The sequence below is a fragment of the Phyllobates terribilis genome, unplaced genomic scaffold (assembly GCF_046119375.1).
Source record: "Phyllobates terribilis strain yellow unplaced genomic scaffold, ASM4611937v1 Scaffold_5__5_contigs__length_657084704, whole genome shotgun sequence".
In the NCBI taxonomy this organism is placed as follows: Eukaryota; Metazoa; Chordata; class Amphibia; order Anura; family Dendrobatidae; genus Phyllobates; species Phyllobates terribilis.
Genome location: NW_027362765.1, coordinates 38,549,596 through 38,693,774, shown reverse-complemented (window position 1 = coordinate 38,693,774; position 144,179 = coordinate 38,549,596). Strand labels below are relative to the sequence as shown.

Below are 144,179 nucleotides of genomic sequence, written 5' to 3'. Positions count from 1 at the left end.
TGGGACAATCAAGTCACCTGGCCCCATGGATATGTTGTTTGGGGTTGCCAGGAGGGACCCACCGGTCGCCTGGAACTCATGGAGACATTCAGAGAAGCCAGATTGGGACCCGCCGGTCATCTGGCCCCATGGAAACTCTCGGTAGAGGCCAGGGTGGGACTCTCGGGTCTCCTGGCCTTGTACCTCGATAGACTGCTAGCTTCCTAAGCTTGCCGCTACCTTCTCTCTGTGGGGGCCCACCAGAAGCGGGGGCCACAGGTTGAGGTAGTCGGCCCTGAAAATCTCCAAAGTCGTAGCTGTTCTATCCCAGGCGGGCGGAGGAGGAAGGGTGAGACTGTGTAATGTTGTACCATCTTGGGTATTTGCTGGGACTGTTCTATGTGTTTATGGTCCACTTTGTGGTTCAATAAAGTATTGCCACGCTGTTTTTCCCTCACCCTGTGTTGTCTGAGTAATGTTACGCCTGCGGAAGACCCCGGGTCTTCACATTTTGGCACACACAGGACAGACAGAGCCAGCCTCACACAAGGTGCTTAGAATGAATTAGCAAGTGTACACACATCACTAATGTTGCACAGAGACAACAGATTAGAGATAGGTACTGGTTCAGACACTGCAGGTTTTAGAGAAAGATACAGGTTCAGACACAGGGAAATTTAGGAAAAGATCCAGACTTGGATACAAAAAGTAAACCAAAAAAGAAAGGATGATTTGATCTGTAAGATATAATCTGACTAATATATCCCAAAGTAGTGTTTATAAAATTGAATATTAAGGGATTATTGTAGTCATTTGAGATTAAACAAAAGATCAAAAAAATATCAAAAAAACTGCGGGATCAGTTTTATGACATGTATAATAAATTTTATTAAAGATATAACAAGTACAGGTTACTTGGATACAAACAGGTTCAGGGATAGGTCCTAATTCAGACAAAAACAGACACAGGTACAGGGTTCAGGCCTGGGTATTCAGCCCCCATGGTGGCAGAAACAGGAAAGGACCTGACAACTCTGCAGTTGCACAAACACACTGAAAGAGAATGTTGCTCAGGCACCGCCCAACTGGTGGATGTGCCTTAAGTATCAAGTGCCTCCCCGCAATAGGCTGGGGACACATTAGGAATGCGCGCTCTGTTTCTTTAAGAATCAGGAAGTGCACACGCGGCCACCCTAAGCATGCAACCAGGAAACATGCACAGCAAGCAGAGGACAAGGAAATCACTGCACGGTCTGGGGTAGTGAGCAAGTCGGTGTCCCTACGTGGTGGGGGATGGGAAGTCATGCAAGGACGCAGGCAGTGGTGATAGATGGGGAAACACAATAACAAACACACATGTTATACATAGGAATAAGCAAACCCGAACAGTAAAGTTTGGGGTTGGTATCGGACACCTGCTTCTTAACGGAAGTCCGTGTTACTATTTGGGTTCGCAAGCCGAATAAAGCAGCCAATCAACAAGCTTTAAGGCTGTGGGCACTTCCGGCCCCGTGACAGCCATGCCAAATATTTGCATGGCTGTGATTGGCCGACGCACCACCTGACCTTCCCTGTATAAAGGCCGGATCACTTGCTGCGCTGCCATTCTGACTTCATACCCTGGTGCCCTAAAAGCCTGTTGCAGAGTGCCCTAACAGCCTGGTACAAACTGCGCATACTCTTTGGTGCATACTGCTCGTACAGCCTGGTTTAGAGTGCCCTAACAGCCTGATACAAACTGCCCATACTGTCTGGTGCATACTGCATGTACAGCCTGGTGCATACTACTCTAAGAGAGTGGTTCACACTGCTCTGAGAGCATGGTACACGCTGCCCTTACAGCCTAGTGTAGAGTGCCCTAACAACCTTTTGCACACTGCCCTAACAGCCTGGTGCATAGTGACCTAACATTCTGGTGCACACTGCCTGTACAGCCTGGTGCATACTGTCCGTACAGCCTGGTGCACATTGCACTTACAGCCTGGTGCACACTGCCCTTACATCCTGGTGCATACTGCCTATACAGCCTCTTGCATACTGTGCATACAGCCTGGTGCACAGTGCCCTTACAGCCTGGTGAAGACTGCCCTTAAATCCTGGTGCATACTGCCCTAACAGCCTGGTGTAGAGTGCCTTAATCCAGCCTTTTCTCTACTGGGAATTACTTTTAGGGGGGAAAACATGAGAGCATGAAATATGGGACGTAGTCGTGGCGCTGCTGGTGTAGCTGCTGCAGGGAGAAGACATGGACGATCTGTGCCTGTTACGTGCCCAAGTGAATCACCTTCCTTAGGCACATGCAGGTGACAGGATATTCCGCGTCATTTCGTAGGCACGGGCATCACTGGAGCTTGGTTCGGGGTATACAGAGGACTCAGACGATACCTCTTCCACCGAGGACAGCCTGTCGTTGCCTCTGGTCAGCCTGGCACACGTGAGCCAATACATGCTGCTGTGCCTGCGCAACGACCTCCGAGTTGCCCGGATTGTTACCCGTGCTGATTACTGTGTGGACACCCTGCTAGATCCCCGCTACAAGGACAACGCACCATCCTTCCATCACTGGAGCGGGTTCGGAAAATCCGTGAATACAAGAACACTGGTAAAGGTGTTAAAAGGCTCGGATGCCGCACACAGCACGCAGAGAGTATGGCAGAGGTTTAATTCAAGATTTGGTTTCTCCACGCAGGGAGTGTAAATTTAAGTAACACAACAATAAAACAGTAAAATCAGACAATAAACGAATGTAGTTTAACTATAACACGGAAAGGATGAACAATACGGCGCAGTCCCAAAAGTTCAGGCTGAATAAGAGAAGGTAGATTACTGGAGGCTTGCACTTATCTGTCCTTTAGCGAAAACTATGTCCGTCTTCAGACACTCACTCCGGAGGGTGTCCGTCTTCTGGCGGCAGTGGGTGGTCTCGGGTCTCACCCACTGGGCCCCCAGTCCTTTTGACCACACGACAGCGGTCACGACTCCTTTAAGAGCCGTAGCAAGCTCCTCCGGCGTACAACAAACTGCGTTAGGATCACTAATCCCGGGTGCGTCCTCACCCGTAGGTCACCGTCAGATGTCTGGAAAACTGTGGTGATGCAGGTAACTGAACGATCACTTTCTGTAGGCCCGGTACAGACCGCACGCCCCTTGTTTTGCGGCAAGCTGTGTCACCCGTTTGTCCGTCACCGCAGACAGGTCAGCATGTTTCTACTTCACCGAGGACAGGGCAGCACGTCTCTCTCTCGTTGTCGGCAGGACAGACTGTTTCTCCCCAACTGCGGGTCTGCTCTCCACAACCATCAGTCTCTTTCGCGCGAGCCCAGACACCTGACTTCCTCTCTTCCATCCCTCTCCTCTGTCCTCCAGCACTGTCCAGGAAGTTCCCCGTGCACTCTTAATCCCGTCGCCTGGCAACACTGGGCAGGACCCTGGCAGCTCCAGCACCGGCGCTCCGCACCTGTCCCTAGGCAAGTCTTCCTTCTTACAAAGGCACTACTCACGGCATTCTTACGTGATAGCGTGTGCTCAGTGGAAGAACAAGACAGAGGAGGAGGAAGACGCACCAGCACCAGCACTACCTTGGAAGGGAGGGTTAGCCTGGCCGAAATGTGGAATATTTTTTCTCAGCACGCCACAACATCCGGCACCACCATCTGATACGGTTCATATTAGCAGAAGGCAGCGTCTCAACATGGTGGAAGAGTATGTCTCCACATACTAACTGATGGGTGTGCCCAATTTAACTTCTGGGTCTCCAAATTGGACACATGGCCTGAGCTTGCCCTTTACACTTTGGAGGTGCTGGCTTTATGTGCAGAAAGTGTCCTTTCAGAACATGTGTTTATAGATAAAAGAAACAAACAAAAAAAGTGTTGGTAGCTCCTCCATTTACACGTCCACCTCCACTTGGACCTCCGCCTCCTGGTTGTAGATTGTTAGAATAAAAAAAATGTTCTTTTAAGTCATTTCCCTAAAAAAAATAAAAACACAACAACAGTGTTGGCTACCTCCTCCCCATCATCTTCCCCCTACACAGCCACCTCATCCTCCTGCACGTCATACACACACAAGGCTCCGCTCCGTACATCTGGTACACGCGTGGCTCCGCTCCGTACACCTCGTACACACACGGCTCCGCTCCGTACACCTCATACACACGCGGCTCTGCTCCGTACACCTCCTACACGCGCGGCTCTGCTACATCCACACTGTAAACCCCTCCTGACCCCACACATAAACTTCCCCTCATCCAGCACCATGACAACCAGCACAGCAGAGTTCTGCATCCACTGAGGCCCCTGATCATGTGACCCCTGACTCCTCCCCTCCTGTGACCTCATCACAGGTCCTGTGTGCACAGAACAGCCATATATGTGGTGGCGGCTCTGCAGGTGGAGGTATGTGGAGAGACCCCAGTACTGGGTGCAGGGGGCATTAACCCCTTCAGTGCTGAGACTGTTTTGCTGCCGTTCTGTTGTCCCTTCCCCTCACACACACGATCAGGGCCGGGGACTGGACTTCCTCTCTGGCATTCTGTGACCTCCGGCCCCGCATTGTCCCTTCTGTCATCTCGCTCTCTGTATTCTGACCACAGCTCAGCAGCTGACAGTGATGTGCGGTTTGTACAGACACTGGATTATGGCCGGTAATGGTGACGTGTTAGTAGGAGCCTTGCTGACTATTGGCTCATTTATACAGGTCAGTAATCACCTGATGTCAGAGCCACATGATTATTAGTCACGTGCGATGATTTTTAGCTTATATATCATGGATCCTGGTCACACATTGCTCCTGAGAACAGGACATACTCACAATCCCTGTGTGCACAGAGAAGTGCGGCCTCCTGTGTGTATAGGTCATATAGGACGCTGATTGACATGTATATAGCTGATCGGTGCTTGTGTACATGTATAGGACGCTGACTGACATGTATGTAGCTGATCGGGGCTCATGTACGTGTATTGGACGCTGACTGACATGTATATAGCTGATCGGGGCTCGTGTACGTGTGTAGGACGCTGACTGACATGTATATAGCTGATCGGGGCTCGTGTACGTGTGTAGGACGCTGACTGACATGTATATAGCTGATCGGGGCTCGTGTACGTGTGTAGGACGCTGACTGACATGTATATAGCTGATCGGGGCTCGTGTACGTGTGTAGGACGCTGACTGACATGTATATAGCTGATCGGGGCTCGTGTACGTGTGTAGGACGCTGACTGACATGTATATAGCTGATCGGGGCTCGTGTACGTGTGTAGGACGCTGACTGACATGTATATAGCTGATCGGGGCTCGTGTACGTGTGTAGGACGCTGACTGACATGTATATAGCTGATCGGGGCTCGTGTACGTGTGTAGGACGCTGACTGACATGTATATAGCTGATCGGGGCTCGTGTACGTGTGTAGGACGCTGACTGACATGTATATAGCTGATCGGGGCTCGTGTACGTGTGTAGGACGCTGACTGACATGTATATAGCTGATCGGGGCTCGTGTACGTGTGTAGGACGCTGACTGACATGTATATAGCTGATCGGGGCTCGTGTACGTGTGTAGGACGCTGACTGACATGTATATAGCTGATCGGGGCTCGTGTACGTGTGTAGGACGCTGACTGACATGTATATAGCTGATCGGGGCTCGTGTACGTGTGTAGGATGCTGACTGACATGTATATAGCTGATCGGGGCTCGTGTACGTGTGTAGGACGCTGACTGACATGTATATAGCTGATCGGGGCTCGTGTACAAGTGTAGGACGCTGACTGACATGTACAGTGCTGGCCAAAAGTATTGGCACCCCTGCAATTCTGTCAGATAATACTCAGTTTCTTCCTGAAAATGATTGGAATCACAAATTCTTTGGTATTATTCTCTTCATTTAATTTGTCTTTAATGAAAAAACACAAAAAGAATTGTCCTAAAGCCAAATTGGATATAATTCCACACCAAACCTAAAAAAGGGGGTGGACAAAAGTATTGGCACTGTTTAAAAAATCATGTGATGATTCTCTAATTCGTGTAATTAACAGCACCTGTAACTTACCTGTGGCACCTAACAGGTGTTGGCAATAACTAAATCACACTTGCAGCCAGTTAACATGGATTAAAGTTGACTCAACCTCTGTCCTGTGTCCTTGTGTGTACCACATTGAGCATGGAGAAAGAAAGAAGACCAAAGAACTGTCTGAGGACTTGAGAAACCAAATTGTGAGGAAGCAAGAGCAATCTCAAGGCTACAAGTCCATCTCCAAAGACCTAAATGTTCCTGTGTCTTCCGTGCGCAGTGTCATCAAGAAGTTTAAAGCCCATGGCACTGTGGCTAACCTCCCTAGATGTGGACTGAAAAGAAAAATTGACGAGAGATTTCAACGCAAGATTGTGCGGATGGTGGATAAAGAACCTCGACTAACATCCAAACAAGTTCAAGCTGCCCTGCAGTCCGAGGGTACAACAGTGTCATCCATACTATCCGTCGGCGTCTGAATGAAAAGGGACTGTATGGTAGGATACCCAGGAATACCCCACTTCTTACCCCGAGACATAAAAAAGCCAGGCTGGAGTTTGCCAAAACTTACCTGAGAAAGCTCAACAAATTTTGCAGCATAATGTAGGGCCCAGTGTGAGAAAGCTGGGTCTCCCTCAGAGGTCATGGGTCTTCCAGCAGGACAATGACCCAAAACACACTTCCAAAAGCACTATAAAATGGTTTGAGAGAAAGCACTGGAGACTTCTAAGGTGGCCAGCAATGAGTCCAGACCTGAATCCCATAGAACACCTGTGGAGAGATCTCAAAATGGCAGTTTGGAGAAGGCACCTTTCAAATATCAGGGACCTGGAGCAGTTTGGCAAAGAAGAATGGTCTACAATTCCAGCAGAGCATTGTAAGAAACTCATTGATGGTTACCGGAAGTGGTTGTTCGCAGTTATTTTGGCTAAAGGTTGTGCAACCAAGTATTAGGCTGAGGGTGCCAATACTTTTGTCCGGCACATTTTTGGAGTTTTGTGTGAAATGATCAATGATTTGATTTTTGCTTCATTCTCTTTTGTGTTTTTTCCTTGCAAGCAAATTAAATGAAGAGAATAATACCAAAGAATTTGTGATTGCAATCATTTTCAGGAAGAAACTGAGTATTATCTGACAGAATTGCAGGGGTGCCAATACTTTTGGCCAGCACTGTATGTAGCTGATCGGGGCTCGAGTACATGTGTAGGACGCTGACTGACATGTATATAGCTGATCGGGGCTCGTGTACATGTGTAGGACGCTGACTGACATGTATATAGCTGATCGGGGCTCGTGTACATGTGTAGGACGCTGACTGACATCTATATAGCTGATAGGGGCTCGTGTACATGTGTAGGACGCTGACTGACATGTATATAGCTGATCGGTGCTCATGTACAGTACAGACCAAAAGTTTGGACACACCTTCTCATTTAAAGATTTTTCTGTATTTTCATAGCTATGAAAATTGTACATTCACACTGAAGGCATCAAAACTATGAGTTAACACATATGGAATTATATACTTAACAAAAAAGTGTGAAACAACTGAAAATATGTCTTATATTCTAGGTTCTTCAAAGTAGCCACCTTTTGCTTTGATGACTGCTTTGCACACTCTTGGCATTCTCTTGATGAGCTTCAAGAGGTAGTTACCGGAAATGGTCTTCCAACAATCTTGAAGGAGTTCCCAGAGATGCTTAGCACCTGTTGGCCCTTTTGCCTTCACTCTGCGGTCCAGTTCACCCCAAACCATCTCGATTGGGTTCAGGTCTGGTGACTGTGGAGGCCAGGTCATCTGGCGTAGCACCCCATCACTCTCCTTCTTGATCAAATAGCCCTTACACAGCCTGGAGGTGTGTTTGGGGTCATTGTCCTGTTGAAAAATAAATGATGGTCCAACTAAACGCAAACTGGATGGAATAGCATGCCGCTGCAAGATGCTGTGGTAGCCATGCTGGTTCGGTATGCCTTCAATTTCGAATAAATCGCCAACAGTGTCACCAGCAAAGCACCCTCACACCATCACACCTCCTCCTCCATGCTTCACGGTGGGAACCAGGCATGTAGAGTCCACCCATTCAACTTTTCTACGTCGCACAAAGACACGGTGGTTGGAACCAAAGATCTCAAATTTGGACTCATCAGACCAAAGCACAGATTTCCACTGGTCTAATGTCCATTCCTTGTGTTCTTTAGCCCAAACAAGTCTCTTCTGCTTGTTGCCTGTCCTTAGCAGTGGTTTCCTAGCAGCTATTTTACCATGAAGGCCTGCTGCACAAAGTCTCCTCTTAACAGTTGTTGAAGAGATGTGTCTGCTGCTAGAACTCTGTGTGGCATTGACCTGGTCTCTAATCTGAGCTGCTGTTAACCTGCGATTTCTGAGGCTGGTGACTCGGATAAACTTATCCTCAGAAGCAGAGGTGACTCTTGGACTTCCTTTCCCGGGGCGGTCCTCATGTGAGCCAGTTTCTTTGTAGTGCTTGATGGTTTTTGCAACTGCACTTGGGGACACTTTCAAAGTTTGCCCAATTTTTCGCACTGACTGACCTTCATTTCTTAAAGTAATGATGGCCACTCTTTTTTCTTTACTTAGCTGCTTTTTTCTTGCCATAATACAAATTCTAACCGTCTATTCAGTAAGACTATCGGCTGTGTATCCACCAGACTTCTGCACAACACAACTGATTGTCCCAACCCCATTTATAAGGCAAGAAATCCCACTTCTTAAACCTGACAGGGCACACCTGTGAAGTGAAAACCATTTCCGGTGACTACCTCTTGAAGCTCATCAAGAGAATGCCAAGAGTGTGCAAAGCAGTCATCAAAGCAAAAGGTGGCTACCTTGAAGAACCTAGAATATAAGACATATTTTCAGTTGTTTCACACTTTTTTGTTAAGTATATAATTCCACATGTGTTAATTCATAGTTTTGATGCCTTCAGTGTGAATGTACAATTTTCATAGTCATGAAAATACAGAAAAATCTTTAAATGAGGTGTGCCCAAACTTTTGGTCTGTACTGTACATGTGTAGGACGCTGACTGACCTGATAGAGCTGATCGGTGCTCGTGTACATGTGTAGGACGCTGACTGACATGTATAGAGCTGATAGGTGCTCGTGTACATGTGTAGGGCGCTGACTGACATGTATAGAGCTGATCGGTGCTCGTGTACATGTGTAGGACGCTGACTGACATGTATAGAGCTGATCGGAGCTCGTGTACATGTGTAGGACGCTGACTGACATGTATATAGCTGATCGGTGCTCGTGTACATGTGTAGGACGCTGACTGACATGTATAGAGCTGATCGGTGCTCGTGTACATGTGTAGGACGCTGACTGACATGTATAGAGCTGATCGGTGCTCGTGTACATGTGTAGGACGCTGACTGACATGTATAGAGCTGATAGGTGCTCGTGTACATGTGTAGGACGCTGACTGACATGTATAGAGCTGATCGGTGCTCGTGTACATGTGTAGGACGCTGACTGACATGTATAGAGCTGATCGGTGCTCGTGTACATGTGTAGGACGCTGACTGACATGTATATAGCTGATCGGTGCTCGTGTACTTGTGTAGGACGCTGACTGACATGTATATAGCTGATCTGTGCTCGTGTACATGTGTAGGACGCTGACTGACATGTATAGAGCTGATCGGTGCTCGTGTACATGTGTAGGACACTGACTGACATGTATAGAGCTGATCGGTGCTCGTGTACATGTGTAGGATGCTGACTGACATGTATATAGCTGATCGGGGCTCGTGTACATGTGTAGGACGCTGACTGACATGTATATGGCTGATCGGGGCTCGTGTACATGTGTAGGACGCTGACTGACATGTATGTAGCTGATCGGTGCTCGTGTACATGTGTAGGACGCTGACTGACATTTATGTAGCTGATCGGTGCTCGTGTACATGTGTAGGACGCTGACTGACATGTATGTAGCTGATCGGTGCTCGTGTACATGTGTAGGACGCTGACTGACATGTATATGGCTGATCGGGGCTCGTGTACATGTGTAGGACGCTGACTGACATGTATGTAGCTGATCGGTGCTCGTGTACATGTGTAGGACGCTGACTGACATGTATATAGCTGATCGGTGCTCGTGTACATGTGTAGGATGCTGACTGACATGTACACACGTGGTCAAAATTGTTGCTACCCATCGTTTAATAAAAGAAAAACCCACAACGGTCACAGAAATAACTTGAATCTGACAAAAGTAATAATAAATTAAAAATCTATGAAAATTAACAAATGAAAGTCAGACATTGCTTCTCAACCCTGCTTCCGCAGAATTTAAAAAAAAATTAAACTCATGAAATAGGCCTGGACAGAAATGATGGTACTCTTAACTTAATATTTTGTTGAACAACCTTTTGAGGCAATAACTGCAATCAAACGATTCCTGTAACTGTCAATGAGACTTCTGCACCTCTCGACAGGTATTTTGGCCCACTCCTCATGAGCAAACTGCTCCAGTTGTCTCCTGTTTGAAGGTTGCCTTTTCCAGACAGTATGTTTCAACTCTTTCCAAAGATGCTCAATAGGATTTAGGTCAGGGCTCATAGACGGCCACTTCAGAATAGTCCAATGTTTTCCTCTTAGCCATTCTTGGGTGTTTTTAGCTGTGTGTTTTGGGTCATTATCATGTTGCAAGACCCATGACCTGAGACCAAGCTTTCTGACACTGGGCAGCACATTTCTCTCTAGAATCCCTTGATAGTCTTGAGATTTCATTGTACCCTGCGCAAATTCAAGACACCCTGTGCCAGATGCAGCAAAGCAGCCCCAGAACATAACAGGGCCTCCTCCATGTTTCACAGTAGGGACAGTGTTCTTTTCTTGATATGCTTCATATTTCCGTCTGTGAACATAGAGCTGATGTGCCTTGCATTTTTGTCTCATCTGTCCATAGGACATTCTCCCAGAAGCTTTGTGGCTTGTCAACATGTAGTTTGGCAAATTCCAGTCTGGCTTTTTTATGATTTTTTTTTCAACAATAGTGTGCTCCTTGGTCGTCTCCCATGAAGTCCACTTTGGATCAAACAACAACGGATGGTGCAAGCTGACTCTGATGTTCCTTGAGCTTGAAGTTCACCTTTAATCTGGTAACGTTTTGTTACCATTCATATTATCCGTCTATTTGATTTGTCATCTATTTTCCTCCTGCAGCCTCGTCCAGGGAGGTTGGCTACAGTCCTATGGATCTTAAATTTCTGAATAATATGTGCAACTGTAGTCACAGTAACATCAAGCTGCTTGGAGATGGTCTTATAACCTTTAACATGCTTGTCTATAATTTTCTTTCTAATCTCCTGAGACAACTCTTTCCTTTGTTTCCTCTGGTCCATGTTGAGTGTGGTACACACCATGTCACCAAACAGCACAGTGAGTATCTGTAGCCTTATATGCAGGCCCACTGACTGATTACAAGATTGTAGACACCTGTCATGCTAATTAGTGGACACAAGTTGATTTAACATGTCTCTTTTGTCACATTATTTTCAGGGGTGCCATCATTTCTGTCCAGGCCTATTTCATGAGTTTAATTTTTTTAAAATTTCTGTGAAAGCAGGGTTGAAAAGCAATGTCTGACTTTAATTTGTTAATTTTCATAGATTTTTAATTTATTAGCACTTTTGTCAGATTCAAGTTATTTCTGTGACCATTGTGGGTTTTTCTTCATTAAACGAGGGGTACCAACAATTTTGACCACGTGTGTATATAGCTGATCGGTGCTCATGTACACGAATAGGACGCTGACTGACATGTATATAGCTGATCGGTGCTCGTGTACATGTTAGGATGCTGACTGACATGTATATAGCTAATCGGTGGCCATGTACAGTGGGTACGGAAAGTATTCAGACCCCTTTAAATTGTTCACGCTTTGTTTCATTGCAGCCATTTGGTAAATTCTAAAAAGTTTGTTTTTTTCTCATTAAAGTACACTCTGCACCCCATCTTGACTGAAAAAAGCCAGAAATGTAGAAATTTTTGCAAATTTATTAAAAAAAGAAAGCCTGAAATATCACAAGGTAATAAGTATTCAGACCCTTTGCTCAGTATTGAGTAGAAGCACCCTTTTGAGCTAGTACTGCCATGAGTCTTCTTGAGAATGATGCAACAAGTTTTTCACACCTGGATTTGGGGATCCTCTGCCATTCTTCCTTGCAGATCCTCTCCAGTTCCGGCAGGTTGGATGGTGAACTTTGGTGGACAGCCATTTCCTGGTCTCTCCAGAGATGCTCAATTGGGTTTAGGTCAGGGCTCTGGCTAGGCTCGTCAAGAATGGTCACAGAGTTGTTCCGAAGCCACTCCTTTGTTATTTTAGCTGTGTGCTTGTGACATCCCTGGCGGCGTGCTTGCATAGTGCACCACCTCCCACTATGCAAGACCGCAATCTTACCCATCAGTCCAGCCTGCAAACCTTGCTCCAGTTCATGCTGTGTGCATGTCTCTTGTCTGATTGCTTAGGGGGCAGCCCGGTTACTTCCTGATTCTTATAGCTGCTGTGGACGCGCTCCTAATGCGTCCCCAGCCTATTGCTGTGAGTCACTGGATATTTAAACTCCCGCCACCCAGAAGGAGGTGCCTGAGCAACATGCTTCTGAGTTGCCAGGTCTTGTCCTGTATCTTGTCTGTTTCTGCCACCCTGAGGGCTGCATACCCAGGCCTGTTATCTCTGACTTCTAGTCTGTTTCCGCCACTCTGGGGGCTGTATACCCAGGCTCTTTCCTGTATCTCGTTGCAGTATCAGTTCCTGTCTGAACTGTCTCCTAGCCTGTTACCTGTTTGTCTCTATGTCCGTACCTTCCCTTTTCCTGCAGTGTCTGAACCTGCACCTAACTCCAACTCGTTGTCTCTGTACTTCTGTTTGTGTCCACTCGCTACTTCATTGTAAGTACCTTGTGTGCATCTGGTTCTGCTTGTCCCTTTTCCCTTCCTCCGTATCTTCCTCCTGTGTTCTAGCCATCTTCCTGTATTTTCCAGTCTGTTCCATGTGAACAGAGCCCTGTCCACTCTGCCTGCACCTTCAGCCCTGTTCGGCTCTGCTTGCTCACCGCACCTGCGGTTTCGCTCTGCTCTGCCTTGTCCACCGCTCCGGCAGTTCCTCTCTGCTCTGCCTTGTCCACCGCACCTGCAGTTTCTCTCTGCTCTGCTTGCTCATCGCACCTGCGGTTCCGCTCTGCTCTGCCTTGTCCACCGCTCCGGCGGTTCATCTCTGCTCTGCCTTGTCCACCGCTCTGGCGGTTTCTCTCTGCTCTGCCTTGTCTACCGCACCTGCGGTTTCGCTCTGCTCTGCTTGCTCACCGCACCTGCGGTTTCGCTCTGCTCTGCCTTGTCCACCGCTCCGGCGGTTCCTCTCTGCTCTGCCTTGTCCACCACTCCGGCGGTTCCTTTCTGCTCTGCCTTGTCCACTGCTCCGGCGGTTTCGCTCTGCTCTGCCTTGTCCACCGCACATGCGGTTTCGCGCCGCTCTGCTTGCTCACCGCATCGGCGGTTTCGCTCTGCTCTGCCTTGTCCACCACTCCGGCGGTTCCGCTCTGCTCTGCCTTGTCTACCGCTCCGGCGGTTTCGCTCTGCTCTGCCTTGTCCAACCGCGCCTGCGGTTTCGTTCTGCTCTGCTTGCTCACCGCACCGGCGGTTTCACTCTGCTCTGCCTTGTCCACCGCTCCGGCGGTTCCGCTCTGCTCTGCCTGGTCCTCCGCTCCGGCGGTTTCGCTTTACTTTGCTTGTTTACCACATCTGCGGCTCTGTTCCTGTCTCCCAGTCTGTACTGGACCCTATCCAGCTGCTCTTCAACCTGCTAGTACCTACCTGTCTGCACTCCAGCCGTGCTTGACAGTATCTCCCTGTCTGCACTCCAGCCGTGCTTGACAGTATCTCACTGTCTGCACTCCAGCCGTGCTTGCCAGTGCCCACCTGTCTGCATACCAGCCGTGCTTGCCAGTGCCCACCTGTCTGCATACCAGCCGTGCTTGCCAGTATCCACCTGTCTGTATACTAGCCGTGCTTACCAGTATCCACCTGTCTGCATACCAGCCGTGCCTGCCAATACCCACCTGTCTGTATGCCAGTCTAACCTGCCTGTTCCTGCATTCCCCGGTGTGGGTCAACAGCTGTGACCGGGGTCTGACCTGGAGTAGCACCTGGTCCCTCTGCTCGGTTCCTCCTTGGTTCACGGAGTCGACTGAGCCGCCGTGCGACCTTGGTCGGATCGGGTTGATACTTAGTTACGCCCCTCCAGGCACTCTTTGGTTCATGGCACAGTGGGATCACTAATCACGCTCAAACCAGTCAGGGAGTCCTTCATGTGTTTTTCAGCAAACTCTATGCGGGCTTTCATATGTCTTGCACTGAGGAGAGGCTTCCGTCGGCCCACTCTGCCATAAAGGCCCGACTGGTGGAGGGCTGCAATGATAGTTGACTTTGTGGAACTTTCTCCCATCTCCCTACTGCATCTCTGGAGATCAACCACAGTGATCTTGGGGTTCTTTTTTACCTCTCCCACCAAGGCTCTTCTCCCACGATTGCTCAGTTTGGCTGGATGGCCAGGTGTAGGAAGACTTCTGGTGGTCCCAAGCTTCTTCTGTTTAAGGATTATGGAGGCCACTGTGCTCTTAGGAACCTTGAGTAATGCAGAAATTCTTTTATATCCTTGGCCAGATCTGTGCCTTGCCACAATTCTGTCTCTGAGCTCCTTGGGCAGTTCCTTTAAGCTCATGATTCTCATTTGGTCTGACATGTACTGTCAGCTGTGAGGTCTTATATAGACAGGTGTGTTCCTTTCCAAATCAAGTCCTATCAGTTTAATTAAACACAGCTGCACTCCAATGAAGGAGTAGAACCATCTCAAGGAGGATCACAAGGAAATGGACAGCATGTGACTTAAATATGAGTGTCTGAGCAAAGGGTCTGAATGCTTATGACCATGTGATATTTCAGTTTTTCATTTTTAATAAATTTGCAAAAATTTCTACATATATGTTTTTTTTTTCAGTCAAGATGGGGTGCAGAGTGTACTTTAATGAGAAAAAAAATGAACTTTTTAGAATTTACCAAATGGCTGCAATGAAACAAAGTTAAAAATTTAAAGGGGTCTGAATACTTTCCGTACCCACTGTACATGTGTAGGACGCTGACTGATATGTATATAGCTCATTGGTAGTCATGTACATGCTATAACAACACAGGGAGCCTACAGCTGCATCCTGCCACATGTAGTGACAGTCAGGTCTCATTCAGACTTACGTTTCTCACTTACATATACTATCTGTGATTTTCATGATTTCATTTCCATTATAGTCTATGGTACTGTTCATATGCCCTTGTTTGTTTTTGCAGACTGATTTTTGATTTTTTTTCAGCATCAGCTATACAAGTCTATGGACCTGCTATGATCACAGACAGCACACAGATCGCACCAGGGCACAATCCGCTTGGTCTGTGATTAACATTGTAATATATAGGAGACTCTTTGTAATTTATTTTTTTCATCCGTGAAAATCTCTAATGAAATACTTATGGTAAAATCTGAAACTGATTTAAACTCGGATCATTTTTCAGTTTGTGAAAAATCATTGACATCTGAATGAGGGTCAAGTGTGGGGATTGAGACGTAATCTAACATCCCCATAAGGGCTCTTTTACACGTCCTGATATTCCACACATTCTGATATTTCCGGTGCTGGGAAAACCGGTATCGGAGATGTCTGTGTGGCACACGTGTGACAACCGTGTACCGCATCAGGAGCACGCGTACCGGCGCTTGGTAATCAGCGGTACAGTTAGTTCTGTTCCCAAGCGCCAGGTGCTGAACGCTGTCCTCGTCATTGTACACTGCTGGCGCTGTGATCAGCACCAGCAGGGGACAATGATGAGAGTAGTAGTCTGCTCCCGCAGTGTCCAACTGTAAAAATAAGAAAATAAAAAAAAATCCTTATACTCACCTGTCCTAAGTGTCCCTCACTGAAATCCCGATCATGCAGAGGAACCGGGGAGAATGACTGACTGTAGTGAGCAGGCCCTGGAGCTGCACTCAGTGAGTGACAGGACACCACTCGCTCAGCACAGTGCAGGGGCCCGCTTGCTGCAGCGCATCATTCTCCTCGCCGTGAGCGGTCACATGGATTACAGCAGGGGAATCTTAGGACAAGTGAGTATAAGAATATTTTTATTTTATTCTTATATTTACAGTTGGACACTGCGGGAACAGACTACTACTCTCATCATTGTCCCCTGCTTGTGCTGATCACAGCGCCAGCAGGGAACAATGATAAGGGCAGCGTTCAGCACCCAGCACTTGGAAACAGCACTAACTGTAACATTGATTCCCAAGCACCGGTACATGTCACACGGATGTCATCCGTGTGTCATTGTGGGACGTTTTGCAGCCCGTGTAGTGGGTAAAAAACGGACATGTCAACGTGTTTTGCCCACGGACACACAGACCCATTCATTTGTGTTTCAGTGTCTCAAGTACGTGTGGAAACTGTCACAACACGTAGCGGAGACACTGACGTGTGAAACATGGTCTTTAAAGGGGTTGTCCAGGTTTTTCCTGAAACCCTGCAGTCGCTCTATGGGACTCTGTGTGATTATAGACTTGTGAAGCCTCACATCACGCACAGCACACTGTCAGGATTCTCCAGTGCTGATGGCGAGACCGAGCGGTCACATGACTACAAATATGTGATATGCATACTCCCGGCCACATTGTGAGTGGAAATGTGCGACCTCGCTCAATACACTTGTATTGAGAGAGACCACACATCCCCACCACACACAGTATAATGTTTCAATAGTACTGCCATCCCCACACACACAGTATAATGTTCCCATAGTATCACCATCCCCACACACAGTATAATGTTCCCACAGCACCGCCATCCCCACACACGCACAGTATAATGTTTCCACAGTACCGCCATCCACACACACACAGTATAATGTTCCCACTGTACCACCAGCCCCCAAACACACACACAGAAAACACAGTATTATGTTCCCGCAGTACCGCCATCCACCCCCCCACACACACACAGTATAATGTTCCCACAGTACCGCCATCCCCCACACACAGTACAATGTTCCCACAGTACCGCCATCCCCCCACACACAGTATAATGTCCCCACAGTACCGCCATCCCACCACACACAGTATAATGTTCCCCCAGTACCGCCATCCCCCCACACACGGTATAATGTTCCCACAGTACCGCCATCCCCTAGGATTCTCCAGTGCTGGTGGCGAGACCAAGCGGTCATGTGACTACAAGTATGCGATATGTTTACTCCCGGCCACATTGTGACTGGAAATGTGCGACCTCGCTCAATACACTTGTATTGAGAGAGACCACGCATCCCCCCCACACACAGTATTATTATTTATTATTCATTTATTGTTATTCCATGGCGCTTTACATGTGAAAAAAGGGGTATACATACATGAACAATTACAATGATCTTTAACAAAACGTGACGGCGACTGGTACAGGAGGAGCGAGGACCCTGCCCGCGGGGGCTCACAGTCTACAAGGGATGGGTGAGAATACAGTAGGTGGGGGTAGAGCTGGTCGTGCAACGGTATGGTGGAGCACTGGTTGCTGCAGGTTGTAGGCTTGTCGGAATAGGTGAGTCTTCAGGTTCCTTTTGAAGGTTTCCATGGTAGGCGAGAGTCTGATATGTTGGGGTAGAGAGTTCCAGAGTAGGGGGGACGCACGGGAAAAATCTTGTATGCGATTGTGGGAAGAGGAGATAAGAGGGGAGTAGAACAGGAGATCTTGTGAGGATCGGAGGTTGCGTGCAGGTATGTAACGGAAGACTAGGTCACAGATATAAGGAGGAGACAGGTTGTAGATGTAGTTTGTATGCCAGTATAATGCTTTCACAGTACTGTCATGCCCCCACACAGTATAATGTTCCCACAGTACCGCCATCCCCACACACGCAGTATGATGTTCCCACAGTACCGCCATCCCCACACACGCAGTATGATGTTCCCACAGTACGGCCATCCCCACACACGCAGTATGATGTTCCCACAGTACCGCCATCCCCACACACGCAGTATGATGTTCCCACAGTACCGCCATCCCCACACACGCAGTATGATGTTCCCACAGTACCGCCATCCCCACACACGCAGTATGATGTTCCCACAGTACCACCATCCCCACACACGCAGTATGATGTTCCCACAGTACCGCCATCCCCACACACGCAGTATGATGTTCCCACAGTACCGCCATCCCCACACATGCAGTATGATGTTCCCACAGTACCGCCATCCCCACACACACGCAGTATGATGTTCCCACAGTACCGCAATCCCCACACACACGCAGTATGATGTTCCCATTGTTCCGCCATCCCCACACACACACAGTATGATGTTCCCACAGTACCGCCATCCCCCCACACGCAGTATAACGTTCCCACAGTACTGCCATCCCCACACACGCAGTATGATGTTCCCACAATACCGCCATCCCCACACACACATACAGTATAATGTTCCCACGGTACCGCCATCCCCACACACACACAATATCACGCTCCCGCAGTATCGCCATCCCCACACACGCAGTATGATGTTCCCACAGTACCGCCATCCCCACACACGCAGTATGACGTTCCCACAGTACCGCCATCCCCACACACGCACTGTATAATGTTCCCACAGTACCGCCATCCCCCAGGATTCTCCAGTGCTGGTGGCGAGACCGAGCGGTCATGTGACTACAAGTATGCGATATGCATACTCTCGGCCCCATTGTGACTGGAAATATGCGACCTCGCTCAATACACTTGTATTGAGAGAGACCGCGCATCCCCACCACACACAGTATAATGCTATCACAATACCGCCATGCCCCCACATAGTATAATGTTCCCACAGTACCACCAACCCCCACACTCAGTATAATGTTCCAACAGTACCGCCATCCCCACACACACATACAGTATAATGTTCCCACGGTACCGCCATCCCCACACTCACAGTATAACGTTCCCACAGTACTGCCATCCCCACACACGCAGTATGATGTTCCCACAATACCGCCATCCCCACACACACATACAGTATAATGTTCCCACGGTACCGCCATCCCCACACACACACAATATCACGCTCCCGCAGTATCGCCATCCCCACACACGCAGTATGATGTTCCCACAGTACGGCCATCCCCACACACGCAGTATGATGTTCCCACAGTACCGCCATCCCCACACACGCAGTATGATGTTCCCATAGTACTGCCATCCCCACACACGCAGTATGATGTTCCCACAGTACCGCCATCCCCACACACACAGTATGATGTTCCCACAGTACCGCCATCCCCACACACGCAGTATGATGTTTCCACAGTACCGCCATCCCCACACACGCAGTATGACGTTCCCACAGTACCGCCATCCCCACACACGCACTGTATAATGTTCCCACAGTACCGCCATCCCCCAGGATTCTCCAGTGCTGGTGGCGAGACCGAGCGGTCATGTGACTACAAGTATGCGATATGCATACTCTCGGCCCCATTGTGACTGGAAATATGCGACCTCGCTCAATACACTTGTATTGAGAGAGACCGCGCATCCCCACCACACACAGTATAATGCTATCACAATACCGCCATGCCCCCACATAGTATAATGTTCCCACAGTACCACCAACCCCCACACTCAGTATAATGTTCCAACAGTACCGCCATCCCCACACACACATACAGTATAATGTTCCCACGGTACCGCCATCCCCACACTCACAGTATAACGTTCCCACAGTACTGCCATCCCCACACACGCAGTATGATGTTCCCACAATACCGCCATCCCCACACACACATACAATATAATGTTCCCACGGTACCGCCATCCCCACACACACACAATATCACGCTCCCGCAGTATCGCCATCCCCACACACGCAGTATGATGTTCCCACAGTACCGCCATCCCCACACACACGCTGTAATGTTCCCACAGTACCGCCATCCCCACACACGCAGTATGATGTTCCCACAGTACCGCCATCCGCACACACGCAGTATGATGTTCCCACAGTACCGCCATCCCCACACACACACAGTATAATGTTCCCACAATACAGCCTTCCCCCAGGATTCTCCAGTGCTGGTGGCGAGACCGAGCGGTCATGTGACTACAAGTATGCGATATGCATACTCCCGGCCACATTGTGACTGGAAATGTGTGACCTCGCTCAATACACTTGTATTGAGAGAGACCGCACATCCCCCCCACAAACCGTATAATGTTATCACAATACTGCCATGCCTCCACACAGTATAATGTTCCCACAGTACCGCCATCCCCACACACGCGCTGTAATGTTCCCACAGTACCGCCATCCCCACACACACGCTGTAATGTTCCCACTGTACCTCCATCCCCACACACACGCTGTAATGTTCCCACTGTACCTCCATCCCCACACACACGCTGTAATGTTCCCACTGTACCTCCATCCCCACACACGCTGTAATGTTCCCACAGTACCGCCATCCCCACACACACGCTGTAATGTTCCCACAGTACCTCCATCCCCACACACACACGCTGTAATGTTCCCACTGTACCTCCATCCCCACACACACGCTGTAATGTTCCCACAGTACCGCCATCCCCACACACACGCTGTAATGTTCCCACAGTACCGCCATCCCCACACACACGCTGTAATGTTCCCACAGTACCGCCATCCCCACACACACGCTGTAATGTTCCCACAGTACCGCCATCCCCACACACACGCTGTAATGTTCCCACAGTACCGCCATCCCCACACACACGCTGTAATGTTGCCACAGTACCGCCATCCCCACACACACGCTGTAATGTTCCCACAGTACCGCCATCCCCACACACACGCTGTAATGTTCCCACTGTACCTCCATCCCCACACACACGCTGTAATGTTCCCACTGTACCTCCATCCCCACACACACGCTGTAATGTTCCCACTGTACCTCCATCCCCACACACACGCTGTAATGTTCCCACAGTACCGCCATCCCCACACACACACAATGTAATGTTCTCACAGTACCGTCATCCCTACACACACACAGTATAATGTTCCCACAGTACCGCCATGCCCACACAGGGGGCGTACTCAGGAGAAATTGAACAACAAAATTTGGGGTTCATTTTCCCCTGTTCTCCTTGTAAAAATAAAAAAAATTGGGGCTAAAAGAAATTTTTTGGGGGGGAAAATGTGAATTTTTTTTTTTTTTTCACGAATTTACGTATAAAGTGCTCACCACACATCTAGATACATTCCTTTAGGGTTTTTGTTTCCAAAATGGGGTCAGTTGTTGGGGGTTTCCATTGTCTAGGCACATCAGGGGCTCTCCAAACTCGACATGGCGTCCGCTCTTGATTCCATCCATTTTTGCGTTCAAAAAGTCAAACGGTTCTCCTTCCCTTCTGAGCCCTGCCATGAGCCCAAATAGTGGTTTTCACCGACTTATGGGGTATCGGCAGACTCAGGAGAAATTGCACAAAAGATTTTTATGTTCATTTTCTCCTGTTACCCTTATGAAAATAAAAAAAATTGGGTCTAATGTAAATTTTTTGTGAAAAAAAGTTAAATGTTCATTTTTCTTCCACATTCCTTTAATTCCTATGAAGCACCTGAAGAGTTAATAAACTTCTTGAATGTGGTTTTGAGCACCTTGAGGGGTGCAGTTTTAAGAATGGTGTCACTTTTGGGTATTTTCTATAATATAGACCCCTCAAAGTCACTTCAAATGTCATGTGGTCCCTAAAAAAAAAAAAAGTTTTGTAAATTTTGTTGACAAAATGAGAAATCGCTGGTCAACTCTTAACCCTTATAAGTTCTAACAAAAAATGTTTTTCAAAAATTGTGCAGATGTAAAGTAGACATGTGGGAAATGTTATTATTAACTATTTAGTGTGACATATCTCTCTGATTTAAGGGCATGAAAATTCAAAGTTTGAAAATTGTGAAATTTTCAAATTTTTTTTCCAATTTCCTATTTTTTCACAAATAAACGCAAGTGATATCGAAAACATTTTACTACTATCATGAAGTACAATATGTCTCCAAAAAAACAATCTCAGAATCACTGTTGTCTGTTGAAGAGTTCCTGAGTTGTTACCTCATAAAGTGACAGTGGTCAGATTTAAAAAATGAGGTCTGATTGTTAAAGAAGTTATCCACTACCCTAACTCAATAAATCTTGCTATTATGTGCCAGTAAATGCATCCATACTACTATTATAGTAACTAGCTATGGAACCCATTCTACGCCCAGGTGGCGAGTATTTTTATTTGTATATGGTCTCCCATGCTGGTATGTGCTGCCCCCCTCCTGGTACTTGTGCTGCCCCCATCCTGTCCCCACCATCCTATCCTGGTATGCATGGCACCCCTCATCCCCATCCTGGTATGTATGGCACCCCTCATCCCCATTCTGGTATGCATGGCACCCCTCATCCTTATCCTGGTATGCTTGGCACCCCTCATCCCTATCTTGGTATGCATGGCACCCCTCATCCCTATCTTGGTATGCATGGCACCCCTCATCCCTATCCTGTAATGCATGGCACCCCTCATCCCAATCCTGGAATGCATGGCACCCCTCATCCCAATCCTGGAATGCATGGCACCCCTCACCCCCAATCCTGGAATGCATGGCACCCCTCACCCCCAATCCTGGAATGCATGGCACCCCTCACCCCCAATCCTGGTATGCATGGCACCCCACACCCCGAATCCTGGTATGCATGGCACCCCACACCCCCAATCCTGGTATGCGTGGCACCCCACACCCCCAATCCTGGTATGTGTGGTACTCCTCATCCCTATCCTGGTATGCATGGTACCCCATCCCTCATCCGTATCCTGTTATGTATGGTATCCCTCATCCTGGTATGCATGGGCCCCTCACCCCCATCCTGGTATGCATGGTACCCCTCATCCCTATCCTGGTATGCATGGCCCCTCATCCGAATCCTGGTATGCATGGCCTACCCACATCCCTATCCTGGTGTTATGTTCTGCTACCAAAGCTAAGGAAAGAGAGGAGATCTGTCCCTACTATAGGACTCAGCTGAATCCCTACGATGTAACAGGGAACCTGATCCTGCGATCAGACCTGCTAAAGTCCTAATCTAGTCTGTACGGAGACCTATAGATGTGGGGAGGGAATCCCTACAAGTACTAAGGACTGGGAGGAATATGGGACACCTCCTAACAGAAATAGTAGCAGACAGACGAACAAACAAAATAGATAGAACATAGAGGTCCGTAGACCAAGCAAACTAACAGAGTTAGATACAGAGCACAGGCTAGCTAGAAAGTAGATATACAATGAAGTCCAGCAAAGCCAGAAGGGCGGAGCAGGCTTAAATAGGCCAACAAGGTCATGTGACCAGCAAAGGAAAAAAAACCTAAGAGCAAGGTTCTAACAGTACCCCCCCTTCTAAGAGGATCCTCCGGATCCCCTAGGACCAGGCTTATCAGGAAATCTCCTGTGAAACGCTCTGATAAGTCTGGACGCGGAAACATCATCCGACCTCACCCAAGAGTTATCCTCGGGTCCGAAACCTTTCCAGGCCACAAGATACTGCAAACTACCTCTATACAGTCTAGAGTTAAGGATGCGAGAAATTTCATATTCCCCGTCCTCCACCACCGGAGGAACAGAGGCAGAGGCGTCACCATCCGACACAACAGCTTTTTTTAACAGAGAGACATGAAAGACCGGATTAATTCTCCAGGAGGTAGGAACCTCCAACCTAACAGCAGATTGGTTGACAACCTGAAGCACCTTAAAGGGCCCTACAAACTTGGGACCCAATTTCTTAGAAGGAATCCTCAACCGCAGATTCCTAGAGGACAACCAAACCATGTCACCAACAGCGAACAAAACCTCCTGTCGTTTCCTATCAAAGTAGTCTTTAGATTTTCTGTTGGCCTCCTGAAGATTACCACGCACATCCGTCCAAACTCTTTCCAAATCACCGGAAAAATTCTCCTCCTCAGGCACGGCAGATCCCAACTTGGAGAACGACCCAAACGACGGATGTCTCCCAGAACAACAAAAAAAAGGCGAACAACCAGCAGAAGAAGATGTATGATTGTTCAGAGCAAATTCGGCAAGTGGCAGAAACTCAGACCACCCCTCTTGATTGTCTGCCACAAAACAACGCAAGAACTGCTCAACATCCTGGTTTTTCCTTTCTGTCTGGCCATTAGATTCAGGATGATATCCGGACGAAAACGACAAATGAATTCCCAACCTGTCACAAAAGGCACGCCAAAAACGAGCCACGAACTGAGGACCCCTATCAGAAACAATGTCAGTAGGAACGCCATGAAGTCTGACAATTTCCTTGACAAAGGCCTTAGCGAGAGTTTTAGCGCAGGGCAGTTTGACGAAGGGAACCAAGTGACACATCTTGCTAAAACGGTCCACGACCACCCACATGACAGTAAAACCCTCAGAGGGGGGAAGGTCAGTTATAAAGTCCATAGCCAAATGTGTCCAAGGAGCACTGGGGACCTCCAAAGGACAAAGCAACCCTGCAGCAGGAGTATGTGAGGACTTAGATCTAGCACATATAGTACATTGGCGCACCCACTTAATGACTTCCTTCTGCCATCCAGGCCACCAAAAACTGCGACCCACCAGTCTCTTGGTCTCAGAGATTCCGGGATGACCTGCCAACCGAGATTCGTGACACTCAAGAAACATCTCTCCTAAAGGTCCCAGGCACAAACAACCTCCCATGAGGAGTGTTAGATGGGGCATTCTCCTGAGCTTTAAGAATCTCATCTTCCAAAACGGAGTCTAAAGCAGCTATCACAACACCTTCTTGTAAAATGTTCTCCTCTTTCTCACCACCGACTATGGGAGAAAAACTGCGAGACAAGGCATCCGCCTTAACATTCTTAGTACCAGGGATGTAAGTAACGGAGAAATTAAACCGCGAGAAAAACAGTGCCCACCTAGCCTGACGGGCATTCAGGCGCTTGGCAGCATCAAGATATATCAGATTTTTATGATCCGTAAGAACCTGAACGGGAAATTCCGCACCTTCCAAGAAGTGGCGCCAGTGTTCAAATGCGAGTTTAATAGCCAATAATTCCCGATTACCAATATCGTAATTCAGTTCAGTCTCCGAAAATTTTTTTGAAAAAAAGGCACAGGGATGTAATCCATCCCCGTTATCCTGAGACAATACTGCGCCAACCCCCACAGAGGAAGCATCAACCTCAACCAAAAACGGCCTAGTAACATCAGGCTGCATAAGGATGGGAGCAGAGGTGAACCTCTCCTTGAGATACACAAAAGCTTCAATGGCCTCAGAAGACCACTGAACCGCATCAGCACCTTTCCTGGTGAGATCAGTCAGAGGTTTGACAATACTAGAAAAATTTTTTATGAATTTTCTATAGTAATTGGCGAAACCCAAAAACCTCTGTATCGATTTCAAACCAATAGGCCTAGGCCATTCCTGCACAGCCTGAACCTTAACCGGATCCATCTCAAAACCTTTGCTGGAGATAATGTAGCCCAAAAAACTAATTCTCTGTACAGCGAACTCACATTTCTCCAGCTTAGCAAAAAGCGAATTGTCCATTAATAACTGTAATACCTCACGCACGCTCCGCCAATGAGACTCCAGATCTGGCGAATAAATCAAAATGTCATCCAAATACACAACCACATTTTTACCGATCAAAGGTCTAAGGATGTCATTAATCAGATTCTGAAAAAATGCAGGAGCATTAGTAAGACCAAAAGGCATAACCAGATTCTCAAAATGACCCACAGGAGTGTTAAAAGCAGTCTTCCATTGATCACCCTCCTTCATGCGCAACAGATTGTATGCCCCCTTAAGGTCAATTTTAGAGAACCACTTGGCCCCCAATAACTGGTTAAACAGATCAGGAATCAATGGCAGTGGGTAAGGATTGCGTACCGTAATTTTGTTAATCTCACGAAAATCCAGACAAGGACGTAAACCGCCGTCCTTTTTTTTTTTACAAAAAAAAATCCAACCGCCACAGGAGACTTAGAGGGCCTAATGTGACCGGCGGCCAAGCTTGTCTGTATGTATTCCTCCAAAGCCTTCCTCTCAGGAATAGTAAGGTTAAATAAACGACTCTTAGGAAGAGTCGCTCCAGGGACAAATTCAATAGAACAATCATAGTCTCTATGGGGAGGCAAAACCTGCGATTCTTTCTCAGAAAAAACTCTCCAAAAATCCTGAATAGGAACAGGCAATTCTCCCCTATCCAAAGCTGCAATACGCCCGTTACAACACTTGTCATAACATTTATGGCTCCAGGATTTAATTTCACTGGTAGACCAATCCAGTACAGGATTGTGAAATTTTAACCAGGGCAAACCCAATATTACTGGAGAAGGCAAGTTATTCAACACTACCAAATCCAATTTCTCATGGTGAACACCATTAATAGTGAGAGGAAATTCACTGACCTTGAGAGTAATATTCTTCAAAGGGGAGCCATCCACAGAAACCACAGCAATGGGGGATGATAAAGGTTCAGGTTTTAAATTGAGTTTTTCCACGAATCCCCCATCAATTACATTCAGTGTAGACCCGCAATCAACAAACACCCGAAATTCCATCAATTTTTCCTGAGCAATCGTGGAAGCAGCTAAAAATATACCCTTGGAATTTAAACAGGCAATACGGGCGTGACTGACCATTTTTTTTTCTTTCTTCATACGAAGCTCACAGCCTTTAATCAAATGACCAGATTTTCCGCAATAGAAACACAAGCCTTCCGAAAAACGACGGTCTTTTTCTTGAGAGCGAGGTGCCACCGATCCAATCTCCATCGGTTCACCACTGTTAATACACACATTATCATAACCAGAAACTGACATAGCAGAGGATTTGCTCTCATTAACCCTAGCACGCAGTCTTCTATCCACCCGTATAGCTAATTGCATAGCCTGTTGCAAATCCTCAGGTGTAGGATAAGCAATTAGCAGGTCTTTAACCCTTTCACTGAGCCCAGCAAGAAATAGACTTTTCAGAGCAGAATCGTTCCACCCTGTTTGAGTGGACCAACGACGAAAATGTGTACAATATTTTTCCACATTACCCGATCCTTGTTTTAAACGTCTCAACTCAGTCTCAGCTGATGCGACACGGTCAGGATCATCATATAATAGTCCCAAAGCAGAAAAAAAACTATCCACTGATCTGAAGCATGAATCACTAGGTTGCAAAGAAAAGGCCCACTCCTGAGGCTCTTTGCGCAAAAGTGACATTATGAACCCTACGCGCTGGGATTCATCCCCAGAGGACTTAGGTCTCAAACGAAAATACAATAAGCAAGCATTTTTAAATGAAAAAAATTCTCGGTGTTCACCAAAAAATAAATCCGGCAAACATACCTTAGGCTCCAAGAAATGTGCTCCAGGACAGTTACTCACGTGCTGACGGAGCTCGGCCACCTCCAGAGAGAGTCCCTGCAGGCGATGAGCCAAATCCTGAACCGACACCATGATGGAACAGAAAAATCTTTCCTTAGAGAATTTGCTGGCTGGACTTACTGTTATGTTCTGCTACCAGAGCTAAGGAAAGAGAGGAGATCTGTCCCTACTATAGGACTCAGCTGAATCCCTACGATGTAACAGGGAACCTGATCCTGCGATCAGACCTGCTAAAGTCCTAATCTAGTCTGTACGGAGACCTATAGATGTGGGGAGGGAATCCCTACAAGTACTAAGGACTGGGAGGAATATGGGACACCTCCTAACAGAAATAGTAGCAGACAGACGAACAAACAAAATAGATAGAACATAGAGGTCCGTAGACCAAGCAAACTAACAGAGTTAGATACAGAGCACAGGCTAGCTAGAAAGTAGATATACAATGAAGTCCAGCAAAGCCAGAAGGGCGGAGCAGGCTTAAATAGGCCAACAAGGTCATGTGACCAGCAAAGGAAAAAAAACCTAAGAGCAAGGTTCTGGTATGCATGGCCCCTCATCCGAATCCTGGTATGCATGCCCCCCCAACCCTATCCTGGTATGCATGGTACCCCATCCCTCATCCCTATCTTGGTATGCATGGCACCCCTCATCCCTATCTTGGTATGCATGGCACCCCTCATCCCTATCCTGGAATGCATGGCACCCCTCATCCCAATCCTGGAATGCATGGCACCCCTCATCCCAATCCTGGAATGCATGGCACCCCTCACCCCCAATCCTGGAATGCATGGCACCCCTCACCCCCAATCCTGGAATGTATGGCACCCCACACCCCGAATCCTGGTATGCATGGCACCCCACACCCCCAATCCTGGTATGCGTGGCACCCCACACCCCCAATCCTGGTATGTGTGGTACTCCTCATCCCTATCCTGGTATGCATGGTACCCCATCCCTCACCCGTATCCTGTTATGTATGATATCCCTCATCCTGGTATGCATGGGCCCCTCACCCCCATCCTGGTATGCATGGTACCCCTCATCCCTATCCTGGTATGCATGGCCCCTCATCCGAATCCTGGTATGCATGGCCTACCCACATCCCTATCCTGGTATGCATGGCCCCTCATCCGAATCCTGGTATGCATGCCCCCCCAACCCTATCCAGGTATGCATGGTACCCCATCCCTCATCCCTATCCTGGTATGTATGGTATCCCTCATCCTGGTATGCATGGCACCCCTCATCCCTATCCTGGTATGCATGGCCCCCTCATCCCCAATCCTGGTATGCAGGGCTCCCTCATCCCCAATCCTGGTATGCAGGGCTCCCTCATCCCCAATCCTGGTATGCATGGCTCCCTCATCCCCAATCCTGGTATGCATGGCTCCCTCATCCCCAATCCTGGTATGCATGGCTCCCTCATCCCCAATCCTGGTATGCATGGCTCCCTCATCCCCAATCCTGGTATGTATGGTACCCCTCATCCTGGTATGCATGGCACCAAATTCCTCATCCTGGTATGCATGGTACCCCTTATCCCTATTCTGGTATGTATGTCACCCCTCATCCCCCAATCTTGGTATGTATGGCCTCCTCATCCCCCAATCCTGGTATGCATGGCACCCCATCCCTCATCCTGGTATGCATGGTACCCCTCATCCCTATCCTTGTATGCATGGCACCCCATCCCTTATCCTGCTATGCATGGTACCCCTCATCCCTATTCTGGTATGCATGATACCCCTCTTCCTGGTATGCATGACACCCCATCCCTCATCCTGGTATGCATGATACCCCGCATTCCTCATCCTGGTATGTATGGCACCCCTCACCCCCCAATCCTGGGATGCATGGCACCCCTCACCCCCCAATCCTGGGATGCATGGTCCCTCTCACCCCCCAATCCTGGTATGCATGGCCCCCTCACCCCCCCAATCCTTGTATGCATGGTCCCCTCACCCCCCCAATCCTTGTATGCATGGTCCCCTCACCCCCCAATCCTGGTATGCATGGTCCTTTCACCCCGCAATCCTGGTATGCGTGGTCCCCTCACCCCCCAATCCTGGTATGCATGGTCCCCTCACCCCCCAATCCTGGTATGCGTGGTCCCCTCACCCCCCAATCCTGGTATGCGTGGTCCCCTCACCCCCCAATCCTGGTATGCGTGGTCCCCTCACCCCCCAATCCTGGTATGCGTGGTCCCCTCACCCCCCAATCCTGGTATGCGTGGTCCCCTCACCCCCCAATCCTGGTATGCGTTGCCCCCTCACCCCCCAATCCTGGTATGCGTGGTCCCCTCACCCCCCAATCCTGGTATGCGTGGTCCCCTCACCCCCCCAATCCTGGTATGCGTGGTCCCCTTACCCCCAATCCTGGTATGCGTGGTCCCCTCACCCCCCAATCCTGGTATGCGTGGTCCCCTCGCCCCCAATCCTGGTATGTGTGGTACCCCTCATCCTGGTATGCATGGTCCCCTCAATCCTGGTATGTATGGTCCCCTCACCCCCAATCCTGGTATACATGGCACCCCTTATCCCAATCCTGGTATGTATGGCACCCCTCATCCCCCAATCCTGGTATGTATGGTACCCTATCCCTCATCCTGGTATGCATGGTACCCCTCACCCCTATTCTGGTATGTATGGTACCCCTCATCCTGGTATGCATGGCACCCCTCATCCCAATTCTGGTATGTATGGCCTCCTCATCCTGGAAACCTGGTATGCATGGCACCCCTCATCCTCATCCTGGTATGCATGACACCACTCATCCCCCAATCCTGGTATGCATGGCACCCCATCCCTCATCCTGGTAAGTATGATACCCCTCATCCCTATCCTGGTATGTATGGTACCCCTCATCCTGGTATACATGGCACCCCATTCCTCATTCTGGCATGCATGGTACCCTTTATCCCTATTCTGGTATGTATCGTACCCCTCATCCCCTAATCCTGGTATGTATGGCCTCCTCATCCCCCAATCCTGTTATGCGTGGCACCCCATCCCTCATCCTGGTATGCATGGCACCCATCATCCCAATTCTGGTATATATGGCCTCCTCATCCCAGAAACCTGGTATGCATGGCACCCAATCCCTCATCCTAGTATGCATGGCACCCCTCATCCCTATCCTGGTATGCATGGCACCCCTTCCCTTATCCTGGTATGGATGGTACCCTTCATCCCTATTCTGGTATGCATGGTACCCCACATCCTGGTATGCATGGTACCCCGCATTCCTATTCTGGTATGTATGGTACCCCTCATCCCTATTCTGGAATGCATGGCTCCCCTCACCCCCCAATCCTGGTATACATGGCACCTCTCACCCCCCAATCCTGGTATGCGTGGTCCCCTCACCCCCCAATCCTGGTATGCGTGGTCCCCTCACCCCCCAATCCTGGTATACGTGGTCCCCTCACCCCCCAATCCTGGTATGCATGGTCACCTCACCCCCCAATCCTGGTATGCGTGGTCCCCTCATCCCTCATCCCTATCCTGGTATGTATGGTATCCCTCATCCTGGTATGCATGGCACCCCTCATCCCTATCCTGGTATGCATGGCCCCCTCATCCCCAATCCTGGTATGCAGGGCTCCCTCATCCCCAATCCTGGTATGCAGGGCTCCCTCATCCCCAATCCTGGTATGCATGGCTCCCTCATCCCCAATCCTGGTATGCATGGCTCCCTCATCCCCAATCCTGGTATGCATGGCTCCCTCATCCCCAATCCTGGTATGCATGGCTCCCTCATCCCCAATCCTGGTATGCATGGCTCCCTCATCCCCAATCCTGGTATGTATGGTACCCCTCATCCTGGTATGCATGGCACCAAATTCCTCATCCTGGTATGCGTGGTACCCCTTATCCCTATTCTGGTATGTATGTCACCCCTCATCCCCCAATCCTGGTATGTATGGCCTCCTCATCCCCCAATCCTGGTCTGTATGGCACCCCATCCCTCATCCTGGTATGCATGGTACCCCTCATCCCTATCCTTGTATGCATGGCACCCCATCCCTTATCCTGTTATGCATGGTACCCCTCATCCCTATTCTGGTATGCATGATACCCCTCTTCCTGGTATGCATGACACCCCATCCCTCATCCTGGTATGCATGATACCCTGCATTCCTATCCTGGTATGTATGGTACCCCTCATCCCTATTCTGGAATGCATGGCACCCCTCACCCCCCAATCCTGGGATGCATGGCTCCTCTCACCCCCCAATCCTGGGATGCATGGCTCCTCTCACCCCCCAATCCTGGTATGCATGGTCCCCTCACCCCCCCAATCCTTGTATGCATGGTCCCCTCACCCCCCAATCCTGGTATGCGTGGTCCCCTCACCCCCCAATCCTGGTATGCGTGGTCCCCTCACCCCCCAATCCTGGTATGCGTGGTCCCCTCACCCCCCAATCCTGGTATGCGTGGTCCCCTCACCCCCCAATCCTGGTATGCGTGGTCCCCTCACCCCCCAATCCTGGTATGCGTGGTCCCCTCACCCCCCAATCCTGGTATGCGTGGTCCCCTCACCCCCCAATCCTGGTATGCGTGGTCCCCTCACCCCCCAATCCTGGATTGCGTGGTCCCCTCACCCTCCCAATCCTGGTATGCGTGGTCCCCTCACCCCCCAATCCTGGTATGCGTGGTCCCCTCACCTCCCAATCCTGGTATGCGTGGTCCCCTCACCCCCCAATCCTGGTATGCGTGGTCCCCTCATCCCCCAATCCTGGTATGCGTGGTCCCCTCGCCCCCCCAATCCTGGTATGTGTGGTACCCCTCATCCTGGTATGCATGGTCCCCTCACCCCTCAATCCTGGTATGCATGGTCCCCTCATCCCCCAATCTTGATATACATGGCACCCCTTATCCCAATCCTGGTATGTATGGCACCCCTCATCCACCAATCCTGGTATGTATGGTACCCTATCCCTCATCCTGGTATGCATGGTACCCCTCATCCCTATTCTGGTATGTATGGTACCCCTCATCCTGGTATGCATGGCACCCCTCATCCCAATTCTGGTATGTATGGCCTCCTCATCCTGGAAACCTGGTATGCATGGCACCCCTCATCCTCATCCTGGTATGCATGACACCACTCATCCCCCAATCCTGGTATGCATGGCACCCCATCCCTCATCCTGGTATGTATGATACCCCTCATCCCTATCCTGGTATGTATGGTACCCCTCATCCTGGTATACATGGCACCCCATTCCTCATCCTGGTATGCATGGTACCCCTTATCCGTATTCTGGTATGTATCGTACCCCTCATCCCCCAATCCTGGTATGTATGGCCTCCTCATCCCCCAATCCTGTTATGCATGGCACCCCATCCCTCATCCTGGTATGCATGGTACCCATCATCCCAATTCTGGTATATATGGCCTCCTCATCCCAGAAACCTGGTATGCATAGCACCCAATCCCTCATCCTAGTATGCATGGCACCCCTCATCCCTATCCTGGTATGCTGGTATGCATGGCACCCCTTCCCTTATCCTGGTATGGATGGTACCCTTCATCCCTATTCTGGTATGCATGGTACCCCGCATTCCTATCCTGGTATGTATGGTACCCCTCATCCCTATTCTGGAATGCATGGCTCCCCTCACCCCCCAATCCTGGTATGCATGGCACGTCTCACCCCCCCAATCCTGGTATGCGTGGTCCCCTCACCCCCCAATCCTGGTATGCGTGGTCCCCTCACACCCCAATCCTGGTATGCGTGGTCCCCTCACCCCCCAATCCTGGTATGCGTGGTCCCCTCACCCCCCAATCCTGGTATACGTGGTCCCCTCACCCCCCAATCCTGGTATGCGTGGTCACCTCACCCCCCAATCCTGGTATGCGTGGTCCCCTCATCCCCCCAATCCTAGTATGTGTGGCCCCCTCACCCCCCAATCCTGGTATGTATGGCACCCCTCATCCCTTTCACGCTGCACACACATACAAAAAAATAAACACTTATACTCACCTTTCTTCCCTGTGCTGCTGTGTCCTGTTCTGCCGGAGACCGGGGGAGGAGTGTGGCACCGGAGTATATGCGTGCCCATACCGCGCTGTCCGGCGCCATTTTGCTGAAGACACACTGCAAATTTGTCTTCAGTAAAATGGCGCCGGATAGCGCTATGCGCATTCGCCGTTTCCGACGCCTCACTCCTGCCCCTGTCTCCTGCCCAACGCTTCTCCCGGTCAGGTAAGTATGGCGCCGGAGATCGCGGTATGCGTTCAGTGTCTACGCATACCTTGATCTCCGGCGCCATACACTCCTCTTACCTGTAACGGCTCCATGCCTGCTTCTGTCTGGAGCCAGACTGCGCAGGCGTGTCGCGCTTGCGCAGTCTACAAAGGCTTCAGACAGAGACACGCATCTCCCGTTATATTGTACAGTAGATACTATATATACCTTTATCATGCGGATAACATCACTTGGTGTCTGCCAGCTGCAGCTCAAATGTTTACATCGATCACTTCCTGACCCCAGGGTTAGGCTGCGTGCCCACGATGCGGATTTAATGCGTTTTCGCGACTGCTTTTCTGCCGCGAAAATGCATTAAAAACGCATGTTAAGTTGTCTGCCATGTTTCCCAATGATAATCCGCATGTGCTGTGCACATGCGGAAATTTCCGCTGCGGATTATCATTGTGGAAAAATCCGCAGCACTACCAATAATTTTGCGGGATCGCGGTGAAATCACCGCCATTGACTTGCATTGAACCGCATAACATCCGCATGCATACTAGTATGCATGCTGATGTTATGCGATTCAATGCGCGGATGGTACCTGGGTCTGGAGAAGAGGAGACTCGCCTCCAAACCCTGGTACCATAGTACCTGTAGTTAAAAGAGAATAAAATAGAAAAAAATAAAAACATATACTTACCTTCTGATGGCCCCGTCTGCTCCCGGCGATGCTGCTGGCTCTTCGGCTGCTCGCGGTGGTGTCAAAAGACCTTCCATGACGTCATTTAGTCATGTGATAGGTCACGCGACCGCTGATGGCAGTTGTGTGACCTGTCACATGATAAATCACGTCATGGAAGGTCCTTTTTAGAGCATCGCGAGCTGCCGAAGACACCGGATGCACCGGAGAAGGAGACCGGGGGCCATCAGAAGGTGAGTATAATGTTTTTTTTTTTTTTTTTTCAACATTTTTATTCTTTTTTTTTTTTTTTACTATTGATGCCGCATTTGCTGAATCGTAACTTAATCACACAACATAAATCTATGCCGGTTGCTTGGATTTATATCGTCAAGCACTTTTCCAAGTGATGCTAAAATCGATTGGAAAAGCGCTTGAGAACCCGCATGCGAAATCGCATGTTCAAAACGCTTCACAAACGCTTCTACCAGGCAGAAAAAACGCATGTAAAATCCGCATGTGTTTTTTCTGCCAGGGAGATGCAGAAACGCTCCTCAGCATTTCTGCATCGTGGGCACTTAGCCTTACTGTGTTCTAATACTACAAGTTCCATCATGCATTGCAGTGGCCTGTGAGCCAGTACTTATCACGCCCCTCCATTTTCCATCCAAACTCCTACCTCCTCCACGCCTCCTTTTACTCTGATTACATGCACCCCACTGTGTTTGTTATGCTAATTTTGGCGCATTTTAGGTGTCCATGCCAGTATTCCAAAGCAATAGCCTTTCACAGAGATTTGATTGCATACCTGCTTTGCTTTTGAAATGCAGATTGCAACACTTCACTAGCAAAGGTGTTGCCCCCTGCCCTACTTCTGAATCACACAGTCTGCTCAGCTTGCTAGAGACATACTAATTGTATCTTCAGGACACATGCTCAGGCAAGTTGTCATTCAATCCAAAAGGTCTAAACCCACCACCAGGAGCACAGTGAAGACTTCAAAGGGAAGTATGGTACAAAACAGAGGAGGAAGAAGAATCTCCATAACAATCCAGTACCATGTGATCCCTGCTGAGATGCCCTCATAGAAGCTATACATCTAATACAAGTATATTACAAAAGGTATTGTTTTGAAGAGCTGTGATCTATAACAGGGGACTGGGGGAGGGGGGTGTGAAAAAGTAGTGGAAAACTCCTTTAATCTACAATGTGGCTCAGACCTTAAGGGGTTCAAATTCAAAGTGAAGATATCCTTGGAACAATTCGACAATATAGACATTATTATAACACAAATGTAATCCAGGTTAATATTCCAGTTTTAATCCCTTTTGAACACCAGTTGTAGACCAAGTTTAGTAACATAGTAACGTAGGTTGCATAAAGACCTAGGTCCATCCAGTTCAACCTTCCTCTCTTAATTGTATTCCCTACACTAACACTATACTAACTTATTAACTCACTTGGACTTGGCCTCACCAATGTATTATTATTACCATTTTTATTGTTGCTGTACTATTACAATTAAAAATTAACCCGTTTATAATTTAATTCGTTTTATATTTAGTATTACTCTTGTGATTCTAATAATGGTATTACTAAAATCCCTATGCCTAAATCTGTTGATCCAGAACAAGGCAAAAACCTCAGGACACCTTTAGCCAATTCTGTCACGGGGAAAAATTCCTTCTTGACCCCGAGAAAAGGCGATTAGTCCTAGAACTCTGGATCAAACCTAATTATGATACTAGTTATGTAATTACTATTACCATACTTTATGTACTACTATACTATAGGTGTAACATTTTGCCTAATTTAACTGTAACTTACAGTGTTACCTGTATTGAGGAAATCATCCAGCGCTTTTTTGAAAGCGGTTATAGTGTCGGCCATTACTACCTCTTGTGATAGGGAATTCCACAGTCCAACTGCTCTGACTGTAAAGAACCCTTTCCTGTTTAGGTGCTGGAATCGCCTTTCTTCCACCGGTAACGAGTGCCCCCTGGTCCTTAGTGGGGTCTTTGGAAGGAATAAGTCATGTGCCAGTCCTTTGTATTGACCACACATATATTTATACATGTAAATGAGATCCCCTCTGACGCGTCGTTTCTCTAAGCTAAACAAGCTCAACTTTTCCAACCGCTCATCATATGAGAGGCCTTCCATCCCTTGTAATAATCTAGTTGCCGCCTTTGAACTGACTCTAACTTCTGAATATCCTTTTTAAAATGTGGAACCCAAAACTGGATCCCATATTCCAGATGTGGCCTCACCAGTGATTTTTAAAGGGGTAACAGTACATTGGAATCTCGGGATTTGATTTCTCTTTTTATAAATCCTAAAATCTTAAAGGGAATCTGTCACCCCTCCTGGGACCTATCAGACTGCTAACACAGGGCATTCAGGTAATAGAAATGTGAATCTATACTTACCTGTAAGCGGTCTTGTGGCTGTGAAATTGCTTTTCATTTCATGTGGGTTACGCTGTGTTCCCGTCCGGGGAACTGTAAGAAATCCCACCTACTTGTTTAATTAAACTATTTCTCCCCTCCCCTGCACATCCCCGTGGCTGGATCACGTGACAGCGCACTTCATGTGTTTTCGCAAGGCGCACAGTTCCCTGCAGTCTGTGTATCCTTGTACAGCAGGGAACTTGTGCGCAGGCGCCGGCGAGTCACTCTGACTTCCCGGCGCCTGCGCACTAGATCCCTGCTCTACACTTGTACACAGAGGGGTATGGAAATGCGTCCTGCAGAAACAGGTGAAGTGCACAGGCGCGGGATCCGGCCACGGGGACGTGCAGGGGAGGGGAGAAATATTTTAATTAAACAAGTAGGTGGGATTTCTTCCCGTCCCCCGGACGGGAACACAGCGTAAACCACATGAAATAAAAAGCCATTTCACAGCCACAAGACCGCTAATATGGGCCATACAGGTAAGTAGATTCACATTTCTATTACCTGTATGCCCATATTAGCGGTCTGATAGGTCCCAGGGGGTGACAGATTCCCTTTAAATGTCACATTTAGGATGCTAGAACCCATTTTTATTCAAATAACCATCAATGGGGATCCCTGCACTTATTCATTACCAAAACACAACCCCATTCATTATGTATAAAGGGTAATTAATTATATTAATGTAAATGTATATCAATAATCAAGATTCATTTTACTTTAATTCATCTTTATTTTCCCACAAAAGCAGAAACTCTTTAAAAACTAAGCCCCTAAAAACACATTAAAAAGTTGGGCAGTGTGGTACAATACAAATAGTTTAAAGACACAGGCCTTATACACATATAATATTTTTCAGATGTACATTTATAGCCAATATATGGCCAACATCTCACTTGGTCAGTTTAGAAGATTCTTACATATAAATAGCAGTGTTCTAAATAGTAGTTACCATATTTTTCGGACTATAAGACGCACCGGACCATAAGACACACCCCAAATTTTGGGGTGGAAAATAGGAAAAAAATTTTTTTTATAAGATGGAGGTCCATGCCTGGGGGCCTGATGGCTGGCGCTTGGGGCCTGGGTGCCTGGCACTGGGGGCCTGGTGGCTGGCGCTGGTGGCCTGGCACTGGTGGCTGGCGCTGGTGGCCTGCTGGCTGGTGCTGGGGGACTGGGGCCTAGTACCAGTGCCGGTGTCTTGCTGGCATGGCAGAGTGGCGTGAGCGGCTTCCCGTGCGCACGGCCATCTTTCTGAAGCTGTGATCTACAGGAAAATGGCCGCCGGCGTGGTAAAGCGCATACGCCGGCTCCGGGTGCCATTTTCCTGTAGCGCACAGCTTCAGAAAGATGGCTGCGCGCACCGGAAGCCGCTCACAGCAAGACACCGGCCCCGGTACCAGGCAAGGCCCCGGCCCCCAGGCAGATACCGGCCTTCCTCACCTCCTCTTCTGCTGCCTCCGCCACCTTCCTGATGGCCCTGCGATCCCACTCCACCACCACCGGTAAGTTACTTTCAGACCATAAGACACACCACCCCCCCCATTTTCCTCCCAAATTTGGGGGGGGGGGGGGGAGTGCATCTTATGGTCCGAAAAATACTGTATATTGCCTTAAAATGCCTATTCAATAATTATCCTTGGTATCTATATGTGCAGATCAGTTCATCAATGCAACAATCTTCAAGACGGGATATTTGTAATTCAAAATTGTATCAAGACATTACATAATCACATTAAGACCCCATCGCAAAAGCATTTTGTAACCATATATAAAGATATCATTCAAATAGAGATAAGAGGCATAAATATTTGAACATTGCAAAGTCATGGTGAAACCAGCAGGGAAAAAACACCTTTGTAAACATGAAACTAGCGATAGTTAATAATGTACGGATATCCCTACCTTTTCTTTTAACATGATGGAATAAAGATCAAAATTTTTAAAGAAATCTACGCTATATGGATCCTTTTGTCTCTCTTCCTTTTTTCGGTAATTGTATTATTACTCGGGATATTTTATGATATTACATTGGCTCATCTTTCCATTCAGATCTCTAAAATATCGGATCCTCTCAGTGGAGATCTTCTATAAAAGAGAATTTTCCTGATTGAGCCTACAACGATGGATAGGGACAGGAACAAGATGGCGGAGAGGATATTACACCTCACCCTAGAGATCCTCTTCCGGCTTACTGGAGAGGTGAGAGATTCTGATGACGTCATATTACATCATTCTTATCTATAGGAATAACAGATGGACAGAACTGGAGAGGTGAGGACTCTGGAAATGTCTGTAGTGAGATTTATTAATGTGTCTCTCCATAACCAGGATTACACAGTAGTGAAGAAGACCTCTAGTGAGCGCTGTCACGCACCTGTGTTTGAGGGATGGGGAAGAAACCTTAGCCCAGTCACAGTGTCTCCACTTCACTCCCTGATGCATGAGGCCATCAATGACCAGAAGATCCTAGAACTCACCTACAAGATGATTGAGCTGCTGACTGGAGAGGTGACACGGCTGGGAATGCTGGGACATTGTACAGTAATGTTTGATGAGATCGGGGAATGACGGTATCATTGTATGTGTCAGGTTTCTATAAGGTGTCAGGATGTCACCGTCTATTTCTCCATGGAGGAGTGGGAGTATTTAGAAGGACACAAAGATCTGTACAAGAACGTCATGATGGAGGTTCCCCAGCCCCTCACATCACCAGGTAATACACACGGCCTATAATTATCTGTATGTAAAGAATGAATTCACTCCCTGTATGTGTTTTCTCCAGATCAGTGCAATAAGAGGACAACACCAGAGAGATGTCTCCGTCCTCTTCTTCCACAGGACTGTAAACAAGAAAATCCCGATGTTCCTCAGGATTATCAGGTAGATGGAGAGAGGATTTAATGAGATCTCCTCTACGGTGTGCAGATGGCTGTGAAGGTCTTGTGCTCAGTTTTGTTTTATCCACCAGTATTATATGTTTTATACTTGTGTAAAGATGGCAGGATTAGAGCTGATCATAGATGTGACTTCTCCGTCTGTCTGTGACTTTTACAATATTTGTTTCAGAGTAAAGATCTGACCCATATTAATACTACAGAGACATATGTGTGGGGTGATGAGTGGTGTAAAAAGGAGATTCCTACATATGACTACCCAGGTGAGTAGTAACTACTAAATGTAGAGAATTCGCAGATTCTTCTCAGTCACTGCATGTGGTTACTTTATCTTCGGTGTAGCCCGGCCATATTACAATCACCATTCTCCTGCTAAACCAAAACTGTCCCCAACAACTTTGAACATTGGAAGTCCTTCTGTTGGAGTGAGACCTGTTCCGGCCAGAGCTTACAGCCCGGAGAATGCACCAACTACCTGGAATTAGAAGATGCTGACCCTTACCTTCCCAGATCTCTAAACTGCAAAGCCAAATTACAGCGTACTTAGAATGTGCTGACAACATTGAAAATCATGTGAAGAAAAATATAATTCGTATGGTGGGCCTTGCTTTTATGACGAGACACCAGTCCAAGTCCTTTTTATTTACACTGAACAAAAATATAAACGCAACACTTTTGTTTTTGCTCCCATTTTTCATGAGCTGAATTAAAAAATCAAAGACTTTTTCTCTCAAATATTGTTCACAAATTTTTTCTATATCTGTGTTAGTGAGCACTTCTCCTTTGCTAAGATAATCCGTCCGCCTCACTCAAGATGCTGATTCGACAGTTCATTATTGCACAGGTGGGCCTTAGGCTACCCTCAATAAAAGGGCACTCTAAAATGTGCAGTTTTATCACACAGGACAATGCCACAGAAGTTGCAAGTTCTGAGAGCGCGTGTAATTGGCATGTTGACTGCTGGAATGTCCACCAGAGCTATTGCCCATGAATTGAATGTTCATTTCCAGGACCTTCCTCCTGGTGGCACTATGGAGGACGTCCTTCTTATCCATACAGGGACAGGAAACGCGAGAGGTTAAAAGCCCCCTCCCACCCGCACCCCCCAGTGTTTTTCCTGTCCCTGTAAGGACAGGTGCGAGAGAAAAGAGCAGAAGAAGAAAGAAAACTTCAGGAGAGGTTAACTGGCGGACTCAGGGTGATCGGGGGGTCCAACCTCTCCTTCCCTTTGTCAAGTGGTCTGCGGCCGACACCTAGCCATGTCCCAGTCGAGTGAAGGAGCTCCTGGGGTCTCGAGCCACTTCCCTCCCAGTGGGCGCTCATGCACCTGCCGGGGAGGCGCCGCTCATTCTGGAGAGCGGTTGGCGCAAGTTTGGCGCACTTCCGGTGACATCATCGAAGGCGCGCATCGCGCTCACTTCTGGGTCCAGACGTGTGTTCCAGGGTGTAAGGCAGGGCCATTGGAGACATGAGGAAAAGGTAGGATAGAAGCTACCTGTCAGCTGCTACTATGGAGGATACAGCTCGATCTGAGGCCCTAAAGGAACAATCCCCGGTACTAGTGAGTGACACATAGTGGGAGGGGATGTGTTGGATGTCTAGGGGCTAAAACATATATACAGGGTGGGCCATTTATGTAGATACACCTAAATAAAATGGGAATGGTTGGTGATATCAACTTCCTGTTTGTGGCACATTAGTATATGGGAGGGGGGAAAGTTTTCCAGATGGGTGGTGACCATGGTGTCCATTTTGAAGTCGGCCATTTTGGATCCAACTTTATTTTTTTCAATGGGAAAAGGGTCATGTGACACATCAGACTTATTGAGAATTTCATAAGAAAATCAATTGTGTGCTTGATTTTAATGTAACATTATTGTTTCATTAGTTTTTTACAAGTTTCTCTTTGTTTACAGCCATTGAGATGTCGCAGAGGTTAACACGTGAGGAGCGGATAGAAATTGTGTTGATGTTTGGTGAACGCAGTACCCGGGTCATTGTAGCAGATTTCAATGCAAGACACCCTACGAGACCACCCATCTCCCATTCTACAGTTAGCAAACTGCTTGAAAAATTTTGTGAAACAGGTTCAGTGTTGGATTTGCCAAAATGTGGACGCAAGAAAACTGTCACTAATGAAGAAACATCAGTGGCTGTCTTAGCTTCATTCAGCAAGAGCCCACAGCGTAGCACTCCCCGCATGTCACTGGAGAGTGGCATCAGTTGAACATCCCTTCGGCTAATATTAGCTACTCACAAATGGCACCCTTACAAAATCCAGCTGCTGCAGCATCTCAACGAGGGTGACCCAGATTGGCGCACTGAATGTGCAGAATGGGCAAAACAAAAATTGGAACAGGACGCTCAGTTTACACAAAACGTTATGTTCAGTGATGAGGCAAACTTTCTTATGAATGGTGAAGTTAACAAACAAAACCACCGCTATTGGTCTGACACTAACCCACAGTGGATAGATCCCTCCAAGACTGTTAGAACCCAAAAAATGATGGTATGGTGTGGTATATGGGGTACAAAGATAGTGGGGCCATTCTTCATCAATGGAAACCTCAATGCCACTGGATATCTGAAATTGCTACATGATGATGTGTTGCCCTCTTTATGCACTGAAGATGGCACTTTCCCTGATTTTTCCCAACAAGATGGTGCACCACCACATTATGGGTGTCAGGTCCGAGCATTCCTACATGAACAGTTTCCTGGAAAGTGGATTGGTCGTCGTGGGCCAGTTGAATGGCCACCAAGATCTCCCGATCTGACCCCCTTAGACTTTTATCTTTGGGGTCATCTGAAGGCAATTGTCTGTGCTGTGAAGATACGAGATGTGCAGCATCTGAAACAACGGATACTGGAAGCCTGTGCTAGCATTTCTTCTGTGATGTAGCTATCAGTGTGTCAAGAGTGAGAGAAGAGGGTTGCATTTACAATCCAACATAATGGGCAGGACTTTGAACACATTTTATAAGTGGTCATAAACTTGTAAATAACTCATGAAAGAATAAAGTTACGTTAAAACCAAGCACACCATTGTTTTTCTTATGAAATTCTCAATAAGTTTGATGTGTCACATGACCCGCTTCCCATTGAAAAAAATAAAGTTGGATCCAAAATGGCCGCCATGGTCACCACCCATCTGGAAAAGTTTTTCCCCTCCCATATACTAATGTGCCACAAACAGGACGATGATATCACCAACCATTCCCATTTTATTTAGATGTATCCATATAAATGGCCCACCCTGTACATTGTATCAATCCTGGGAAAAGACACCTATCTCGGGGATATCTGTACCCAGCAAAGCGAAAGCATCTGTGAAAACCAGAAGATGTGCTATATGCAGTAAAAAGCTAAATGACTCCAGCGGTAAACATCTATGTGCGGGTTGCATCTCAAAAATCATTAAAGAATAAAGATCTGCTTTCTTATCTGATATACGATCTATGATCAGAGAGGAGGTTCAGACCTCTATGTCTTATCTCGTACCTGCACCCACACCCCAACCCTGTCTCTGTGCCAAGATCCCAAGATGGGAAATGGAGTTGAGCTCTGAGGAATACATGCAGTCCTTTTCCTCAGATCAAGAGGAAGAAGGAGAGATGGTGTCCGAAACCCCAGAGTGGGCAAGCAACATCTCTTCTCGTCTGAAGACACTGACATGCTCTTAAGGGCTGTGAGAAGCACCATGCAGGTGGAAGAAACTCAAAAATCCCAAACAATCCAGGATGAGATGTTCGGGGGCCCGAGGTCCCAAAGGCACAGAGTCTTCCCGGTGAACAATCATATTCGGGCCATGATTTTGGAGGAATGGGAAGAGACGGAGAAGAGACTGGTAATACCCCGTGACTTTAGACTCTGGCTACCATTTGAGCCTGAGGACATAAAAACATCGGAAGAAATTCCAAAAATCGATGTTCCAGTGACGAAAGTAGCTAAAAAGACATCTATTCCCTTTGAAGATTCCTCGAGCCTGAAGGACCCCATGGACAGGAAGGCCAACGGCCTATTGAAGCAGGCATGAGAGGCATCGGCAGCAACCATGAAAACAAATATAACCGCCACTTTGGTTGCAAGGTCCATGCATCTATGGATCAACCAGTTGGTGGAACACATAGGAAATAAGACTCCTAGAGAAGACATTATTGAGTCTCTCCCTTTATTAAAATTGGCCACGGGTCTCATGGTGGATGTCCCCGCCGAATCAGTCGGGTTTGCAGCCTGAAATAACTTTGTCCTATGCAGCCCGACGGGCTATTTGGATGAAGACGTGGTCAGGGGGGATATTCAATCTAAAAATAAATTGTATTCCATTCCTTTCTCAGGTTTGAGAGTTTTTGGGCCGATCCTCTGATAAGAAAAAGGGGTTTCCCGAGGAAAAAGCTAAGAAATTCCAGCCTATTCAGAGATCCTGTCCTTCACAAAGGCAGGAGTATCGGGGAAAGGGAAAGTCGGGTAGGTGGAGCTACACTAAAGGTGATAGAGGTAGAGCCCCCCTTTTCGGTGCCAGTTCAGATTCAAAAAGGCAATGACGCCTTGGGCCTGGGAGGGCATCTCAAACAGTTTGCGAAAAGCTGGGAGACGGTAACTCAGGATCAATGGGTGTTGAAGACCATATTTCAGGGATATGTTTTTGAGTTTGTCCATCTACCAACCGAAAGGTTCATGCTAACAGATCCCCATTCCCAGGCGATAAGTTGTGCCATGCAAACAGAAATACAAGATCTACTAAGATCGGGGGGTAGTAGTGCAGGTTCCACAGCAAGAGATGGGCCAGGGTCACTATTCAGCACTGTTCACAATAAGAAAAAGCCTTGGGCGCGTCATGCACCATAATAAATTTAAAGCTTTTAAATCGCTGGATAAAATACAAAAGGTTCAGCATGGAATCCATAAAAACTACCATCCCACGAATAGACAAGAACATGGTCATGTGCACAATAGACCTAAAAATGCATATTACCATGTTCCTATTCACCCCTTACTGGCAAAAATATCTTCGGTTTGCAATAAATGTCAGGTTCAGTTCTTGTTAAGGTGTTCAAGCAAGGTATTTTCTTTTCATTTAGGATATATATGTGAGCACTGACAGTTACTATAGCATAATAACATTGATGTCTGGGGTACATATGAGCAGAATTACTGTCAGGCTCACAAAATATAGGTGAACTGAATTGCTGTTTGGGCTATTTTCTTGTTCAGCTGAACCATTATCAGTCTCACTCTGGTTTCAAGTATCTTTAGATGAACTGAATTATTGTCCCTTCTATTTTTTTCGTCTATACTGTTGTTCTGACTTGTATATGTGTGTCCTATTGCCATAATTAGGTGATATTTTAATTATTGTCTATTTTAATATGGTTAATTAAAACATATTTTAGTCTAGTGAGCCTCACTTTTTGCCTATTACTCAATATTGTGAGTAGAGAGCGGTTTGTGATTACAGGGTATCTCCCTTTGATTCAACCTTTTTCTGCCAAGCTGTTGTTAAAAAAAATGTATTTTTAGAAGTTATCCATTAACAATATAATAATTCCCCTTGCAGATATCAACCATTAAGTAATTAGAACCTTAGAAGAACAATCCATCTAGAGTTACAGTTGAGACATTAAGGCTGTGTGCCCATGATCAGGAATAGCAGTGTTTTGGACGCAGCGTATTTTTGCTGCGTCCAAACCGCTGCGTTCTACATTACAAGCAGAGTGGATGGGATTTATAGAAATCCCATGCCCACTATGCTTCCTTTTAACGCTGCGGAAACTCACCTGTGGTGCCAGTTTCCGAGCCGCAGCATGTAAACTTCTGTAGCTGCAATGCTTAGTCTCCTGTGCGTATTTTCTGCAATAGACTGTCATTAGATACCGTACATCTGCATAGTTCCAAAACGCATGCGTTTTAAGTGCGCAATGTAGAACGCTGCGTCCAAAACGCTATTATTCCTGATTGTGGGCACGCAGAATTTTTGATCCTGTGCATAAAAGCCGGGGACGGTGCAACCTGAGAATAACCATAAATTGAAACATTGTCTCATGTGACGTAGAGAAGAACATTAGCAGAATTTACAATTATTTCCCATTGTTTAAGATAAATCCAAGATCTGATTCCCAGAATTTATTCTCTTCTGAAAGTCGATTAATCAAATGTTTTTATAGGGAACTAATTCTGCCTTTACAGATTTCACTTGACAATAAATAATCCATGAAAGGATTTGTTCCCCCAAAACGAAAAGCCGGAGACTGAATAGAACGTCTTATCTGCAAATAAGGAAAGAAATCTGAATCCTCTAATCCTATTTGTATAACAAATCCATCTTTTAATATCTGTGACAATAATTAATCCCTTTTTTATCCAAAGTTCAGCTCTATAAAAAATTAAGGGAGATTAGTCTTATCCCACAGTGGGCACATGGAGGCCGGGCAGCCCCCCATATGAGAATTTATAAATTCCTCACAAAATGTAGTTATAAAAAAGATTTATGCATAAATGTCTGATATTTTTACCTTCAAGAGCCTGAAAGATATTTTCTGTTATGAATTTTACAAATGTCCATTATATGAACTTGTACTGGAGCCATCCATGGTTGAGTTTCAGAGGCCAGAAAATAAAACTTCTCAAGTTTTCTGTTAAGTGATGAAAAAAGATTCTGAATATTGCAAAAATATTTTTTTCATTTTGTGTTGCCATATTCCCAGATCTATTTCCCAATCGAGTAAATTTTTATTGGTATCATTTTGGCCTACATAATATTTTTTGGTGGTGCATTATTCCAGTATTTGTGAGGCAGAAAGCACAAATGGGATTGAATATCATGCTCTACTCGTTCGTGCTCTGAGGTTTGATGTTAGATTGTCAACTGGTTTAGTCTTGGAAAATAATTGAATTTTACAACCATAACTTGCAGTTTCTACAGATATTTTATAAATGTTATACACATACATTTTTTATGGATATTTTATTCAAACATAATAATTTTTATTTTTTATTCTTGGCAGATTACTGTACCAGGAGATCACAGGGACAAGTGAAATCAGATGACTTCGCTATCACCCAAGATATAATTGAAGTAAATGTCATTACTCCAGATAATCCATCATCTCTTCACAGCGAAGATCTATCATCTGATCCTTTTAAACAGGTCATAGCTTCTGATTCATTACAGACTATTAAAAAAAATATATATCACAAAAGAGGTATTAAAAATCAATCTGATCTTAAAGCAAAGAAGTCATTATCAAGTGCAAAATATAGAAAATGTTTTCCCCTCAAAACGTCTTTTATAGCTCATAAAAAAATTCCCACAGAGGAGAAAAGATTTTCTTGTGCAGAGTGTGGGAAATATTTTCACCACAAATCAGACCTCGTTAAGCATGAGAGAACTCACACAGGGGAGAAGCCATTTTCATGTTCAGAATGTGGGAAATGTTTTGCGCAAACATCAAGTCTTGTTACACACCAGAGAACTCACACAGGGGAGAAGCCATTTTCATGTTCAGAATGTGGGAAATGTTTTAATCAGAAAAATGATTTAGTTGTCCATCAGAGAACTCACACAGGACAGAAACCTTTTTCATGTTCAGAATGTGGGAAATGTTTTGCAAGAAAATCACATCTTAATAGACACCAAATAATTCACACAGGGGAGAAGCCATATTCATGTTCAGAATGTGGGAAATGTTTTAATCGGAAATCACATTTAGTTTTCCATCTGACAAATCACACAGGGGAGAAACCTTTTTCATGTTCAGAATGTGAAAAATCATTTACACAGAAATCACATCTTATTAGACACCAAAGAACTCACACAGAGGAGAAACCATATGTTTTTACGAACTGTACAAGAAAACACATAAGTGACAGTCAAAGTAGAGACAAATAAGTAACTGAGAAAGGAAAAGCAAGTTAGAACTTACATTAGAAATAAAATACATGTAGTTCCTAATAGACATCTCTTATCTAAAATCCAATATAACATTAGCATTGAATATTGATTTATATTTACACATTCACTACATGGACAAGAGTATTGTGACCCTCTACACAAATCCCCAAAATATACTCTTCCTCTTTATTCCTAATGCCCAATCTCAGTGATCTGCCATTCTTTACAGTTTCTTTAAATCCTCAAGCTCCATGTCTAAACAAATGTCTTTACTTTGTATATTACAGTAATTAGTAATAAACATGTTCATGTTGTAAGTTATTATTTATATCTATAATCAATTCTTTATTTGTAGGATCATCTGATGGGATCCATTTTATTAAAAGTACTTTCTGTATAGTAGTTTCATGATTCCCTTTTCTATTCCCCAATACACAATTATTGAGTCTAAAGAAGATTTAACTTTAAAGGCTTCCTCAATTGTCTCAATAACCTGAACCACCAAAATGTGATCTCTATAGCATAACCTTGACATATGATGGTTTTAAATATTAAGTCAAATCAAATTATTAATTTCTCAGCTCTGTACTGGGTACATTGCTTCACCCTAATGGAAGGTTTTGCTGACATTACATGTGTTATTTCTGTACACTTAGCTCAGGGTAGATTGTATCGCCATACATAGAAACAGGTGCTATGTGATATATTATATATAATACACATTAGTCTATGCAGAGACCTTGTATGCTGTGCATGTCAATCCCTTAAGTATACTGCTATCGATGACCTACCAGGTGAACGCTCACAACCTTAGTCATTTTTAGTAATACTTTTTATTTCCATACTGGAACTTTATATTGGTTACCCATTCACGGAGGTGGCTACTTGAGCCGTAATTGAGCCCTGTAGGGCGGTTTTTCTTTAGCATGGTGAAACTAATGTGTATTATGTGTTGGTTTACATCTGAGTGAAACATCATAAACAGGGGTGTGTTATCCATCTGCAGCATTAGAAATCAATTTGAGTGAGCGCAGGTGCACCATACTACATTACTATATAGATAATAAATATAAATATAAATATATATATATATATATATATATATATCTATATATATATATATATATATATACACATATATACCACAAGACATACAGAGGGGGGTCAATCTTCTCTCTCTCCGCTCAGGAGGACTATGTTCAGGAGCTGCAGCATTTTGGGCCTACACACACAGAGGCTGCCATGTGCTCCTGTTGGATCCAGAGCTTGGATTTTCTCACTCATGGATAAGCAGGTGACACATGCTCCTATTCCTGCAACGTCTTGTGCAATGCTAACTTCCATTCAGGATCCAAGGAACAGAAGAATGAGAAGATACCTCAACTAATCTAGTAGACTAAATATGGACAAATGGACTATTTATTTGTGACTACTTCACATCTTTTGCATATAATTCTTTTTGAAGGACAATTCAGTAAACCACTACATATTTTTTTTAAGAATTATCGTGACATTTTCTTTGGAGTATCACATCTGGTAAGAAGTCCTAAATAAAAAAATATATATAGTACAGACCAAAAGTTTGGACACACCTTCTCATTTAAAGATTTTTCTGTATTTTCATGACTATGAAAATTGTACATTCATACTGAAGGCATCAAAACTACGAATTAACACATGTGGAATTATATACTTAACAAAAAAGTGTGAAACAACTGAAAATATGTCTTATATTCTAGGTTCTTCAAAGTAGCCACCTTTTGCTTTGATGACTGCTTTGCACACTCCCGGCATTCTCTTGATGAGCTTCAAGAGGTAGTCACCGGAAATGGTCTTCCAACAATCTTGAAGGAGTTTCCAGAGATGCTTAGCACTTGTTGGCCCTTTTGCCTTCACTCTGCGGTCCAGCTCACCCCAAACCATCTCGATTGGGTTCAGGTCTGGTGACTGTGGAGGCCAGGTCATCTGGCATAGCACCCCATCACTCTCCCTCTTGGTCCTTGTGTTCTTTAGCCCAAAGAAGTCTCTTCTGCTTGTTGCCTGTCCTTAGCAGTGGTTTCCTAGCAGCTATTTTACCATGAAGGCCTGCTGCACAAAGTCTCCTCTTAACAGTTGTTGAAGAGATGTGTCTGCTGCTAGAACTCTGTGTGGCATTGACCTGGTCTCTAATCTGAGCTGCTGTTAACCTGCGATTTCTGAGGCTGGTGACTCGGATAAACTTATCCTCAGAAGCAGAGGTGACTCTTGGTCTTCCTTTCCTGGGGCGGTCCTCATGTGAGCCAGTTTCTTTGTAGCGCTTGATGGTTTTTATAACTGCACTTGGGGACACTTTCAAAGTTTTCCCAATTTTTCAGACTGACTGACCTTCATTTCTTAAAGTAATGATGGCCACTCGTTTTTCTTTACTTAGCTGCTTTTTCTTGCCATAATACAAATTCTAACAGTCTATTCAGTAGGACTATCAGCTGTGTATCCACCTGACTTCTGCACAACACAACTGATGGTCCCAACCCCATTTATAAGGCCAGAAATCCCACTTATTAAACCTGACAGGGCACACATGTGAAGTGAAAACCATTTTCGATGACTACTTCTTGAAGCTCATCAAGAGAATGCCAAGAGTGTGCAAAGCAGTCATCAAACAAAAGGTGGCTACTTTGAAGAACCTAGAATATAGACATATTTTCAGTTGTTTCACACTTTTTTGTTAAGTATATAATTCCACATGTGTTAATTCATAGTTTTGATGCCTTCAGTGTGAATGTACAATTTTAAAAGTCATGAAAATACAGAAAAATCTTTAAATGATAAGGTGTGTCCAAACATTTGGTCTGTACTGTATATACGGTAAATGTATATTTATCAGTGTTGACCGGCTGTGATACCCGATTCAGATTCGATGCTTGAAGGAGAAAGTGATGACCCAAGTTTAAAAAGCATCAAGCTTCTACATCATCGGGTGAATCTAGAATTTTCTGATGTGGACTAAGTGCCAGATGTATTGAGAAGTGCAAGATGTACTACAAGTGTCAGACAGACTGAGAACAGACGTGCTGATGACCAGAGCCCAGCGTAGCAAAGTCATAAAGAAGCTATAAGCTGAGTCATTTCAAGGTAAGAAAAATGGATGTTATTACTTCTTTTTCTAAGCAAAGTAGACTAAGATTTACATCTTCAGATAAATCTAACTTAGAAGTTTTCTGGCTTAGTTTATACGCAGAATGTGAAATGGAAATCTAAAGTTAGATTCTAAGCTGGTGTCTTTTAATAGAGAAAAAAAGAAATTGAAAAACATTTTACAGTAGGTTGATGTATTTCATAAGTTTGTGTCAGAGAAATCCAAACATGATTATATAGTGTGAAAGGATATTAATGTTAGTGATATTGACTGTAATGTGTAAATTCAACAAGATGTGAAATGTGTCTGTTGTCTCTGCTTAAGGTGATCTTGTGATCGGTGACATAAGAAGTGACCTAGGAAGAAGTGACATACAGTCTTGGCCGAAAGTCTTGGCAACCTTGAAATTGTTCCAGAAAATAAATTATTTCTCTTAGAAAATTATTGCAATTACACATTTTGTTATGCACTGAGGCAGTGACCGGGATCGTATACGAGGGACGTTATATATCCCCCAGAATGTGTACAGAGACCTATTAAACCCGTTGGAGTGCATTGCAGTCACAGACACAGCTGCGGCTGCAATGCAGGAATGAAGGTGAGCAATCACCTGGTCAGACTACCTGGCTAAGGCAGATTAAGTAAAACCCGGCAGGGCCTTCATTTCTTGGAGGAGGTCACAGGAGGCAGTGGGGCGGCCTCCTCCCTCCAACCCGGGTTTTCCAGTGGCTCTTGCCACAGGTCCTTTAAACCCCTGCACTAAGGATTAGTGTTGTTCTATGTTGGAACCTGCTAGGAGCCCAGCAGGAAAGCTCAGCAGGACTGTGTGTGGCTGAACCCACGCCTGAGAAGGCTCTGCACCTGTCAGGCTCTGAGCGGCCCGGCGTGGCCGTTGCCCACAGCAACCGTTGTTTATGGACTCATGTTAACCCGGCTGCGAACCGGAGGACTTTCTGTTTACCCGTGAGTTGCTGAATAAAAGCTGTTTATGTTGGACTTGCTTGGGTCGCTGCCTCAGTTACTGCACGGTGTGAACACCGCCGCCTTACAGCTCATGTTTATTTCCTTTGTGTATATTGTAACAACACAAAAAAAAACAAATTGGACATCATTTCAGACAAAAACCCCAAAATGGTCAGGACAAAATAGTTGGCACCGTGAACTTAATATTTGGTTGCACACCCTTTGGAATAAATAACTGCAATCAATCGCTTCATATAACCATCAACAGGCGTCTTAAATCTCTCAACTGGAATTTTTTACCACTCTTCCTTTGAAATCTGCTCCAGGTCTCTCACATTTGAAGGGTGCCTTCTTCTAACAGCAATTTTAATATCTCTCCACAGGTGTTCAGTGGGGTTTAGATCCTGACTCATTGCTGCCACTTCAGAACTCTCCAATGCTTTGTTTCTATTTATTCCTCTATGCTTCTTGAAGCATACAATTAAAGCGATCCCGGTGGGTGGCTTCACCAGAATTAAACGCAATTGCAGTGACAAGGATAAATTTGAATAATGAAATCTTTGAATGTGGAACAAAACAAAAAATATTTTCTACACAACATATATTTCTTTAGTAATTATTATCTCTTGATTTAGTTAATGGTGGAAAAGTGTAATCACACATCAAAATGGTTTATCAAGGAATATTCAGAATTGTTTTTCCCCAAATGATTTTATAGTATTCAATATTTTCTAATGGTTACATAGATATCTGCACACATCTTCAGACATATATATGGTATAAAGCAGATATAGAATTTATACAGAAGATTTATACATAATTATTTTTAATTTTTGTCTTGAATGATTTGATAACATAATATTTCATGTTTTTAATGGGGAAATGAGTTTTCGATCCTGATTACATCACATTTGATCAATAAATATTCCTCACACATTTTGGTAAAGAAGAAATTTTAATAAAGTACAATGGTCTGGCCTATCGGGTATAATAAAATGAAGTTGTCATGGGTTTACTGCAACAAAGGGGCCAGAAGACCGCAGTGTCTGATTTCACGTACTTCTGCACTGATTAGAAGCACTTCACCATCATATTAAACAGTGTAGGTTTCTGTTAGCAGTGCAGGGGTTAAACTGTTCAGTTGGAGCATTCCTGCTTTGTTGGTCTCAGCTGTTCAATGTTGGCCACTCCCCTCTGTTATATATACTCGCCTCTGGCAATCAGGGATTACCAGCATTAGTTTCATACTGCCTGTTTCGGGAGTTGGAGGTGTTGGTTGTTTGAGGAGGCATTTCGAGTGTTGTTCTAAAGTCTGTTGTTTGGTGATTTGTCTGTGTACATATCCTCATCCTTCTTTACGTCCCAGTGTTCCACTCTGTTGTTTGTAAGTGCATATTTGTATGCTTGGTATTTTCATATATCCCTGTACGTCTTCACTTGTTAGTCTGGTTTGTGTATTCTTATACATTACAACTCCCCACTTTCCTGGATGGGGGAGGTGACAGATAAGGGCTGATTTAGGAGCTCAACAAGGCACGTGGCCCTGGCGTTTTCACCATTAGAAGTAATCCGGGAAGCAGGGATAGCTAGGGCACTCCTAGCTTTAGGGATAGGGAAGGAGCCCCTAGCCCTGAGCTATCTTGCTTCAGTACCATGACAGAAGTATTATAAAAATGAGTAATTCTTTGCATGTTTTGGAAGTGCAGTAGAGTGCTTCAACTGGAAAAACACACTATCTTTATTAAAAAGGGTATATGGTGTGCAAATCCAAGCAGACCCCAAAATATGCTTATTGGGGGATTCGGTCGATTTTGAATCCCTGATAGCTATAGGTCTTTCACAAACATTGTATCAAGCACGCAAACTTATTGCACAACATTGACTAGACGCTCAATTACCGACAGTTAATGAGTTAAAGGGAACTTGTCAGCAGGGTTTTGATAAGTAAACTACAGGCATTGTCAGGTTGGCGCTGTTACACTGATTAAAATGATACCTGAGATGCAGAAATCCATTTTGTAGTTCTTGGATAATCAGTGTTTGCAATTTTTGTTTAATCAGATGCTTGTGCTCCGGGGTGGGAATGTAGGCAGGGTCTCATCTTGGTGCTCTAGGCCAGATCACCAAGAAAAGACCTGCTTACAGTCCGGCCCCGAAGTACAAGTATGTTCCTCATCACAGAGACAGACAGATACAGAGCGAGACGCAGAGAGAGAGACAGACAGAGAGAGACGTCTGTCTCTCTCTGTGTCCATCTCTCTCTCTCTGTGTTCGTCAGATTGCTCTCATCGTGTGCGGCGGGCAGGGAGCGATTCCTCCAGCTCCGCTACTGACAGGAGGAAAATGGCAGCAGAGCAGAGGGATCTGTCCTCTGCTTCATGCCCGGCGCTTCCTCCCTGACACAGGCTCGCTAGACTTGATGACGTCCTCATGCAGTGTGGGCCTGTGTCAGAGAAAAAGTTGCCAGCAACAAAGATGCTGCAGGGAAATGAGCAGAGAGGTGCGTGGTTGTTTTTTTGTTTGTTTTTTTTTAACGAATACACTGGGGATGAGGGAGAGCAATGATGATGGAGGAGGTGGGGGAGATATGGCATGGCAATGATGATGGAGGTGGTGGGGGAGATATGGCATGGCAATGATGATGGAGGAGGTGAGGGAGATATGGCATGGCAATGATGATGGAGGACGTGGGGGGAGATATGGCATGGCAATGATGATGGAGAGGTGGGGAGAGATATGGCAATGATGATGGAGGAGGTGGGGGAGATATGGCGATGATGGAGGAGGTGGGGGAGATATGGCATAGCAATGATGTTGGAGGAGGTGGGCAGAGATATGGCATGGCAATGATGATGGAGGAGGTGGGGGGAGATATGGCAATGATCATGGAGGAGGTGGGGGAGATATGGCATGGCAATGATGATGGAGAAGGTGGTGGACATATGACAATGATGGAGAAGGTGGGGGAGAGCAATGATGGGGATGGGGGAAAGCAATGATGGAGGAGGTGGGGGAGAGCAATGATGGGGAATTATTTGGACGCTATATGCTGTTAATATCTGGTCTGGTCACGGTGTGGTGGTATTTTTCCCTTGTATGTGGTATTATTCAGTCACTATGTGGTGGTAATATGTGGTTTGGTCACGGGTGTCACTATATTTCTCCCTTGTATGTAGTAGTATTCGGTCACTATGTGGTCTGGTCATGGTGTGGCAGTATTTCTCCCTTGTATGTGGTACTATTGGTGTTAGTATAGTGGATTGTGTTGTGTATGGCGGTCATTTGTTCTCTCTGATATTAATTAGGAGAAGATTCTTTATTTCCATTAGTGATTAAATACTTGGAACTATATGCACTTACAGGGGTTCTCCGGGGAAAACAAGTAAACATCACCTCTCCACAGGATAAGTGATAAATTATTGATTAGTGGAGGTCTGACTGCTGGGACCCGCACCGGTTTGTAGAATGTGGAGCTTTTATCCCCATTAGACTGGATCTCATGTGCAACTTGACCACTGATCCATTCATTCCCTCAGTGGCTGTTCTTGTTTTTTTTTTTTCTGGAAGCCCCAAAGAGAATGAATGGAGCTGCTGTCAGTCGTCCCACCTGCCGCTGCATTATAAAATGGGGATAAGTGTCCTGTCAGGGATAAAACATTCCCATTCTTCCGATCAGTGCAGTTTCCAACGTTCGGACCCAAACGATAATAAGTTATCACCTATCCTGTGGAGGCCATGGATCGGTGATAACTTGTTTTAACCAAAGAACCCCTTTAATGCAAACTACCATAATTGTACATCTCAGTTATGGGGGTGCACAGTATATGTGCAGGAGCCGCCTGTGATTTACAGTCGACGCTCCACTATAACGGGGGATATCAGCTATCAGGTATTTGCATATAGCTGTAGGGTGGGCCCCGAGGATCAATTCCTCCTGTGGACTTCAGATACCCCAGTCCAACCCTGGGTATCAGATTAATCTTTCTAACAGCGGCAACCTGACAATGCCTGTAGTTTACTTAGCAAACCTGCAGACAGGTTTCCTTTAATAAACTAAACAATATTATTTGGTTGAAAAAAGGGATATATAGAAAGAGAAAAGCAATCAAGAAACTTAACAATTGGGTACCCTAATTGAATGTTCCAGGCCTATCATCTAGAGTGCACCTGAGAGATAACGTATAGCAATTTCTGGTTTCATGAATTCATGAACACTTGTGGTATGATCATTTCAGGATAAATGTTATAAGTATGGTCAGTACACATGCAAACTAATTATTATAACTTAAAAAATATATATATATACAGTGCAGACCAAAAGTTTGGACACACCTTCTCATTAAAAGATTTTTCTGTATTTTCATGACTATGAAAATTGTACATTCACACTGCAGGCATCAAAACTATGAATTAACACATGTAGAATTATATACTTAACAAAAAAGTGTGAAACAGCTGAAAATATGTCTTATATTCTAGGTTCTTCAAAGTAGCCACCTTTTGCTTTGATGACTGCTTTGCACACTCTTGGCATTCTCTTGATGAGCTTCAAGAGGTAGTCACCGGAAATGGTCTTCCAACAATCTTGAAGGAGTTCCCAGAGATGCTTAGCACTTGTTGGCCCTTTTGCCTTCACTCTGCGGTCCAGCTCACCCCAAACCACCTCGATTGGGTTCAGGTCTGGTGACTGTGGAGGCCAGGTCATCTGGCGTAGCACCCCCATCACTCTCCTTCTTGGTCAAATAGCCCTTACACAGCCTGGAGGTGTGTTTGGGGTCATTGTCCTATTGAAAAATAAATGATGGTCCAACTAAACACAAACCGGGTGGAATAGCATGCAGCTACAAGATGCTGTGGAAGCCATGCTGGTTCAGTATGCCTTCAATTTTGAATAAATTCCCAACAGTGTCACCAGCAAAGCACCCCCACACCATCACACCTCCTCCTCCTCCATGCTTCACGGTGGGAACCAGGCATGTAGAGTCCATCCGTTCACCTTTTCTGCGTCACACAAAGACACGGTGGTTGGAACCAAAGATCTCAAATTTGGACTCATCAGACCAAAGCACAGATTTCCACTGGTCTAATGTCCATTCCTTGTGTTCTTTAGCCCAAACAAGTCTCTTCTGCTTGTTGCCTGTCCTTAGCAGTGGTTTCCTAGCAGCTATTTTACCATGAAGGCCTGCTACACAAAGTCTCCTCTTAACAGTTGTTGAAGAGATGAGTCTGCTGCTAGAACTCTGTGTGGCATTGACCTGGTCTCTAATCTGAGCTGCTGTTAACCTGCGATTTCTGAGGCTGGTGACTCGGATAAACTTATCCTCAGAAGCAGAGGTGACTCTTGGTCTTCCTTTCCTGGGGCGGTCCTCATGTGAGCTAGTTTCTTTGTAGCGCTTGATGGTTTTTGCAACTGCACTTGGGGACACTTTCAAAGTTTGCCCAATTTTTCGCACTGACTGACCGTCATTTCTTAAAGTAATGATGGCCACTCGTTTTTCTTTACTTAGCTGCTTTTTTTCTTGCCATAATACAAATTCTAACAGTCTATTCAGTAGGACTATCAGCTGTGCATCCACCAGACTTCTGCACAACACAACTGATGGTCCCAACCCCATTTATAAGGCAAGAAATCCCACTTATTAAACCTGACAGGGCACACCTGTGAAGTGAAAACCATTTCCGGTGACTACCTCTTGAAGCTCATCAAGAGAATGCCAAGAGTGTGCAAAGCAGTCATCAAAGCAAAAGGTGGCTACTTTGAAGAACCTAGAATATAAGACATATTTTCAGTTGTTTCACACTCTTTTGTTAAGTACATAATTCCACATGTTTTAATTCATAGTTTTGATGCCTTCAGTGTGAATGTGCAATTTTCATAGTCATGAAAATACAGAAAAATCTTTAAATGAGAAGGTGTGTACTGTATGTATGTGTGTGTATATATAAACTGCTCAAAAAAATAAAGGGAACACTTAAACAACAGAATATAACTCCAAGTAAATCAAATTTCTGTGAATTCAAACTGTCCACTTAGGAAGCAACACTGACAATCAATTTCACATGCTGTTGTGCAAATGGAATAGATAATAGATGGAAATTATTGGCATTTATCAAGACACACTCACTAAAGTGCAGGCGGGGACCACAGACCAGATCTCAGTACCAATGGTTTCTGGCTGATGTTTTGGTCACTTTTGAATGTTGGTTGTGCTTTCACACTTGTGGTAGCATGAGATGGACTCTACAACCACAGAAGTTGCTCAGGTAGTGCCACTCATCCAGGATGGCACATCAATGCGAGCTGTGGCAAGAAGGTTTGCTGTGTCTGTCAGCGTAGTGTCCAGAGGCTGGAGGCGCTACCAGGAGACAGGCCAGTACACCAAGAGACGTGGAGGGGGCCGTAAGAGGGCAACAACCCAGCAGCAGGACTGCTACTTCCGCCATGCAAAGAGGAAAAGGAGGAGCACTGCCAGAGCCCTGCAAAATGACCTCCAGCAGGCCACAAATGTGCATGTGTCTGCACAAACGGTTAAAAACAGACTCCATGAGGGTGGTATGAGGGCCCGACATCCACAGATGGGGGTTGTGCTCACAGCCCAACACCGTGCAGGATGCTTCGCATTTGCCACAGAACACCAAGATTGGCAAAGTCGCCACTGGCGCCCTGTGCTCTTCACAGATGAAAGCAGGTTCACACTGAGCACATGCGACAGACGTGACAGAGTCTGGAGACGACGTGGAGAGCGATCTGCTGCCTGCAACATCCTTCAGCATGACCAGTTTGGCAGTGGATCAGTAATGGTGTGGGGTGGCATTTCTTTGGAGGGCCGCACAGCACTCCATGTGCTCGCCAGAGGTAGCCTGACTGCCATTAGGTACCGAGGTTAGATCCTCAGACCCCTTGTGAGACCATATGCTGGTGCGGTTGGCCCTGGGTTCCTCCTAATGCAGGACAATGCCAGACCTCATGTGGCTGGAGTGTGTAAGCAGTTCCTGCAAGATGAAGGCATTGAAGCTATGGACTGGCCCGCCCGTTCCCCAAACCTGACTCCGATTGAGCACATCTGGGACATCATGTCTCGCTCCATCCTCCAACGTCACGTTGCACCACAGACTGTCGAGGAGTTGGCGGATGCTTTAGTCCCGGTCTGGGAGGAGATCCCACAGGAGACCATCCGCAACCTCATCAGGAGCACGCCCAGGCGTTGTAGGGAGGTCATACAGGCACGTGGAGGCCACACACAATACTGAGCCTCATTTTGACTTGTTTTAAGGATATTACATCAAAGTTGGATCAGCCTGTAGTGTGTTTTTCCACTTTAATTTTGGGGGTGACTCCAAATCCAGGCCTCCATTGGTTAATAAATTTGATTTCCATTGATGATTTTGTGTGATTTTGTTGTCAGCACATTCAACTTTGTACAGACCAAAGTATTCAATGAGAATATTTCATTCATTCAGATCTAGGATGTGTTATTTGAGTGTTCCCTTTATTTTTTTGAGCAGTGTGTGTATATGTATATATATATATATATATATATATATATATATATATAGTATGAATATAGATTTCTCTGGAGTGCAATGGAGGGGAGGGTTGTATTAGTTTGTTTGACTGGAAAAAAAATTGAATCCTTGGAAGATGACAACTTTATTGTATTTTATGTATAACAATTATATATAATGATACCATGTAACAGTGAGTATCTCTTTGTTCTACTGATCTTTCTTTGTAAAAATGTTATTGTGCAATTTTCTTAATAAAGACCTGATAAAAAAAAAAGGGGAAAAAAAAAGAGTATTAAATGTAAATTTGTATAACTTGTTTATTTTGGTAATACGAAGGTAAGACAGATATGAAATCCCCCAGAATATGGAAATAATAAGGTTTTGTGTTTGAGCATTTAGCTACTCTACATTTGTCGCTAACACATAGAAAGGCCTTATTTTAAATTTAATTTTTATTCTTATTTTTCAGAATTTTTATTTTAATATTTCAATTGAGAAGACACATTACTATTTAATAAAGTAATGTCTAGTACAATAATATTTCTTTATTAAATATGGTGATGAAATGGTTCCACTATAAGGGAAAATGTTTCAATTCTCTCAGTAATACAATAATTCATTCATTCTGGTACATGGTTATACATACATTGGTATTATCGCTCTAATAAATATATTCAATTAATAAAATTTGAGTAATAAAGATGGGTATCTAAGAAGTAACATTTCTCCTTGCGGAGAGCGACATGCTAAGCACGTCAAGGTGAGGAGACTTTTCGAGCCGCAATGCTCCTCTGGGAAATATGTAAATTGTCTCTTCAGAGAGGAAGAGGACTAGAACTCTAGTGGCACCTTATAAAGATGGAAACACTTGTTACATCAAAATACACAGTGACACCTATGGATGGAAAAGGTAATTACACCTAGTACAACTTATGTTATATCACATGAAGGACATGGTTAATAATGTATTATTTGTTATTGTTTTATTACCCTAAACATCAATCATATGAATACTCTGATAATTATAAGGATATTACTGATTGATGCCACTTGGACTGATAGCCGGCGCGGCAGAGCCTCAGTACAAGCTTGCTGTTAGGTACAGTACTGGGCGGTGACTGCGGCTGCACCAGCGTTCCTGTGTGACACAAAGCCAACAGCTCCCTGGAGGAAGAAAGTCCATTTTCTCATGGGTGTCACGCTTTCAGTACGGTGGTCAGACACCGATCAAACGCTACTAACCTGCAGATTATCCCTATATCTGTATGCAAGAGTCCGTGCAAGTAAGAGACCGGGAAGAACTTCTACCAAGATGCCCCAAATCTGTAACACAGAGAGCGCCGGACCCCCGGGACTGAGCTCAGATCCGAGAAATGGGGCTATAAGATGAAAACTGGATGTGCCAAGGGGGTTTACGCGCACGTTCGGACTGATAAGCGCAAGCATGGATTGTGGTCCCACTGTGCCATGAACCGAGGAGAGTTTGGAGGGGCGTGACTAAGTGCCTTCCCAAGACTGACCCCGAATGCACGGCAACTGATGGTGCTGTGATCCCAGAAGAGCCAGGGGAGGCATGACCAGGTGCTACCCCAGGACTGACCTCGGTCACACGGCAGCTTACCCTCAATGAGGTATGAAGGTGCTGGTGGACACAACTGATACACAGGCAGGGACGCAGGCAGTGGTGTTACAAGGGGAAACAGGATAATATACACACGGCTCCGCTCAGTACACCTCATACATAGGAAAGAGCAAACTCGAATGGTAAAATTCTGGGTTGGTACTGGACACCTAATGTCCAATGCAGAACACAAAACAGACGGATAAAGCAGCCAATCAACAAGCTTTAAGGCTGTGGGCACTTCCGGCTCCATCACAGCAATGCCAAGTATTGGTGTGGTTGTGATTGGCTGACGCATCATGTAATCCGGCCTGTATAAAGGCTGGATCACGTGTTGCGCCGCAATTCTGACTTCATACCCGTTGTGAGGAGCTGCCCACTTACTAAAAACTATGATACTTTTCCATTAATCGACCAACATTTTTGTCAATATTATTATTGTGTATTACTAGTGATTTACTTGTTATGTTTTATATAGTTCTGCTTACTTGTCAGTATGGAAGATTCACTTGTAAAATGTCCAGCATTCCACTAATCTCCTCTTTATCTCAGTAGTCCATTGTTTCAACAGCCAATGGTCTCATTAGGTCAGTGTGGATTGAGACACAGTGGAGCCGTCACCACAGGGGGTCTTACAGGCAGTCTCAGATGAAGGCTTCTAGAAAATTCTTCATTTGCTTTTTGGTTTACAGTGAATGCTTGAGGGGGAGGGTGATCACTTTTGACCTGGGAGGGGACTGATCCCAAGGAAAGAAAGGAGAGTCATGTTTTAGTGAGAGTTGTGTGGAAGGATTGAAGGAAGAGGATGGAGACCGTGGACTTGGAAGGATGAATGGATAAACATGTTACCATTATGGATTATGTCGTTTGGATTTACACTTTCTTAAAAGAACTGCTGCTACTGGATACCTGTGCTTTCATCGTTTTATCTGCCATCTAGAGGATCATGGACTGTGGCTACAGACTATACTGGCTGGAGATACGAAATCTGTGGGCCAACCAAAAGTTGGGAGACAGTGAGTATTGCCTGATACAAAGCCAGTGGAAGTACTGAACCCAGATTGGGAACTTGAGGACTGAGAGAACTGTTTTTTAGCCATTTACCTGGAATTTCTTTATTACCATGGCTGTGATCAATAAAATATTGTTGCATCGCTAACCTGCCTAGGTGATTACTTACAACCCACAACCTCAGATCTTTACAAGTGGTGGCAAGCGGTGGGATCACCTATCTCTGGTCAGCATACCAGGGAAAGTTACTGAGAGGTGACTTGGCAGAAGAAATGGCAGACTCCATCTACAAGAAGCTCAAGAAGGAGGAGCTGAGAGCACTTTGCTCTGAGCGAGAACTAGAGTGGTTGCCGGAGGACAATCGGGTGACCCTAATGCAACGCTTGGACGATTAGGACCAACCACATGAGGAGGTCAGTTCAGACGTGGATGAGGGACAACAGCCCAGGGCTGTCATCCAGATGGTGGAGGATCGACCGACTGAGTTGAGGCGGATGCTGGACGCGCTAGGAGATCGGGCTATGGAGATAGAGCGGGTGGCAGTGTTAAGCAAATATCTGGGTGTGCATTTAGCAGTACCCCAACCCGCCCCATTGCAGAGGACAGTGGATAACAGGAGAGAGGGGCCCGCATCTTTAAGGTACTGGGATTATGCCACAGTTCAATGAGGACACCTCAGATATTGATGAACATCTCCGGTTATTTGAGAACCTCTGTCTGCTGCATGAGGTATCAGTCAGTGACTGGCCCAGATTTTTGAGTGTTGGCCTGACCAGAAAAGCAAGAGAAGCTTTTAATAACTTGTCTTCGGTGGATCAGAGATGTTACTCTACCATTCGCAGCGCATTACTAGAGAGGTATGCGGTCGCGCCGGAAACCTACCGGAGGAAGTTTCGGGAGACTGACAAGCCAGCTGCACACACACATCGGGAGTTTGCCAACACACTACATAAGGCATGCACTCGGTGGATATAAGGACTGAGGGCTCGGGAAGCAGAACATGTAATGGATATAGTCATGCTGGAACAATTTATGTCAAAGCTCCCAGGTAATTTAAAAGAATGGGTGGCAGATAGAAAACCACTTCGCCTGGATGAGGCTGCAAGATTGGCTGATTGGTCTGCTAATCGACCAGTGCAACGCGGAAGTACAGCCCCAGTGAGTCAGGAACAGGAGCTTACAGGGAGGCCATTGAAACCCATGGACTGGCCAGAGGAGGAACGGCAGTGAGTTCGGACTTCACAAAGAGGGGGAGGTAGCCCAAGCCCCCAAGTACGGCCCGTGTTGGGACGAGGAAGGCTTAACTGCCATAACTGTGCACGCATGGGACACTTTGCCAGGGAATGCCGGGAACGTTCTAGTCCACATCATCCGCGTCCCCAGCCTGTGAACACTGTGCTGTAATGGGGCTGGAATGCTGAGGGAGAGAGGATCCCACTACCCCGACCGGAAGAAGAAGAGGCATATGTTGTACAAGGAGAAGTGTCCTGGACTAGATGGGACACCTCAGAGTCTATTAACCAGCATCTGCAGCCAGTCTGGGTAGAGGATGTGGAGGCTGTGGGGCTTCGTGACTCTGGAGCCTCAGTCACATTGATAAAAGACCATTTAGTACCTGACCATTGTATTGTCTCCGGCAGCCGTATGTTAGTCAATATAGCCGGAGGAGAAACTGTGAACATTCGGAGGGCCCGACTACATTTAGACTGGGGTCACAGTCATGGAATGGTGGATGTAGGAGTAGTGCGGCACCTACCAGTAGATGTGTTGCTGGGAAACAATCTGGGAGCAGGACTGGTGTGCCACTGGGCCAATGTCGTAACCGGAAGCCAAGGACCGGTTTACACTGCATCAGTCGATAGGGAAAGGAGCAATATCAACATGTCAGCGGTGAGTGATACACAAAATGCAATGACTGTCACAATGAAGGAATGTAATCTGGGGGAGATAAATTACATCAGGGAGGAGGCCCAGGGACTTTGGGACACTGGATCTGCCATCACCCTGGTCAGCCCAGATACTGTCCCCCCCAGAGCTCCCTTTACCAGGCCGCCAAGTGACCAACCCCCTAACTGGGTGTCAGAACTCTGGGGTTGGTCGCAATGGATACAAGTTTGGTTCTCATTGGGCACGTGGGGAGTTTCCCTGGATAAACCGGGGATCGGGGGGGGGGGATATGGAAAACCCCGCGGAAGGAACAGACCCCTGACCCAGCAAACTAAATACAGAGTCCTCGTCACAGGGCTTCCCCCATCGGGAAGTTGGCAGGATCTGAAAGACCATATGAGAGAAGGGGGAGATGTCTATTACACTGACGTACAGTACAGACCAAAAGTTTGGACACACCTTCTCATTTAAAGATTTTTCTGTATTTTCATGACTATGAAAATTATACATTCACACTGAAGGTATCAAAACTATGAATTAACACATGTGGAATTATATACTTAACAAAAAAGTGTGAAACAACTAAAAATATGTCTTATATTCTAGGTTCTTCAAAGTAGCCACCTTTTGCTTTGATGACTGCTTTGCACACTCTTGGCATTCTCTTTATGAGCTTCAAGAGGTAGTCACCGGAAATGGTTTTCACTTCACTGGTGTGCCCTATCAGGTTTAATAAGTGGGATTTCTTGCCTTATAAATGGGGTTGGGACCATCAGTTGTGTTGTGCAGAAGTCTGGTGGATACACAGCTAATAGTCCTACTGAATAGACTGTTAGAATTTGTATTATGGCAAGAAAAAAGCAGCTAAGCAAAGAAAAACGAGTGGCCATCATTACTTTAAGAAATGAAGGTCAGTCAGTGGGAAAAATTGGGAAAACTTTAAAAGTGTCCCCAAGTGCAGTTGCAAAAACCAACAAGCGCTACAAACAAACTGGCTCACATGAGGACCGCCCCAGGAAAGGAAGACTAAGAGTCACCTCTGCTTCTGAGGATAAGTTTATCCAAGTCACCAGCCTCAGAAATTGCAGGTTAACAGCAGCTCAGATTAGAGACCAGGTCAATGCCACACAGAGTTCTAGCAGCAGACACATCTGTTCAACAACTGTTAAGAGGAGACTTTGTGCAGCAGGCCTTCATGGTAAAATAGCTGCTAGAAACCACTGCTAAGGACAGGCAACAAGCAGAAGAAACTTATTTGGGCTAAAGAACACAAGGAATGGACATTAGACCAGTGGAAATCGGTGCTTTGGTCTGATGAGTCCAAATTTTAGATCTTTGGTTCCAACCACCATGTCTTTGTGCGACGCAGAAAAGGTGAACGGATGGACTCTACATGCCTGATTCCCACCGTGAAGCATGGAGGAGGAGGTGTGATGGTGTGGGGGTGCTTTGCTGGTGACACTGTTGGGGATTTATTCAAAATTGAAGGCATACTGAACCAGCATGGCTAGCACAGCATCTTGCAGCGGCATGCTATTCTATCCGGTTTGCGTTTAGTTGGACCATCATTTATTTTTCAACAGGACAATGACCCCAAACACACCTCCAGGCTGTGTAAGGGCTATTTGACCAAGAAGGAGAGTGATGGGGTGCTACGCCAGATGACCTGGCCTCCACAGTCACCAGATCTGAACCCAATCGAGATGGTTTGGGGTGAGCTGGACAGCAGAGTGAAGGCAAAAGGGCCAACAACTGCTAAGCATCTCTGGGAACTCCTTCAAGATTGTTGGAAGACCATTTCCGGTGACTACCTCTTGAAGCTCATCAAGAGAATGCCAAGAGTGTGCAAAGCAGCCATCAAAGCAAAAGGTGGCTACTTTGAAGAACCTAGAATATAACACATATTTTCAGTTATTTCACACTTTTTTGCTAAGTATATAATTCCACATGTGTTAATTCATAGTTTTGATGCCTTCAGTGTAAATGTAGAATTTTCATAGTCATGAAATTACAGAAAAATCTTTAAATGAGGTGTGTCCAAACTTTTGGTCTGTACTGTATACCAGGGTGGAATGGGGACTGGAGTATATTCACAAGGACGACATGGAATATGCTTTGAGGAAACTGGATGATGCAAACTTTCGTTCTCATAAAGGCGAGACCTTTTACATTTGAGTCCGTGCTGAAAAAGTGGGGGAGGTATGTGAGGAGCAGCCCACTTACTAAAGACTATGATACTTTTCCAGCAACGGACCACCATTTTTGTCAATATTATTATTGTGTATTACTAGTGATTTACTTGTTATGTTTTATATAGTTCTACTTACTTGTCAGTATGGAAGATTCACTTGTAAAATGTCCAGCATTCCACTAATCTCATCTTTATCTCAGGAGTCCATTGTTTCAACAGCCAATGGTTTCATTAGGTGAGTGTGGATTGAAACACAGTGGAGCCGTCACCACGGGGGGTCTTACAGGCAGTCTCAGATGAAGACTTCTAGAAAATTCTTCATTTGCTTTTTGGCTTACAGTGAATGCTTGAGGGGGAGGGTGATCAATTCTGACCTGGGAGGGGACTGATCCCAGGGAAAGAAAGGAGAGTCATGTTTTAGCGAGAGTTGTGTGGAAGGATTGAAGGAAGAGGATTGAGACCGTGGACTTGGAAGGATGAATGGATAAACATGTTACCATTATAGATTATGTTGTTTGGATTTACACTTTCTTAAAAGAATTGCTGCTACTGGATACCTGTGCTTTCATCGTTTTATCTGCCATCTAGAGGATCATGGACTGTGGCTACAGACTATACTGGCTGGAGATGCGAAATCTGTGGGCCAACCAAAAGTTGGGAGACAGTGAGTATGGCCTGATACAAAGCCAGTGGAACTACTGAACCCAGATTGGGAACTTGAGGACTGAGAGAACTGTTTTTTGGCCATTTACCTGGAATTGCTTTATTACCATGGCTGTGATCAATAAAATATTGTTGCATCGTTAACCTGCCTAGGTGATTACTTACAACCCACAACCTCAGATCTTTACAGCCGTGTACACTAACAACCTTGTATAGAGTGCCCTAACAGCCTAGTAAACCCGGCCGGTACGGTCTGGTGCATACCACCCGTACAGCCTGGTGCAGAGTGCCCCAACAGCCTGGTGTACAGTGCTCTAAAAGCATGTTGCACAGTGCCCGTACAGCCTGGCGCACACTGCCCGTACAGGCTGGTGCATACTGCCCTTATTCAGCCTCTTCTCTACTGGGAATTTTTTTTAGGTGGAAATACATGAGGAGAGCATCAAATAGTTGACGTGGTGATGCTGCTGGTGGTGATAGTTTAGCTACTGCAGGGAGAGGACATAGACGATCTGTGCATGTTACGTGCCCAAGTGAAACACCTTTCTCAGGCAGACATAGGGACAGGACGTACTGCGTCATCTCGTAGGCTCAAGTACTGCTGGCCGAATGGTGAGGCCAGGACATGTTTAGGCGGTGTTAGATTGGATGGCTGAGAGTGCCTCCAGTTCTGAGGAAATTAGCAAACCAAATTCAGCTCAAATGCGCTCCCTGGAGTGACATTTCTTCAGGCAATGACGACAAGACAGAGGTGGTTTGAACTCTGTGACATTAGAGCCTGAAGTGAGGCATAAATCTTCTGAACCTGAGCACCACCTGCATGATGAGGCATCTGAATTCCAAGCACGATATGCAGTGGAGTACTCGTCTTAAAAATCATGACATACTTGAGCTTCTTCCTGCTCCCTCTTCTACTGTGGTCTCGGCCTCTTCCTCCTGCTCAACAGGGCCACCTGACTCCCCACAAAGAGAGGATGGGACAGCACCACCACCACTAGTAGTGTCACCGAGCATCTCCACACCATCGTATGGAAGTGTTCAGCTCTCCATCCCCCAATCCCTCGAGAGAAAGAGGGATTACTCCTTACCAACCCACAAGCCCTGGTCCTGAATGCCAGCACTTCAAAATTCCTGGCCTTTGAAATGCTGCCATTCGGGCTGGTGGAGATGGACAGTTTTAAAAAACTGATGGCCATGGCTGTCCCATAGTATGTTGTTCCCAGCCACTATTACTTTTCCTGGTGGGCCATTCCTGCCCTGCACACACATGTTGCGGACCAAATCAGGTGTGCACTGCGCAAAGCCATCAGTGGCAAGGTCCACATAACCGCTGATATGTGGACCAGTAAGCGCGGGCAGGGACCTTACATATTCCTAACTGCCAACTTGGTAAATGTAGTGGCGGCTGGGCCAGAAGCATAAGGCTTTCTAGCGCATGAAAACCAAAGAAAGAGGTTGTACTACCCAAAAAGTGAATTTAACTACAACTTTATTAGACATGATTAACCCCTTTACAGCCCATGATGTACTAATATGCGTCTGTGCCCTGGGACTTAAGAGCCTAACCCGTATTAGTACGTCATCGCGATCGCGCGCACACAGGCTGTGCGGGCGCGATCGCTGCCGGGTGTCAGCTAATTGTCACAGCTGACACCCGGTACTATGTGCAGGGAGCGGTCCCGCACCGCTCCCGGCACATTAACCCCCGCAATGCTGCGATCGAAGTCGATCGTAGCATTGCGGTGGCAAGGGGAGGTGATCGGTATACTCATCTCTTCTTCCGGCCTCCAGCGCTGTCTGCCGCGGCTTCCCAGGTGTTGCCATGACGACCCGATGTCGTCATGACAACATCCGGGTCACCAGGCAGCAGGAACATTGTTTGGTCATGCGCAGTGCACGACCAAACAATGTTCTCACTGTGCAGCGCTGACTGCCTGCATGGCACAGGGATGATGCTCCATCCCTATGCTATGCAGGCGATCAGAATAAAAAAAGTGAAAGTCCCAGAGTGGGACAAAGGAAAAAAGTGTAAAAACTCCCAGAAAGTGAAAAAAATAATAAAAAAAAATTGTAAAAATATTTTAAAAAAATAATAATAATAATCCACCAAAAATAAAAATATAATGTACCCATCAATAAATATTATTATGAAAAAAAAGCAAACAAACAATAAAAGTACACATATTTGGTATCGCCACGTCCAGAACGACCTGACCTATAAAACTGTCCCACTAGTTAACCCCTTCAGTGAACACGGTAAAAAATAAAAATAAAAAACGAAGCAAAAAACAATGCTTTATCATCATACTGCCAAACAAAAAATGGAATAACACGCAATCAAAAAGACGAATATAAATAAAAATGGTACCGCTGAAAACGTCATCTTGTCCCGCAAAAAACAAGCCACCATACAGCTCCATCATCCGAAAAATCAAAAAGTTATAGCTCTCAGAATAAAGCGATGCAAAAAAATAATTTTTTCTATAAAATAGCTTTTATTGTGTAAAAGCGCCAAAACATAGAAAAACCATATAAGTGTGGTACCGTTGTAAACGTACTGACCCGAAGAATAAAGCTGCCTTATCACTTTTACCACACGCGGAACAGAATAAAAAAAAAAAAAAAAAAACAATTCCTGAATTGGTGGTTTTTGTTTATTCTGCCTCCCAAAAATCGGAATAGAAAGCGATCAAAAAATGTCACGTGCCTGAAAATGGCACCAATAAAAACGTCAACTCATCCCGCAAAAAACAAGCCATCACATGACTCTGTCTGCCAAAATATGGAAAAATTATAGCTCTCAAAATATGGCGATGCAAAAACTAGATTTTACAAAAAATGCGTCTTTTAGTGTGTGACAGCTGTCAATCATAAAAACCCCATATGATTCTGGTATCGCTGTAATCGCACCGACCTGAAGAATAAAGTCGTCTAATCACTTATACCGCACGAGGAACGGCGTAAAAAATAAACTGTCGGGTTAGGGTTGTGCTAGGGTTAAGGTTGTGCTAAGGTTAGGGCTGGGGTTGGGGTTAGGGTTGTGATGGGGTTGGGATTTTTTTCAAAAGAAAAAAAGATGACGATATGGCGACTAGTGTTGAGCGCAAGTGCTCGCTACTTGAGTTTGCATCGGGTGCTCTGGTATGCATTGAGTATCGTGGGTATTTGAGTGACATGCTCGAGTCTACACCCCATATGCTTCGCGGCCAAAAAAACTTTGCGGGGATTGCCTGCCATGCACGAGCGATCCCCGCATGGTTTTTTTTTGGGTGTCTAATAACCGTGAAACATGCGGGGCAGGGACTCGAGCATGTCACTCGAGCACACGCAGTACATGGTGCATACCTGAGTACCCGATGCAAACTCAAGTAGCGAGCACTTGCGCTCAAGACTAATGACAACTTATTCAATATGATGACCTATTGTTATCAAATTCTGTGTCGTACCTCTGGGTTCAAAATGTTCACTATACCCCTTAATAAAATCATTGAGGGGTCTAGTTTCCAAAATGTGGTCACTTGTGGGTGTTTCCACTGTTTAGGCACACAGGGGCCCTCCAAACGCGACATGGTGTCCGCTAACAAATTGAATGGAAAATCGGCTCAAATTGTTAGCGGACACCATGTTGCGTTTGGAGAGCCCCTGTGTGCCTAAACATTGAAGCTCCCCCACAAGTGACCCCATTTTGGAAACTAGACCCCCCAATGTACCTATCTAGATGCATAGTGAGCACTTGGAACCCCCAGGTGCTTCACAAATTGATTCGTAAAAATGAAAAAGTGGAAAACAAAATACTTTTTCATTTTTAAGAATCAATTTGTGAAGCACCTGGGGGTTCGAAGTGCTCACTATGCATCTAGATAGGTGCCTTTGGGGGTCAAATTCTGTGTCGTACCTCTGGGTTCAAAATGTTCACTATACCCCTTAATAAAATCATTGAGGGGTCTAGTTTCCAAAATGGGCTCACTTGTGGGGGAGCTCCAATGTTTAGGCACACAGGGGCTCTCCAAACGCGACATGGTGTCCGCTAACAAATTGGAACCATGTCGCGTTTGGAGAGCCCCTGTGTGCCTAAACATTTGAGCTCCCCCACAAGTGACCCCATTTTGGAAACTAGACCCCCAAAGGCACCTATCTAGATGCATAGTGAGCACTTGGAACCCCCAGGTGCTTCACAAATTAATCCGTAAATATAAAAAAGTGTTTTTTTTTCCACTTTTTCATTTTTACGAATCAATGATCTTGCTGCGGAACCATGGCAGGAAGTGCTGTTTGAGAAACTCAACATACATTATGGAGTTCATCTTTACCCCTTCAGGGATCCTAAAAGAGCCGAGAATCTCTCTCCCCATGATTCCAGCCCAAAACATTACTCCACCTCCTCCTTGTTGGCGCCGTAGCCGTGTTTGCATGGGGTGTCCATCAACCAGTCATCCTCCACTCCATCCAGACCATCGAGATCATTTCATGAATGATAATGCCCCGTCTCATGCAGCACATAACACATCTGCATCTCTGGCTGCTGTGGGCATAAAAGGGGACAAACTTATGGTGTGGCCCCCATGCTCCCCTGACCTCAACCCCATTGAGAACCTCTGGAGCATCATCAAAAGGAGTGTCTATGATGGCGGGAGGCAGTTCACATCTAAGCAACAGCTCTGGGAGGGTATTCTGTCCTCATGCAAAACAATTGAAGCAGAAACCATCCAAAACCTGACAAATTCAATGAATGAGACAGTTCAGAAGCTCCTTTCGAGCAAGGGGTCCTATGTGCAAATGTTACATCACCTAGAATAAAGTTTTGAGTTGAAAACTGTTGGATTTCAGTTTGTAATAACCTGCTAATGCTTATAATTTCAAAAATGACCATTTTTTTGTTCTTTATTAAAATGAAAAGGTTGAAAACTCGGCTGTGCATAATAATTTGGAACATGCATTTTGAGTGCAGTTTGAGTGTTTTATTTTTTTTAAAATATACTGTTATCATAGGCAGTTTGTACAAAAACCTTTCAATTGTACTCTAATAGTTATTTGACTGGAAAATTACAATGACTGCAATTCATATAGGTAATTTTGGGAAATCTGAGAAAATATTATTTGCATAATAATTTGGAACACAGTGTAGTAATGATAGAGATAGATTCATTGGGGAGGAAAAAGCATATAACAATAAGAGTTAGTTTACCATACAGCCCTTTTTTGCGCGTTTCACCTAATGGCTACTTTAGAAAGATTTCAGGACGTTTCTATGTCCATGTTGCCTCCTACTCCGCTTCTTCCACATCCGGTCACCATAAGACCACCAACCAACTTCAGCACAGCCTGGCTGGGTAGTGTGCGATAACGGGCAAAATCTTGTAGCAGCTCTGGGCCTAGCCGGTTTGATGCACATCTTTTGCCTGGCACATGTGCTGAGTGGTGCAGAACTTCCATAAAAATTACCCACTTACTGTATGTCAGCACTGCTGGTGAAAGTGCGGGCACAGTGTGTGTGCTTTCGGTGTTCTCAGCCTGCTGCTGCTCGCCTGTCTTGTCTGCAGCGTCACTTCTGCCTTCCCGCTCACTTCCTCATATGCGACGTACCAAAAAGATGGAACTCCAAGGTGGAGAGACTATGTGAGCAGCAGGCAATAGTGGAGTTTCAGCTGCAGCACGCACGGGTGAGTCGCTCTGCAGAAAAACACACCACATCATGACCAATGAGTGGGCCTCCATGCGGGACATATCTGCCGTGTTGTGCTGCTTCGAATACTCCACCAACATGGCCAGCGCTGATGATGCCATCATGTGTGTTACTATACCACTTCTATGCCTACTTGAAAAAACGCTTCAGGCGATGATGAATAAGGTGGTGGCATGGGAGGAAGAGGAGCAGGAGTAACAGGGACCATTCACACCATTATCAGGCCCAGTCGTCCACACATGGCTCAGAGGTTGGATTCTTGTACCAACAGCGGCCAGGTACACGACTGTCCAGCCAGGGGAGTTTTTTTTATGGAGGTTAAGGTGGCACTCAAAGCAGCTCACGGTCATCACTGGAGTGTGGCTGGGGGGATATAGAGGAACCAGACGATACACTTTCCACCGATTGCTCGGATTATTACCAGTGGTGATTACTGGGTGGCCACCCTGCTGGATTCCCGCTGCAAGGACAAAGTACCATTCTTACTTCTGTCACTGGAGCAGGACCAGAAAATGCGTGAATACAAGCGCAAGCTGGTAGAGGCACTACTGACGCCGTTCCTATGTGACAGAGGGGGCTCAGTGGAAGAACAAGGCAGAGGTGGAGGAGGAAGATGCCAATGCAGCTGGGGCAGCAGCAACACCTCGGAAGGCAGGGTTAGCATGGCTGAAATGTGGAAAAAAATTCTCAGCATGCCACATATGGCATCACCATCTGATACGGTCCATATTAGCAGAAGGTAGCGTTTCAACAACATGGTGGAAGAGTATGCGTCCACATTAGTGATGAGAGAGCTTACTGAGTTGTTTTGGTGTGCTCGTATATTATGTTCAAGTCCCTTCCTCTGCATGATTTACGGCTGTAAGACAGCCTCAACACATATGAGTATTCCCTAACAAACTAGAAATCCCTACATGTGTTGAGGCTGTCTAACAGCCGTAAATCATGCAGGCGCAGGGACTCAAACATAATATACGAGCACGCCGAAGATACTCGGTAAGCACCCTAGCATGCTCGGTAAAACGAGCACGCTCGCTCATCACTAGTGCACACGTCTCCACGTACTAACTGATGGGTGTGCCCAATTTAACTTCTGGGTCTCCAAATTGGACACATGCCCTGAGCTTGGCCTTTTACGCTTTGGAGGTGCTGCCCTGCCCTGCTATAAGTGTCCTGTTAGAACGTGTGCTTCGCACTGGAGGGCGTGTGATCAAAGACAGGTGCATCCACCTGTCCACAGTCAACGTGGGGAAGCTAACATTCATTAAAATGTACAGGTGCGTGGATCCCACAGGACTGGTCAGTAACCCTGACTAGACAACTAAACCAGCAGCACCTGGTTATTGTTATACTCTATTTGCCATTTGTTTAATTTTGGGGCCTCCCCAAATAAAAATACGGTGCTACCTCCTCTACCTACATGTACACCTCCACTTGGATCTCCGCCATCTGGTTCTAGATTTATTTTTTTTTCTATGTTCTTTTAAATCATTTACCTATCCACAGAATTTACCTAAATTTACATTTATCTTCCCCCTACACCGCCACGTCCACCTCATCCTTCACTTTGACCTCCTTGTTCAAGATTATTATTTTTCATTTATTTTATGTTATTTTAAGTCATTTCCATATCCACATTTGTTTGCAGGGCAATTTTACGCACGCACATGGCTCCGCTCCGTACACCTCGTACGCACGCGGCTCCGCTCCATAGACACGCGGCTCTGCTCCGCATGCCTCGTACACTGGCGGCTCTGCACGCCTCGTACACACGCGGCTACGCTCCGTACACCTAATACACACGCGGCTCCGCTCCGTACACCTCGTACAAACACGGCTCCGCTCCGTACACCAAGTACACACGCGGCTCCGCTCCGTACACCTCGTACACGTGCAGCTCCGCTCCGTACGCCTCGTACACACGCGGCTCTGCTCCGTACACCTCGTACACACTCGGCTCAGCTCCGTACTCCTCGTACAAACACGGCTCCGCTTCATACTCCTCGTACACACGCCACTCCGCTCCGTACACCTCGTACGCGTGCGGCTCCGCTCCGTACACCTCGTACACGCGCGGATCCGCTCCGTACACCTCGTACACGCGCGGCTCCTCTCCGTACACCTCGTACACACGCGGCTCTGCTCCGTACACCTCGTACACACGCGGCTCTGCTCCGTACACCTCGTACACACGCGGCTCTGCTCCGTACGCCTCGTACACACGCGGCTCTGCTCCGTACGCCTCGTACACCCGCGGCTCAGCTCCGTACGCCTCGTACACCCGCGGCTCCGCTCCGTACGCCTCGTACACACACCACTCCGCTCCGTACACCTCGTACGCGCGCGGCTCCGCTCCGTACACCTCGTACACGCGCGGCTCCGCTCCGTACACCTCGTACACACGCGGCTCTGCTACATCCACACTGTAAACCCCTCCTGACCCCACACATAACCTTCACCTCATCCAGCACCATGACAACCAGCACAGCAGAGTCCTGCATCCACTGAGGCCCCTGATCATGTGACCCCTGACTCCTCCCCTCCTGTGACCTCATCACAGGTCCTGTGCACACAGAACAGCCATATATGTGGTGGCGGCTCTGCAGGTGGAGGTATGTGGAGATCCCCCAGTACTATTAACCCCCTCAGTGCTGAGACTATTTGATGCTTTTCTGTTGTTACTTTCTAAGAATTACAAAATTTTTGATCCTTTTCCTCTGGTACATACAACCCAACTATGGAAAACAGGACACACATATTGCTGTCATAGTACAGGGCCCATTTATTGGGCACACACAGTATAATGTTTCCCCAGTACCGCCATCCCCCCACACAGTATAATGTTCCCACAGTACCGCCATCCCCCCACACACAGTATAATGTTTCCCCAGTACCGCCATCCCCCCACACAGTATAATGTTCCCACAGTACCGCCATCCCCCCACACACAGTATAATGTTCCCACAGTACCGCCATCCCCCCACACAGTATAATGTTCCCACAGTACCGCCATCCCCCCACACACAGTATAATGTTCCCACAGTACCGCCATCCCCCCACACAGTATAATGTTCCCACAGTACCGCCATTCCCCCACACACAGTATAATGTTCCCACAGTACCGCCATCCCCCACACACAGTATAATGTTTCCCCAGTACCACCATCCCCCACACACAGTATAATGTTCCCACAGTACCACCATCCCCCCACACACAGTATAATGTTCCCACAGTACTGCCACCCCCCCACACACAGTATGATACTACAGGTGCCCCCCACAGTCTGGTACCACCCACCCCACTGACTAATAAATACTCACTTAGCCCCATTCTTAATGTCTGTACAGCTGAACCCGGGACATATGAGATAATCACCATCTGATAGTTATAGGATAATAGAGTATAATAAAGTCATTGTGGACGTGATTTCACCAACATTGTGCAGGGAGATTGTTTTCTCTATACCAGTGATGGCGAACCTTTTTAGAGACCGAGTGCCCAAACTGCAATCCAAAACCCACTTATTTATCGCAAAGTGCCAACACGGCAAATTAACCTAAATATTGAGATTTTAGTTTAGAAAAAAACAACTGATACAAAGAGCAGACAAGGGTAGTATAGAGCAGCCATAGGAAGGAGCAGGGGTATGAGACTACAGAAATAAAGAATGTGCTCACCCCCATCCTTGTGTATATGCTGCCCTCCCCTCATCCATGTGTATATGCTGCCCTCCCCTCATCCATGTGTATATGCTGCCCTCCCCTCATCCATGTGTATATGCTGCCCTCCCCTCATCCATGTATATATGCTGCCCTCCCCTCATCCATGTATATATGCTGCCCTCCCCTCATCCTTTTATATATGCTGCCCTCCCCTGATCCTTGTATATATGCTGCCCTCCCCTCATCCATGTATATATGCTGCCCTCCCCTCATCCATGTATATATGCTGCCCTCCCCTCATCCTTGTATATATGCTGCCCTCCCCTCATCCTTGTATATATGCTGCCCTCCCCTCATCCTTGTATATATGCTGCCCTCCCCTCATCCTTGTATTTATGCTGCCCTCCCCTCATCCTTGTATATATGCTGCCCTCCCCTCATCCTTGTATATATGCTGCCCTCCCCTCATCCTTGTATATATGCTGCCCTCCCCTCATCCTTGTATATATGCTGCCCTCCCCTCATCCTTGTATATATGCTGCCCTCCCCTCATCCTTGTATATATGCTGCCCTCCCCTCATCCTTGTATATATGCTGCCCTCCCCTCATCCTTGTATATATGCTGCCCTCCCCTCATCCTTGTATATATGCTGCCCTCCCCTCATCCTTGTATATATGCTGCCCTCCCCTCATCCTTGTATATATGCTGCCCTCCCCTCATCCTTGTATATATGCTGCCCTCCCCTCATCCTTGTATATATGCTGCCCTCCCCTCATCCTTGTATATATGCTGCCCTCCCCTCATCCTTGTATATATGCTGCCCTCCCCTCATCCTTGTATATATGCTGCCCTCCCCTCATCCTTGCGTATATATGCTGCCCTCCCCTCATCCTTGCGTATATATGCTGCCCTCCCCTCATCCTTGTGTATACAGTACAGACCAAAAGTTTGGACACACCTTCTCATTTCAAGATTTTTCTATATTTTCATGACTATGAAAATTGTACATTCACACTGAAGGCATCAAAACTATGAATTAACACATGTGGAATTATATACTTAACAAAAAAGTGTGAAACAACTGAAAATATGTCTTCTATTCTAGGTTCTTCAAAGTAGCCACCTTTTGCTTTGATGACTGCTTTGCACACTCTTGGCATTCTCTTGATGAGCTTCAAGAGGTAGTCACCGGAAATGGTCTTTCAACAATCTTGAAGGAGTTCACAGAGATGCTTAGCACTTGTTGGCCCTTTTGCCTTCACTCTGCGGTCAAGCTCATCCCAAACCATCTCGATTGGGTTCAGGTCTGGTGACTGTCAGGCACTGAGCCCGCACTGAACCAGGCACATGTCAGCTGATTCTTACAGCTAACATGTGCTCGCAACAGCCGCGGGTGGAATTGCGATCCGCCCGTGTCTGTTAACCAGCAAAATGCCGCTGTCAATCTCTGACAGCGGCATTTAACTCGCGCTTCCAGGAAGCTCGTCACTGACTCCGCCCATCAGTGACCCTCATCACATGATGGCGGGTCACCGATGGATTCGCATGACATCCCGGGGTCTGCAGCAGAACCCTGTACTTGATAAAGACTCTCTGGAGTCGAAACATCATAATGCTATATATGGCTGAATAAAAGGATTACTTGTTTTAATTATCACCCTGGAAGTGGACGCTGTCTTTTCTTCTCCTTTGCTTGAAATTTCCAAGTGGGTTCCTTGGTAATTGGTCCCATATGTGAGCGCTGCTGGTTACATTTTTTTTCTGCAATGTGGTTGTCATGTCTAGATTGCTATGAGCGCCACCCAGTGGACTACGCTCATAGCAAGTGAGTATTTCTGCTACATACAGGCGATCTGCTCATCGCCTGTATGTAGCAGAGGTGATCAGATAACTGCTGTTTTTAGTCTCCGATGGAGACTATTGAAGCAAGCAGAAAGTGTAAAAAAAAAAAAAAAAAAACTGTTTAAGAAAAAAAAGTTGAACTCGCCCCCCTTTTGCCCCATTCAAAATAAAACAATAAAAAAAAAACACATATACATATTTGGTATCGCCGCGTTCAGATCATTGACAATCCAACACAATGGGCAGCACTTATAAAATGTGTTCAAAGTGGTCATAAACTTGTAAATAACTAATGACAGAATAAGGTTACGTTAAAACCAAGCACACCATTGTTTTTCTTATGAAACTCTCAATAAGTTTGATGTGTCACATGACCCTCTTCCCATTGAAAAAAATAAAGTTGGATCCAAAATGGCCAACTTCAAAATGGCCACCATAGTCACCACTCATCTGGAAAAGTTTTCCCCCTTCCATATACTAATGTGCCACAAACAGGAAGTTGATATCACCAACCATTCCCATTTTATTTAGGTGTATCCATATAAATGGCCCACCCTGTATATGAACTAACAATACAACATCTACATGCTCTATCTCCTCATATGTTCCCCTTATTCTCTCCAGTATTATCTCCAGTAATTATATTATTACACAGGATTCTCATTCAGGTCCCTACAGTATCAGATCCTCTCAGTGGAGATCTTCTGTATAAGAGAATTTTCCTGATTGACCCGTCAAGGATGGATAGGGACAGAGACAAGATGACGGAGAGGATATTACACCTCACCCTAGAGATCCTCTTCCGGCTTACTGGAGAGGTGAGAGATTCTGATGACGTCACATTACATCATTCTTCTCTATGGGAATAACAGATGGACAGAACTGGAGAGGTGAGGACTTTGGAAATGTTTGCAGTGAGATTTATTAATATCTCTCTCCATAACCAGGACTACACAGTAGTGAAGAAGACCTCTAGTGAACACTGTCAGGCCCCTGTGTCTAAGGGATGGGGAAGACCCCTGAGCCCAATCACGGGGCCTCCACCTCACCCCCGGATACATGAGGACATCAATGACCAGAAGATCCTAGAACTCGTCTACAAGATGATTGAGCTGCTGACTGGAGAGGTGACACTGCTGGGAATGCTGGAACATTATACAGTAACGCTATGAAGGGATCGGGGGGATGACGCTATCATTGTATGTGTCAGATTCCTATAAGGTGTCAGGATGTCACCGTCTATTTCTCCATGGAGGAGTGGGAGTATTTAGAAGGACACAAAGATCTGTACAAGGACGTCATGATGGAGGATGCCCAGCCCCTCACATCACCAGGTAATATACAGGACTAAATACACACAGCCTATAATTATCTGTATGTAAAGAATTAATTCAGTCCCTGTATGTGTTTCCTCCAGTTCTATCCAGTAAGAGGACAACACCAGAGAGATGTCCCCGTCCTCTTCTTCCACAGGACTGTAAACCAGAATATCCCAATGTTCCTCAGGATCATCAGGTAAATGTAGAGGAATCATGAGATCTCCGCTATGATGTGTAGACAGCTGTGAAGGCCTTGTGCTCAGTCTTGTTTTATCCACCAGTATTATATGTTTTCTACATGTGTAATGAGAACGGTGGAGATTCAGAATTAGAGCTGATCATAGATGTGACTTCTCCATCTGTCTGTGACTTTTACAATATTTGTTTCAGAGTAAAGATCTGACCCATATTAATACTACGGAGACATATGTGAGGGGTGATGAGCGGTGTAAAGAGGAGATTCCTACAGATAATTGCCCAGGTGAGTAATAACCACTAAATGCAGAGAAGTCTTTTGTCTGTGGCTCCTTTAACTTCTGTGTAGTCCAGCCATATCACAAACAAGCAGTCACTATTGTCCTGCTAAACCCAAACTGTCCCTATTACTTTGGGCATTGGAGTGAGACCTATTTCGGCCAGAGCTTACTGCCCGGAGAATGCACCCTACTACCTGGAATTAGAAGATGCTGACCCTTACCTTCCCAGATCTCTAAACTGCAAAGCCAAATGACAGCGTACATTAATGTGCTGACAATATGGAGAATCATGTGAGGAGAAATATAATCTGTATGGTGGGCCTGTTTTTATGACAAGACATCAGTCCAAGTCCTTTTTATCTATACGCTCAAATATAAACAGTAGACACATAAACACGGGAAATATAATACAATTATCATTTTTCCCCTTTCTTTTTCTTTCATCTATTTAAACGCATCCCCGACAACCCCCTCCATTCAGAGGAAAGAAACGAAGAGAAAACCCTTCAGTCAATAATTCTTGCCCATATTTCCTAAACTCTTTGCTTCTACTTATCCCAGCAATTAATTTATTGGGACGTGTAACTTGGCCCAAGCTGGTGTTAGAAATATATCTTTTTATCCAGTCCTTAAAAGTCATTCCCTCTGCAGATAATAACTGTGAAGTAATTAGATCCTTAGTAGGACAATCCATCTTGACTCCTATAAAAAAAAATTAAATTCCGAAACAATATTCATCCTCTCCGCAACAAATGTGATAACTGGTTCCCAAAATTCCCTAATTTCCCGGCAGTCCCTATACATATGAGATAGATCTGCCGCCTCTGAGTTACACATGAGACATTTAGAATATTTAATATCTCCGATCTTCTGCATAAAAGCCACTGTCAAGTGGTCCGGGGCAGACACCTCTCTGGGCAGAGGTTTCTTAGCCATCAATTTCTGTATCCGTGTAAAGACTCAGGTTAAATCGGTGGGTGTTGGTCTTCCCTTTCCTCTGTCAATCGGTCTGGGGCCGAGGCGTCTATAGGCAGAGGGCCAGCAGCCAGCCTGTGGACCATCTGCAATGATGACACATTCCTGGTTGTGACACTTCTTCCTCCCATCGTGGGTTCTCGGCATTACCAGCTTCCCCTGTCTCTAATTCAGAGGCGAAAGTTATGAGCTGTAAGGAAGGAGAGAAACTACAGGATGGTGTGGAGACAGCACAGGTAAGTTCACTGTGTAAATGTTGTATCAATGGGCTAGGCCTCTGGACTGATACTAGCTGCATGCCTTTATGCTGAGGCTGGGCCACAAGTTTTGCCATTTTGCTTTAGGTACGGAAGCTAGGCCTCGGGCCTGCAATCTAAAGTTAGGCCATTGTCTCATGGTTTGACTTATTTATTTATTTTACTCATTTATATAGCGCCATTAATTCCACAGCTCTTTACAGACATTGTCGGCACTGTCCCCGTTAGGGCTCACAATCTAAATTCCCTATCAGTATGTCTTTGGAGTGTGGTAGGAAACCGGAGACCCCGGAGGAAACCCACGCAAACACGGGTAGAACATACAAATTCCTTGCAGATGTTGTCCTTGGTGGGATTTGAACCCAGGACCCCAGCGCTGCAAGGCTGCAGTGCTAACCACTAAACCACCGTGCTGACTTTAGTTTGATGCCTCATGTCATGGCCGCTGCTCTTCGGTTGTTTTCGGCGCTTGGCTGCTCAGGGCCTCATGATTGGGCTTCTGAGTTTTGACTTATGCCGGGTCCTCGTGTTTGTCCTCATTTTGTGGTTGAATAACACTCAGATGTTCCCACTGTTGTTTTTCCAGACCAGGTTTAGTCTGACTGCTCCATCTGTAGGAGGGCATATGATGCAGCACATTATCTCATATATGGAGACTGCTCTCCAGCTGCGCTTCATGGTGAATAAATTGGCTCCTTCAGGTGGGGCTAGCCTGACAATTAAGAGGTACCACTCAGAGAGGAGGTTTATCCTGAATTCACAGATGGATTACACTCTTAAATAAAAGTCCGCCTCAGAGTGCTGCTCTGGCCTCCTGCTTCACGCCTCCGAGCGTCAATCTGGCCTCGTGCCTTATGACTCTGAGCGTGACAGTGGCCTCATGCCTTCGAGCACGGGTCTGGCCTCATGCCTCACTCCTCCAAGTGCGACTCTGGCCTCACGCCTCCGAGTGTGACTCTGACCTCGTGCCTCATGCCTCCAAACACTGCTCGGGCCTTACACCTCAGAGCGTGGCTCAGGCCTAAAGCCTCAGAGCGTGGCTCAGGCTTCCAAGTCTCTAGCCTTCTGCCTCGTACACCTTGAGCCTCCAAGACTTTTACATTTCATGCCTCATTCAACTTGAGCCTCCGGCCCTCCTACACGGCACGCCTCTGGGCTTGGGCCTTGTGTCTCCTGGATTGGGCTTCATGCCTTTAGGTTTGGGCCTGGTATACCTTGGCACTTTTAGCCCTCTTAGCCTCTAGTCTCACGTCTCAGAGCGCGCCTCGTATACCTCGCACATTCGTACCTCATACACCTCGCTAGGTGTGAGTGCCACACTCTCAACAGGACAACATCAGACCCAAGTGCGATCTACTAACTCTCTAGTTCAACGTACATATATACACCTTAGTGATGGACTTTACCACAGTACATATGGGCATGTGCAATAAATGGTGAACATACTCTTATGACCTATCATAGACTTAAAGTCTCTGCATACTCTGAAGACTTACCATATAGTTTTTTGCATACTCTGGGGAATTGCCATAGTCTTTGGAATTATTGCAACATCCTTCTATTATATCCTAGATCTATATATTGCTTGCCATGCATATTTGAATTCTATTCCTTACGCACTTTATATGGCTAAAGATATAGTCCTCACAGTTATCTGAGGCTCCCTTTTGCATCATACTTACCTAAGGCACTTTTTCACTTCTTATTTACGGGTACGTGCAATAAATAGAGAACATACTTTGAGCACTTAAGATAAGACTATCATAGAAAATATTAAGAATTTCTCCCAAACCGCTCTCCCCCCTCCCCCCCTCCCTTATCGACCATCTGTCAGAGTAAAAGAAGCTCTCCATGCAAATCGCAGCACACACAGGAGAGGTGGCAAACTCCGTTGTCCATTCAAAGTAACATACAAATGTATTTCCTAGTAGCACAGGTCTGTGATAAATATACACCTGAGTGAGGAGGATGCAGTGACTAGCTTCAAAAGAACTCTCTCTCACCCCCAGGACATCCCCATTTGCTCAACAGAAATCTGCAGTCTTGCTGGCACGACACACAATATGAAATATCGGAAGTTCTAAATAAACATTTTTAGCAGCAGGGTCAGCTAAGGAACAATACACATATTTTCCTGTAGCTGTATGCCCCTCCAGTGAGCTATAATGCAAAAGTATATAGATAACCAACCGCAGTCACATCATGTCTAGTCTCTAAAGAAAGGTGAATTCGTAATAAAAATATGGCGTCACTTGCGAGCTTCTGCGATCAACCAGCGAGACGTTATCTCAGAAGTTAGATATTTTAATAAAACCATGAAGGGCGGGGACCAACCCTTGTGAGGTCATCGCAGGTGAATATGTGGGCAGGTCCCCCCTTCGGCATAAAAGATCCAACTGGGGGGCGTGGCCAAGCACTCCATGTGAGCAGACTGCTTTCTGGATTCCTCTGTAATCCTGATTTTATCCAGTTAAAAGTACCTCCAGAGTACCGATACTCCCCTATACCAGTGGCAGAAGATCGCAGGAACTGGCCCTGACGTGCGGTGTAACTGAGGACTGCGGCAATGGTGAGAAGAAGGCAAAGGGATGCAGGAGCAGGGAGCCAGATCCATGATGGCGCCGACAGTGCGGAGGCAGTGGAGAAATCCGGTGCAGCTAATGCAGCATACACAAAGCGGCTTGAAATTGCTGCTAAACTTGAAAGATTTGCATGGGTGGATGGAGCAGCACAGGAGAAACTGGATGGAGAAACTGGATGGAGGACTATGCAGTACAGGAGGGGCCAGAGGGAGAGGAGAGACGACAGGAGCAGGAAAGCATGATGCAGGGACTTCTGAGGAGCCTGTAGTAGGGGACCCCACAATGAGGGACCTATATGATCTGGTTACGTTTTTCAAAAATGACCAATATGAAGGCAGCCATTAAAAAGGCTGATACCAGAGTGGGGGTGGTGGAAGAAAGAGTGAGCATACTGGAGAACCAGCTCTCTTAGCTGCAGAAGTCTCATACTCAATGCATGCAGCAGTGTGCCATTCTGGCTGATAAAAATGATGATTTAGAAAACCGCTCCAGGCGGAACAATGTGTGGCTGGTGGGTATCCCTGAAAAGGCAGAAGGGACTGATCCTACAGCATTTGTTGAGGACTGGCTCTGCAATAAAATTGTCGCTAACTATCTGACCAAACTGTTTGCAGTGGAGAGAGCACACCGCGTTCCCATGAGGCCCCTCCCTCTGGGTTCCTTCCCCCGTACCATTCTGGCCAGGATTCTTAACTATAGGGATAGAGACATTATCCCACTGAAGGCAAGAACGGCTAAGGATATGAGTATTAATGGCCTAATAGTGTCCATATACCCCGACTACTTGGCTGAGGTTCAGAAGCAAAGAATGCGGTATGGTGGGGTGAAAAAAAGGTTGAGAGATATGGAACTGGTGTACTCTACTTTGTATCCTGCTAAGCTCAGGGTTGTGGCCCTTGGATCTGTTCATTTTTTTTCTAACTCCGGAGGACGCCACCAAGTGGCTGGACTTGAACGAGAAAAAGATCAGAGCTGGTAAAGGAAGGGAGAAGTGAGAAGACGCACAGAGAGACTTGGCTTGCCGTATACTTGTGAAGGAGGAAAGATGGATGATGCTGTTGTTTAGAGACTTTTTGTTCCTGCTTTCTAGTTATCATGGACAATGAAGGGACTGTAGATGATAGCACATATAAGCGGAGGAGAAATGGAGGGATTGAAAGTAATTCACGGTTTTGAGATAACGTTTGTAAGTTTGCTAGGTATAGAGTCACCCACTCTCTGGTTTAGAGGGGAGAAACATATTGGGAGTCTTTGGTAATGGTTTGGTATGTTCAACAACAGTGGGGAGGGATGGGTGTGGGAGGGGGAAGGCCCTTCAGGCTATGGATTGATTCTAGGGGTTCTTGGGAGAAGTATTGTCCTCTACGGGATTGGGAATGGATACGTTTAGGGAAATATGGTGGGTGATGAGATTAAAATTCTTAATTGGAATGTGAGGGGATTGTCTGATGGAACACGAAGAGCGGCGATTATGGACGATATTAGGAAGGAGGGACCGGATGTGATATGCCTTCAAGAGACACATTTGATTAAGGAGAAAGTAGAGGTGTTGAAGAGAAGATGGATCGGGAGGGTATATCACTCCACGTACGCCTCATATGCCAGGGGGTCTCGTTGTTGGTGGGAGCATCCACACCCTTTGAGGAAATTGAAAGCCATATCGACAGTGAAGGCCAATACATTTTTGTAATCTGTAAAATTTATGAACAATTGTTATGTATAGTGACCATGTACATACCACCTCTGTACTCGGGGAAGAAGATCCAGGAGGTGATAGCGTTGTATAAAAGGGATATGGGACTACTGTTATTAATTATTGGCGATTTTAATAATGTGATGGATGAGGGATGGGATAGGCATAAACAGGGAATAGGAAAAGGTGGCCAGAAATTGACGTCATTTGGGAACTATGTGAAAGAGCTTGGAATGGTAGACCTTTCGAGGGTAAGGAATGGGGATGTGGTGTGTTACTCCTGCTACTCTGGTACTCATGGATCTCTCTCGCGAATTGATTTGGCGCTGGGTAATGAATTGTTGACACAATTGATTTGTGGAGTGGAATATCTCCCGAGAGTGTTCTCGGACCATAAACCTCTGGAGCTGCTTATTAAAAAGATGGGGAGGACAGGGGTGCGGGTGGAGGTTTCATCCACTATGGCTGGAACATATTAATATGGAAGCAATGAAGAGGGAGTTAGATGAATATTGGCAGATCAATGAAGGTAGTGCTGATAGGCGAGTGGTGTGGGATTACATGAAGGCATATTTGAGGGCTATATAGACCTGAATCTGATCCCGCTACTGGGTAAGTTCAGAAGCAAAGTGGGGGCGTGGTGTAGATTACATCTATCAGTGGTGGGAAGGACAAATCTGATTAAAATGGTGCTGATGCCCCAGGTGCTGTACCTGCTGCCCAATGCCCCCATATGGTTACCTAAATGGTGGTTTTGTACAATCAATTCTATATTTAGAGATCTTGTATGGGGGAAAAAACATCCGAGGATTAGATTGGAAATATTACATAGGCCCAAAGATGAGGGGGTGCTGGCACTCCCGAGCACGTGGATTTACTATCTAGCAGCTCAGGGTCAACAGCTGAGGGGATGGAGAGAGACAGAGGGCACAGGTTCAGTGTGGCGGATATTGACTCGGGTACTGGGGAGAGATCCATTGGTTCAAGGACTGGAGGCAGGTAGTTTTAGGAAACTGGGACTGTCATGCTCCACTCTGACCCTGATACTCAAAGTATGGGTGGAGATTAAAAGGATTAGGGGAGTGGAGGCCCTGACTAATTATTCCCCTATATGGCAAAATGAAAAACTGCCGGAGTTTGACAAAATGGGGGAATTTAAAAACTGGACGAGGAAAGGAATTCAATACATGGCCCATTTACAGGACTCGCGAGGACTATTGACTTTTGAGAAACTACAGGAGGAATATGAGTTTTCTGAGATCTGTAGATTCCAGTATAAACAGTTCTGTCACGCTTACATAGCACAGGGTAAGACTGTTTCTATGAGGGTTCAAATAGACATATTGGAGGACTATGTGTGTAGTGATGGGGGAACAAAAGGAGTTATGTCAGGTATTTATAAGGACTTAATGCACACCTTTTTAATTAATTACCCGATTAAGGCTAAAGGAAAGTGGGAAGACGAATTGGGACCAATAGAAGAGGATAAGTGGGAGGCGATTATGGAATATATACCGCAATTGTCACTGAGTGAGCCAGGTAGACTCTCACAAATATATGTGCTCATAGAGTATACAGGACCCCCTGAAAGACTATATGGGGCAGGACTGAGACAGACTTCTGAATGCCCTCGTTGTCAGGCTGATGGGGCCAGGATCTTGCATATGTTGTGGCAGTGCTCTAGACTGGACTCATACTGGACAGCGGTTATTAACACTATAGAGGGAGTGTATGACTGTAGAATTGAGAGGGATCCTGTGGTTTGTATTTTAGGTTATGTGGAGGAGATCCAGATTCAAAATCAGTTCAAATTGGCGATAGCTAGGTTGTTATACATTGCACGTAAATTAATAGCCAGGCATTGAATAAATGAAGAACCGCCAACGATACAAGAATTTTTTTAGACAATCAGACTTTATTGTAAATATGGAAAAAGGTATTGATGGCAAAAAAAAGGTAAAAGACGTTCAATGCATTGTGGACACCATGTGTGGAGAGACTATGATCCCGAAAGGAGGATGTACTTCTGAGTATTTGTTGTTGATGGTTTTTTTTTTTTTTAAACAGTCATTTTTATTAAAGGTTTTAACATTTGCATAAAGCATGAGTACAAAGATTTCACATCAAAGCTTTACATGAATACTCAAAGATAGAAAATCCCCCCTACCATTCTCCCCTCCCAAAATGCAGCAATTTATGTAATGTATAACGTCCTCCATGCCTGAAATAAAACTGTCATCTATCCAAGCAACTCTGTTTCGTTTTCAATTTTGTCCGCCCTATTGTCCATGTTACATGGTTACAAGTGTCCAGAAACCACCTGACTAGACCTTCAAGATCCCCAAAATGCCTTGAATGTCGTTTAATAAATACCACTTGGAATGAGCAAATGGCTGAACCACCCCCACAATTTCCTTTTGTGAGCATTTCCTTTCTAGGAATTGTCTCCACTTTTCAAAGAATTTCCCGGTCAGTTTGGCCTTATGCCTTTCTGCCTCCAATTTTTATAAAAGCATCAGCTGTTTTAGGTTGGACACCACTTCCTTCATGGAGGGAGCCTTCTCCGATATCCAATTTCGTAGAATGCATTTTTTTGCCAAGATCATGATACTGTGTATTAGGGTGTGTCTGCGTCCCCGTTGACCTATATCCTCCCCTTCAAACCCTTCTCCTCTGTAATGAAAAATCCAGAAGTATGGATCTAATGCCCATTTTTTCCCCCAGATCCTCTTAACCAGACTCCTAATACTCTTCCAAAAAATTTAAATGTTTTACATCTCCATAACCCGTAAAACATGTCAGTATTATCTTCTTGACATTTCGGGCAGGGCCTCCGTCGGATTCCACCCTCCCCCGAATCGGGACATTGAACCCATAAATGGCCCTATGAATGATCCTAAATTGGGTATCTCTCCATGCCTCATTAATCACTTTTTTTTCATTGTTGCCCATCCTTGTAGGATCTTATCAGCTATGTCCGGGTCATTAAGCTGTTTCGCCCAGCCCTTGAAAATTGTTTGCTCGCCTGTCGGGGATAGAGTTTCTCTCAACGCACCGTATATTCTTGATACATTCAGAGCTTACAGATCACCCTCTAGTAATTTGTCTATAACATTTTTACATAACTCCCTCACAATCGAACACAAATCTTTCATAATCCGGCCTTTAAGCTGTGAGTATTGTATACTTTGAAAGGAGCTGAGATTAAATCGTTCCACCACTTCCTTCTCAGTCATCCATCTCTTTTCTTTCACATGCATAATATCTTTCATCCGTCTCACCCCTTTTTCCTTCCATTCCTTAAAGAGTTTATTTTCCTTTCCCAGCCTAAAATTCGGATATGCCCAAGGTTCCAAGTATTTAGACACTTTCCACGAAAGCCCCATCTTTTTCCGTACCGCTTTCTAAGTTAACAGCGTGTCGCGACATATTATGGAGTTTCTAATTTTCGTTGTTGATGTTTTTATAAGGAAGGGGAGGGAGGGGATGCGCTGTAATTGAAAATATGTGACCTTGTTGGACATTGTATTGTCTGGACTCTGTTTCTTTGTTTGAATTTCGTTAATAAAAATTTATCTGATTTAAAAAATAAAAGATCCAACTGAAGATTGATCTATACTCATTGCCGGAAGTTACATATTTTGTAACACTGGTCCCGATCGATAACGGTCCATTGGACCTTCTCTCCAGCTAAACTGAATCATCTCTGCGATCAGTCTAGTAAGTCTTCTATTAATCCTTTTTATTTTTTGCAACTGTATATTCTGTACTGTATTGTATCCTTTGTATATTTTTCATAAACCCTGCCTCCCTTTTGGATTAAATATAAAATTGAATTGTCCTGTTTCTTTTGCTTGGTAATCGTTCCTTCCCCGAAGCCATATACGCTATCAGAAAGCAGGCGTCCGATCAGGCCTGTATTATGTTTCAAATCTGATCTGTGGTGGCAGCGAATAATATTAAGTGGGTTATCGTGAGGCTATCAGTGATTGTAAGAGGGCATATACATATATTCCATGTGTTGGAAGGTGGTGTGTATGCCGTGCGCTGACTGCTAGCTTGCTGATAACTACTTAGTGAGAACAGCCTGCAGCCTCCTATATTGATTGTCGGCCAATCGTGCAATTGTCCGGCAATAGGGGGCAGCAGAGAGCTGTTTGCTCAAGAGGTCACAGTGGGTGGTCTCTATGAGTAATCGGATCATGTGAATCCCTGACATAGACCTAGGAGTTTTTGCAACCTCCCTCTATCATACTATAGACCTGTATATTGCTAGCCGTACATAATTGAATTATATTCCTTATAAACTTTTTAAGGCCAATGACATGGTCTTCATATTTATTTGAGGTACTTTTTGCATCATACTTGCCTAAGGCACTCTTTGCACTGTATACCCTATTTTACCAAACATATATGGTTATACTGAGTTGCTTTTTATATTATACTTACCTAAGGTACTCTCTGCACTTTATATTCTGCTTATCAACATGGATTCACCAGTCTACTGATCCTAACCATGCTCTAGTTTTTTCGGTTCTGGTGTTTGTCCTGCAGTAACATTTACTTTGTATATACCCCTTTTTGGGTACCATGCGATTTTATTTTCACTATGTGTGTGCTCTCTCTTTTTCTTCGCCACCATGTACCCACTTGTATTTAAAATAAAGGTATTTTATCTATTTTTTATGTTCAGCCCACTCATTCAGGCTTTATAGCTATATTTGTTTGGCTCATACACCTCTTGCCTCGGGCCTCGTACACCTCGTGCCTCATACAGCTTGTGCCTCCAGGCTTTGTACACCTCTGGCCTCGTAGCTTCTAGCTTTGTGCCTCTGACCTCCAGATCCTATTTTATGGTTGAAGGGAAACCTATGTCTGTCGAGTTCATCATAGAATATGACATACTAGTGATCCAGGGAGAGGAGGCAGATGCTAATTGCCCGATGTTAGGGGAAAATATCCTTCCTAACTCCACATACGGCTGTTATGTCTGTGTAGCAACTCACTCGGGTAAATAGGTTACATACAAAAAGTGCAACTGATCATACCGGTTCCTGTACGGACTAGAGATCCTGACCCCTGCAGTCCCTATTAGAAAATATGCCTACTTCCTAAAAAGAAACAGAAGATAGATGCAGGGATCATTGTTATGATCACGCGTGGATCGTGGACCCATGGTGGCACGAACCAGACTTACCTGGGAGGGGCGTGGCTAAGCTACCACCTGATTTTTCACTAGAGCTCCTGATGGTGGAGTTAGACTTGAACCCGAGGTGGTTGCTAGGTACCACTCCCAGAGCAGCCTCCAGTGCTGCAGCCGCTGACCCCCCTGGGAGGCACGCAGGCTCGGAGCCGGAGTAACCGACCAGACAGGAACTGAGTCACCTGCAGGAGAGGTACAGTACCTCAGGTGCAGGCAGGCACATACACGCTAGACAAGAACAAGGAAGGTTCAGGAATACTAGGTAGGTAAGGATGGAAAAGGATAGGAAAACAGGTCCAAGTTCAGGCTCGACCAGAACAGGGAAAGGTTCAAGATCAGACAAAGGGCACTGGTGAATGGTACTTGTTCAGACATAACAGGTTTAAAGGTAGGTACTGATTCAGACACTGTAGGTTTGGAAATAGGGACTGATTCAAACATGGGGCCCGATTCAGATACAGCAGGTTTGGAGATAGGTTCAGACAGAATTAGATCAGATACAAGGCACAGGCTTTACCGTTCAGGCTCAGGGAAAAGTTTGTGTAAACACTTAACCTGACAACAGACTAAACAGCTTCAAGACAAGTTAGACACTAAAGTCCTAGATGTTGAACAGCCTCCTCGCTATAGAGAAGGGTACCTTAAATACCAGATGCCATTTCAGGAGAGCGCGTGCTACCCCTATAAGAGGCAGGAGGTGAGCACGCACACTATGTGTATTGCCCGGAGACCTGCAAGGCATGTGCAACCGCAGGAACATGTGCGCTGCGGTGGCTGCCCACAACAGGAGCATGACTGGGATGGGAAGCATGTCGGCATCCCTGCCGGCGAGAGGAGGCTTTCAGGGACGCTGGCGTTACAATCATAAACAGCAAAGAAATAAACCCTAGCTGATCTTTCACTGACTAGCTTAAACTATGGCTGTACATCCAAATGAGACTATCATCAGCAGGGTGAAAGTATATATAGTCGCACTCAAAAGGTGATAGGGCAGACAAATGAGTAAATTAATACACCTGTTACCCTAAAAAGACTGCAGAAAGGATAACAGATACTAAACACCCAGAGAAAAGGTGTATCACCTATGACTTGGCGGACAGAGAAGCCGACTACAGAGCACAGGCTCAAAGATTCGAACCCAGAAGAATAACAACAGCAATCAGATTACTTCCGAGATCAACGTCCCATCACAGAATCTAGTGCCCATAACCTGTAATGTTATACATGTCATGAAATGTATCAAGGCTTTCCTTGAACTTTGTTGGGAATCAAACATTGCATCATGTTACAGTAGAGAATCTATAGTCTCACTGCTCTTACATTAAAGAATCCATAGTCTCTCTGCTTTGACAGTAAAGATTTGCCCTCTGTGATTGGGAAGAGACCTTCTTACCTCTAGACATACAGTTTGGTCCCTTGTCGCTGTTGTAGACTAGGCGTGAAAGATCTTTGGGAAGATCTCTTTATGTTCCTCAAGTATTTGCACATTGTAATGGACTTGCCTTTAGGCTTTTGTTCTTGCCTGCTGAGTATTGAGCCCAAGTTTGATAACCTGTCCCAGTTACCAAGAATTTTTTATTTTATAATAATAATTAAAAAAAAAAAAACATAAGTTATAAATGATTATTACTACCATCTGTGGTAGTTTGAAAGACACTGGAGGGTGGGAGCGGCCTTTTAACCTGTCTATGATCCTGTCCCTGTATAGGTCATGGAACCTCCTGGTTTGCTGTCCTGAGGGACTACCTCTAAATCGAATTACTAGTCAGTCTAATTCCCCTTTTTGGGATCTACTGAGTAGATTTGTGACTTATACAGCGTTCTATTATGCTGTAAAAGAGGCCCTAATGGTGGTGGCCGTACTTTATATGGAGAAAACCTGGTGACAGGTTCCGTTTAATACATAAAGGTCTGATATTTTTACCTTCAAGAGACTGAAAGATGTTTTCTCTGTTAAACATTGCATTGTACAAATGTCATTTGTAAGAACTTGTACTGGAGCCATCCATAGTTGAGTCTTAGAGGCCAGAAAATAAATGTCCTCCTTTCTTACAAGAGTAAGTGACGTTAACCCTTTAAGAGCAATGAGAGTATGTAATTTTTACACTTTTATGTTTTCCTTGTTGTGAAGACCAGCTGTTGATTTGAAGACAAACGGGTTGGTAAGTCTGTACTGCGGCAGCCAGGAGGTCTGGCAGATGATTGTATGATCAGAGTGGTCGGAAAGGGTAGACAAAAGACAGTGATGGCTCCCCTGATGATTCCGATAAGCGATGAAACGTGTTGGGAGGTTCTTTAGGGTTAACACACCATTACTTGGAAAGAGGCAAAGTAACCACGACATAGGTTCATGGGAAATCCGTCCAATGGGTGAGACCAATCTTTTATTCAGAATATTTAATGTTGGACATGTTTATGAATAAGGCATCCAGGGGTATTACTTGTCCAAGGCAAGAGTTTGAGGGGGTGATTTTCGGAGGTAATCTCCAGCATCTCTTTGTGTCTTGTAGACTGAGAGTATACCCAGTTATGTTGCTGCATAGAATGTATGGCACTTTTGGCCCATTCTTTTAAAAGGTACTTGTGGCTGGAATTGTTTGGCATACTATAGACAGAAGGGTGGGAAAGCAGTCAAATCAGTATTTCCCTATGGTTATTGAGCACATAAAAATTCGGTGCATAAAGAAGGCACTAGGTTGATAGGTGCATACCAAGATATGGAGAAACGAGAATGCCATTAAATACACACCTTACCTAAGAGAAAGTGATAATAGCTGAGACCACTAAGAAAAATTAATTGAAAGTGGCTTAGTTTTGGATGGGGGTGCCATAAACGTCACCAATTGTTTGTCTAGAGCACTATTGTTTGTATTTTATTAAATTTGAATGCCTGAAGTAAAAGTTATATTTTATAAATCTTATTTTGGCATGCATAATATTTTTTGCTGGTGTATTACTCCTCTATTTGGGAGGCAGAATAAACAAACAGAGTCAAACATCATGCTCTACTTGTTCGTGCTCTGAGATCTAATGTTTGATTGTCAACTGGTTTTGTCTACATCACTTGCAATTTCTATGTATATTTTAGAAATGTTAATACAAATATTTTTTTTAGGATATTTTATTCAGAAATAATAATCTTTATTCCTGGCAGATGCCTGTACCAGGAGATCACAGGGACAAGTGACATCTGCAATTTTTAAATCAGATGACCTTGAGATCACACAAGATATAAGTGAAGTCAATGCCATTACTCCAGATGTTCCATCATCCCTTCACATCAAAGATCTATCAACTGATCCTTTTAAACAGGTCCAAACTTCAGATTCATCACAGACTATTAAGAAAATTAAACATTACAAAAGAGGCAATAAAAATCATACTGCTCTTACAGCAAAGAAGCCATTATCAGGTGCAGAAAAAAGAAATAATTTTTCCCTCAAAATGTCTTTTGTTCACACAAAAGAGAGAAGATTTTCTTGTTCACAGTGTGGGAAATATTTTAACCAGAAATCACATCTTGTTAGACATGAGAGAGTTCACACAGGGGAGAAGCCATATTCATGTTTAGAATGTGGGAAATGTTATAATCAGAAACTAGATTTAGTTGTCCATCAGAGAAGTCACACAGGGGTGAAGCCTTTTTCATGTCCAGAATGTGGGAAATGTTTTGCAGGTAAATCATATCTAGTTAAACACCAGAGAACTCACATAGGAGAGAAGCCATATTCATGTTCAAAATGTGAGAAATCATATACAGATAAATCAAGTCTTGTTAGACATCAGATATTTCACACAGGAGAGAAGCCCTTTTCATGTTCAGAATGTGGGAAATGTTATGCAAATGAATCAAGTCTTGTTGTTCATCAGAAAATTCACACAGGGCTGAAACCTTTTTCATGTTCAGAATGTGGGAAATGTTTTGCAGATAAATCAAATTTTGTTAGACATCAGAAACTTCACACAGGGGAGAAGCCATATTCATGTTCAGAATGTGGGAAATGTTTTAATCAAAAATCAGATTTATTAATCCATCAGAGAACTCACACAGGGGAGAAACCTTTTTCATGTTCAGAATGTGGTAAATGTTTTTCAGAAAAATCAAGCCTTGTTACACACCAGAGAATTCACACAGGAAAAAAGCCGTTTTCATGTTCAGAATGTGAGAAATGTTTTAATCAGAAATCACATTTAATTATCCATCAGAGAACTCACACAGGGGAGAAACCTTTTTCATGTTCAGAATGTGGGAAATGTTTTGCAGATAAATCACGTCTAGTTTTACACCAGAGAACTCACACAAGGTAGAAGCCCTTTTCATGTTCAGAATTTGTAAAATGTTTTAATCATAAATCACAAGTAGTTGTCCATCACAAAACTCACCTGGGGAGAAGCCAGAGACATATCTAGGGGATGAGGGGAGGGGGGGGTCAGGCGGGGCATTTGCCCCTGGTGCAGTCAGAAGGTGGTCGCCGTCTGGCCGCCTAATGCAGCGGTCAGAGGTGTCTCCCCGGCGGCTGCATTTTGCCATTCGCTGGACTGTGAGTCGGTCATTTTCTGAGCTGGCTCTCAAGCTGACAGCTGGCTCAGAGAAGGTGCAACGTGCCACCTCCCAGTTATCAATTGTACTCGCATCTTTAAGACTGATGAGAGTACAATTGAAGCCCTGACTGCTGAGTCAGTGAGATGTCAACAGCATGATCAGGTAATGTGATCATGCTACTGACGTCACTCAGCGCAAATAACATTGATGGTAAGTGCTTCAGTGGAGCTGAAGACAATGACGATTTAGTGTACAGGGGGTGGAGAAGATTTGAGGACACAGTTTGGGGAGCAAGGAAGGGATGGGTGTGGACACAATGTGGGGAGCAGGAGAAATTTGAGGGCACAGTATGAGGAGCAAGGGGAAGATGGTGGGCATGAATTAGAAAACACAATACGGAAGGAAGAAAAACCCGAACAAACTGGTCAGTGGAACCTGTCAGACTAAGTAAACAATTATTGTTGTCCTTATACTCAATATAGCCCCTAAATATCATTATTACAATTCCAGTAATTTTAACTCCTAAGTATCATCACCACAATCTTAGCAATTTTACCAATATAGTATTACTAATTGCTATATAGTATTAGTGAATACCTTCTTTGACATTTACATTATGGGATCCTGGTACTTACACCATGAGACAAACCTGGCCGGGCATGCATAAGAAGTCTGTGTCCCACTCTCCTTCCTGGCCCCTGTATCTGCATGTATTCGGAGATGGGTGTTCAGCTGATCGACATCGCTGGTCACGTGACGCGGGGGGGGGGGGGCAGTTTGGGCGGGCGTAGTCCTCCTGATCGTGGATGCGTCATCAATACGCCCCTTTTCTCTCATTGGTTCTTGTCGCTATTTAACCTCATACCCATCTGCTGGACGTCACCCCGACGAAGGCAACTCCAAAACATGCGTCAGGGCACACGGTACCACGGATCACTAGGTAGTTATACATTGGGGGGTCTTTTCTCCCCTCCTTCCCTCTCCACCTATATTATTGCTGACGCTTGATGGTCACCATTAACTCTTGTCCATGAAGAAGTTTACTTCGTCTGACAGGTTCCACTGATCAGGCCACTTGGCTTTGTGGGCTCAGCATTGTTTTGTTCCCTCCTTCATTGACAACCCGTCTCTTCTATAGGATACTGAGCACTTTTTTTGTACACCTGTTCTCTAGGATATAGAGTATCTTTTCAGCAGCACATGCTTTTTACTTTTGTATTGGCTGGCAGTATGTAATGACATATTTGTGCAGGGATATCTATACGTACCTTTACTTGGTTCTTGATCAAGGAGTTTAATTTGTACATATTAACACATATCCCTTTGCTTTATAGCGTCCTTGTATATTACTATTTAGGTTGGAGAGAATGTACGCATTTACTTGTTAAAAAGTCCTGGTATTTGTTCACGTATGTATTTAATTTTGTACTAATGGTGATTTTATGCTGTTTTTACATTCGTGTGTGTACACTCTCTGTTCACAGTGCCACGGTTATGCATTGACCATTTAATAAAGGCTTTTTATCTTGACATTGAGTTCCACCTTCTTTGTATTTATATGTCTTATGACCAGTTTGTTCGGGTTTTTCTTCCTTCGATATTGTGTTTATTCCGAATGGTCAGCCATTCATTACATGTCCAGCTATATGTGGCATATGTTATCTTGTTAGATATTATACATCCTATGACATATTATATATTGTTTTGTCCAGTGTGTTCTGTATTAATGTATGACAAAACAGTATGGGGGGGATGTTTGCAGACACAGTGTTGTGAGTGGGGGGATGGGTGCAGAGACAGTATGGTGAGTGGGGGAATTTATGCAGTGCGAGGAGAAGAATGTATGCAGACCCAGTATGGGAAGCGAGTGTGATGGGATGGGTGCAGACACAAAATGGGGAGTCGGGGGATGTGTGGGTATGGACAGCGAGGGGGTAAATATGTGAGCAGACAGTATGATTAGCAGGGGGATGTGAGAGGAGACAGTATGAGGAGGGAGGGGGTTATATGTGAGGAGACTATTGAGGGGAATAGTGTGACGAGACTATGTGGGGAGAAAAGTGTGAGTGGGCACAGAATAGAGACTGAGTAGTGTGGGGGGTTAGACTGGAGGGACAGTGTAAGTGCACAGCCAGGAGGGTACAGTATGCTGAGAAGGGAGAGTGTGATTAGGGAGCACAGTATAGAGACTGGGCCCTATAGTGGGGACCCAGTGTGAGAGCAGTGTAAAGAGGGAGGGCAGTGTGGAGGGCATGTACGAGAAGAGTGACAGTGTGAGAGTCATATTTTGTGCAGGGCAGATAGTGAGGGGAAATTATTTATTCAGGGGTTCAGCGTAGGGCAGATATTTTTATTCAGGAGCATTATATTGACACTGCTATTTTTAAGGGTATAGTGTGGGGATGTGCTGCTCAAGACCGGAGAAGATGGGAGTCTGCAGAGACTAGCTGTGGCTGTGAAAAGTTATAGTGTCAGGACAAGATGAAGAGAAGAAATAGAACTACTCCGATCAGAGACAATGTCATCTATAAGGTACCTGGATGTAAATTTTATTTTGTGATACTGACTAATTCTCATTAGTACTGTGTTTCCTGTATGGTCCGCAGACTGATGATGACTGGTGGCAGCAGCTCCCAGTATCTCCTTAACATTATTAAAGGCATACTGGAAGTTGTAGGTTCATGCGATACAAATGTATATGGGTCTGACCTGACATTACAATTGATGTACCATGGTTATTCTAGTGCTGAATTCATGTACTGATAGTGGTTCTTGTGATGTATTCATGTACTGATGAGGGTTTTGATGCTGTGTTTCTGTACTGATGGGGGTTATACGGATGTATTTCTGTACTGCTGGTGGTTCTTGTGATGTATTTCTGTACTGATGAGGGCTGTGTGTCTGTACTTATGGGGGTTATAGTAATGTATTTCTGTACTGCTGGTGGTTCTGGTGATGGATTCTTGTGCTGTTATTGGTTCTGATCCTGTACACATCTAACAATCCATAACTTATAAGATTACGTGATGCATGGCTATGTTAATAAAGTCTTCTGCCATCTAGCAAGTTAAGGGTTACTATGTTTTTATGTTAACAGCATGAAAGGGGTTGTCCATGTTTGTGATGAGTCTGCAGTCATTCTGTGTGACTTCAGACTTCTGAATTCTCACAGTGCGCACTGCACGCTGTAGGGATTCTCTAGTGCTGGCCGTGAGAGCGGGAGGTTCCGAACCCGCAAGTATGCGATTTGCATCCATGCGGTGACATGCTGACTACGCATACATGGCCTCACTAAATGAACATGAATTGAGCGACGATGGATACATCTAGTCAGAATGTGGCCAGAAGTACATAAATCACATACTTGTGCCCACAGGACCGTCCACTCTTGACTTTTAGAGAGTCCTAAAAGTGTGCAGTGTACAAGCTGTTAGAATCCAGAAGTCTGCAGTCACCTAGAGTGACTGCAGAGTTTCATCTCAAACCTGGACAAGCCCTTTAATTATAAAATGAAGCACTGTAGCATGCCAATCCTAACAGCGTGTAATATGCTCACTGTCAGGATTCAATTCTGCTTGCTGATTCCAGCAGTCTCACGTATGGCCACTTCACTCATATGCGATTTTCATACGATCAAGTGACAACTAGATTGTCTTCCTGCTGAACTCATTTTCTCAATGAACATTGAGAGAATTAAGAAGAACAGTCAGTCTGCACGTGACTAAGTGTGCATCTCCCCAAATGTGTGGGTTTAGTGGCAAAGCCTAGATACACCTCTGGGAGAAGCCATTTATTTTTACAAATTATACAAGATAACAGAGACAGTAAAAGTAATGACAAATAATTAAATGAGAAAGAAAAAGCAATTTAGAACATATTAGAATTAAAATATATGTTACTAATAGACCTCTCTTATCTAAAAAGCAATATAACATTACCATTAAATATTTCATATTGTGGAGTGGAGACGTGCTCAGTGAGAAGGCGCCATTTTGGTCTGCGGCCGCTTTCAGCACCTTACTTCCGCTGGACTTGAGGATGTCGGGATTGCGGTGGTCCGTGGCGGAGCTGGCGCGGGGATCCGGCTTCGCACCGGATAGAGGAGCTGCGGCGCTTGTGTGGAGACCGGCGGATGGAAGAGGCCTGGAGTTCGGCGAGCGGAAGGATCTAGATCCTGCGGTCGCGGCCATCTTGCCTGACAGAGCTCAATTAGAGGTGACTAAACAACTGGCTGCTTCCCCTGTGTCACAAGCGGAAGATCCCTACTTCATCCCCTACCATCCCAAACCCTCTCCCTTACTCTGGGCAGTATATATTCCTCAACCCCTTGCCTTACAGAAGAAGCTGGGCTCCACTCCCAGGACACACAATAAGTGGTTCTCTGGGACTATTTTTCTTGGTGACTGCACGCTACACTGAGACACAGTGAACTCATAAAACAGTGCCCTTCTCTATCAGAGGACAAACAAAGGGGAGACTCCCCCCATGTCCCCTCCAGCCCTTTTAAATAATAACAAATAGTACTCTGAAATAAATTTCAAGTGAGGGGAGGCTTGCTGATGGAGGCGTAGAAAGGTTGGACCAGGTGCCTTACCCGTCATGCCCCCTCCATAGCCACCCATAGGCAAATTCACTTAAAGGAGCGTATGGGCAAACCCAGACGATCAACAAGACAGAACACAAACCCAGAGAACAATTCTAGAGCGATACAGTACAGACCAAAAGTTTGGACACACCTCATTTAAAGATTTTTCTGTATTTTCATGACTATGAACATTGTACATTCACACTGAAGGCATCAAAACTATGAATTAACAAATGTGGAATTATATACTTAACAAAAAAGTGTGAAACAACTGAAAATATGTCTTATATTCTAGGTTCTTCAAAGTAGCTACCTTTTTGCTTTGATGACTGCTTTGCACACTCTTGGCATTCTCTTGATGAGCTTCAAGAGGTAGTCACCGGAAATGGTCTTCCAACAATCTGGAAAGAGTTCCCAGAGATGCTTAGCACTTGTTGGCCCTTTTGCCTTCACTCTGCGGTCCAGCTCACCCCAAACCATCTCGATTGGGTTAAGGTCTGGTGACTGTGGAGGCCAGATCATCTGGCGTAGCACCCCATCACTCTCCTTCTTGGTAAAATAGCCCTTACACAGCCTGGAGGTGTGTTTGGGGTCATTGTCCTGTTGAAAAATAAATGATGGTCCAACTAAAAGCAAACCGGATGGAATAGCATGCCTCTGCAAGATGCTGTGGTAGCCATGCTGGTTCAGTATGCCTTCAATTTTGAATAAATCCCCAACAGTGTCACCAGCAAAGCACCTCCCACACCATCACACCTTCTCCTCCATGCTTCACGGTGGGAACCAGGCATGTAGAGTCCATCCGTTCACCTTTTCTGCGTCGCACAAAGACATGGTGGTTGGAACCAAAGATCTCAAATTTGCACTCATCAGACCAAAGCACAGATTTCCACTGGTCTAATGTCCATTCCTTGTGTTCTTTAGCCCAAACAAGTCTCTTCTGCTTGTTGCCTGTCCTTAGTAGTGGTTTCCTAGCAGCTATTTTACCATGAAGGCCTGCTGCACAAAGTCTCTTCTTAACAGTTGTTGTAGAGATGTGTCTGCTGCTAGAACTCTGTGTGGCATTGACCTGGTCTCTAATCTGAGCTGCTGTTAACCTGCGATTTCTGAGGCTGGTGACTCGGATAAACTTATCCTTAGAAGCAGAGGTGACACTTGGTCTTCCTTTCCCGGGGCGGTCCTCATATGAGCCAGTTTCTTTGTAGCACTTGATGGTTTTTGCAACTGCACTTGGGGACACATTCAAAGTTTGCCCAATTTTTCGGACTGACTGACCTTCATTTCTTAAAAGTAATGATGGCCACTCGTTTTTCTATACTTAGCTGCTTTTTTCTTGCCATAATACAAATTCTAACAGTCTATTAAGTAGGACTATCAGCTGTGTATCCACCAGACTTCTGCACAACACAACTGATGGTCCCAACCCCATTTATAAGGCAAGAAATCCCACTTATTAAACCTGACAGGGCACACCTGTGAAGTGAAAACCATTTCCGGTGACTACCTCTTGAAGCTCATCAAGAGAATGCCAAGAGTGTGCAAAGCAGTCATCAAAGCAAAAAGTGGCTACTTTGAAGAACCTAGAATATAAGACATATTTTCAGTTGTTTCACACATTTTTGTTAAGTATATAATTCCACATGTGTTAATTAATAATTTTGATGCCTTCAGTATGAATGTACAATTTTCATAGTCATGAAAATACAGAAAAATCTTTAAATGAGAAGGTGTGTCCAAACTTTTATATATTCCTCAACCCCTTGCCTTACAGAAGAGGCTGGGCTCAACTCCCAGGACACACAACAAGTGGTTCTCTGGGACTATTTTTCTTGGTGACTGCACGCCACACTGAGACACAGTGAACTCATAAAACAGGGCCCTTCTCTATCAGAGGACAAACAAAGGGGAGACTCCCCCCATGTCCCCTACAGCCCTTTTAAATGATAACAAATAGTACTCTGAAATAAATTTCAAGTGAGGGGAGGCTTGCTGATGGAGGCGTAGAACGGCTGGACCAGGTGCCTTACCCGTCATGCCCCCTCCATAGCCACCCATAGGCAAATTCACTTAAAGGAACGTATGGGCAAACCCAGACGATCAACAAGACAGAACACAAACCCAGAGAACAATTCTAGAGAGATACAGTACAGACCAAAAGTTTGGACACACCTTCTTGCCATAATACAAATTTCGGTGACTACCTCTTGAAGCTCATCAAGAGAATGCCAAGAGTGTGCAAAGCAGTCATCAAAGCAAAAGGTGGCTACTTTGAAGAACCTAGAATATAAGACATATTTTCAGTTGTTTCACACATTTTTGTTGAGTATATAATTCCACATGTGTTAATTCATAGTTTTGATGCCTTCAGTATGAATGTACAATTTTCATAGTCATGAAAATACAGAAAAATCTTTAAATGAGGTGTATCCAAACTTTTGGTCTGTACTGTTTATCCCACAACTCGAGATGCCTCAAAGATAGAGGCTCATACATTCATATTTGGTGGTCATGTCCACCTATCAAGAGCTTGTGGTTAGCAATATTTGATCTCTACAATAAACTATGCATTAGAAGGATCCAACCCAATAGAGTTAGCCCTATTATCACTAAGTGACATCTCAATATCTAAATTTAAGAAGGGCCTACTCAGACATTTTCTCACAGATGCTAGAAATTTGATCCCACGGTATTGGAAGTACGAAAGAAATCCAACACACTCAGAATTTGTGTCTGAGCTCAACAACATATATAGAATGGAGTTATTGATAGGTCAAGATGCTGTAAATCCTGACAATGTTTATAATACATGGGCCCCATGGATCGCCTTTAGGGAAACTCCAGAAATGGATATTTGGCTGAACTGAATAGTAACTCACGCTTCGATATCCACAACACCTCACACACTGCATCTGTTTATTGAAGCGCCAATTGATACTCGACTGAATCGAAAGACCAGGCTACTTTGGAGCCATTGATTTGAACTTATCCAGAGACAAGAGCTAATCCTTTCCCTCCCCTTTTTCCCTCATCTTCATCCCCCAGCCTTTTTTTCCCCAACTTCTCTTTCTTTACTTTTCTCTTTCTCCTTCCTCATATCTTTGGCTTATATATATACATCACGTTATTATTGTTCATGTTTATATACTTTATTAACGTTGATAATGATACATAATATATATCTTTATTGTTAATAAAACTTAAGTGACTAAATTTTTTTCAATAAGCACATGTAATCTTAAATTTTGAATTGTTACACGATTTTCCAATTGTTATGCTCAATTGATTATCCATAATTTTTCAATAACGCTTTGATTTACAAAAAAAAAAATAATATTGTTATATATTTATATATTCACTATATGGACAAGAGTATTGTGACTCCCTCCATGCCCCCAAAAAATACCCAACATTTTTTCCTTTTTCTCTAATCCCCTCCACGACAGCACCAACAGCAGGTTGCCTCCTCTTCCTAATTAGGGACAGGAAACACAAGAAGTTAAATAGCCCTCCCCTTCCCTCCATCCTCAGTGTTTTCCTGTCTCTAATGGGATGAAGAGGTTTCCTTCTTGGAGGTTGTGGCCAGCGAGGAGTTTCCCCAACTCACATACCTTAGCCGGGCAGCCATGGAACGATCACCCCGGGTCTCCCTGAACGCTGGTGAGATGGCTGGGGGCCTCCCGTAGCTCCCCAGCCAGTTACAAAGGGCTCCCCCCCCTCCCTGCTACCACTCTCCTCCGGAGCCTCACCGGCAGCAGAGAGCGCACACAGGAAGTGACGCGCCGGAATTGCAATGGGAGCGTTTTCACTTCCGATTGCGTTCCAAGGTAGAACACACCGCCATTTTGGTGGGAAATTTGAAAAAAAAAGATTGGCTGGACCTGATGTCAAGAGAGGTGGAGCCTCATCCTATTGGATGGGAAAAGGCGCTTGATCTGTTTCCTGTACAAATAGGACCCAGATGGAAGACTCCATAAGGTAGGCCTGAGGTTCTAATGATGGATGTGTCTGCCCCTAAAGCTTCTGCAGAGCCCAGCGCAAACCCTGGCCCAGTGAGTATGTCTGGTAAAGGGTAGGTCCGTCTTGGTGCAGGATCCATCCTTATGTCTTCCGCTTGTCTTTTAGAGTGACAAAGATCCTGCACCAAAACCAAAAGAAAAACCTGCAAGTCGCAACTGTGCCATTTGTAGTAAGAAGGTCCCACCCGCCCACAAAAAGGCTCTATGTCAGTCGTGTACGGAAAAAATCATCCGTGAAGAGCAACCCTCCTTAATGGATGAAGTCAGAGTAATGGTACGCCAGGAGATCCAATTGTCCTTGGCCACCTTTTCACAATCCTTTTCTGGGGGTCCCTCAGTATCCAGGAAGAGGAAGTACGCCCCAGAAGTTACCTCAGACTCAGAGGCATAAAATACAGCCCCTGAGGAATGGTTAGGGGAAGGTGAAGGCCGTAATACTGATCCGGATGATAGGAAGTTTTTCTTCTCCTCGGATGACCTTGAAGAACTTCTATTTGCTGTCACAAACACAATGGGAGTAGAAGAGGAGAAAAACGTCTCGCACGGTCCAGGACGACATGTTTGGGGGATTGAGATCAAGGAAGAAAATGGTGTTCCCCATTCATGACGAATGGGAATTTCCAGAAAGGAAGCTGAACATTTCATCTGACCTAAAGGATCGCTTTTCCTTAGATGAGGACGTCTCTAAATGCTGGACAGAGACACCTAAAGTCGACATCCAGGTGACCAGAGTGGGGAAGAAAACTACCTTACCCTTTGAGGACTCTTCTCAGCTTAGGGATCCACTTGACCGCAAGATGGATAGTCTACTTAGGAAGTCATGGGAGATGTCAGCTGCCGCCCTGAGGATGAACGTCGCTTCCACCTGCGTCACAAGAACCCTGTTCCACTAGTTACATCAGTTAGAGGATCATATCCAGGGTGGTACCTTGAGAGAAGGTCTTCTGGCCTCCCTGCCCCTCTTACAAAAGGCAGCAGGATTCCTGGCGGACGCCTCCGCTGAATCCGTCCGGATTGCAGCAAGAACTTCAGTTCTCTCCAATACCACAAGAAGGGCACTGTGGTTAAAGATGTGGAGCGGTGACATCCTATCGAAAACCAAATTATGCTCCATACCCTTAAAGGGGGAATACGTCTTTGGTCCGACACTGGATGATTTATTGGAGAAAGTATCCAATAAAAAGAAATCTCTCCCAGAACAAAAATGCCCAAAAAGAGGCCATTTCGTCCTCCTCAGACATAAAATCCCTCATAAAGAGGAAAGGGTAAATCGGGTCTCTGGAGCTACCCCAAAGGAGGAAGAGGTAGATGCATTTTTCAATCCCAACGTTCTGATAGGCAATGACGCCAGACAGGTGGGAGGCGGAATCTCAGGATTCTTCAGGCAATGGCGGAGAATAACATCAAACCCCAAGGTCCTAGACTGGGTCAGGTCAGGAATAAAAATAGAATTTTCCTCCTTTCCCACTCAGAAACTGAAAGTAACATCTGTCTCATCAGCAAAACTCCAGAAGGTTCTAACATCAGAACTTCAGCAGATGCTATCTTCAGCAGTAATTGTTCCCGTGCCAGAAGCAGAGCAGGGCAAGGGCCATTACTCAAGATTATTCCTGGTAAAAAAAAAAAACTGATCCCATCGGTAATCATCAACCTGAAGCACCTAAATCAATACATTCTTTACCAAAGATTCAAAATTGAGTCTGTAAAAACCACGGTCCCACTGATCGGAAAAAACTTTGTCATGGCTACCGTAGACCTAAAAGACGCATATTACCATGTGCCCATTCACCCAGATTACCAGTGATATCTGAGGTTTGCAGTCTCACTAAATCAGACGGTATGCCATTCCAGTTCAGAGTCTTTCCCTTTGGCATCTCCTCAGCGCCCCGGACCTTTACAAAAATTATGGTGGAAGTAGTCGCATACATCAGGAAAAAAGATATCTGAATCGTTCCTTACCTAGACGACTTCCTCATCACGGCTCCTTCTACTCCCGTCCTCAAAGAGCAACTTCAATCAGTCTTACAAACCCTGGGATCCCTGGGCTGGATCATAAATCGGGAAAAATCAGACCTTACCCCATCAACACAAAAGGTCTTCTTAGGAATCCTCTTAGATTCTCAAGATCAGAGGTCCTTGCTACTAACACCCAAAAAATTAAATGTGAGATCAAGGGTCCAGATACTAAAGAACCAAAAGACGGTATCCATAAGGTTCGCCATGTCTGTTCTAGGATCAATGAAAGCATGCATCCAGGCAGTCCCCTGGGCCCAGGCTCACACAAGAATCCTTCAGAACTTTGTCCTCTCTCGCTGGGACAAACCTCCAGAGATGCTCAACTCAAAAATATCTCTTCCCCAGCATGTGAAAGTATCTCTCAACTGGTGGCTCAACCTGGGAAATTTGACCAAGGGGATTTCGTGGATTCAGCACCCAATCTCTTCTCTAACAACAGACGCCAGTAAAAGAGGTTAGGGAGCAGTCAGATCCCGGAAGATCTTCCAGGGCATCTGGCCCAGAGATGGACGACCAATCCTCAAATTCCAGAGAACTGAGAGCTGTAGAGGAGGCACTGAGGGCAGCAGGTCCTATTCTCTAGAGAACTCACGTCATGATTTATTCCAACAACATGACAATGGTGGCCCATCTTCGTCATCAGGGCAGTACAAGGTTCAGAAGCCTACGAAAAGTCTCGGCAAGAATTTTCTTCAGGGCAGAACATCAGCTCTATTAGTAGCCATCACTACAGCAAGAAGAGTCAGCGAGATCCAGCCCCTTTCCACCAGGGATCCTTCTCTGAGAATCCTGGATGACAGAATAATCCTCCGCCTAAACCCTTCTTTTCTTCCAATGGTATTTTCTCATTTTCACATGTCCAAGGAGATAATTCTCCCATCGTTTTGTCAGAATCCAAAACACAACAGAGAATCGGATTTTCATTCTCTTGATGTCCGAAGAATCATCTTTTACTACCTACAACAGATGGAGTCTTGGAGAAAAGGTCAGAACCTTTTTGTCCAGTACTGGGGACCAAACAAAGGGAAGAAAGCCTCCAAAAGTTCTCTAGCTAACTGGATCAAAAAGCAATCCTCTGGTGTAGCTAAAAGCTCATTCCACCAGAGCCATGTCAGCTTCATGGGCCAGTGCTTCCATCGAGCAGATCTGCAAAGCTGCCACCTGGTCCTCGGTCCATACCTTTACCAAGCATTACAGATTAGATTTGATGTCTGTAAAAGATTTAGCCTTTTCCAGAAAAGTTCTGCAGGCTGTAGTCCCTCTCTAACGATATTCTTTGGTATTACTCCTGTAGGTGCTGTCGTGGAGGAGATTAGAGAAAATAGAATTAGACTTACCGGTAATTCGGTTTCTAAGACCCTCCACGACAGCATGGGTAATTTCCCCACCCATGAAACTTTATGTTCATTTAAAATTCCTTGGTGTTAATAAATAATTCAAGCATTCATACTGTGTGGTTATTGGAAAACACTGAGGATGGAGGGAAGGGGGGCTAGTTAACCTCTTGTGTTTCCTGTCCCTAATTAGGATGGGGAGGCAACCTCCTGTTGGTGCTGTCGTGGAGGGTCTTAGAAACTGAATTACCGGTAAGTCTAATTCTATTTTTTCCTTAACGCCCAATTTTAGTGATTTGCCATTCATTAGAGTTTCTATAAATCCACAACCTCTGTCTGAACAAATGATTGTTATACGAACCATCTTGGTTGGAGTAGAAGGCTTATTGCACCCAACAAAGACACTCAATAAATTTTTGAATATGGACTGGGACAGCAAACTCATTCGACATTATGCTTTTCTTATAAAGGACATGGAAGGAGAAAAGCCAAAGGACTTAGATCTGCACACATAGCCCAGTATCTGCAAGGACTATGCTGTACTTAGCCTTACCTCTGGAGCCACGGGAAATATTAACACCACACTGCATACACAATGAAACCTGGACTCAATCTAAGCCGAAGCCCAGACGGCGTAGGGGGGAGTCCTTCTTTGGGGCGCCTTGTGCATAACCTTGCCCATAACCCCTCTGCGCACGAGTTCCCATTACCTAATGGTAGCAACCAACCACCTCCCGCCCAAAACCCCTCCTTGGGTTCCCCAGGGTCCCAGATACCAGCTGCAGGGCCCCTCCCTAAAGTTAGAAATCGTGCCCGGGGCCGCACTGTTAGAAAACAGTCAGCGCGGCCCAGAGCTGCAGCAAAGAGCAGGCCTACGCCTGCAGAGTGGGCGGAGCCTGCGCCACGCGGCTTAGATGTGGCAGGGGGCAGGGAAGCGCCGGCAGCCAGAGGCGCAAAGATGCAGGCCGGACAGCCTCTCATGCCCAGTCGGAAAGGGAACACGCACAGCAAGGCAGGCAGCGCGGCAGTACAGGGAGACCCGCGGTCACGTGGCCAGGAGGCCCTGCTGTCACGTGACCGCGGGGAGGGGCCTCAGAGGTAAGGAGAATGGGAATGCACAGCGTTAGAGCCAGTACAATGTCAGCCGGGCATCCTCTCATGCCCGTCCGGAGCTGCCACACACATAGGTGGGTGCAGCGGTGATCTACCACATGGGTTGCAGCAGCGCCCGCGTGACCAGGAGGGGCCCCACATGCAAAGCGGCTCCACTGAGGGACGGTGCAGCAGTTGCGGAGGCCGGGCAGCCTTTCATGCCCGGCCTGGAAAATAACAGATTTGGCGCTGTGTGCCAGCAGCCGGGGACTGCTGAAGACACATAGGCGCAGGACCTGGCATACCCTCTTCCTCTCAATAGCCCCTACCAGACAGGGTTTCGTTGTGGGCGAGTGCAGAAAGACTGTCGGCACCCGGTGTTGTTCAAACTGCTGGAACGGTTGGGTAAAGAACTACTTGAGATCGGCAGCTCAGAGTATGAGCTAACACTTTTCCGGTTAGCTTTCTCCTGGGCCTTTTTCAGAGCTCTACGAATTAGCGAGCTCGTACCCCCATCCAGAAAAGAAAGTGGGGGGATATTAGCAAGGGATGTGTTGGCAACAAAAGAAGGAGTGGAATTTTTATTAAGGCATTCTAAAACGGACCAGCTTGGGAAAGGAAAAAAAGTGTGGTTGGGAGCGGTGTGGGGATTGGAAATGTGCCCTGTAAAAACCTTCGAGTGTTTCAAGAAACTTGGGGGGGATCTGAGCGGCCCCCAATTATGTCATGAAGATAGCACATTTCTTTTGAGATACCAATTCACCAGCATTTTTAGAAAATTACTAAAGAAGGCGGGGCTGGATCCGCTCAGTTTTGCCCCCCACTCCTTTAGGATAGGGGCCGCCGCGTGCGGTGTAAGCGCGGAGACCGTCAAACGCATAGGGAGGTGAGAATCAAAATGATTTTTCTCATACGTGTGACCACAGGCAACAGTTCACTTGCAATTAATGTGTGTGTTCATGTTCTAATATTAATATTATCTTCCGCTTAGGTTTCCCGTGCTGGTACGGATAATGGGCCATTCCCACTTCCACTGAGGGCGTCACGAGCAGACTCGAGGAGAGTATGAAAGCAACTCAACATCCCAAGGGACACAGCCACTATCAAGGGACACAGCCACTAGACACCGGTTGGGGTTTAGAGGGATAAAAGGGGGAGCAGGATATTGCAGGAGGTAACAAGAGTCGTGCACCTAGGCCGCGTGAGAGGGGTCTCGAGTACTTAAGGTGTGGGGGGTCTCGAGTACTTAAGACATCACGTACTCTCGTGGTGGCAAGTTCAGGGTCCTTGAAGTTGGTTTCTAAATTGGAATGAGAGTGTCCACAGGACATGGATCCCTCGGTTTTATATGTGGCTTGGGGGTCCGGTGATTGGTGGGACTTTCGACAAATAGAGGTTGAGTCCTAGGTGTGGACCATCCCCCCCCCCCCACGGGGCATGGGAGGGTTCGTGGTGCTCCTGGGCTGGTGGTGGGCGGCTGGGAGCAAGTGGAATTGTGTCATTGGGATCATCAGACCCCCTTCTTAGCTTCAAGGACCTTAACGAGTCTTTATGTTTATAGCATACAACGCTTCTTAACCATGCGTTAATAAAGGCCACTGCTGCCAATCGCACCCAAGCCATGGTGTTTGTCGTTTTTTGGGGGGTAAAGAGGCAGGAGTTAACCAACACACCTCAGATCGACGATACCAACGTCATGCATTGTATTATGCCTGTCAATGGGACACTGACATAAGCCTCTTAGACCAAGCTCCTGGCATGGTCTAAACAGGCTACCGTAGCTCTTAGACCCGGAGTTTGTGATGATGACCTTGGGTTGGCATAGCAACGATCAGGCCCTCGCCATGACGTCGCATGGGTGCCAATCTGAAGGGAGAGGGAGCCCCCTCCCTCTTCTAAATGCTACGATCACTATTGATTGTGGCATTTAGTGGGTTAAATGGTCGGGGCGGTGCATTCACCACTTCTAGCCAAAACAGCCGGAGCTCGGCAATTACTTACACCGGACTCCTAGCGACGATCGCGCTGGCAAAACTTCTGTGCCACCATGACGTAAACTTACGTCAAAGTTAGTGAAGAGGTTAAAAAAATGTAATGCACGGCTCCGCTCCGTACACGCGAGGCTCCGCTCCGCACACCTCGTACACGTGCGGCTCCGCTCCGTACGGCTCGTACACACCCGGCTCCGCTCCCTACGCCTCGTACACGCGCGGCTCCGCTCCGTACACCTCATACACACCCGGCTCCGCTCCCTACGCCTCGTACACGCGCGGCTCCGCTCCCTACGCCTCGTACACACCCGGCTCCGCTCCCTACGCCTCGTACATGCGCGGCTCCGCTCCGTACAACTCGTACAAGCGCGGCTCGGCTAAGTACACCTCGTACACACACGGCTACACACGGCTCCGCTCCGTACACCTCGTACACACATGGCTCTGCTCCGTACACCTCATACACACACGGCTCTGCTCCGTACGCCTCATACACGCGCAGCTCTGCTCCGTACACCTCATACACGCGCGGCTCTGCTCCGTACTCCTCGTACACGCGCGGCTCTGCTCCGTACTCCTCGTACACGCGCGGCTCTGCTCCGTACTCCTCGTACACGCGCGGCTCTGCTCCGTACTCCTCGTACACGCGCGGCTCTGCTCCGTACGCCTCGTACAGACGCGGCTCCGCTCCGTACACCTCGTACACACGCGGCTCCGCTCCGTACACCTCGTACACACGGCTCCGTACACCTCGTACACGCGCGGCTCCGCTCCGTACTCCTCGTACACACGCGGCTCCGCCCCGTACGCCTCGTACACACGCGGCTCCGCCCCGTACACCTCGTACACACGCGGCTCCGCTCCGTACACCTCGTACACACGCGGCTCCGCTCCGTACACCTCGTACACACGCGGCTCCTCTCCGTACACCTCGTACACACGCGGCTCTGCTCCGTACTCCTCGTACACACGCGGCTCCGCTCCGTACACCTCGTACACACGCGGCTCCTCTCCGTACACCTCGTACACACGCGGCTCTGCTACATCCACACTGTAAACCCCTCCTGACCCCACACATAACCTTCACCTCATCCAGCACCATGACAACCAGCACAGCAGAGTCCTGCATCCACTGAGGCCCCTGATCATGTGACCCCTGACTCCTCCCCTCCTGTGACCTCATCACAGGTCCTGTGCGCACAGAACAGCCATATATGTGGTGGCGGCTCTGCTGGTGGAGGTATGTGGAGATCCCCATTAATGGGTGCAGGGGGTATTAATCCCTTCAGCGCTGAGACTGTTTTGGGGCTTTTCTGTTGCCACTTTCTAAGAATTAGAGTTTTTCTTTTCCTTTGATAGATACATATGACTCAACCGGTAAAAACAGGTAACACATTTTTCTCACACGTTAAAGTGCCCTTTTATTGGAGTCTACGCAGTATAATGTTCCCACAGTACCGCCATCCCCCCACACACAGTATAATGTTCCCACAGTACCGCCATCCCCCACACACAGTATAATGTTCCCACAGTACAGCCATCCCCCCACACACAGTATAATGTTCCCACAGTACCGCCATCCCCCTCACACAGTATAATGTTCCCCCAGTACCGCCACCCCCCCACACAGTATAATGTTACCACAGTACCGCCATCCCCCCACACACAGTATAATGTTCCCACAGTACCACCATCCCCCCACACACAGTATAATGTTCCCCCAGTACTGCCATCCCCCCACACACAGTATAATGTTCCCCCAGTACCGCCATCCCCCCACACACAGTATAATGTTCCCCCAGTACCGCCATCCCCCCACACACAGTATAATGTTCCCCCAGTACCGCCATCCCCCCACACACAGTATAATGTTCCCCCAGTACCGCCATCCCCCCACACACAGTATAATGTTCCCCCAGTACCACCATCCCCCCACACACAGTATAATGTTCCCCCAGTACCGCCATCCCCCCACACACAGTATAATGTTCCCACAGTACCGCCATCCCCCTACACACAGTATAATGTTCCCACAGTACCGCCATCTCCCCACACACAGTATAATGTTCCCACAGTACCGCCATCCCCCTACACACAGTATAATGTTCCCCCAGTAATTTTATAGGAAGAAAATAAATCTGAGTTTTATTTTCCCTCTAGAACTGAGGTATGCAGAAATACACAGCTACGTATGGATCTCTATGTACCATTATAATCTGCCTGTAGGTTCGGAGTGTGCAATTCAGCTTCAAGTATACAAAATCCTCCAAGATATATCAGTGTAAGCTGTCACTCAAAGTTTTAGCTACTCCTTGCAATAATAGAGGTCGTGGGTTGCATTCCTGAGGAGACCAGATCACAAGAAAAGAAGAGAATTTTTAATTAATGTAATGTAAGTGTGTGCAGGCCAGAGAGGCAGCCCTGCCCCTCCAGGCGGAGGAGCGATGAGCTGAGGTAAGGCATAGAGAGAGAGTGAGATGAGTGGAAATCTGGACAAAGCCCTGATGTAGCGGGACAGTTGGGAACTATGCTAAGAGGCATCTTATTACACTCTGCTTCTGGCAGGGCTTAATAGACTTTCATATGTTACAAACCAAGCAGCTATTTTTAAGCCTCCAGGTACCTTTGCAACCCAGAAGCCCTCCATGATCAAGTAGTAAGAAGGAATCATTGGGTCGAATGAGGGAGCCCCTTAACTCTGACATTTTTCTTAAATGCTATGGGTTCTGCGTTCAGAAGCAAATACCTGTAATTAAACAGCGGGGATTATCCATGTCCATCCATGTGACGAACATGAACGTTGTGGTGCCCAAAATACTTTTAATTTATTTTTTTAATTAATCTTTAACATTTCATGAAAAGGAACTTGTGTCTCATGCTTCTTGCATGTTCTTTACAAAAATTGTTCCTGCCAAGTTTATTTTGTAATATTTTAATATCTGCTTTTTTTCTGTCAATTTTCTTGTAATATAAGGAAGCTTAAAGGGAAGATGCCAGAAAAAAAAAACATTTAAAAATGCCACAACACTGTACATGTAGGTTTCAAATACCATATTTTGCGGACTATAAGATGCACCGGACCATAAGACACACCCCAAATTTTGGGAATGCAAATAGGAAAACATTTTACGGTAGCTCAACGGGGAGCTCGTGGAGCTGGGTCACAGTAGGCAGGGTCGCTGCTGTAGGAAGCTGGATGCGCGGATTGAGATCTCGGTAGACATTATCTCGGGAGCCAGAAATAAAGGGAAGTGAGGAGAATCTACTCACCGCCAACATTTTCTGAAACCCCAGTGCTGCCTCACACCGCCGGGACACCCCCTCCTCCTAGCAAAGGGCACGCAGCTTCGCCTCACTCCTGCCACCGGCCTCCTGCAGCAATGCCCCTGCTTTGTCACCAATCCAACTAATGTTGCAGCATATACGATATAAGAATAAAACATCTACACTTTCTATCTCCTCATATCTTTCCCCTTATTATCTCCAATTTTTGAATTATTACACTGAATTCTTTATGATGTTACATCGGTTCACCATCTTCCCATTCAGGTCCGTACAATATCAAATCCTCTCAGCTGAGATCTTCTATATAAGAAAATGTTCCGGATTTACTCATCTAGGATAGATAGAGACAGAGAAAAGATGACGGAGAGGATATTACACCTCACCCTAGAGATCCTCTTCCGGCTTACTGGAGAGGTGAGAGATTCTGATGACCTCACATTACATCATTCTTATCTATGGGAATAACAGATGGAGAGAACTGGAGAGGTGAGGACTCTGGAAATGTCTGTAGTGAGATTTATTAATGTGTCTCTCCATAACCAGGATTACACAGTAGTGAAAAAGACCTCTAGTGAGCACTGTGAGGCCCCTGTGTCTGAGGGATGGGGAAGACCCCTGAACCCAATCACGGGTCCACCACCTCACGCCTTGATACATGAGGACATCAATGACGAGAAGATCCTAGAACTCACCTACAAGATGATTGAGCTGCTGACTGGAGAGGTAACACTGCTGGGAATGCTGGGATATTATACAGCAGCTTTATGAAGGGATCGGGGGGATGACTGTATCATTGTATGTGTCAGGTTCCTATAAGGTGTCAGAATGTCGCCATCTATTTATCCATGGAGGAGTGGGAGTATTTAGAAGGACACAAAGATCTGTACAAGGACATCATGATGGAGGTTCCCCAGCCCCTCACATCACCAGGTAATTGACAGGACCAAATGTACACGGCTTATAATTATCTGTATGTAAAGAATGAATTCAGCCTCTGTATTTCCTCCAGTTTTATCCAGTAAGAGGACAACACCAGAGAGATGTCCCCGTCCTCTTCTTCCACAGGACTGTAAAAAAGAAGATCCCGATGTTCCTCAGGATCATCAGGTAGATGGAGGGAAGGTGTCATGAGATCTCCCCTATGATGTGTAGATGGCTGTGAAGGTCTTGTGTTCAGTCTTGTTTTATCCACCAGTTTTATATGTTTTATACTTGTGTAATGAAAACTGTGAAGATGGCAGGATTCATAGATGTGACTTCTCCATCTGTCTGTGACTTCTATAATATTTGTTCCAGGGTGAAGATCTGACCCATATTAATACTACAGAGACATATGTGATTGGTGATGAGTGGTGTAAAGAGGAGATTCCTACATATGACTACCCAGGTGAGTAGTAAGCACTAAATGCAGAGAAGTCACAGATTCTTTTGGCTGTGGCTGCTTTATCTTCAGTGTAGTCCGGCCATATCACAATCAAGCAGTCGCCATTCTCCTGCTAAAGCAAAACTGTCCCCATTAATTTGGGCATTGGAAGTTCTTATGTTAGAGTGAGACCTGTTCCGGTCGAGCTTACAGCCTAGAGATGTGCTGACAACATAGAGAATCATGTGAGGAATAATATAATCTGTATGGGGGACCTTGCCTTTATGATGAGACACCAGTCCAAGTCCTTTTTATTTATATGCTCAAATATAAACAGTAGACACATGAACACAAGAAATATAATGCTATTATGTTTTCTTTTATTTTTTTTGTCTCCTTTCTTTTTCACTTTAACCCCTTCCCGACATTCGCACTATATATACATCATGGTTGGGAAGTACTTTTCGACAGCTAAAGTATATGTATTCGTCATGGCTGTCGCCCACGCACAGAAGGCTGTGACAGGCGATCGCCGCTGTGTGTTCAGCTGACACAGTCCTGCTCACTGTTATTGGCACCCATAAAGTTTAAATACATAATGTGGAATATCTCCTGAAAAAAATGAATCAAGTGAAAGTTTTTTTGTATAGAGCATTCGTGTTAAATACAAAAGAGCAAATGATAAACAATAATTTAAAACCAAAAACAATGGGAGGGAAAATTAGAAAAACTTAAAGCTTGCCGTGTCACTGGTATTGACACGGTTTTCATTAATTTAGTATGGAAATACATTTTGACCCGCCTGTGGTAAATCACAAAAGAGAGTCCCTGTGATTAATTGTCAGTGCCCATGTGACATAAATTAGCTAATGACTGATGACTTCAGTGTTTTAAAAAGCCACATGGTAGCCTCTGTTCATTTGTCACAATGGTGAAGACAAAGGAGCTGTCTGATGATATCAGAACTGCTATTATTAGCAAACACAAGACTTCCAAAGGGTATAAGGCAATCTCCAAAGAGCTTGGTATCCCAGTTTCAACAATGCACAATGTTATTAAGAAGTTTGCCAAGCATGGAACAGTCAAGAGCCTTCCTGGACATGGGAAAAAGAACAAAATTGACAAGAGATGTCTTCGCAGGTTGGTGCAAATGGTGAGAAAAATACCACATCCCCTACTGTAATGTCTATATACTCTTTTGCGTTTCCCTCTGCCCATGAGCTGTGGTATGATCAGACCATGTTCGGTACACTGTAAAACACAGCCATTACACTGGGGAACATTTATAAGATTATCTCCGGACAGGAACATTTTATTTAAACTCATCCAATTGTGAAACTTATTATTATTCCAAGATCTATTGATTAAAATCAACTTTAGTTTGTGGGAAAACCCCTTTATGCATGGTGGAGGATCCATAAAGCTGTGGGGTAGCTTTGCTGCGTCTGGTACTGAAGGTCTTGATCGTATCACAGGAATCATGAAATCAGAGAATTATCAAGAGATTTTAAAGCGAAATTTCGTACCCAGTGTAAGAAAACTTGGTTTGAGTCGAAGATCATGGGTCCTCCAGCAAGACAATGACCCAAAGCACACATCCAAAAGTAAACAGGAATGGTTGAAAAAGAAAAATGGACTGTTTTAAAATGGCCAGCAATGAGTCCTGACCTCAATCCCATTGAAAATCTTTGGAGTGAGCTGAAATCTGCCATTGGGAAAAAGAACATTGCAAACATTCAAGAGCTTGAACAAATTGCGAAGGAAGAGTAGGAGAAAATTCCAGCTGAGAAGTGCAAGAAGCTTACAGATGGCTACAAGAAACGTTTGGAGGCTGTCAGCAATTCCAAAGGGTGTGCTACCAAGTATAAATTAGGGGTGCCTTTATTGCTGCACATGCGGTTTATTCTGTTTCTTCTTTGAAATTGCAACATGGAAGTTAACAATGTTTTAGTCAGGACTCCTAAAATATATAATAAATTGGGTATAGTAGTTCAATGCAGTTTGTGGAGAATAATTGTTCATAAGAATTTGGGAAAGTTATGAAATGTTCTATTCCTGATCTAAGGGTCTAGACTTTTATCTGAGATGAATCTGTGCTGCAGTAAATTTATCACTTAAACATGAGCCATGTATGAGGGAGTCGGAGTCGGTGTCATTGAAATTGAGGAGTCAGAGGTTTGGCTTACCAACTCCACAGCCCGAGTTTTATTGTTGTATTACTTTGGACCACTAATTAAAAAATCCTGAGGATATAACTTTGGTACATTTCCATTTATTTCTGAAGATATTGTACAGGCTATGAAAAAAATGAAGGGATGCCAATAATGGTGAGCAGCACTGTATAAAAGCTGACACCCGACAGTTTAACCCCCTAGACATTGCGATCGACATCGATCACAGCATTTAGAAGGCAGGCAGAGTGAGGGTGCCCCCTCTGCCCTGCGATCGGCTCCCCCACGACGTCATCGTGAGGGGTTAATTGTTGCCATGACGACCCGATGTCGTCATGATATCGATCGCAGCATTTAGAAGGCAGGCAGTGTTCACTGAAGGGGTTAACTAGTGGGACCGTTTTATAAGTCGGGTCATTGCAGACACAGCAAACCACATTTATATTTTTTTTATGTTTTAGCGCTTTTACACAATAAAAACTATTTTATAGAAAAAATAATTATTTTTGCATTGCTTTATTCTGAAAGCTATAACTTTTTTATTTTTCCACTCATGGAGCAGAGTGGCGGCTTGTTTTTTGCAGGACAAGATGATGTTTTCAGTGGTACCATTCGTATTTACATTCGTCTTTTTGATCGCGTTTTATTCCACTTTTTGTCCGGCAGTATGATGATAAAGAATCGTTTTTTGCCTCGTTTATTTATCATCATACCGCTAAACAAAAAGTGGAATAAAATCAGAATAGAAAGTGATTAAAAAATGTCATGTACCTGAAAATAGTGCCAATAAAAAGGTCAACTTGTTCTGCAAAAAACAATCAGTCACAAGACTCTGTCAGCAGAAATATAGCAAAATTATAGCTCCTAAATATGGCAATGCAAAAACTTGTTTTTGCAATAAAAAGCATCTTTTAGTGCGTGACAGCAGCCCAACATAAAAACCCGATATAAATCTGGTATCTCTCTAATCACACTGATCCGAAGAATAAAGTGGTCTAATCGCTTATACCGCACGAGAAACGACATAAAAAATAAGTAGAACCAATTCTACTTACTGATTTTTTTTCATTCTGCCTCCCAAGATTGCAGTATGGTTCTGCTCACATTTATCCTGCGCTCTACGCTGAGCGATTACATCGGGGTTTCCATGTAAATCTCTAAAATACGCGATTCAGACAGAACCTGCGGCGGAAGATTCCCTATAGTGAGGCAGATGGAGGCACCATGGACGTTGTTTGAACTATGATCCGGCAGTGTCCGTCTTTTTAGGCGTGCATAAAAGCACCATCTGCCACAGTTTTGTGCATTTCTGAAAGAAGGACCACGCTAAACAAAGGCCAAACAGAGTCCAGAGTAACTCTGCTGCCTCATTAGGCTATGTGCACACAGTACGTTTTTGGTGCATTTTCGCAGCTTTTTTTTCACACAGAAATGGGCCAAAAACGCTAGGGAATCCCTGTGCCAGCTAATGCAATGGAAATCCTGAAGTGCTGTGCACATGATCAGAAATTTTCCTGTTAGGATTGTCATTGCATTTAAATCTGCAGCATGTCAGTTCTTTGTGCGTTTCAGCAGCGTTTTTCACCCATTGACTTGAATTGAGTCAGTCAAATCTGCAGCAAAAAGGCAGCTATAAAAATATTTGCCGATTTGCTGCGTATTTGACTGAATCTATTCAAGTCAATGAGTCAAAAATGCACTAAGAATTGCCCGCGGGAGACTACTCTTCCCATCATCCTACAGCCACTCCAGCTGATAATAGCGGGAGCAGGCGCGGCTGAGGGGAGAAGTAGTCTCCTTAGCCGGCACTTATGCTGCCTGTAAAAAAACAAAAGTTAAAATAAATCGATTAAAATAAAAAACGCTTCCTACTCACCTACCGCCTTCATCACGAGTGTCCCACGGCGATCCAATCACCCGGCAGCATTCTATACACTGACGGGAGCGCGAGTTGCCGGGACTGTGGTCACTTGAGTTCATCAGCTGAGAGCTCTGGTGGCCTCACCGCATCGGTGCTGTGTGAGAACTTTCTCAGGCAACACTGATGCAGTAAATGAGGTCACCGGAGCTCTCAATTGATCATCAGCTGATTGAACTCCAGTGAGCTCATTCTTGGCAGCTCAGCGCTATACACTGACAGGAGTGATTACTTGCTGTACAAGTGACCCAGATCGACACTGGATTATGTCATCATGGCTAACTGGTGAGGGATATGGTTGCTTTTTATTTTTGGTTTCTTACAGGTGACAATGGCTTCAGCGGAATGCCCCTTCCTAGGCTAAAAATAGCCGCTCTCAGCTGCCCCAGATATGACATGAATGGGAATTAGGGCTAAGGAAATTAGGGTTTATAAGATTAGGTGTCGCTGACACCAAGCCCTTTATTTAGTGATGAAGAGGTGTCAACTAAAAACCCTCATTACTAAACCTGTAAGTAAAGAGTTAAATAAACACAGAATAAAACACTTTATTTGAAATACAAGACACATTCTTTAATGGTTTAAATTAGGCAATATACTCACCCCAGGTCCGACGGTAATCCAAGGGTTAAAGCGATGTCCCATGTTTCTTTATTCAAATATCTTTATTTAGCTCCAAAAAGCATTCATTGCTGTACAAAAACACATCCATTAATACACCAAATCGTGCCAAAAACACCCTTTTTTTTTTGCAGCGTTTTGCCTTCTGAGCCCCAGTGTGCCAAAACCACAAGTAATGTCCACATGTCTGACATTTCTGTAGCGATGAGAGCTCACCTAATTTACAAGTGCGTGACTTCAGAAACATGAGGTGGGCATAACGTACTAGTCACTACAACATACTGGTTACTACAATGTACTGGGCCCTACAGTGGCAGCTTGCAATTTTCACTCCGCAACATCCACTGCTGCTTGTTTCTGGTAAACACCCATGGAGTCAAAATCGTCACTATACCAGTAGATAAAGTCCCAAAAGGGTATAATTTCCAAAATTGGGGTGCTGCTCTTCTAGCACTTAGGGGATCTGTATATGGAGTCCACAAACTATTCTAGGAAAATCTGGGCTCCAGGAGGCAAATAACTCTCTATCCCTCTGGAGTCTCGCCGTGTGGCTAAGTAGTACTGTACAGCCACATATGGGGTATTTATACATTCAGCAGAAATTGTGGGACATATTTTGGTGACATTTCTACCCATTTCTCAATGCAAAAATGTAACATCTTTTGGCTAAAACAACATTTTGGTGGTAAAAATGTTATTATTTTTCTTCACTGTCCAATGGTATAAAATTATGTGACACATCTGTGGTGTCAATATGAGCACTGCACCCCTAGAGGAGTTCCTTGAGAGGTGTAGTTTGTAAGAAGGGGACACTTATGGAGGATTCTGTTGTTCTGCCATCTCAGGGTTTCTACCAGTGTTACAAGAAACTCTGAAACCATTCTAGAACTTCAATATGGCGCTCCTTCCATTCTGAGCTTTGCACTGCGCCTCAAAAGTAGTTTTCAACCACATTTTAGGGTCCATTTTCTCCTGCTATCCTTGTGAAAATGAAAAAATTTGCGGCTAAAACAACATTTTTATGGGAAAAAAATTTTTTTCTCATTTTCACAGATCAACATTGTAAAATTCTGTGAAGCACCTGTGGGTTCAAGGTGCTCACCACACATCTGGATAAATTCCTTGAGGGGTCTAGTTTCCAAAATGGGGTGACTTGTGGGAAGTTTCTACTGTTTAGGCATATCAGGGGCTCTCCAAATGCGACATTATACAGTACAGACCAAAAGTTTGGACACACCTTCTCATTTAAAGATTTTTCTGTATTTTCATGACTATGAAAATTGTACATTCACACTGAAGGCATCAAAACTATGAATTAACACATGTGGAATTATATACGTAACAAAAAAGTGTGAAACAACTGAAAATATGTCTATATTCTAGGTTCTTCAAAGTAGCCACCTTTTACTTTGATGACTGCTTTGCACACTCTTGGCATTCTCTTGATGAGCTTCAACAGGTAGTCACCAGAAAAGGTTTTCACTTCACAGGTGTGCCCTGTCAGGTTTAATAAGTGGGATTTCTTGCCTTATAAATGGGGTTGGGACCATCAGTTGTGTTGTGCAGAAGTCTGGTGCATACACAGCTGATAGTCCTACTGAATAGACTGTTAGCTGCTTTTTTCTTGCCATAATACAAATTCTAAGTAAAGAAAAATGAGTGGCCATCATTACTTTAAGAAATGAAGGTCAGTCAGTGCGAAAAATTGGGAAAACTTTGAAAGTGTCCCCAAGTGCAGTTGCAAAAACCATCAAGCGCTACAAAGAAACTGGCTCACATGAGGACCGCCCCAGGAAAGGAAGACCAAGAGTCACCTCTGCTTCTGAGGATAAGTTTATCTGAGTCACCAGCCTCAGAAATCGCAGGTTAACAGCAGCTCAGATTAGAGACCAGGTCAATGCCACACAGAGTTCTAGCAGCAGACACATCTCTTCAACGACTGTTAAGAGGAGACTTTGTGCAACAGGCCTTCATGGTAAAGTAGCTGCTAGGAATCCACTGATAAGGACAGGCAACAAGCAGAAGAGACTTGTTTGGGCTAAAGAACACAAGGAATGGACATTAGACCAGTGGAAATCTGTGCTTTGGTCTGATGAGTCCAAATGTGAGATCTTTGGTTCCAACCATCGTGTCTTTGTGCGACGCAGAAAAGGTGAACAGATGGACTCTACATGCCTGGTTCCCACCGTGAAGCATGGAGGAGGTGTGATGGTGTGGGGGTGCTTTGCTGGTGACACTGTTGGGGATTTATTCAAAATTGAAGGCATACTGAACCAGCATGGCTACCACAGGATCTTGCAGCTGCATGCTATTCCATCCGGTTTGCGTTTAGTTGGACTATCATTTATTTTTCAACAGGACAATGACCCCAAACACACCTCCAGGCTGTGTAAGGGCTATTTGACCAAGAAGGAGAGTGATGGGGTGCTACACCAGATGACCTGGCCTCCACAGTCACCAGACCTGAACCCAATCGAGATGGTTTGGAGTGAGCTGGACCGCAGAGTGAAGGCAAAAGGGCCAACAATGCTAAGCATCTCTGGGAACTCCTTCAAGATTGTTGGAAGACCATTTCCGGTGACTACCTCTTGAAGCTCATCAATAGAATGCCAAGAGTGTGCAAAGCAGTCATCAAAGCAAAAGGTGGCTACTTTGAAGAACCTAGAATGTAAGACATATTTTCAGTTGTTTCACACTTTTTTGTTAAGTATATAATTCCACATGTGTTAATTCATAGTTTTGATGCCTTCAGTGTGAATGTACAGTTTTCATAGTCATGAAAATACAGAAAAATCTTTAAATGAGAAGGTGTGTCCAAACTTTTGGTCTGTACTGTACCTGCAGACAATTCCATCAAAGTCTGCATTCCAAAACACCACTCCTTCCCTGCCGAGCCCTGACGTGTGCCCAAACTGTAGTTTTCGAACACTTATGGGGTATCTGCTTGCTCAGGAAAAATTGCACAACAAATTTTGTGGTCCATTTTCTCCTTTTATCCTTATGAAAATGCAAAATTGGGGGCTGAAAAACATTTTTGTAGGAAAGATGTGAAAATTTTATTTTTACGGCCCAATGTTATAAACTTTTGTGAAGCACCTGGGAGTTCAAGGTGCTCACCACACATCTATATAAGTTCCCTAAGGGGTCTAGTTTCCAAAATGGTGTAAATGGTGGGGAGTTTCCACTGTTTAGGCACATCAGGGGCTCCCCAAACGCGACATGTCTCTACTAATTATTCAAGCAAATTTTACATTCAAAAAGTCAAATGGCGCTCCTTCCCTTCCAAATCCTGCAGTGCGCCCAAACAGTGGTTTTCCCCCTACATATGGGGTATCGGCATGCTCAGGAGAAATTGCACAATGAATGTTGGGGTCCATTTTTTCCTGTTACCCTTGCGAAAATAAAAAAATTTGGGTTTAAAGTAACTTTTTTGTGAAAAAAAGTTAAATGTTCATTGTACTCTTCCACATTTCAATAATTCCTGTGCAGCACCTGAAGTGTTAATAAACTTCTTGAATGTGGTTTTGAGCACCTTGAGGGATGCAGTTTTTAGAATGGTATCATTTTTGGGTATCATAAAGGCCCCTCAAAGTCACTTCAAATGTGGTCCCTAAAAAAATATAGCTAAATAAAGAGTAAGCCTGCACCACCTTCTGAATGCATAATGACCGCACCTGAATCTTAACGGAAAATACACATCGCATAAACTTGCGGTGCCAGCTTTAAAATGGAGAAACAATAGTCCAATAGAAAGGAGATGATGAAAAAGCTGCACTCACCGTTTATGTAAAAATAAGAGTCGTTTATTTCATATTCGGATAAAATGAATGGAAAGCAGGGAGTGCAGGGAGGATGTGGACGACAGCTGTTTCACGCTCTAACTATCGCTTCTGCGGGTCCATGTGATCAAGAAACAACATCCTGTCCTTTCTTAAACAGGTGGATAATTAAATATGCAATAACATTAACCTATAATGTGCAAAACTATAAAAATAATTTATAAAAACATCGAGAAATCAGATCTATCATTTAAACCTATAGGGCCGGTAGCATTTGTGACTGAAATCCATTTGGCTTCTTTTTGCAATAATAGCCTATTGTGATTACCTCCTCTGTCAAGGAGGTTTGCTCATTCTAATCCGGCGAACCTTAGTACCTGGGGATCAGCATTATGAACATTGGTAACATGTAATATAAATCTTTGTGAACCTTTTTTCGTAGTAATAGAATGGAGATGCTCTCTAATGCGTATAAAGAGGGGGCGTATAGTTTTACCAATATAATAATAACCGCATGGACAAAAAATCGCATACACAACGAACTTGGTCCTACAGGAAATGAAAACTAATTTCATTAAATCCATAGAGCATTTTAAAAGAATCGCATCCCATTCATGTTGGAACTCCATGTCGTCATGAAACTGTGAGATTTCTTTTTATACTCTAAGTCCTCTTGCAATACGTCCACAATCAACATAAGACATAAGAGAGTTGATAGTCCAAAAGGAATTTATTTCTTTCTTATATAATGAGGACATTTTATGTTCCAATGATTTTAAACCCAGTACTTGTATATCATTTTTAAAATTGCAATCTGAAAAAAATTCCACCACAAGTTAAACGTTTTTCCCAACAGGACCTACTATATAAACAGAAAATTAATCATCATAACTCAACACTCCCAAAATAATTGATTTTTAATTTTAAACATGGCCCCATGGATGAGATTATTAAAAAAGCCATTTATAATTGGCACATGATCGAAAATGATAAGGATTTGTGTAATGTTGGTTCGAATAAATCCATTATCTCATATAAAAGATGTCACAACATTGGAGATGTGATTAGTAAATACCGATTAAAAATAGATTCTAAAAACTGGCTTGCAAAATCCATACCTAAGGGTAATTTCCAATGTGGGTCTTGTTCTTTTTGTAGTCAACACCTCACATTGAATCCTTTACGCTTAGGCTCCATTACGCATACAGTCAGAGACTTCATTTCCTGTAGGACCAAGTTTGTTGTGTATGCGATTTTTTTTTTTTTGTCCATGCGGTTATTATTATATCAGTAAAACTATACACCCCCTCTTTGTTCACATTAGAGAGCATCTCCATTCTATTACTACGAAAAAAGGTTCACAAAGATTTATATTACATGTTACCAATGTTCATAATGCTGATCCCCAGGTACTAAGGTTCGCCGGATTAGAACGAGTAAACCTCCCTGACAGAGGAGGTAATCACAATAGGCTATTATTGCAAAAAGAAGCCAGGTGGATTTCAGTCACAAATGCTACCGGCCCTATAGGTTTAAATGATAGATCTGATTTCTCTATGTTTTTATAAATTATTTTATTGTTTTGCACATTATAGGTTAATGTTATTGCATATTTAATTATCCACCTGTTTAAGAAAGGACAGGATGTTGTTACTTGATCACATGGACCCGCAGAAACGCTAGTTAGAGCGTGAAACAGCTGTCGTCCACCTCCTCCTCGCACTCCCTGCTTTCCATTCATTTTATCCAAATATGAAATAAAGGACTCTTATTTTTCAAATTCAAGTTTTATTTTTTGTGTTGAAAAAGTACAAGAAAATACAATATACATAGTAAAAGGGGTAACGTAACTATAAATCTATGCATAACTACAGTACATTGGGGGGTACAGGGAGGGTTTTCCATCAATATCCAGATCAAGCATGTATTTTTCCATATGAAAGATAGAGAGAGAGGGAGCGGACCACGGCAGACCACTAATCAATAGAGTGTGATTATGATCTTTGTTGTGACGACATCCCGGATAACTTTAGTTGGGGGCTAGATGGTAGGCGTCAGAGTTTTGGAAATCCATCCAATCCCTCCAAGTCACACAGTGTCTATCAACATCAGCCGGTGAGATGGCAATCAGATGCTCCATCCTATTAAGGAGGGAGATTCCTCCACAGTGGGTGGGTCTCTGCTTTTCCAGTGTCATGGAATGACATTCTTAGCCGCCTGTATTAGGTAGCCTATTGATGACCTTTTATAACTACGTTTACTTATTGGTAACATTGATAATAGGAGGGCTTCTGGTGTATTAGGGATAGTCAAACCAGTTATTTTCTCAATCATGGGAACCACCTTTGCCCAAAATGCATTTATTATAGGGCACCCCCACCATATGTGTGACATTGTCCCTTCCCCCTCCCCACATCTCCAACATCTGTCTGAGACCACTGGGTACCATCTATGAAGGACTGCTGGTACCCGGTACCATCTAGAGATAATTTTGAAGGAGGATTCCTGAGCTTTGGACCCTATTGAGGTTTTATGTGTTAGGAAGAAACATTTATCCCATTGTGAGTCAGAGAAGGACTTCCCCAGTTCCCTTTCCCATGCACCGCAGAATCCTGGCCTATTGTCAGCTACCTGGGCAATGAGGAGATTATACAGTAGGGAGATGGAGTGTGTAGGGGGTGACAATGATAGGCACAATTTTTCAAAGTTTGTGAGATCTCTATGAAGATGTGTGCGCTTCTTCACAGTTGAATAGAAGTGTTGTAATTGACTATATTCAAAATTAGCCTTTGGGGAAGTGGCTCTTCCCTGTAACAAGTCATTGAGGGGGAGCAGCGAAGTGTTGGAGATGACATGAGAAAAGAATATCGGATGGGATTTGTTTGAACCGAGAAATCTATTTGCAGATAGTCCTGGTGGGAAATCCGGATTATCTGAAATCGGGAAAAGGGGCCCTGGTGGTCGATTAAGGATAAGCTTTTTTTATGGGATCTCAAAGCCAGAGCAGTGGCATAAGTACTATATGACATAAGGCCAAGAGAGGGGACAGTTAAATGGGCGCACCATGGGAGAGTGGTAAGAGCTTTAGGACAAATGGATTGAGCTATTTTGACCCATAACTTCCCCTCCGAATGATGGAAGAAGTCCAGGATTCTAGCGTGTACTGCTGTCATGTAATACCTTCTACAATCCGGAAGGCTAAGGCCCCCCTTTTGTTTGTGTCTGATCAGAACATCTCCCCGAATGCGTAGACGCCCACTTGCCCAGATAAATCTGCAAAAGCTACTGCGCAGTCTTTTCCAAAAATTTGAGGGAATTACCACGGGAATGGTTTGGAAGAGGTATAAGAGTTTAGGTAGGACGTTCATTTTTAGTATATTTATTCTGCCGAACCAGGAAAAATCCTTCACCGTCCAAGAAGTAAGATCTCTATGGAGTTGTTCAATAAAGGGCCCAAAATTAAGATAAAATAGACGGGAGAGGTCTCTATGAATACGAATTCCTAAGTATTTGATACCCTGTGAGGGCCAGGCAAAGGGAAAGTTGGACTGGATGGAATCCTGTATGGATTTGGGGAGGGAAACACCGAGGGCCTCAGACTTCGCTGCATTGATTTTAAAATTTGACCATGTACCAAAGTGATCTATTTCAGCCATAACAGCAGGGATGGATATATGTGGTTGAGTGATATATAGCAGGACATCATCAGCAAATGCAGAGCACTTGTACTCGGTGCCTCCCACCCCAATCCCCCTAATATTGGGATTATCGCGGATTGATGAGAGCAGGTGCTCCATCACTAGGATGTATAACAGAGGGGACAGAGGACATCCCTGTCTTGTCCCATTGGTTATTATGAAAGGTGATGATAATGTTCCATTTATCTTCAGCCTAGCTGACAGATTGCGATACAGGGCCATGATTTTGGCTATAAAAGGGTCCCCTACCCCAAGCTTTTTAAGAGAGTAATATATGGCGTGCCAGGAGACTCTATTGAATGCTTTCTCAGCATCCAAAGAGAGTATCAGTAGAGGGATACCTCTTGATTGGGCATGATGAATAATGTCAATTGTCTTTAAAGTGTTGTCCCGAGCTTCCCGCCCAGGGAGGAATCCCTCCTGATCCAAGTGTATGTGTGCGGTTAAGAAAGGTTGCAGCCTATTCGCCAATATTTTCGCGTAGATCTTCAGATCCACGTTCAGCAGAGAGATTGGTCTATAGCTAGAACATAAGTGTGGGTCCCCACCCTTTTTTGGGAGAACAGTGATATGTGCCTCTGTAGTTTGGGGAGGGAAGGGGTTTGTGCAGGATGCGTGATTAAATCCTCCCAGCAGGAGAGGTGAAAGGAGCGGAAGGAATGTTTTATAGAATTTGACTGTATATCCATCTGGGCCTGGACTTTTTCCACTCGCTAACGCTGGGTAGCTAACTGCAATTCGGACTCTGTTAAGGGTTCATCTAGAGATGTGGCGGGAGACATTTTTAAAGGGTTCTGTGCTTGTGTTTCAGGCGTGTCGGTCCCAATCAAGGAAGTATTAACAGGGGATGTGTTGTTTGGTATACCATCGAGATTGTATAGTTGAGTATAATATTTATGGAATTCAGTTGTAATATCTTCTGTTTTGTTTAGCATTTGACCCGAGTTGTCTTTTATTTTTGGGATGTGATTTTGGGCTTGTTGGGATTTTAGAGCTCTCGCTAGCATGCGTCCACATTTATTGCTATATTCATAGAACTTACTGCTACAGACCTGGAGATAGCGTCTATATCCCAAGTCTAATAGTTTTTTGGCTTCCTGTCTGGCTGCTAATAGGTCTCGGAGTGTTGCTGTGGAGAGGGCATGTTTGTGGGCTACCTCAAGGGTTTCTACTTTACGCAGAGCGAGATTGAGGTTATGTGCCTTCTCTCGCTTCAATCGGGAGCCATGTTTAATAAATAGACCCCTAAGAACGCATTTCAGTGCCTCCCATTTGATTGTGGGGGGAGATACGTCAAATTTGTGGTCTTCCTCAAAGTTTGATATTGTGTTGGTTACATCCTGGGTGCACACCGGGTCCAGTAACAAGGATTCGTTTAGTTTCCACGACCCTGAAAGCTTGGGTAGATTGGGAATAACGAGAGAACAGAATATGGGAGCATGGTCAGACCAAAGCATAGTCCCTATCTCCGTCTCCGGCTGCCAAGATAGGGCTCGGTGTTGCACCAGGATAAAGTCAATTCTGCTGTAAGAATCATGAGGGGAGGAATAAAAGGTATAATCTTTGACAGTCGGGTGTGTGAGGCGCCAAACGTCACAGAGCTGTAGTTGGAGAAATGCCCTCTTAACTTTTTTGATAGCTGAATAAGATAGAGATGCTTTTCCTGTTGAATTATCTAATGTAGGATCTAGTGTTAAATTGAGGTCTCCACACAGAATGACGGTACCCTGGACAATGGGAATGGCTTTGTCTATTAGGTCGAGAATGAACTGAGTTTGACCCTGGTTAGGGGTATAAGCATTGATGATTGTGAAAAGTCTGCCTTCAATTTTTAAAATTAGGAGCATATACCTTGCATTTGGATCTTTAATGCATTCGACAAACTCGTGTGTCAGGCTTTTGTGAATGAGGATAGCAACTCCCTTACTCTTAGATTGGGTGTTATTACTCAGGTGCCAGTGGGTATAATATTTGTTTTTAGGGGTAGGGGTATGATGTTCTTTAAAGTGTGTTTCCTGTAAGCACGCAATCTGTACCTTTTTTTTGTGAAGTAGTCTAAGAATTTGGGCCCTTTTTTCCGGGATGTTAAACCCCTTCACATTGAAGGAGGCATACTTAAGTGTCGCCATTGGGTTGAATCTCTTGGCGGTCCGCTCCCCTCAGAGTGAAATGATTGCAAGCATCGATGGACATTTGAAGCAACTGTGGGAAAAAGACAACAGGGTGAAACAAACATAACAAAAGAAACAGTAAGTAAAGAACTACTGTTCGGGGTATAAGTAACCATTTTAAGTAGAACCAAGCGTATGGGGGTACCCGATCGCCTGGCGGTGTCCCTTCAGGGGGAAAGTGACAGCTAAGCATCGTGAACACTAACCCTCCTTTTGAGAATTGCGTTGCAGGAAAAAAGACTAACCAACCGACTATGAAAAACATTACTGAAACTTACTGAAAGGCAAAACCATTAAACTCCCACGGGGTTACAGTGGGGTCAACAAATCTAGGTGAATATTCTGTTGATAGGTGCTAGCAAAGTTAAGGCATTAAGACCTATACATTTAATCAGATATTTGTATGTGCTCCCCAGTGGAGCTACCCATTTTTCCCTCCTGACTCCTTTCAGGAGAAGACGTTAGGCTATCTTAAGACTAACAGGCAGTTCAAATGAAGTACACCACGAAACATGGGCCTCCAGGTTCAGGGTCCTTTTCTGGGCATCTGCGGCGGTCGCTGGGAGCGCTTGGTGACTCTCTGGGGGAGATTAATAGAAGATGAAGCCTCTCTGTCCCGCCCACGGCGAGTTCTGCCGTCCTCTAAAGCCGAAGACAGTGTGAAAAACTGGAACCACTGTGGGATCGATATTTGTGGGAGATTGAAAAACTCCGGCAGGTCTCCCGGGGTGAGTAGTCTCGCCGAGCGTCCATTGTGTCTAACTTGAAGGGAGAACGGGAAACCCCAACGGTAGGGGATATCCCGTTCCCGGAGTGCGTCTGTGAGTGGTTTCAAAGCTGCTCTCATTGATAATGTCCGCCTAGACAAGTCAGGCAGGATCATCAACTGCTTGCCTTTGTACATTGTTGCAGAGCTGTCCCTGGATTTGAGCAGGATCTCCTCCTTAGCTTTGTAGTAGTAGACTCGACAGATGACATCTCTTGGTTTATTGGGGTCTAAGTCCATAGGGCGTAATGCCCTGTGAGCTCTGTCTAGCTCTATCACGGAGGAAGGAGGGACCCCTAGTATTTTATTGAATATGTGATTAAGAGTGGAGGGTAAGTCCGCAGTAACCACCGATTCCGGCAAGCCCCTGATGCGTAGATTGTTTCGTCTTCCGCGGTTCTCCAAGTCGTCCAGGTGAGATTGGAGGTTGATGATATGGGCAGATTGGACGTGTATTGTATCCTGGAGCGCTGTGATAGTGGCAGAAGTAATAGTCATGTTCTGTTCTATGGTGTCCACTCTCGTTGTCAGGGTAACCACATCAGATTGCAGTTTTGCAAATTCCTGTTTGCACTCCTCAACAATGTATTTTGCAAATGAGGTCATATCCTCTTTAGTTGGGAAAGATTGCAAAAGTGTTTGAATGTCGGCCAAAGTCACTGGTCGTGAGCTCGCGGCCCATGATGGTGCTGGTTGTGGTGCAATTGAGGGTTCTATGGAAGTAGGATATTTAGTGGCATCAACCATGGATTGTTCGGTTTGTGTTCTTAGAAGTTGTGGAACCCCTGTTAGAGGCTCTGAAGAGAGATCCATGAGATTCTGAGCAGGCTCCAAAGGGGTTAATATATGATCCTGAGCACACAGTGAGCTGTGATTAAATGCTTTTTCTAATACAGCTGTATTTCCCTGTGTGGATAGTTGACTCAAAAGGGCCCTCTGTGGAGGTATGTTATCAGGAGGGATAGGGTTAATTAATCTTCTGCAAGGAGCTGCCAGATCCTGTTCTGTTTCAGATGCACAGACTCCACTTTCACTTTCCACTGTATGGCTGTGTAGGGGCTGGTCTGCATTCACTCCCTCCTGTGCCCTGCCCCCTCTGTGCCTGTCTGTCTCTGACTCCACACAGGAGGCCAGCGCCATCTTGGACATAACATGTGTACTTGTAGGAGATGTAACTGCAGTAGTGATTACCCTGCAGAAGCCAGGATCTTCAGCAGAGTTCATACTGTGGCTGGAGTGAGTCTCCAAAGCAAGCATTTGGGAGGGGGAGGCAGGAACTGATTGCATATTACCTCCGTGTGTCCAGGTCTCTGTTGTTGTGGTAGCTATTACAGGTGCTGATAAGCTGCTGCGCAGGAGATAAGCTTGGATATTTCCCTGCACAATGGCTGTTGGTGATGCAGAGACAGTACTCCTGCCTTTTTTGGCTTTTCCCATGCCTTGTAGAGTCGGTTAATCAGATCTTTTCACAACTGATGTGGAGGAGCTCTGGTGTGTGTGTCCTCACAGATCCATAGCTGGCCACGCCCCCCCAAAGGACTCTTATTTTTACATAAACGGTGAGTGCAGCTTTTTCATCATCTCCTTTCTATTTCCCTAAAAAATTGGTTTTGTAAATTTTGTTGGAAAAATGAGAAATCGCTGGTCAACTTTTAACCCTTATAACTTCCTAACAAAAAAATTTGGTTCCAGAATTGTGCTGATGTAAAGTAGACTTGTGGGAAATGTTATTTATTAACTATTTTGTGTGACATATCTCTCTGATTTAAGGGCATGACTTTCACTTTTTACAGTCTGATCGGCTGTATAGCACAGGAATGCAGCATAGGGAGAAGTTACTTTGGTCGTGCATTGCACATGACCAAAGTAACTTCCTGCTGTCTGGTGACCCGGATGTTGTCATGATGACATCGGGTCATCATGACAACATCCGGGAGCCGCCGCAGAAATCGCGGGACGCCGGCAGGAAAGGTGAGTATCGTGCCTACCTCCCCTTGCCCCCGCAATGCTGCAATCTACTTTAATTGCGGGGGTTAATGTACCGGGAGCGGTGCGGGACCGCTCCTGGCACATAGCACCGGGTGTCAACTGTGACACCCAGCGGCGATTGCACCGCTTGTGTGCGGGCGCGATCGCAGCACGCATAATAAGACGTAGTACTATTACTGACAAGGTCGTAAAGGGGTTAAGGACATTTTTGCACTTTTTGTGTTTTCCTTGTCTTCTTCCAAGACCTATAACTTTTTGTTTCTATTCGACATAGATGTGTTAGCGCTTGTGTTTTTGTGGGACAAGTTGTAGTTTTGAATAACACCATTCCTATTCCTATTCCTATTACCTATTAATGAAAAACCAAAAAAAAAGTGCAGTGCAACAAAATGGTGAAAAATTCCAATTCTGACATTGTTTTTTTGGTTTTGCTTTTACAGCGTTAATTTTTCGGTAAAAATGGCTGCAGACTTAATTGTCCACATCAGTCTGATTACGGCGATAACCAGCATTGATAGTTTCTTTTTTTCTATTTAAGTCATGAAAAAAATTTCATTGCAAAAAAACATTTTTCCCATTGTGTTGCCATTTTCCGAGACCCATTTATTGGATGGATTTATTGGATAAGTTTCTATTGGTATTATTTTGGCCTACATAATATTATTTGCTGGTGTGTTATTCCAGGATTTGTGAGGCAGAAAGAACAGTGTTGCTCTTCATACTCTACTTGTACGTGCTCTGAGATCTAATGTTTGATTGTCAACTGGTTTTGTTTTCATCACTTGCAATTTCAATATATATTTTAGAAATGTTATATAAATGTATTTTTAAGGATATTTTATTAAAAAAAATAATCTTTATTCTTGGCAGATGACTGTACCAGGAGATCACAGGAACAAGTGACATCTGCAATTTTTAAATCAGATGCCCTTGAGATCACACAAGATATAACAGAAGTGAATGCCATTACTCCAGATATATTATCATCCCTTCACAGGAAAGATCTGTCATCTGATCCTTTTACACAGGTCCAAACTTCTGATTCATCACAGACTATTGTGAAAAATAGAACAAATAAGCCATTATCAACTGCAGAAAATAGAAATAAGTTTTCCCTCAAAATGTCTTTAGTTACTCATGAAAAAATTCACACAAAGGAGAGGAGATTTTTTTGTTCACAGTGTGGGAAATATTTTAATCATAAATCAGAGCTTGTTGTACACCAGAGAACTCACACAGGGGAGAAAAATTTTTCATGTTCAGAATGTGGGAAATGTTTTCCAGTGAAGTCACGTCTTGTTAGACACCAGAGAACTCACGCAGGGGAGAAGCCAACATTTTCTTGTTCAGAATGTGGGAAATATTTTAACCAAAAATCAAAGCTTCTTAGACATGAGAGAGTTCACACAGGGGAGAAGCCATATTCATGTTCAGAATGTGGGAAATGTTTTAATCAGAAATCACATGTAGTTGTCCATCAGAGAACTCACACAGGGGAAAAATCTTTTTCATGTTCAGAATGTGGGAAATGTTTTGCAGAGAAATCAGGTCTTGTTATACACCAGAAAACTCACACAGGAGAGAAACTTTATTCATGTTCAGAATGTGGGAAATGTTTTGCAGAGAAATCAGGTCTTGTTAAACACCAGAGAACTCACACAGGGGAGAAGCCAAAATTTTCTTGTTCACAGTGTGGGAAATATTTTAACCAGAAATCAAAGCTTGTTAGACACGAGAGAGTTCACACAGGGGAGAAGCCATATTCATGTTCAGAATGTGGGAAATGTTTTAATCAGAAATCAGTTTTAGTTGTCCATCAAAGAACTCACACAGGGGAAAAGCCTTTTTCATGTTCAGAATGTGGGAAATGTTTTTATCAGAAATCACATTTGCTTAGCCATCAGAGAACTCACGCAGGGGAGAAATCTTTTTTATGTTCAGAACATGGGAAATGTTTTGCAGAGAAATCTGGTCTTGTTTTACACCAGAGAAGTCACTGTCATGATTTCATATCTGACTGTGGCCTAGGAACGGTAGGAGTGACAGCTCAGCCGCCCTATGGGATCTGTAGTATGCTGGACAGTCAGATTTGTGAGTGACGGTCCAGTTATCCAATCTGATCCTGGGCGTGCAGGGCTGTCAGTATTTTTTTTTTCTCATTTTTTATTTAGGAATGAAACATAAAACATAATAAGTATATAGATAAAGCCATACACTAAACATATTTTTGGTAATACAGTAGAATACAAAAGTATCATAAAACAGTCAATATATATATATAATATAATAAACGTCTGTAATGTAATCAAGAATCCACATTGTGACTTTAGTTTCTTCCAAATTTTTATTAATTCTTATTTTATTAAGACCGGAAGGAGAAGAAGAGCAGAGAGAACTTCAGGCAAAAAAGGAAGGGACTAAAAGAGAAAGTAGACGGGGGGCAGGGGGATTGGGAAGGGGAGTGGGGAGAAGAAAGAAAAAAAAAAAAGCTAAAATCCCACCCCAGTCCAGACAACCGTTCGAGCAAAAATCCCCCAATGGCAATCAAGTCTGAGAGTCGAGCTGCACAAGGCTTCCATATTCATTAGATTGCTCAAATTCCATACAATAGAACCACGTTTTATAGAAGACCTCATATCTACTGTAGAGAGAAGCCGTTAAATCCTCCATGTACATTAAATCATTGACCTTAGAAATCCAGAGGGACGAGCTAGGTGGATTAACTTTCTTCCATAACAACGGAATACAAGCTCTGGAAGCCATCACCAAAAATCTTAATAGGGCCCATTTGTAGGAGGAAACAGAAGTCTCACAGAGCTGTAGAAGGAATAATTCAGGACCCATTTCAGATGAAATGCCTGTAATCGACCTGATAATGCTTTTCACTTTAGTCCAGAACGGTTGTAAAACCAGACAGGACCAAACGATATTAAAGAAATCTCCCTCGCCTGATCCACATCTCCAACACTTAGGGTCAATAGAAGAGAACATTTTGTTCAACTTAACCGGGACCCTGTGCCACCTTGAAAGGAGTTTGAAATTCGCTTCCTGAAGCTGAGAACTTATGGAAGATTTATGCACTAAGGAAAGCACCTTTTCCCTTTGTTCCATGGAGAGAGTGATACCCAAGTCCTCTTCCCATTGTTTTAAAAATCTGGGAGGAGGCTGATCCATTGGGTTAGTTAGCATTGAGTGTACGGAGAAAAGTGCATGATGAATCACCTTACCCATGCAAAGATTTTCAAACTCGGAAGGGGTTTGTGTATATTGAGCGTAATTTGGAAGGGAGCGAACAAAGTGACGCAGTTGGAGAGAACGCCATGTGCCCAGTGGTAAGGGATCAGTAATAGCTTGAAGTGCCTCTAAAGCAGGCCAATCATTATCTACGCCAATCTGGAAAGCCCTAAACCTTCCCTGAGAAATCCAAAGTCTAAAAACAGGATCAGACAAACCAGGGAGGAAGTCCAGAGAGCCGATAATAGGCGATAAAGGAGATGGAATGGGAAGGAGAAGTTTGCGTATCTCTGGTCTGGAACAGCAATAGAGTGTAGCACTAATTGTGGGATGAGATTTCAGTGAAGATTGGGAAAAGAGCAGCTAAATTGGCCTCTGAGAAGCTTTGTTCTATTTGTACCCATGGCTTTGCCGAGGCATGCCTACATCAATCTATAACTCTAGACATATGAGCAGATAAATGGTATGTTTCTACATCCGGAAGGCCCAGGCCTCCCCTACTTTTTGGTCTCCATAGAAGGAATCGCTGGAGTCTAGCTGGTTTGTTAGCCCATATGAAACCTAGTTGCAAGGACACAATAGATTTAAAAAAGGAGCTAGGGATTTTAATGGGAAGAGTTTGAAAGAGATATAATATGCGAAGGAGGATATTCATTTTAAGAATTTCACATCTGCCAAACCAAGTAAAGTAAAGTTTAGACCATTTTGAACAATCATCTTTAATGTTCTGGAGCAATGGTAAAAAATTAATTTGAAGATGGAATTAACCCCTTTCCGGCCTTGTCAGTAATAGTACGTAGCTGCACCCTGGATCTATAGGGCCAGCTACATACTATTACGCGCGATCTGTAATGTGGTCCCGCGACAAGAAGCCGCGGTGACCGCATTAAATTTAGGGCGCCATCTTACCTCAGGGTAGATGGCGCCGTCATCCCGGGGAGTGTCGCCGCTCCCCCGCTACCACGATCGTTGTGATTGACTGTTCAATTCTGAACAGCCAATCACAGCATTTCTCACTGTTTCCGGCAATCAGATTGTCGGAAACCGTAATGTGCAGCCTAGGATCGGTGCTCCTAAGAGCACCAATCCTAGGCTGTTGCTGGAGGCCCCAGCCCTGGCCCCAACTCGCTATGATCGGTGTGATCGCCGATCGCACCACTCATAGCCCGACCGTGCGGTAATGGGGCGGTGACCGGCTTGTGACTTGCCTGTCACCGCCCCATGACCCCCTGCAGTATAAGTCCAGGCCCCAGCCACCTGACATCGATCTCTCCAATCAGAGTACCTGAACACAAGTGACAGGGCAGTCACAGGCCGGTGACCGGCTTGTGATCTGCCTGTCACTTCCCTGTGATCCCCTTTGGTGCATGCCTAGGCCCCAGCCATCTCTGATTGGTGCAATTGATGTCCTCATCGATCGCACCAATCAGAGTACCTGACCGGGAGGTGACCGACCTGTGACCTGGCTGTCACCACCCTATCACCCCCTGTGACCGCCCTGCAGATCCTCACACTTGGTGAGGATTTCTACAGAGCGGTCATATCTGATCTGTGCTGGGCCTTGTAGTGCCACAGAATTTTCTGTGACACTACAAGACCTTCTCCTACCTGCTCCGGTGTTCAGTCTTCTGGATCTGCTCCTCCGGTGTCCTGCTGCTGCTTTTTTTTTGTGTGCATCCTGCAGCAGCCGAGCGCTGACCAGTGAAAAAAAATAAAAATATATAAAAGTTTAAATCACCCCTCTTTTTCCCCATTCAAAATAAAATAATAAAAAATAAACTACACATATTTGGTATCGCCGCGTTCAGAATCGCCCTATCTATCAATATTAAAAAATAATTAATCCGATCGGTAAACGGCGTAATGAGAAAAAAATTCTAAACGCCAGACTTACTTTTTTTTGGTCGCCGCAACATTGCAATAAAATGCAATAACGGGTGATCAAAACATGGGATCTACCCCAAACTGGTATTAATAAAAACGTCAGCTCGGCGCGCAAAAAACAAGCCCTCCTCTGGCCCCAGATCCCAAAAATGGAGACGCTACGGGTCTCGGAAAATGGCACCATTTTTTTATTTTTTTTTTAGCAAGCTTCGGATTTTTTTTTCACCACTTAAATAAAAAAGAACCTATAAATGTTTGGTGTCTACGAACTCGTAATGACCTGGAGAATAATAATATAATAATGGCAGGTCAGTTTTAGCATTCAGTGAACGTGGTAAAAAAAAATAAAAAAAAAAACATCTGTGGTATTGCACTTTTTTTGCAATTTCACTGCACTTGGAATTTCTTTCACGTTTTCTAGTACATGATATGGTAAAACCAGTAACGGCGTTTAAAAGTACAACTCGTTCCGCAAAAAATAAGCCCTCACATGGCCATATTGACCAAGAAATAAAAACGCTAGTGCTCTGGGAAGAAGGGGAGCAAAAAATGAAAATGCAAAAACGGAAAATCCCAAGGTCGCGAAGGGGTTAAGAGAAAGGATGCGCCCCCTTTGCATACAATAAGATGGAAAGGATGTCCCCATCTATACGATGCATTAGATTCTTTAATTTTAGCCAGGAGTGACTGTAGCAAGCGCCACATATACAGGGTATGGCTTGAGACATCTGGGAACAATTTCACCTCAGCCCCATCCAGTATTAACGGTCCGTGTGACCAAGGCTTTTGTAAGATCTGTTCCTTGTCAACAAAATAGTGTAGGCGGCACAACACATCTCTAGGAGTTGAGAAGGACCTGGAGTTAGGTCTATAGACTCTGTGAACTCTGTCAATCTTGTAAGAAGCCTCTAGGGGTCTGTTGGATACGATATTAAAGATAGACATCAACCTTTCATGTAACAGCTCATGAGGCCAGCTTTCAGCGATACCTTTCAGTCTCACATTATTCCTCCTGCCTCTTTTTTCCTGATCATCCAGAAGCAGTGAAATTCCTTTAATTTAGCATTGGATTTCTCATATTCTTTCTCCAAGATAGACACCCTTTTTACTAGGGACACGTGTGCAAGTTCAGATGCAGAAATTCTGTTGTCAAGAGACCCCAATTCTTCCTGTTAAGAGCTTGCTGCTGGGACAGCTCAATTCTGGACACAATGGAGTCTAGATCATTCTTAGTGGGGAGAGCCATGATTAATTCCACCAGAGCCTGAAAGTCTTGCTGCACACTTTGTGACTGTGGGGGAGGGGAAGGAGCTGGGCAGCTGCTCCCTTGCAATGCAGAATCTCCCATATGAAGAACCCCAGAGTACATACCAGCATGGGGATTGCAGGCTGAAACTGAGCCTTTGCCCCTTTTCTCCTCAGGTACAAACGGAGCAGGGATTGAGGACTTCGTCAGTGACACATGCTGTGGTGCTGGCGCCTTCTTCTGAGCAGGAAGGAGATGGAGCTGTTGTGGAAAGGAAATGCTGCATACTTCTGAGTGTTCTCAGGGTGGCAGGCGAGGAGACCTTTTTCCCTTGCCATCACCGGCTGACAGCTCCAGCAGGAAAGGTAATTAACACTGCAGGCCGAGGAGCTCCTGTGAGACACTTCCTCACTCCTCTATGGCCAGACCACGCCCCAGGGCTATCAGTATTTTGATTGACAGCCCTTCTGCTGAATCTAGCCTGTGGGCATTTCCCCAGATGCCTCCCGTCTTTCATTATTTGCAAGTTATTTAGCTGGGTTGCTGTCTGCCATCCAGGGTCAGTTGTAGCTTTACTTAAGTAAAGGCCCTGTCACACTCAGCGACGCTGCAACGATCCCGACAACGATACGACCTGTCAGGGATCGTTGCTGCGTCGCTATGTGGTCGCTGGTGAGCTGTCAAACAGGCAGACTCACCAACGATCAGGGGAGCAGCGACACGATGTCCTGCTCCTGGTTACGAGCCTGCTGAAGCAGGAGCAGGCTGGTAACTATGGTAAACATCGGGTTACTAGGGGCACACGTGCTCCTAGTAACCAGTTGTTTATCATGGTTACCACTCTGCTACAGTGAGCGGGAGGTTACCGCTCACTTTAGCAGGCTCGTAACCATGATAAACAACGGGTTACTAGGTGCGCGTGTGCCCCTAGTAACCCGATGTTTACCATAGTTACCAGCCTGATCGCTGGTCACACACAGCGATGTGTGCTGACCAGCGGGAGGGCAACGACCAAAAAATGGTCCAGGACACTTTGCAGCGATCAGCGACCTCACAGTAGGGGCCTGATCGCTGCAAAGTGCCACACATAGCGACATCGCTGGTGAGGTCGCTGTTGCGTCACCAAAACCGTGACACAGCAGCGATCTCGCTAGCGATCTCGCTATGTGAGACGGGGGCTTTAGGTGTGTGTGTGCTAGCTCTGTCTGACTTCTTGATCTTGCTGCTGACCTCGGATTTGTTTTGACTATTCTTGTGGATTATCCCTTCTGCCTTTGACGCTCTCTGACTTCAAGTATCTGATCCTGGACTTGGCCTCTGACTATCCATTTGTCGTACTCCCTTGCCCTTACCCTCCTGGTATTTGACCCTGGACTGTTACCTGACCACGCCTTTGTCTTACCAGGAGTACTCGTAGTACAGATGGGGGTATGTGACCTCGAACCTCCTGACTACCCTGTCTCATGGCTTGCCTGAAAGTAGTGAATCAGCATCACACACACACACAGGGGAGAGTAAATATCATGTTTAGAATGTGGCCAATGTTTTCAAGTTAAATCACATCTTGTTATACATCAGAGAACTCACACATGACGCGCCCCCTGGTCCGTGGGGTACTCGGTAAAAAGGCCGGTCAATGCTGGGGGATGTCACAGTGGTGGTAACCCGGTCCGTGACCCAGGGCAGTCAATAAAAGGGGAATAATAGAAAAGGGAATAAAGATTTTATATATATTGTTCGTGACGCCACCTGTGGTATGCGGGTATATGGGGCCGCCGCTGCGGTGCCGATCCTCTAGAGCTGATGATGATGCAGCAGAGTTGGTTCAGCTCTCCACAGGCACAGCTTAACTCCAGGGCAGGAAGTGGTGATGTTATAGATGCTGCTGTGCAGTGTAGTGCAGGGGATGGCGCAGATAATGACCAGTCCACAACTTAATGGTGGTTTCCTCTTATCTTTACTTGCGGTGGTTAGGCAGACCGGGGCACGGGTACTAGCTGGTAGTGGAGGTCCGGGTGGCCTGGAAGCAAGTTGGGAGTCCACCTCACCAGGTGAAGTTGTAGGCCTTCCCTCTGCACTAATCTCTTTGGCCCTGCTGCTTGTAGCTGTGCTGCGGCCCTCGTCCCTGAGTAAAACGTCTTTGTGCTCACCCGTATGGCTGGCAGCTCGGGTCTTCCTGGAGTGTTGCTCCCACGTGGCAGTGCTGGGCACTATGTGCTGCTGAGCCTCCGGGCGTCTGATGGACCCAGGAGACCTGCAGTCTCCTGCCCTCCGGATTCTGCTGCTGGGCCCTCCGTGCCCCACAACCTCGGACTCCGGTGTCCGGTTCTTCTACGCTACTCTCTGGGGTGAGCTGCCGTGCAGCTCCACTCCACACGTCTTTTCTCTTCACTGTCCTGACTTCAACTCTTTTCACTAACTCTAACTAACCTCGCCTCCAGATTCCAGTTGCTAAGGGGAGGAGCTCCCCTTTCTGGTCTGGAGCCAGGAAAGTGTTGAATGCTGGTATACCTGATTAGGGGACCCCTGCTTGCTTCCAGGCATGGCATCACCCCTTGTGAGGGAGGCAATGCCACTGTGGCAACCGGACCCCTGCGGTGCCACACACAGGGGAGAAACTTTTTTTCATGTTCAGAATGTGGGAAATGTTTTCCAGAGAAGTCAGGTTTTATTATATACCAGAGAACTCACAGGGAAGAAACCATATATTTTAACACACTGTGCAAGACAACACATAACAGAGAGCCAAAGTAACGACAAATAAATACATGGGAAAGGAAAAACAAGTTATAACTTACATTAGTATTAAAATATATGTAGTTCCTAATAGACATCTCTTATCTAAAATTCAATATAACATACATTATCATGCAAGATCTGCCGAAACGCGCGTCCAGGGGTGACACTGTTGCGCTCTGCGGTCCGGGTAACTATACTTTTTGCTGCATCTTGGCCATTTGATTGGTCCAACTGCACCCTTAGATGAATTCATTGAGAGGTGTAGTTTGTAAAATAGGGTCACTTATGTGGAGTTCTGCTGTTCTGGCACTTCAGGGGCTCTGCCAATGTGACATGGCATGCTCAAACCAGTCGAGCAAATCTGAACTCCAATATGGTGCTTCTTCCCTTCTGAGCTTTGCACTGTGCCTCAACAGTAGTTTTTGACCACATATGGGGTACCGGTGCACTCAAGAGAAATTGCACAACAAATTGTTTGGTGCAATTTCTCCGGTTCCTTTGTGAAAATGCAAAATTTGGGGCTAAAATATTTTTTTTGTGGGAAAAATGTAATTTTTTTTCATTTTATGGCTCTAATTTATAAACTTCTGTGAAGCACCTGGGACTTCAAGGTACTCACCACACATCTAGATAAGTTCCTTGAGGGGTCTAGTTTCCAAAATGGGGTCACTTGTGGGGGGTTTCCACTGTTTAGGCACATCAGGGGCTCTCCAAATGCGACATGGCGTCCACTAATGATTTCAGCTAAAAAGTCAAATGGCGCTCCTTCCCTTCTAAGCCCTGCCGTGAGCCCAAACAGTTGTTTTCCCCCACGTATGGGGTATCAGCGTGCTCGGGAGAAATTGCACAACAAATTTTGGGGCCCATTTTCTCCTGTTACCCCTGTGAAAATAAAAAAATTGTGGTCTAAAGTTAAATTTTTGTAAAAAAAAGAAAGTTTAATGTTAATTTTTTCCTTCCACATTGCTTCAGTTCCTGTGAACCACCTGAAGTGTTAATAAACTTTTTGAATCTGGTTTTGAGCACCTTAAGAGGTGCAGTTTTTAAAATGGTGTCACTTTTGGGTATTTTCTATCATATAGACCCCTCAAAGTCACTTCAAATGTCATGTGGTCCCTAACTTTTTTTACCACTATCATGAACTAATAAATATAGCACGAGTGACTGTTTATGATCAGACACAGTAGACACCCAGTCAAAATGATCTGTGCAGCAAGGGTAAACTAGACAATTAATACTTAACCTTTAATAGACTTAGTTAAAATGTTTTAAGAATTAAAAGGGAGATGACCACGATATATACCCAAACAGAAACAAACCATGTCAGGTCAGGGACCTAGATCTCTTAAGGCAAGCCGTGGTCGGTCAGGGATAGTCTGTCCCTACCAGGACAAGGCCTGCTACAGTGTCCAGCCAAGATAGGATGGACAGGAGAAAAATAGCAATCAAGAGGTGTAAACCAGTCTCAAATAAAGATTCTCAATGTTGTCAGTGGACACACAAAGCCAGAATACTCACAGATTTATACAGATACAAACAGTGCTAGACAGCTATTAAAAAAGGAACGTCCTCACCCAAGAGTTTATAGAGCATCTACGGTACCGGGAGGAGTTCTCCAAGGAGGGGAGGCAGATCCATTTGCAGGGATGAGGCATATATATCTGCCAGTGTTATTTCCCTAAAGGGTCTATACTGCCCCTAGAAACTCCTTGCTCCTGCCCTTACAAGGACAGTCCACATCTAGCCACTGCACTCTATAGCCCTGTGCTTTCCCTATAGTCCCGACGCGTTTCTTTCAACCAAAATCATCAGGGGACTTGAACTATAGCACTAATGGAGCTAGACTATTCACTAATTCAAAGAGCATGACTGCCTCCACTATTCTGGTGAAGCAACTATCAGTCATAGTACAGAGTTTATATAGAGATAGGATGTAACAGAAGCAAAATGCGCTAGTTTCATTGTCCAATGAAAAGAGTAGTATGTAAATAGCCACCATCATAGATCGTTAGATTCATATATCAGGTGTCTCTAAAGCGGCACATGGCCCTAGAGTAGCATGTGTAACGCACGCCCAGAGTCTGGACCGCACTTCCGCCTGTGTGGACCGCAGGAGCGTCACTTCCGGTGACGCAGCATCCGGTGATGTCACATCCGGCCATACAAAGCGTCCGGAGCCTGCAGTGGAACGCAAGCCAGCCAGATGGAACTCAGATGCATCACAGCCGGTGAGGTCACATCCGGTGACGTCATCACATATAGCGTCCTGGCTGGTTACTATAATTGCGTGGTTACAATTACCGGAGGGCTCACAATGCACGTGTTTAGTCAGTCAGATAATTATCAAATCACAAAAAGGTCACTTGGCGACACACACGCATTGAGATACAACCAAATATAGGTATATAACAAACTCAATGAACTATTTAATAAGTGGACACTGTGTAAGTGATAAGGTAAACAAAAATAAATATAAAAGGGTTATCTCTGGCAGGAACTATTACAGAATAAGAATAAGAGCAAACACTGGACCTATATAAAATTGTACAAGAAGTCAGAGTGCTGATAGAGATGTGTGCGAAATGCATACATGTAATGGGATAGTTATGGGACCAAATAGAAGGTCAAGCAGATTACAGGGGACTATAAGAAGCAATTATATGTGCACTGCTCATTCATGCCCTGAGGGGACACTGTATCCAGATGATAGATCCACCTTCTTTCCACCTGTAGAACCAACCTATCCCAATTCCCTCCTCTCTGTGGTTTCCGTATGTGATCAACCCCCATTAATTTGATAAATTTGGTATTGCCATTATGGCACAAGTTCAGGTGCTTCGCCAGGGGGGTGTCCCTTTGATGTTCCACATCGCCAATGTGCTCACCGATCCTGCGCCTAAACTCACGTATAGTTTTGCCCACATATTCAAGGCCACAGGTGCACGTGGCTCTGTATATCACCCCTCTGGTACGACAGTTGATAAACTGTCGTATGTCATAGCTTTTACCAGTGACATTGCTTCTGAAACTTGTACCGGTTTGGATATATTGGCAAGCGACACAATTATGGTATTTAAAACAACCTTTATGATTATCCAACCAAGTAGGAGTTCTGGGTGCTCCATAGTGACTATGAACTAACCAACTAACTAATTTATAGATCTACCCCTTCTGTAGGTAATTAGAGGGCGATCAGTCAAAAGATTTCCAATGTCAGAGTCCATGCGCAAGATGGGCCAATGTTTATTGAGGATTTCCCTCACTTGTTCTGCCCCATTGTCAAAAGTTGTCACAAATCTGAATGATTCAGGTGTGGGGGATTTTTTCTTTGGTATCAAAAGACAGCCGCAATTCATATTTTTTGCCGCATTATAGGCCTTCTTTAGGATATAATCAGGATAACCCCTATTTCTGAATCTATCTCTCAGGTCTCTAGCCTGAGTCTCAAATACTGCCATGCTAGTACAATTCCTCC

General features: G+C 45.1%; 1 pseudogene; it reads left to right on the top strand.

Annotated features, from left to right (window-relative positions):
• The first annotated feature begins 38,927 nt into the window (after positions 1 to 38,927).
• On the top strand, positions 38,928 to 134,001 carry LOC141270689 (uncharacterized; annotated as a pseudogene).
• Positions 134,002 to 144,179: the final 10,178 nt, after the last annotated feature.